We start from the raw sequence: 144,179 nt of genomic DNA, 5'->3' as shown, positions 1-144,179 counted from the left end.
AAAGTATAGTTTTCAGGAAAGGAGGTGGGAATTCTGCCTAAATTACTTGGTTCCTATGAGTGAGGCTTGATCGAATGAAGGAGATTTACCAGGAGAGATGACCTCCTGGTGATCAGCTGAAGCAGCTCAGGGGCTTCTCTGAGAATTAGGGATGAGGCAAGCCATCTGTGCTCACGGTTTTGTAGAGTCCATTAAAAGTTTTTACTGCGGCCGGGCGCGGTGGCTCAAGCCTGTAATCCCAGCACTTTGGGAGGCCGAGGCGGGTGGATCACAAGGTCAAGAGATCGAGACCATCCTGGTCAACATGGTGAAACCCCGTCTCTACTAAAGATACAAAAAATTAGCTGGGCATGGTGGCACGTGCCTGTAATCCCAGCTACTCAGGAGGCTGAGGCAGGAGAATTGCCTGAACCCAGGAGGTGGAGGTTGTGGTGAGCCGAGATCGCGCCATTGCACTCCAGCCTGGGTAACAGGAGTGAAACTCTGTCTCAAAAAAAAAAAAAAAAAAAAAAGGTTTTTACTGCTGGCATAAAATAAATTACTTTAGGGTGCATCAAGATACTAGCATGTCCCTTTAGTATCTTTGTTGAGCCCTATAGTGGGACAAGATGTATATGGTGTGAAAGGAGACATCACAGATTTGGGAGAAACTGAGAAACCACAGACAGGGTATACTTGATAACCCAATAAGGACTAACAAAAGGGAAAAAGAAAGCTCTGCAAAAAGGAGGGGGAAATGGGAAAAAGAGACAAGAATCACATGTAAGCAAATGTGGCATGATTTAGTGGGAGCAGAAACATCACCAGGAAAAGTAAGCAGGCAACCTAATGCTGTATTAGAAGCCTTGTGGAGAAAACTACACCTCACCAGCAGTTTCAGATTTTTCCTTCTCCTCCTTCAGCAGAAGAGAAAAACAACTCCACCTCTCCTTCTCATGGCCCAGCCTATCTTGGGTAGATTTTGCTCTGACCCCCACAAGATTAGGAGCTGAGCCAAGGTTGACCCCATGTTTGAGTAATCAGGGATAAATTGATACCCTATATCGAGCTCACCATTTACTAGTTTCCCTCAAATTAGGAGGAGACTTGCCATAGTAGATGCTGAAGTGGAATGTACTTTAACCTATGAAAATCCAGAAAGACACCCTGGTCAATGGCTGCCATTAATGGTTATGGGGGACAAACAATCCAAGTAAAAAGGACTTCATTACATCTAGGTATTGTGAAAGATCCCCCAGCCTTATATGTGGTGTTTATTTTCCCTATCCCAGAAAACATTTTAGGCATGGATATTCTGCTAAGAAAGACTTTTCAAACTTCAGTGGGATAATTCAGATTGAAATATCTATAGTAAAACCTGCTGTCAGAGGAAAGGCAAAATGGAAACACATTTAACTCCCTGCCCCTAGGTGGGCTGTCGACATTAAACAATACAAATTGACTGGCGAGCGTGCCGAAATAAGTGCAACTACTGAGAAACTGGCAAAGGTGCATATTATCTGCCCAGCTCAAAGCCAGTTTAACAGTCCTGTCTAGCCTCTATACAAACTAGATGATATCTGACAGATGACCATGAATTACTGGAAATTGAATAAGGTAACCCAGTCCATACATGCTAGTTTTGAGGTTTACTCAGGTAGTCAACTACATAGTGTCAGTGCTGCAGATAGCAAGCTGTCTTACGTTTTGCATATGCCTGGCTGGATGCGGTGGTTCATGCCTGTAATCCCAGTACTTTGGGAGGCCAAGGTGGGGAGATCACCTGAGGCCAGGAGTTTGAGACCAGTCTGTCCAACATGATGAAAACCCATCTCTACTACAAAAATTAAAATTTGCTGGGCATGGTGGTGCATGCCTGTAATGCCAGCTACTCAGGAAGCTGAGGCAGGAGAATCACTTGAACTCATCTTGTCTTTCTTGCATTTATTATTGTATTTCTTGAATTTATTACGTGGATGACATTACCTTAAACTTTGAAGATGTTAACACGTTTTAAGAAAGCCTTACAGCACTGTATGCTCACCTGTGGGAATGGGGATGGGCAATCAACCCTCAAGATCCAGAGCTCAGGGTCTCAGTGAAGATTGCAGGGTTACGTAGCCAGCTAACACTTATTTGGTACAAGGTACAGTACCAAACTGACAAAGTCTGGAAATTTTAGCTCTGAAAATGGTAAAGGAATCCAAACATTTTTGGATCTTTTGGGTTATTGGGGAGCATTTATCCCACACTTAGCCCAATGTTTGAGACCACTATATAAACTTATCATAAACAGGATGCATTGGGCCTGGGACACATTACAGCAGGAAGCTCTAAACAGGCTAAAGTGCTTATATGACAGGCAGAAGCCTCAGGAACACTTTTAGAGGATATAGTGTTGGATGCTACTGCTAGTCCTCAAGGTATGAGTTGGACCTTGTGAAAACCAAAGTGTGGTAAATTAGTCCTTTAAGGGTTTTGATCACAGTATGGAAAAGAGCTGAAACCAGACACTCATTGAGCAAGTGCTGGCAGTATATAATGTTTTATAGGAGGCAAGACGGCTAACAGACTCTTCCTGTAACTGTGAGAATAGGTCTACCAATCAAGGGATGGATAGAAGGATTGTTTAAATGACCCCCTTCTGCTATAGTCCAAAGATTTTCTTTGAATAAATGTCTATTTGCAACAACAAAATATCTGGCAATTCATCTGTTGAGCCTAGAATTACTTGCTATATTAGGCAGTGTCATATATGAGTAGCCAAAGGGCACTCCTTACCCGCTTCTATTCCAGTGCCTGACACAGTAGGAGAAAGAGTTTTCTTTCTCCTATAAGCCACTTGCTAATCTGTTACAATGTAAAAATACCACAAATGTGTCCTGCTTGATATGGTATATGTTAGGGGCACACTCAAGAAAAAAACAGTTTGTAACAGCTGCTAAGAGGTCACTGTAAATAAGGGCAATCCTGCACCCTTGACTATCTCCCAGCCTCCTCTTGCACTTTTAAGACCAATTTTGTTATGTACTTAGGTTGTTAGTTCAGTGGCCTGGACTGGAATAATGCTCCTGATTTTTTAAGGGCATCAGCTTCTATATTTTCTGGAACTGAATTTTTTTGTGTGTCATCAGATGATGTACAGTTAAATCAGCTGCAGGGCGTTGCTCCTTCTTCCATATGTCTTGCCACATGTTCATGCCTGATATGAGTTTGTGCAGAATCATCCAATTTTCTAATTCCTATTGCTAGCCACATAGGCTCTCAGTTCAAACAGCCAGAAGCCAGGGCCCGTGTGTGATTACCAACCAAGAAGCTCCCAACAGAGCCTACTGCCTACTCTAATGTGTACCTGTATTAAGCCATATTGTGTCCGTTTGTGATTATAAAGCAACAGTGCTTCAAGCATAGGAAGTTCCCCTGCTAGAACCATCTGTATTGTCCAGCATGAGCAAAACTCTTTTTTTTTTTTTTTTTTTTTAGTTTTTTAAGAAATTGCACAGTTTGGGTTTTTTTCCTTTTAGACACACTTGACTATAGGCTACATTGTTATTGATTTTTTGTAATGTGTTTTTGTTTTTTTGTATCAAAATGGTTAGACTGTCAAAAAATAAAGAGGAAATAGAAAAAATAAAATCATATTTTAACATATTTTAAAATGCCATTAATATCATAGCCATAGAGTTGAGTAGAATTTTATCTTTAGACATATTCTATATATTTTAGTAATTACATAGATTAATGACACAAGAATAACTATATATTTGAAAAAGCTAAACTTTTTGATACATTTTCTTATAGGATGGATATGCTTACATACACTCACATAATAGTGAATTATTAAAATGCATATGCAGACATGAATAATTTCTGAAACTTTCTGAAAAGAAAGTGACTATATTTTATGATTTCAGCTATGTATATTGGAGTTACAATAGGCAGAAACATATTAGTTATACCTATGACACTGTCAATTTCATGTTGGGAAATTTAAAATTTCTCCATTTTAAATACACAAAATATTGATCGGCCATTATTAATACCCATTTTTAGAATGAAGCAATATTCCTGTTCTCTCTCCCTCTTTTTCTTCCTTTCTTCCTCTCCTTCTCTCCTTTTTTTACTTTTCAACATCCTAGTTCCTCACCTCTACTCAATACATTCCTCTGAACACCTGATTCCTTGTGATTCTCCCGTCCCACTGAAACCTCCAACCCCTTAAAAAAAAATTTTTTTTTTTTGATTCCCAACAGCAAGTGGCTTATATAGAACATCTCCTTGTACGCCAAGGAAAGAAATTTGTGTTAACCCTCATGGACACTGCTGTTGGACTGCTGCAAGGTTTCCTTGTAAGTAAACTAATCAAACCAGAACTCCTGAGGGTTCAGAGGCTCCAAGTACTATGTATAGATATCCTCAGCACATTGACAGTGACCAAGGAGTCAATTTTGCTAGACATGATGCAGGACTGGGCCAGGGAACACAATAGAGCATGGCATTGTCATCTCCTATAAAACCACTAAGCAGTAGGATTCACTTTAAGGAAATAAATGGTCTGTTGAAAACACAAATTCAAACTTTACTGGGGAAACCTACATTGCACAGGTGGATGAAGGTGTTATCTGGAACTTTTATTTCTTTAAATTCAGCCAAGTGGGGACACATGCCTCATATGACAGGTTGAAACAACTGTCACTAAAGTCTACCACTGTCTGCACATGGGTAACTGAGACAACTGCTTTACTCCCACACCTGATTGACAATCAGTGTGTTTTGCACATGAAAACACCAATGGACATACTACCAGGAAAGGGAAGGCTCCGCTGAGACTTGGAACGGCAAGCGTTCCAGGCTGGATAGGCTATTTCCTGTGGAGAGTATCGTAAATAGAATGGTACCTGTTGTTCCTATTAACACTGGACCCACAGTCACCCACTATAAATGGTCAGGAGAAACACATGGCATGGTGGTGGTTTCTCTAAAACAGTGTACTCTCAACCAAATTACTTTGACAACCACTGCTCTCACGTGATCGCCTGGGAAACATATTTGGTGTACAACCCCTTCACAAAAGCCAATAACTGCTTTTTTTACTAAATGCTGTAGATGAATCAACAGGCATAATCCTAATAGGTGGAGAACTTCCCCTGCAAGAACCCCGTTTCTTTCTTTTAAACTTAAGTTACTATGTTCTGTTGCTGCTATCACCACCTGTCACCTTTGAAGCAATCTTTTCCTATCATGAGCCCAAGACTATTCTAATGCTTACAGAAAACACATGTTGCATGCGTGGCCTGATGCCACTCTCCAGTGTTTCTGGCCTACTGTGGTGGTTATCATCTCCCCTCCAAGGATGAGATTAGATAGAATATCATGAATATATTGCCGCTTCCAAATTGCATGATGGTATTGGATACAAGTATGGCTAGAGATGAAATAACCCAATGGCCCATTTATACTAGTCTTCTGAAAGAGGACACAGGTAGAGTTTCTCTGTCAATAAAACCAGCTCACTCACTCTCCGACTGGCAATACTCCAGCAAATTTCCTGGCTATGCTAGGAACAAAAGAATCATTCTAAACACACTTTGCTAAATAGCATGAGGAATATGGTACGGATACCAAGAGACAAATGTTCACATATTAAAATATTACTAAAATGACCAGCATGGTATAGAATGGGCACTGCATCCAGGAATCTATTGGTTGGCTCCAAATGGAACTTCCTGGCTGTATGCCACCAGTTTACAGCCTTGGTTACACCCCAGATGTTTAAAAAGATGTTCATTGGGTTATATACATCGGTCCAAGATCCAATAGTTCACACCCTTACAAAGCCTGCAAATCTGCCTCATTTGAAATAACACTGGGCCCCCTCTACTTTTGGTCTGGTCATTTAGCCTCTATTTTTTTCCTCAACTGGGCATTGAAGATGTTGTTTGGAATGTGGACGCACTAACACAGTTACGCAAAGAAAGCTTTGAACAATAGCCACATGGGAATCTCTCTTTTAAACATGGACGTCCCTCTTTTTTTTTTTTGAGACGGAGTTTCACTCTTGTTACCCAGGCTGGAGTGCAATGGTGCGATCTCAGCTCACCACAACCTCCGCCTCCTGGGATCAGGCAATTCTCCTGCCTCAGCCTCCCGAGTAGCTGGGATTACAGGCACGTGCCACCATGCCTAGCTAAGTTTTTGTATCTTTAGTGGAGACGGGGTTTCACCATGTTGACCAGGATGGTCTCGATCTCTTGACCTCATGATTCACCCGCCTCGGCCTCCCAAAGTGCTGGGATTACAGGCGTGAGCCACTGCGCCCGGCCATGGACGTCCCTCTTATGAGAAAGGCTGTCCTGCAAACTTGCGTGACTTCAGGCATACTACTGCACAAGTAGGGACGTGTGCGATCATAAAACCTGAAAGCTGTGCTTATATTCCTGATGAGTCATAAGATATCACTAAATTAATGATGATATGAAGACCTAAATAACTGACCTCTCTGACTGAACCTCCACTTTGACTGGTTTCATAGCTGGTTTGGTTCCTGGGGTACCTAGTGGCAGTAGCTGCTTCTTGGTTTGGGTGTTATATTCACATGTTGCTTATTGTCTTGTCTCTGCCTTTACTGTTGCTGTGGCATGTCTCCAATGGAGACAATGCACTACTGCTGAAGCTATGAAATATCAAGAAACTTCCCTCTAGGCCCAAGGAGGCCTTGTAGGCCTTCTAGGAGAAGTGGTTATGTGGGTGTAAGAACCAGTTCTGAGGAGGGGAGGGGAGGAAAACAGCCTGTTGCATGGACACAGTGATGTTATCTTGAAGCAAACCCACCATAATGACTAATATCTGACTCAAGCGTACCAGGGTGTTCTGCAGCAAGGCCTTTCAGCAATGCGTGTGGCCCACATAACTCCTCATAAAGATGCTTATCTAACATCACCAGTGGGCGCAAGTTTTCAGCAAAAAGTCTTAGACATAACCAGTTTCAGGTGCCTTCATCATAAAGGCTTGCTATATAAAAGACACTTTTTAGAGGGTAGATGAGAAGATCTGCTGTTCCACAACCACCCAAGACATTCCTTCTGTTCATAAGTCCCTATTAAACAATTTCTCTCTGAGAAAGTAAATCTCTCAGCTCCCTTGGCCCTTGAGGATAGATGTGCATATACTTACTCACCGTGGAACATTAATAGTATTTTCTTTCTTTCAAATGGCTTTCAATATTAATGTAATTTGTGATTATTTAATGATTAATGTTTGCATCATAAGTTGCATGAGCATATCTAAACAACCCTATAAAACCTCACAGTTGTTGATGCTTTTGGGGGGAATTGCACAATATAATGGTCATTGCAGAATATAATGGTAATCATACCCTACACTTTAAAATGTGCACAGGTATGATCACATACACAACCACATTTGAGTCTCACGACATCCTTAGAAGAGAGTTTCAATCGTTATCCCCATCTTACCGTTAAAGAAAATTGGTTCAGAAGTCAGACATTGCTTTTTTAAATGGTATATAGAAACAGAAAATGGATCTGAAACCCAATTTTTCTAATTCTGCAATTATGGCTTTTTCAAATATACCGTTCTTCATTCCTTCTCTTATTTTACTAGGAAGGAGAAAATATTGTCACCATGTTCTTTACATTTTTTTTTTTTTTTTCAGGGAAAGCATTAGGAAAATGAACAATTAGGTAACTATTGTAGAGCAAAAAAAACATTGTTACTTCTTAGTCAAGAAGGCAGAAAGATTGTGCTAGTAGAACCTTGAACTAATGAATAACCTTTTATCATGAATTAAAATGTAACATCTGTAACATTTAGCTGTAACAATATTTTAATTTAGTAGAACTTCCTATGATGTTAGCACACATATGTGAAAATCAAGCAGAAAGAAATATTGAAAGGATCTTCGTTAAGACCATTACACAAATGGCCTACACTCTCAGAATATTTATAAGCAAAGTAAAAAGTATTCTAATTTCTCATTCAAGAAATAAAATGTGCGATGATTTCTTGGCCCAAGGTTAATAAGAAGCTGCTGATGGCTAAACTGAACAGGCTTTCAGACTCTCCATGTTCATTTATTTTTCTTGTAATCCCTCTTCTCCATTCCTCTGATTTTCCTTCACAGATTTTATCAAAACATATCAGCTTTTTCTAGAAATATGTACTTGGAAGAGGTATTTACTCTGTCTTAAGGATGGTATTATTTATTTGAGGAAAAATAGGGAACTTTAAAATCATAAGCTGTATTTCCAAGCAACAAGTGCTAACCCTACTGTGTCATCCTAATGCATATTAAATTAAAATATAACATATCCTAAGGTTTTGTAGGCATTTGTTAGTGTATATGAAAGTGATGCTTCCTTCTGAGTATTGCAACTCAAGAACTTCCAGAGAACACCAAGATAGAAACCTCTTTCCTTTGATATAGTAAGAGGATAGACTTTATGCTCTGAATTACAGTTACTTCCTTCCATCCAAAATTCTTCAGAACCATGGGTCAATTGACTTTCTTGTAGCAATTCAGAGAGAATATCACTGGGCACATAATTAGTAATGCATGGGTATTCCAAATATGTACTTTGGGGTAAATATACTTTTTCTGAGTTGAATATACCATTTTCAAACATGCAAAACCACTCTGACAAATTAAGCTGGGTAATTTAGCCATGTCAGGTAGCTTCATGCTATATATTATTTCCACAATCTCTATGCATGACAAAGGAAGTCTCTTGGGTGCTAAACAAGATTAATAACAACCAAAAAGTCAGTGTAGGAGAAACCCACAAATTATTTAGCTATTCCATGTGGATTCATATTAAAACCTTTATTGTGAAAATCACAACACAACAAAACAAATCTCAAACATGCACGTATGGGGTGTGTGTGTGTGTGTGTGTGTGTAAAAATAAGAGTAAAGGAGTTGACTGGACTAAGGATTTATCTTACAGCTAGGAGGATCCATTTCTCTTTTGCTTCACGAAAGGCAGGTCCCCCTTTATTCTTTATGTTTTCTGTTTACCAGATTAGGATTCTAGATAAGCTAAGGTCCTTGTTTTAATTAAGACAAGGAGAAAGTCAGAGTATTTCTTTTAAAATAAACTATAGTCCACTTTCTACATGAAAAGAATCAGGAAACTAGAAAACAAAGAGAAAAAGAATCGAAAAGTAAAGGGAATAGGAAAATGCACTGGATCGTGCCATTGATTGTTACCAAAAATTAATTTGTTCTTTGTTGTGAACCTTTTCATCAAGAGAACCTCCATTAAGCACAACATGATCTTCCCAATGAATGCCCTCAAGGCAACAGGAGGAAAAATTCATTCTAGATCTCAGCAAATGCTAACCTTGCAATTGAACAGAAGCAATCAATACAGGTCCAAATAATAACATTTAAACGAATAATAAGAAAGACTTTAGATCAAGAAAGGACATAATTAAAAGGCAACCTCTTGAGAACAGAAATAGTTTTGAGGTTAAAAACATTCAGTTTCAATAAAAAGAAACATATTGAAATGTGTAATCACATTTCAAAATAATTCATCTTTAAAGAAAAATACTAGACCTTGTCTTTTACTCATTCAGCCTGGGATATTGAATCTGAGTAAGCAGAAGATAGAGCTGTTCTATGGGATTTTCATTACAACTATTTTGATTGTCTTTGTTCATGATAACTTGAGAGATCTCAGAGTACAGATGATTTATATCTGTATATTTTTTCAGAGAAGAAAATGGAAATGCAGAGACATACAGTGAAATATACTCAGGTGGTAGAGTTACAGAGAAGCTGGTTTTGTAAGCCCTTGTCAAACATGATTTTCTACAAAACATTGTATGCTTTAAAGAAGCCAATGACAATGTAACAATATTGTAAGCAGATAATTTATCTTAAATATAATATGATTTCTAAATTTTGATGCCTTGCTTTGAAATTTGAGGTTGAATTATTTTTAGTTATGTGTGGATAACCCTGAGGGTTCTGTTTATTTTAGAAGTTTTTTTTTTTTTTTTGAGACGGAGTTTCGCTCTTGTTACCCAGGCTGGAGTGCAATGGCGCGATCTCGGCTCACCGCAACCTCCACCTCCTGGGTTCAGTCAATTCTCCTGCCTCAGCTTCCTGAGTAGCTGGGATTACAGGCACGCACCACCATGCCCAGCTAATTTTTTGTATTTTTAGTGTAGACGGGGTTTCACCATGTTGACCAGGATGGTCTATTTAAAAAAATTTTTTAAATTATTTTTTAAATTGTATTTTTGAATCGATTTTAGACATTAAAAGAGTTGTAAAAACAGTACAAAGAATTCCTTAGATGCTTTATCCAGATTCTCCATGTGTTAGCATCTTATATAACTACAGTTCAGTGAAAAATCAGGGATTAACCTTGATACAATATTAATACTTGAATCTACAGACCAGTTTCTCCAACTGACAAATAAATGTCCTTGTAGTGACCCGGGATCTAATGCAGGATCAGAGGATGCATTTTGTTGTCATGGCTTCTTACTTTCTTTCAATCTGGAAGGGTTCCTCTGTTGACCATTTGTCTTTCATAACCTTGACACTTTTAAAGAGTACTGGAGAGGTAATATGTAAAAATGTATCTTAGTTTGATGTTTTCTTATGATTATGCATTTTTTTAAGAGCACCACAGAAGCAATGTATATCCTGCTTGTCCCAGGCTTAGGATTTCCATATGTTTCATTTTTGGTGAGGTTAAGGTGATGCCTGACAGCTTCTTCACTTTAAAACTTACTACATTTTGGTTTGTGATTAATAAGTAACATATAGGGAGATAATTTAAAACTATATAAATATATATAGTTTTTCATCAAGCCTTTGTGTAACATCTCTAGCTAACTCTAGGCTGAAACAATTATTCCATTTATTTTATTCCTTCTAGATTTATTAGTTGGAATTCTACTTTAAGGAAGACCCATCTGTACCCTACTATTTATTTTTATTTAAACTACTTAATCAATATTAACTCATGGCTTCCTGTTTTATTTTATGGGTAATAATCTAACACTATCATTATTTTCTTTCTCAAATTGTTCTTCTGAAACCATTTTGAAAATCAATCTGTCAGAAATGTCAGAAAAACAGGCTACAAAGGTAATTTGGTATGAGTTGATAAGGTCTCTTTTAGGGTTAAGGTTCTAAATGCTATGGGTGTGTTCACACATAGGAATGCGCCTGAAATACAATTTGCTACCTTTCCTTTCTTTGTATTAGTTGTATTAATGAACCAGAGATCATTACTGGTTTTAAAAATGTTTTTCTGAGCTGAAGTCTGATGATCTACCCTTAGGCCAAATCCTTTGTTAAAAATATATTTATTTATGTTTTGTTTATACACTATAGCTACATATTTTCATGGTACATATTTCACACTACATATTTTCACAGTACATGTGATAATTTGATACACTCATATAGTCAAAACAAGGTAATTGAAAAATCTATTACCTTAAATATTTTTCTTTTATTTATGCCAGAAACATTAAAATTATTCTTTTCTAGTAGTTTTGAAATATATGATAAGATAATACTAACTACAGTCACTAATCTATCCAATGCCAGGTTTTATTTTTTCTAAGGGCATATTTATACCCATTAATCAACCTCTCTTCGTTCCCTGTTTGCCTTTTTCAGACTCTGGTAGCCACCAACCTACTCCCTGTCTTCTAGAGATCCATTTTTTTTAGCTCCCACATATATGTGCTTAGATTATTTCACTTAACATAGTGACCTCCGGTTCCATCCATGTTGCCACAAATAACAGAATTTTATTTTCTATACCTGAATAATATTCCATTGTGTGTATATACACCAGATTTTCTTTATCCACTCATACATTAATGGATACCTAGGTTGATTCTATATTCCAGCTATTGTGAATGGTGCTAAACATGGGAGTTCAGATACCTCTCTGATACAGTAATTTCCTTTCTCTTGGATACATACCAGTTGTGAAATGGCTGCATTGTATGGCAGAACTATTTTTAGATTTTTTTTTTTTAGTTTTAATTTTTTGAGGAACACCCAAACTGTTTTCCATAGTAGCTAAACTATTTTCCATTCCCTCCAATGGTGTATGATATTCATAATTCCCGTTTCTCCATGTCCTCACTGGCATCTGTTAATCTCTGCCTTTTTGATAAAAAGGTATTCTAATTAAGTGAGAAGAGACCTCATTGGGATTTTGATTTGCATTTCTCTTATGCTTATGAGCATTTCTTCATATGTGTTGGCCATTACATGTCTTATTTTGAGAAATGTTTATTCATATCTTTTGCTCATTTTTTTAAATTGGATTACTTACTTTTTGTCATTTAGTTGTTTGAGTGCCCTATATATTCTGGTTATTAATCCCTTGTTAGATGGATAATTTGTAAATACAATCATTCTATGGGTTGTCTCTTCAGTTTGTGTATTGTTTCCTTTGTTGTGCAGATTTTTAGCTGAATTTCATTTGTTTTTGTTGTCTTACACAAAAGAATCTTTGATCAGACCAAGGTCCTGGAACACTCCCCCAAAGTTTTCTTCTAGTACATTCACAGTTTTGGGTCTAAACTTAAATAATCCACTTTGATGTAATTTTTATATTTGGTGAGAGATAGTGATATAGTTTCATTCTTTCTCATTTGGTTATCTAGTTTTCTTAACTTTTATTGAAAAAGATGTCTTTTTCCATTCATTATATATTCTTGGTACCTTCATTGAAAACGAATTAGCTTTAAATGTGTGCATTTATATTCTATTCCATTGGTCAATGTGTCTGTTTTTATTCCAGTACCATGCTGATTTGGTGACTATAGCATCTTAGTATATTTTGAAGTCGGGGGAAGTGTAATGCCTCCAGCTTTGTTTTCTGCTTAGGATTGCTTTGGTACTGTAGGGTCTTTTGTGGACTATAGAAACTCTTAGGATTACTTTTTCTCTTTCTAGGAATAGTGTCATTGGTGTTTCGATAAAGATTGCATTGAATCCATAATTGCTTTGGGTACTATTGTCATTTTAACCATATTAATTTTTCCAATCCACAAGCATAGAATATTCTTTTATTTGTCTGTGATCTCTTCAACTTCTTTCATCAGTGTTTTATAGTTTTCCTTGTATGGATATTTTTCTTTTTGGTTAAACTGATTCCTATGCATTTTATATTCTTTGTAGCTGTTGTACATGAGACTGCTTTCATGCTTTTATTTTTTCCCATTATTTGCTGTTGATACACATAAATGCTACTGATTTTTGTATGTTGATTTTGTATCCTGAAATTTTAAATTAATGTATGAGTTCTAAGAGTATTTTAGTGGATTCTATCTTTTTCAAACTATAATATTACGTTGTCTGCATACAAGGCTAATTTTATTTCTTCCTTTATAATTTAGATGCCTTATTGCTTCCTCCTGCATAATTACTCTAGCCAGGACTTCCAGTACTATGTTGAATAAAAGCAGTGAAAGCGGGAATACTTCCCTTTTTCCAGTTAATTGAAAAAATTTAAATTAAATTCATTTTTTTCTTATTGGGTATAATGTTGACTGTGGGTTTGTTATATATAACTTTTATTGATTTGAACTAAGTGTTCTTTCTATAGTTAGTTGATTGAGGGTTTTTATCACAAAGGGATGTTGAATTTTATTGAATGCTTTTTCAGCATCTGTTGAAATGATCATATGGTTTCTGTTCTTGTGACGTATTACGTTTATTGATTTGCATATATTGAAGCATCCTTGCATCCCTGAGAAGTATCTCACTTGATCACGGTGAATGATCTTTTTAATGTGTTGTCAATTTGGTTTGCTAGTGTTTTGTTAGGAATATTTGCATCTGTTTTCATCAGTGATATTGGCGTGTAGGTTCCTTTCTTTGTTGTTATTGTATCCTTGTCTGGTTTTGGTATCAGGGTAATCTGGCTTCATAGAATGATTTTGGAAGTATTCCTTCCTCTTAAAATTTTTTGAAGAGTATGAATGGACTTGGTATTAGTTCTTCTTTAAATGTTTGGTGGAATTCAGTAGGAAAGCCATCAGGTCCTGGGCTTTTCTTGGATATAAAGCTTTTTATTACTGCTTCAATACTTGTCATTAGTTTTTTTCAGATTTTCTATTTTGTTATGGTTAAATCTTGATAGGTTTTATGTATCTATACATTTCTTCTAAGTATTTCTATTTGCTCATGTAAGTTGTTTGCAAGAATTTCTAATTAATCCTTGTATTTTTGTGGTCTCAGCTGTTATATCCTCTTTATGTTTCTAATTATTTTTTTTTTTTTTGAGACAAAGTCTCGCTGAGTCGCCCAGGCTGGAACGCAGTGGCACGATGTTGGCTCACTGCAAACTCTGTCTCCCAGTTTCAAGCATTCTCTGCTTCAGCCTCCCAAGAAGCTAGGATTACAGGCACTCACCACTATGTCCAGTTGATTTTTGTATTTTTAGTAGAGACAGGGTTTCACCAGCTTGGCCAGGCTGGTCTTGAACTCCTGACCTTGTGATCTACCTGCCTCGGCCTCCCAAAGTGCTGGGATTGATTACAGGCATAAGCCACCGCACCAGCACTTCTGATTTTATTTCTTTGAATTGTCTCTCCTTTTTTCTTACTTTAGCTAAATCCAGTCCTTTATCTCTGTATGTCCTTGGGAGCATTTCTCCTGTTAGGCAGTGATATGGTTTGGCCCTGTGTCCACACCCAAATTTCATCTTGAATTGTAATCCCCACATGTTAAAGAAGAGACCTGGTGAGAAGTGACTGAATCATGGGGACAGTATCCCTGACACTGTTCTCATGATAGTGAGTGAGTTCTCAGAAGATCTGATAGTTTAAAAGTGTTTGGAAGTTCTGTCCTCACTCTCTCTCTCCAACCACCAAGTAAGGGATGGCTTGCTTCCCCTTTACCTTCTTCTGTTATTTTAAGTTTCCTGAAGCCTCCCCAGACATGCAGAACTGTGAGTCAATTAAGCCTTTTTTCTTCATAAATTAGTCTCAGGTAGTATCTTTATAGCAATGTGAAAACAGACTAATGCAGACACTCATCATGCTTCCTGTGTGTGGAGGCACAGATAACTGTTCATCTCCTTGTAGTTTTTTCACTTTTCTGTGTCCTCAGGAAGTAACTTATTCTCATGTTTGAGTTCTGAAATATTTCTGGAGATAATCTTGGTGCTGCATATTTACTTTTGGTTTTCTGGCTTCATAAAGGAAGCCAGCTTGCATCCATGCTGCCGTTTTTTGAACTAGAAGTCTCTAGGCCAAATCTTTGGGCTCATCTAGACTCTTCCCTTGCTCCACTTTCTACCCTGCCTACCACTAGATCTCTTTACATACGTCTTCCTTATATTTCTTGAAAAACCCCAAACCAAAGAAAAACCTTTCAAGTTTCTTATTTATCAAAAGTATTCTTAAGTTGATAAATATTAAATTCATCAAAATATTAATTTTAAAAATTAATCATATTACTTCTCACTCGTGCCTTTTCACAAGGTTGAGGCTCTCTTATTTAGGCTCTACTCTACGTAGAAATTGAAACCAGGATTCAAATGTAAATGATATGTTTGGTAAACTCAGATAACACAGGTTGAGAGGTGATGAAAAGGAAGGAAGACTGCCAACAAAAGGTGAGCTACTAAGCCAACTGATGTGCTTTGTCTGTGTCCCTCCCCACATCTCATCTTGAATTATAATTCCCATAATCCTCACATGATGTGGAAGGGACCAGGTGGAGATAATTGAATCACAGAAGCAGTATTGCCCATCCTGTTCTCCTGACAGTGAGTTAGTTTTCATGAGATCTGAGAGGCAGGTTTCCCCTGCCCTTCACTCTGCACTCCTCCTTGCCTGCTACCATGTAAGATGGCCCTTTGCTCCTATTTCACCTTCTGCCATGATTGTGAGGCCTCCCCATCCATGTGGAACTGTGAGTCCATTAAATCTATTTTTTATGAATTACCCAGTCAAGGTTATGTCTTTATTAGCAATATAAGAACGGGCTAATATGCCAACTAACATGGTACATAACTTGAGCTACATCCTGCTTGGAAACTCTGGAAATTGATCACAAAGCTTGACAGTAAAATTCATAGAAAACATACACCATAGTTATCCAACTTGAAGTATAAGGAAACTGGAATATTTATGTACAAATTATTTGAGAACCATTGGTGGAGAGTTGGTCACAGAAATTTTAGTTCCTCAGCACTCAACCTGTTTGGTGTGTGCATTCAAACATAAAGGAAATATGAAACCTTCCACAGTTCTAGCAAAAAGATCCCTCAGGTGCACAGTTTTAGATACTAGAAGTTCTATATTTAGATACAGAACTCGGATACCAGTATCCAAGTTCTGTTAAAGGACACTGAGGTATTGGTATCCAAGTTCTGTTGCATATTTTATTCAATACTAAAAGAGAATCATGCCAAGTAGCCAGAGTAGGTATCATTTTTGTGTTATGAATTAAGTGAGGTTTGGAAAACCCAAGGGACTAACTTAAAGTCACATAGAATAACATAGGTTCATGAAAGATATGGTTAGACAATTAGAGAGCATAGGGAAAAATACTGTCTGTACTTCCATTTGCTAGAGATCGGAGTTGTTAAGCAGCAGGTTGACCCTTACAGGAGAGAGATTTGCTGCTCAGCTTTCCAAAGTGAACTCTGGTACCTCTCAGCCACATGAAGTTTTCAGACTTACTTCAAATTGCAAAATGGCATGAACCGTCCCCATTTCTCAGTGATTTACATTTTGCTGCTCTGCTCAGTTGATACCACTGAATAATGACCCATATTTCATTTCTTGTTGACTTACCTACATATTAGGCAGTTTCTATTAAAGTCCTAATGTACCAAAGCAAGGTAAATGGACGATCAGGAGATTAGTACATACAGCTCAAAATTTCCATAGAGTCATCCACCTTGAGACACAGTCAAGCTAATTCCTTGACTATAGAAAATAAGAAATACCTGTGTTAATTTGATACTAAAAATAAAGCAAGTGTTTTATTTGTTACATATTGTTAAAATATTATGTTATAGACATAAGAAACAATAACAGAACTACTGAGCAGTCAAAATGTTCTGCTAAGGTATCAATCCTTTATTCATTCAGCCTTTCAGTCATATTTTTTCTATTAAATCTCTGTTATGTGCTTGACTTTGTGCTAAGTATCAATGCTACAAAAATAAGTATCACCATCTCTGTTTTTATGGAACTCAGGCTCTTAGAAAAGTGTAGATTCAAAAACGTTATTGGAATCTGGAAACATTTATGATGTAATATAATGTAGTCTATAATAGAGTATATGATGACAAAAATGAAGATGAAATAACAGACGGGACCAGATTGTGAAGATCCTTGAATGTGATGACAGGATGGTGAGGATAAGAACTCACTTAACTTTACTTTAAAACAGTACAATGACTCAAGTAGCAACAGCAAGAAAATTAAGAAAATAATTTACCACGAAGAAAACTATGTAACCTGCTTCTTATTATTCTTCATTTTAAAGAAATGCCAAGTTATTAAAATGACCTCTTAGGACTATATCAGCCACTAATCACAATTTTTGAATATCTTTGCCTTGCTTGTTTTCTTAGAGGGGACATCCATTGCTTACTGATATTTTACCCATGGCTCTGCAGACTTTCAGAGGACATTCAAGAAATCCGTGGAAAGATGTGGGAAATGGCATAAACTATAGATATGTCTACTGATTTGACTTCAGAAATTTTTTCAAAGGAGACTTGTGAGTCTGTATCTCAAGAAAATTATTTTATTCTATTGGTTCTGTGCTTATAATAAAAATGTGAGATGAGAATGGCTTAGAGCATAACAACACCAAGAGCAAATAATTGAGGTTTTGTTATGTTTCAGGTACTATGCCAGGCAATAGAGATACAATTGTGAATAACATGAGTAGACTCATTACTATCTTCCCCTGAGAACTGGAAAGACAGTGAAACAGATCTGCAACATGAAAAGAGCAGGAAACCCCTGAAATTGATAAGCAAATTAAGTAGAGTTTCAGGATACAAATTCATGTACAATAACCAGTAGCATTAATTATATACCAACAGCATTCTAGCTGTTGGCATATAATTCTAGAAACAAATCCAGAACACAATCTCATTTTTAACAGCTACAAATAAAATTAAATACCTAGGAATCCATATAACCAAGGAGGTGAATAACCTCTACAAGGAAAACTACAAAACACTGCTGAAAGAAATCAGAGACAAAACAAATAAACAGAAAATATTCCATGCATATGGAATAGAAGAGTCAATATAATTAAAATGGCCATGCTATCTAAAGCAATTTATAGATTCAGTGCTATTCCTATTAAAAGATCAATATCATTTTTCACAAAATTAGAAAAATCTATTCTGAAAGTCACTCGGAACCAAAAAAGTGCCTGAATAGCCAAAGCAATCCTAAACAAAAAGAATGAAGCTGCATACTACTTGACTCCAAACTATATTACAAGGCTACAGTAATAAAAATAGTATAGTATTGGTACAAACATAGACACATGGGACAGTGGAACAGAATGGAGAACCCAGAAATAAACCTGCATGCCTAAAACCTTCTGGTCTCTGGCAAAAGCAACAACAACAAAAAGCAATGGGAAAAGTACTTCCTATTCAATAAATAGTGTTGGGAAGAATGAAGATGGACCTCTACTTTCCACTATCTTTGAAAATTAACTGAAGATGGATTAAAGATTTAAACATAAGACATAACACTATAAAAATCCTAGAAGAAAATCTAGGAAATACCCTTCTCAACATAGGCTTTGGCAAAGAAGTTATGGCTAAATCCCCAAAAGTAACTGTAACAAAACCAAAATTAACAAGTGGGATATAATTAAACTAAAAAGCTCCTGCACAGCAAAAGAAATTGCTAACAGGGTAAATAGACAGCCTACAGAATGGGAGAAAATACTTGCACACTATGCATGTGACAAAGATCTAATAGCCTGAATCTACAAGGCACTTAACAAGCAAAAAACAAACAATCCAATTTAAAAATGAGCACAGGTCATAAACAGATACTTCTCAAAAGAAGACATAGAGCTTGCCAACAAACATATGAAAAACTGTTCAACAGAGAAATGCAAATCAAAACCACAATGGATACCATCTCATTCCAGTCAGAATGGCTATTATGAAAAAGTCAAGACACAACAGATGCAGGATACTGTAGAAGAAAGGGAATGCTTATACACTGAGGTTATACACTGAGGGTGGGAATGAAAACAATTTCAGCCACTGTGGAGAGTAATTTGGAAATATCTCGAGGAACTTAAAAATAGAACTGTTATTTGACCGAACAATTTCACTCCTGGGTATGTACCCAGATGAAAATAATTCATTCAGTCTTAAAGACATACGCACCTGTATATTCACTATAGCACTATTCACAATAGCAAAGACGTGGAATCAACCTAAATGCACCTCAACAGTGGACTGGATAAAGAAGATGTCATACATATATACCATGGAATACTATGTAGCCATATAAAACAACTAACTCATGTCCTTTGCAGAAACATGGATGTAGCTGGAGGCCATTATCCTAAAGGAACTAACACAAGAACCAAAAACCAAGTACGACATGTTCTTACCTACAAGTTAGAGCTAAAAACTGAATACACTTGTCTGTAAATATGAGAATAATAGGCACTGGGGATCAGTAAATGAGAATGGGGGCATAGGCTGAAAAACCACCTGTTGGGTACTATGCTTATGGCCTGGGTGACAGGATTGTTGGGACCCAGCCTCAGCATCATGCAATTTGCCTGTATAACAAACCTGCATGTGTACGCTTTAATCTGTAATAAAAGTTGAAAGTTTTTAAAAACAAAAAGAGCATAGGATTTGCAGGCAGAGAGAGATGCAAATGTCAAATTAACAATAGCAAAAGTGCCTAAACCTGCCTGACCTTAATTCTTCTTCCCCATTAAAATGCAATTTCTACCAGTGCAGGAATATTGTTAGTCTTGGCTACTGTGGGAAGTAGAATAATGGTCCCTCAAAGATGTCCATGTTCTAATCTTCAGAAACATTGAATATATTACATTATATGGAAAAGGCAAATTAATGCCCCAAATTAAATGAAGTTTGCTATCAGCTAACCTTAATTTAGGGACATGACTGAGATTATCCAGGTCCTTAAATGGAGAGATTGCAGTGTGAGGACTCAGCTGACTTTGAAGATCCAGGAATGGGTCTTGCTGACTTTGAAGATCCAGGAATGGGTCTAAAGCCAGGGAATGTGTGAGTGACTTCTAGGAGCTGGAAAGAACAAGAAAATCGATTCCCCCGCTGCCCCGAGAGGCTTCATTAGGAACCCTGATCTGCTGACACGTTGGGTGTAACCAATTGAGACCCATTTCAGACTTCTGACTTCCAAAAATGAACACTAATAAATTTGTATTGTTTTAAGCCATTAAGTTTGTAGCATTTTTTAAACCAGCAATAGAAAACTAATATGAACTGCAACATAGCAAAGACTAAATGTGTGGGCAAGTGTGTGCAGGTATATTTTATAAAAGAAAAAAAACACAATCACTTAAAACACTAATGCCACAATTTAAGAGGGCACAGACAGCTACAAGTAAGAGTAAAACACATACACACATGCGCACACAAGGGCCAAGTAGATAAGAAAGAGTTTTAATGTAAAATCATTTAATTAAACTACATTTAATATTTGATACACTGCATATAGAAAGATACATACTATTCTATAGAAAACATTTGACTGCTTGGGTTTAGAAATACAAAAGTGTATATAACATCATTTTGAGGAAAAATGGGTTAGAAGACCTTCTTATTACTACAATCAAGTTTTTTTTACTATTATTACTTACTCTATTTCTAAAGTCTTCTGCTGTTTAGTGTGACATGGAAGTTTGGACAGCATCAGTGAAAGAAATTTATTTTCTAAGATGTACAGTAATTCTGATCAATGCTATATTTATGTCATTATTTTCTCTCCCTGTCACTGCCATTCTCTTCTCTGTTTTCCTTCATATCATCATCACACTTTAGTATTCAATGCATTTAGTATTGAATAATAAATACAAACCACCAAGACACTCAATAATGTTATTTTATCACATATTTAAGGCTAAGTGCTGCAAGATAAAATTGACAGAAAATAATCAAGTATAGGCACAAAACGAGCCCAGAATATCTTTTCATGCCACAAAATAAGAGATTATTCAATGAATGATGGAGATACATGAAAACTATATTTCGGCTAGTTTGAAGGGGCCCTAACTGGCCAAATCTGGAACACCTGGAACATACAAATAAAAATGCAAACTAATCAATACAGAATTATCGATGGTGCTAAACTCATACATAAATGCTAAAATTAATGAGTGAAAGTTTGATTTAAAAAGATATAAACAATCTCATGGTACATCCCACAAATTAGTTACTAATCACAAAGAGAAAATTAATACAGGCATACCGCATTTTATTGCACTTCATTTTTAAAACTGTACTTTGCAGATATTGCATTTTTCACAAATTGAAGGTTAATGGCAACTGTGTTGGCAAATCTATTGGTATCATTTCTAACAGTAGGTACTCACTTTGTGTCTCTATTTACATTTGGTAATTCTCACAATATTTAAAACATTTTCATTATTATATTTGTTATGGTGATCTGGGGTCAGTAATCTTTGTAATTGTTGGGTGCTAAGAAATGCACTCATATGAGATGGCAAATTTAATCAATAAATGTTGTGGTGTTCTGACTGCTCCACTGATTGTCTGTTTCTATGTCTCTCTCCTACTTTTGGGCCTCCCTATTCCTGGAAATACAACCATATTGAAATTAAGCCAGTTAGTAACCCTACAATGGCATCTAAGTGTTCAATCGTTAAAGTGCAAGCCAGTAAACACTCAAATGATAAGAAAGTAAAACAGCCTTATTGCTGATATGAAGAAAGTTTTACTGCTCTGGACAGATCAAACCAGCCACAGCAGTCCCTGAAGCCAAAGCCTAATCCAAAGCAAGGACCTAACTCTTTTCAATTCTGTGAAGGCTGAGAGAGATAAGAAAGCTGCACAAGAAAAATTTGAAGCTACCAGAAATTGATTCATAAGGCTTAAGGAAAGAAGCCATCTCTCTCACATAAAAGTGCAAGGTGAAGCAGCAAGTGTTGATGAATAAGCTGCTGAAAGTTATACAGAAGATTTAGATAAGACAATTGTTGAAGGTGATTAAACTAAACGAGATATTTTCAAGTAGATGAAACAGCCTTCTATTCTGAGAAGATGTTATCCAAGACTTGCATAGCTGGAGAGGAGAAATTGCAGGAATTTCTCCTCTCCAGCTATGTTTGTTTGATACAAAGCTTCAAAGTACAGGCTGACTTTCTAGAAGCTAATGCAATTGGTGACTCAGTTGAAGCCAATGCTAGATGACCATTTCACAAATCCTAGGAACCTTAACATTTATGCTACATCTATTCTTAATCTTAACATTTATGCTACATCTACTCTGCCTGTGTTCTCTAAATGAAACAACAAAGCCGGGATCACAGCACATCTGTTTACCTCATAGTTTACTAAATATTTCATTGTTGAAAACCACAGCCCAGAAAAAAAGAATTCCTTTCAAAACATTACTGCTTATTGACAATGGACATAGTCACTCAAAAGTTCTGATGGAGATGTAAAAGGAGATTCCTATTGTATTTATGCCCACTAACATGTCAATTCTGCAGCCTATGGATCCAGAAGTAATTCTGACTTTCAAGTCTTATTATCTAAGTCCTATATTTCATAAGGCTATAGTTGTTGTAGATACTGATTCCTTTATGGATCCAGGAAAAGTAAATTGAAAACTATCTGGAAAGGCTTTATCATTCTAGATGCCTTAAATAACATTTGTGATTCATAAGAGGAGTTCAAAATATTAACATTAATAGTTTGGAAGATCTTGATTCCAAGCCTCATGGAATATTTTCAAGGGTTCAAAACTTCAGTGGAGGAAATCATCACAGATGATTATAGCAAGAGAAATAGAATTGGAAGTAATGGCAAAAAGAAGTAGAATTAGAAATAGAGCCTGAAGATGCTACTGAATTGCTATAATTTCATGACAGATACTGAATGGATGAAGAGTTACTACGTATAAATATGCAAAGAAAGTGTTCTCTTGCATTGGAATCTGTACCTGGTGAATATGCTATAAACATGGTTGAAATGACAATAAAGATCTTAGAATATTATATAAACCTACTTAATAAAATAGTAGCAGTGGTTAAGATACCGACTCCTATTTTGAAAGAGGTACTACTGTAAGAACAATGCTATCAACAGCATACCATGCCACAGAGAAACATTTTGTGAAAGGAAGAGTCAACTGAACTGCAAAACTTCAATGTTGTCTTACTTTAAGAAATTGCCACAGCCACCAAGTCTTCAATAACCACCACTCTGATCAGTCAGCCAGCATCAACATCAAAGCAAGAACTTCTACCAGTAAAAAAATTATGACTTGCTGAAAGCTCAGATGATTATTAGTATTCCTTAGCAATACAGTATTTTAAAGTTTGTACATAGTTTTTTAAGACATAATGCTATTGCATACTTAATAGAGTACAATATAGTGTAAAGATAACATTTATATACACCAGGAAACCAAAACAGTTGTGTGACTCACTTTGTTGCATTATTCACCTAATTGTGGTGGTCTGCAATTGAGCCTGAGATATATCTGGGACATGGAGAAATTTAGCAGAAACCACCCTAAACAAGAAACTAAATATATAATCACTAAATTTGGGGAAAAAATATTGTGTGCCTCCGGATAAGCTTCACTGAGAAGGAAATAACATGATTTCTGAGGTATTCCTGCCCAGAATATATATAACCTGAATAATAGCATGGAGCTTCATTAGATAAATCCTAATTGAAAGAAATGCTATAGAAAATATTAGATTTTCTGTATTCTTTCAAAATATTAGACCGAAGAAATTTTTCAAATGAAAGGCATCTAAGAATAGATGACAAAAAAATGCAACATGTGATTCTGAATTGAGTCCTGAATCAAGGAACAATAGGTATAAAGGGTAGTGTTAAGCAACGGATAAAATCTGAACAGGACTGGGGATTTTAATAGTAAATCAATATCAAATTTCCTAATTTACGTAACTGCAATGTGAGTAAACAAAAGATGATCTTTATTCTTAGGCAATACATACCAAATGGTCATAAATAAAGGGATATACATTTGACCTTAGTCTTGAGTGGGTTGAAATGTAAAAATAGGTGAATGTAGGTAAGTAAGCAACAGTTCCTTAATTTTTGCAACTTTTTTATATGTTTAATACTTTAAAATTTTAAATTATAAGCAATAGCAATTAGTTCACGTTTTATGCCTTCCAGAGAAGCTGACAATGCCAGGTATTGCTGAAAACAGAGACACTGGAGACAGTACTTAAAATGCTTCAACTGTTGAAGAAAAAGTGATATTATATCTAGTAACTTGATGATGTTTACACCTGTGGTAGGCTGAATGCTATGCCATTAAGAATTTCTACATTCTAACCTGCGTAACATGTGAAGGTGTTGTTATTTTAAATGGCAGAAGGGTCTTTGAAACATGATTAAGTTAAAAGTCTTGAGCTGGGGAGATAATCCTGAACTATGTAAATGGGCCCAGTGTTATAATAAGAGGGTCTTCAAAGGGTGGTAGGAGAGTCAGAGTCAAAGAAGGAGATGTGATAACATAAGTAAAGGGTCAGGGCTAGAGAGACTTGAAGATCCCCACTGCTGGCTTTGAAGATGAAGTGGACCAGGAACCAGGAAGCATGGGCAACCTCCAGAAGCTGGACAGAGTAAGCAAACAGATCCTTCCCTCGAGCCTCTGGAGTAACTGTGGCCCGCAGTACCCTTGATTTTGGCCCAGTGAAACACACTTCAGACCCTGGCCTGCAGAATTCTAAGATAAATTTGCATTATTCAAAGCTACTAACTTTGTGGTATTTTGTTACGACAGCAATAGGAAACTAACGTAACAGCTTATGGTCAGTATTTCTATTTCTAGGTATAGGGCTTAAAGAAATTCTCATTTATGTGGCCAAGAAATTTAGACATCATTTGTAATAGAAATATTGGCACCATTGAATGTCCACCAATAGGGAAATAGTCTAATCATCTGATGAAACACCAGATGACTGAATCAGAAAATATGTCAACATAGATAAATCACAAAAATGCAATGTTGAGTGAAAAAAAAACTAAAGATTTACTCTTTGAAATGTAGGTTCAAGATGATATCATATATGTAAGTTCTTAAAACATTAAAAATATCACTATTAAGGATGCTCATATACATAAAAATGTACTTTTATAACACAAAATCATATATGGACAGCATACATATCCAGTGAAGTATCACAACTGAAAGAAGAGTAGTGAAATTGAGGAAAAAATACCCAGGAGATTTAACCAGATAAATGTAACAATTAGTAAGACTTGATTAATGAATATGTCATGAGGAGAGAGAAGTCAGTTAGACTCTGGCATTTTTAGCTCAAAAAAGTGAATATTTATTGATAACTAAGCAAGAGTGGGAATAAAGAGCATGTTTAGGGACAGAAATAACTTTTTTTTTTTTAGCCTCTAAAGTTTGAGCATTTTCTGTAAGATACTTACTAGGGGTGATATAGGACTGTATAAAAGTTGCTGGAACTTTCTTGAACAAAGGCATGGAGTCCAGAAAATATGTGGGGTATCAGAAAGGAAGGCAATAGAGTGTTGGCTGCCACTGTTGTTTGGCTACAGCACAGCGGACATGCAAGGGAGGGGGATTAGAATGTTCTCACAATGTAATTTGGGTATCAAGTCTTTTAAGGGTCATAAACTCTAAGCCTGCGACCTATGATTCTGGAATTTTTCACTATCACACAAATCTTAAGCTATTATGTTAATTTGCAACCATAAGACATTTCTAAATGTTCAACTTGCTGAGAAAATGGCTAAAATTGCTTTCAGGTACAATTTTTTATTTAAAGATCCTTTTCTCTTTTCTTTTACTTTTTGCCTTAGAACACTGCAGAAAAATGTGTTCATAAACTTCAAGACCTTTTAAGATATCAAACACATTTTTAAAGCCAATGAATAATAATGAAAATGACCTAAAAGGCTTTTTGCTCTGTCTTTCTGCCAGCATATTGTTGTTCATATTAATATACTTGGCTGTATGTTACCTACTTTGGTTTAAAAATCCACTAGGGATAAAACTATTGAAGTAATTTGCGGTTTCTTCCCTTGTCAAGTCATCACTGTGGGTCAGATCGATTTCTGTTATTTCATAGTAAATTCTTCTTTCTCTTAAATTTAGCCTATATAGATCTTGGCTTTGCTCCTAAAAGAGAAAGTGATTTCTTCCTCTCCTTATGGCATATTTATTTCATTGTTCTCTATACTTTCTATATCATTCATTGTCAAATTATATGATACTATGCAAACCAGCAATGTAAATATTTCTTTATAAATTAGTCTTCTTGTAACTCCCTCCCACCATACCCCTTATGTCGCACAAGAAGAGCCTCGGATATTACCAAGATGTTGCCTTCTCTGTTTCTTCTCATTTATTGGTATTTGGCTCAAGAAATACTGCTGGCTACCTATTTATATAATATAAATATAAGTTACTTCAAAAAGAATTTAAAATGTTTTTTTAAACTGCCAAACAAACGTTATAGTGATATTGGTTTGAATCTGTGTTCCTATCCAAATCTCACATCAAATTGTAGTCTCCAGTGTTGGAAGTGGAGCCCAGTGGGAGGTGATTAGATCATGAGACTATTTTCCATGAATGGTTTATCACACTCTCTTGGTATTGTCTTTGTGGTAGTGAGTGAGTTCTCACAATATTAGGTTATATAAAAGCGTGTAGCACCTCCCCCACCCTCTCTCTTGCTCCTGCTCTTCCAGGTAAGATACCTGTTTCTCCTTGCCTTCTGCTATAATTGGAAGCTTTCTAGGACCTCCCTAAAAACAGAAACCTCTATGTTTTCTGTATAGCCTGCATAACCACGAGCCAATTAAACCTCTTTTCTTTATATATTACTCAGTCTAAGGTATTTCTTTATAGCAATGGGAGAATGGACTAATATATATGGCTTTTTAAATTTTCAGTTTAAAAGTATGTTTAGGATTTGTGTGTCTGCATTTGTGTGTGTGTGAATGCGGAAGAATCATCTTTGTATGTTAGGACTTTAATTGCCTGGGAAAAACAATGTTAGCAAAAAACAATTAGTGTACATAACCTGTTTCAGTCACCAGTACTTTTATTTACACACACACACAAACACAAACCTACCTAATTTGGGGTGTATATAGGGTTTACTAGTCCTTTGCACAAATCAATTTAAAAGTAAAATGGGATTCTTATAGGAAAAAAAGAGAATTGGGAAGGAGAAGATCAAACTAGAAAAGAAAAGAAAGAAGAAGTGTATTTTTGATCATCTTTAGAGGACTGTTTCTGAGATCTGAATGCTTGATTCCAACTAATTTCCCATTATCATAACAATGCACTATTTCTGAGCTGAATCCCAATTTATCTATCCTTGCTCATGCCTCTGGCACATTTTTATCTCTAATGTATAGCATCTTTCAATATATTATCATTCCATGAGTGTCTTCTTTATTTTCCCTTCTAGGTCATTTCTAATAGAATGCTACCCATGTTAAATACAACTGTGTTTGTCTTCTTAAAGAGTTTTGGTGGTTCTCCCCAAGTGAAACTACAAAGAATAAAACTAGCCCAGTATGCACAGATTCTTTTAAGTTCAAATATCTTGAGCCATATACTGAGAAATGTAAAAGAATTCAAATTTTAAAAAATATAAATTATTCCTTCCTTCCATTAATGTGCCAATTCCATCATCAGAAGCAATTATATGATTTGGTTTATGTGTTCCTTATTAACCTATGTATGTCTCACTCATGTCTTAGCTGATGTTAAAATTTCAATTGTAAGTAATTTATGTCAATGTTAGTTGTGAATATTAATACACAAATACCTCATACATGTTGCAGGTCCAGTTCTAGACTACCACAATAAAACAAGTATCACAATAAAGTGAATCAAACACATTTTTGGCTTTGCAGTGGATATAAAAGTTAGGTTAACACTATACTGTAGACTATTAAGTATGCAAAAGCATTATGTCAAAAAATATATACCTATATAAATTAAAAATACTTTATTGCTGAAAAATGCTGATCATCATCTGAGGCTTCAGTGTCTTATGACTGATTAAGAGTGGTATTAATGAAAGCTGAATGGCTATGGCAATTTCTTAAAATAAGACTAATAAATTTTGCTACATGGAATGATGCTCCATTTCACGAAAGATTTTTCGGTGGCATGTGATGCTGTTTGATAGCATTTTACTCAAAGCAGAATGTCTTTTGAACTTGAAGTCAATCTTCTCATATCCTGCTGCTGCTTTGTCAACTAGGTTTATGTCATGTTCTAAGTCATTCATTGTCATTTCAACAATGTTCACAGCAATTTACCAGGAGTAGATTTCATCTAAAGAAATCACTTTCTATCTTCATCTATAGAAGCAACTCCTCATCTGTTCAAGTTTTATTATGAGATTGCAGCAATTCACTCACATCTTTAGGCTCTAATTCTAGTTCTGTTGCTATTTCCACCATATTTGCAGTGACTTTCTCCCCTGAAGTTTTGAACCAACACCTGAAAGTTATCCATGAGGGTTGGAAACAACTTCTTCCACATGCCTGTTAATGTTTCTATCTAAACCTCCTTCATGAATCACAAATGTTCTTTATGGTGCCTAGAATAATAAATCCTTTCCAAAAAGTTTTCAATTTACTTTTTCTAGATTCATAAAGGAATAACTATCTATGGCAGCTATGGCCTTATGAGATGTATTTCTTAAAAAAAAAAAAAGACTTGAAAGTTAAAATTCCTTCTGGATCCATGGGCTGCGGAATGGGTGTGTATTAGTAGGCATGAAAACAACCATAAGCTCCTTGTACATCTCCATCAGGACTCTTGTGTGAACAAGCACATTGTCAATGAGCAGTAATGTTTTGAAAGAAATTATTTTTTCTGAGCAGTGAGTCTCTGTGGTGGGTAAAAAATATTTAGTAAACCATCATGTAGAGATGTACTGTGATCCTGGCTTTGTTTTATTTAGAGAATACAGGCAAAGTAGACTTAGCATAACTGTTAAGAGTTCGAGGATTTTGGAATGTTCAATAAGCATTGAATTTCAACTTAAAGTTACCAACTACGTTAGCTGGTCAGCCTATACTTTGAAGTTTTGTTTCAAACCCAGGCATCAATTTCTCCTTTCTAGCTATGCAAGTCCTGGATGGCATCTTCTTTAAGTAGAAGGCTGTTTCATCTACACTGAACATACCTGGTTTAGTGTAGTCAGCTCCAACAGCTGCCTAGCTAGGGCTTCTAGATAACTTGCTGCAACTTCTACATCAGTATTCATTGTATCACCTTGCACTTTTATGTTATAGCTAAGGTTTATTTTCTTAAACCTCATGAATGAATTTATTCTAGTTTCCAACTTTTCTTCTACAGCTTTCTCACTTCTCTTGGCCTTCATAGAATTGAAAAGAGTTAAAAAATAATAATCGAAGAGTTAAGTTGGGTCAGGCACAGTGGCTCACGCCTGTTACCCCAGCACTTTGGGTGGCTTAAGGGAATGTGTTGTGGTTAGTTTTATTTTCTGTCCAGATCAGAAAACTTTCTTCATATCAGTAATGAGGATATTTTGCTTTCTTATTACTTGTGTGTTTAATGGAGCAGCACTTTTAATTTTATTCAGAATGTTTTCTGCTCCTTCCTACATTTGCTAGCTGTTTGGTGACATCTAGACACCTAGCTGTTGGCATATATGGGTTTTCAACATGCCTTCCGCACTAAGCCGAATCATTTCTAGCTTTTCATTTAAAGTGCAAGACGTGTTACTCTTCCTTTCACCTGAACACTTAGATGCCATTGTAGGGTTTTTAACTGCCTTAATTTCAATATGATTATATCTTAGGAAACAGGGAGGTCCAAAGAGGACGAGAGGGATAAGGGAACAGTCAACCAGTAGAGCAGTCAAACCACACTCTACCTTTGTGGATTAAATTTGCTGTGTCATATGGATGCATTTTTTTAGCACCCCGAAACAATTACAATAGTAATCTCAAAGATTACTGATCATAGATCATCATAAAAGATATAACAATTAAAATGGTTGAAACAATATGCTGAGAATTACTAAAACACGATAGAGAAATATGAAATGAGCCCACTCTGTTAGAAAAAAAATGGCACCAAAGTCTTCCTTGATGGAATTTATCCACAAACCTCCATTTGTAAAAAAGCATCTCTGTAAAGCACAATAAAAGGAATTGCAATCAAATCAGGTATGCCAGTACCTATTAATGGAAATGTGACAGCTAATGACACTGATTTCATTTTGAAGTATTTTTTTTAAATAGTTGACAAAAACCATGCTAAATATTGATATGGTTTGATGGTGTCCCCACCCAAACCTCACCTCGAATTGTAATAATCCCCACTTGTCAAGGGTGGGGCCAGGTGGAGAACTTGAATTATGGGGGTGGGTTCCCCAATACTGTTCTGGTAGTAGTGAATACATTTCATGAGAGCTGATGGTTTGATAAATCAGAGTTTCCCTGTACAAGCCCTCTTGCCCACCACCAAATAAGACAGGCCTTTGCTTCACCTATGCCTTCCACCATGCTTGTGAGTCCTCCCCAGCCACATGGAACTATGAGTCCATTAAACCTCTTTCCTTTATAAATTACCCAGTCTCTAGTATGTCTTTATTAGCAGTATGAGAAAAGACTAATATAACTATTATAGCTGACTCTGTCCCTTTTTGTCAGCATCAGTCTCTGAACTACATGGACATATGAAACTTTGCTTTGTTACACAAATTATGGTAAACTAGTGTTCGAGTAGCTATCAATTTTCTTTTATATTTATATTTCTATAGATGAGCATAATAGATTTAGAGTAAATTTTATTTTCTTATTCTCTTTTATGGAATTTAATAAAATGTAAGTTTTGTAAATATTCTGCTTATGTGTTCATTGCATATGTTGATTATGGGAGACCAGTATAAAAAATCCCTACATAGCCTTTATGCTCTGATAATAAAAAATATCAATATAGTAATCCCGACAATAATAGTATGAATAATAAACAGTTGATGACTTTTATGTCTGTATATAAGACAAGCCAAACTTTGCAGGTGTATAGGTTGTATGTTTTCAGTAAGAAAGCTGAACATGGAGTGTCGGTACATGCTTTGCTGAGAATTAGCATGTGCTTATTTTTTTCGTGAGTGTTTCCACAAAAAAAATAGAAGAACACTTGTCCATGAGTGCCTGGATTAAAGAAAGAAATGTTTGCAGTTCTTAACTTCTTCCCTACGAGAAATATTTCAAAAATTAGAATATTTTCTCCCACTTAGAACAATCATAAAGTTCTTACAATAGAATCATTGTAAATTCTGAAAATCGTGATGAATCTGCCCACAAACCTAAGGTAGTCTGTTCTGCCTCACCGCCAGGACTCAAGACTGTTCGAATCATTAAATAATTTCACATTTGACAGAAGGCATAGACAGTGTGGAAAGAGTCAAATAATATTAGTTGTTATGATTTATAAAGATTAAATACAGACCTACAGAGAATGTAAGGACCTCTTTCCCTGGAAGTAGAAGAAATACTACAATATTAAATGTATTATTTATAGAACTTTGGTAAATATTATTTATTGAATTTGTTATATATATGTATAATAAGTATATTAAATTAATAAACAGATATATTATCTATTGTGTGAAGGACTGTGGGGTAGGCATGACAGGATAAATCCATGTGGTAGACAGAATTCTAAGACAACCCTCAAGATTCCTGCACCCCTGGTATATATATCTCATATCTTCTGTTTCCCTGAATGTGAGCAGAAGATATGGATATGATGCAATATCACTCCATGGATTTTTCAGGTAAAATGATGTTAAAATAAGTTGAATTTGATTTAATCAAACTCAATTTACTGAGTCAACAGGAAAGTAGATGAACAGAAGGAAATGGAAAGGAGATGGCAATGTTTCTATCAACATAGAAACAGCACAAGCTATTCCAAACCTAGGAAATTCAAAAGGAGATAAAAGGGCAGCTCCTGGAGAAGACAATACCATGGTCCTCACTGGGCCTTCACGGGCTTTGGGAGCATCAGCAGCAGGTTTAGTATAGGAATTTTCTGAGAGGGAGATAGGACAAAAGTCTGCACATTGATTTTGATTAAAAAACCCATTTGGTCCTTCCTTGACCGCATTGCTATCTTCATCAGACACTTCCATGGTCAACAGCCTAAATATGTTGATATTATCACTTGGCTCTGTCCCTAACACACTGTGCTTTGTTTTATCTCCATACCTTTGCAAACACTGTTCAGCTCATTTTTAGTCTTTCCCAGTCAGTCTGAATTAACCTCTTTGTCTGTATTTATAAGAAGCTTCCATCAGACACATTGAATCTCTTTGTCATAGCACTGGGCCACTGTTTCGTGATTATCTGTTACCTTATCTACCTCCTTCACTCTACTGTGAATTCATTGAATTTATGTAACAGGTGTTTAATCTCTGTACCTTTAGCTTATCAGACATTGTCTGACACATATTAAGTAAATACTGCTTTTTTTTTTTTGATATGGAGTTTCATCCTGTCACCCAGGCTGGAGTGCAATTGTGCGATCTTGGCTCACTGCAACATCCATCTCCTGGGCTCAAGCGACTCTCTTACCTCAGCCTTCTGAGTAGCTGGGAATACAGGTGCACACCACCACGCCTGGCTAACTTTTTGTATCTTTAGTAGAAACAGGATTTCACCATGTTGGCCAGGCTGTTCTCGAACTCCCGACCTCATGATCCACCCACTTCCGCCTCCCAAAGTGCTGGGATTACAGGCATGAGCCACTGTGCCTGGCCTAAGTGAATAGTGCTTTTATGAGTGAATTGGTATAAAACACATGCTTCACAGTCCTAGTAACCACAAACAACAGTTTTTAAAAACACTTTGAATAATTACACAGTCTTCCTTCTGTCAGCTTCACTTCCTTAAGGTTAAAAGACACAGATATTTTATGAAGACCTCTAAAATAGCTGGTGGTGCAATTCAATGGAGGTCTTGGGGGAAAAAAAGTCAGAACCACACAGAAGTGCCACAATTGGAAGTAGGGTCAATACGATGTGACTAGACCAAATGAGGATAAAGGAAATTGCTGCAAAGGCTAGAGTAAGGGATTTGCCAAAAATTATGCATATGGATTTTTTGGTCAAATTTCACTATTTCTTTAGTATAAAAATGTCAAGCATAAAGTGTTATGAATGGTACATGGAAACATCAGCAGATCTTTCTATTTAAATGTAATCCTGCTGCTAGAACAGACTCCATTTTGATATATGACAATACCTTCTGATCTTTTTTCCCTTGTTCTTCATTATGGAGTACATTTCCAGGATAATAGGATGTCTCTCTTTTAGTAGCACATCTGTTCCTGTCCCATCGTCTTCACTTGAAATCATAGTTTCCTCTTTGGGAATGCACAATTGGTGGCAAGTAGAGATGATTATGATGAAATAAACAGAAATGATGACTTGAGGTGGGTAATAATAGTTAAGAAACCAAAGATCTTGCTTCCAAGTAAATTCCCTGCTGATTAAAATGAGAAAAACGGAAACCAAAGTATGTGGAATGCTTGAGCAGAACGGCCTCAGAATTGAATCATTACACAATCAGATCTCCTCTCATTTGAGGTTGTCTATTTCTTATGGTTTGTGTGACTAAATATATTTATTATTTTTATACATATATTTTAAATCACTTCCAGGCTATTATTACCTTGTGTGAAGAGTAGAAACTTTCTTTGGAATGCACTTGGATTGGCTTCTGGCTTAAACACTTTGTTTTGTGACTTTGGGCATATTACTTAGTTATTTTGAGCTTCAAGCCCTTCCTCAGTAAAACTTCAAATAATTTTAATTTTAAAACTTCTTAAATTTTAGATAATATTTTTAAATGCTTACCAGAGTGTCTGACTTATGAAAATGTTCTATATATGACAGTTATGATAGTTATCCTCCTGTGAAAAATCATTTTAATCATCATATGTTTGTTGTCTTTAGTTTTTAGTATTTAGTATCATCTTTTCAGGTGTTGGTTTCAGGTCCCTCAGTTCTGATTCCACATTTTCCCATTCAACTCAGGTATCTAACTTCCATTTTCCTACCTGCTTATACTCATCTGATGAAAGATTGGCTTCTACCCAATTGAATTTCCACAAAACAGCACTGTAGACTCTTAAAAAACTGATAGATCCTTTTTAAACAAAAAAGAATTCTTTTTTGGAGCCCTAGTTTTGACTTCTATTATGTTTATTAATATGCTTCTTTTGTTGTTGTTGTTGAGTTGGAGTCTCACTCTGCAGCCCAAGCTGGAGTGCAGTAGCACAGTCATGGCTCACTGCAACCTTTGCCTCTGGGGCTCAAGTGATTCTTGTGCCTCAGTCTCCTGATTAGCTGGGACTACAGGTGTGTGCCACCATGCCCTGCTAATTTTTTGTATTTTAGTAGAGATGGGGTTTCACTATGTTGTCCAGGGTGGTCTCAAACTCATGAGTTTAGGAGATTCTCCCACCTTGTCCTCCATAAGTGCTTGGGATTACAGGAATGAGTCACTGCATCCAGCTTATTATGCTTCTTAATAAGTAAATAAACACACAAAATTAAGTATAATTCTTTGTGCTTAAAAATTATTTATACTTAGAAATAACAACAAAATTAACAAATTAATGACAAAAATTCTACCAAATTAAAAAAAGAAAACTAAATGTAAACATTATTCTGAGACATCTGAAACCCACACATTAATTTTAGCTCTGTGTGTGTGTGTACATGTCTGTGTGTTTTGTTTGTTTGCTTTAATCTGAGAAAACTGGAATTATAACATGTGTACTCTTCTGTGACTGGCTTCTTTTGCTGATCATTATGTTTGTGATACCTAGTCATTTGTCTTTAGGATGAATAAATTCTTACCATTCTGCCTTCTCTTGTGTTATTAGCTCAATAATTAATTTCTCAGAAATGGATACATTATTGGTCTTTTTGGTGGATGTTGTAAGATACCATCAGCATTGCTCTTCAGGAATGATGTACATATTCTCCCAGCTGCTGATAGTGCTGTCAGCAGAGAGCCCCAGCTGACAATCCCTATGAGGACTGCTTAGCTGAAGAAAGCTGCATGCTCTTTTGTTGGAGTGGTTTGGATAGAATGACCCAGGACTCTAAAGACACGTTCCCCTCATCCTAACTCAGAAGAACACTGAAGGGTTATTCTAGCTCCAGAATTCTCTGTGGCATCAGCTGAGGTTTCCATTGAGACTACGTAGCTGCCCAATTTTCCCTCTGCCTATTCCAGTTTCCTTCCTTTCCAAGAATATTCCCCAATCAACTTAGTGGATGCCAAACTCATTTTTAGAGTCTACTTCCTTCAGAATTCAAAGTGTGATAGCCATGTTCGGGTAACCCAAGATAGTCAGAGAAATTCTTCTGGTGTCCATGCATTTAGATACTTCCATATTATCTAGTTATATAAATTAATTAACCTATAGAAAATAAAGGGAAGTCATCTCTCAATAGTAGGAGTTCAGTCAGGGTGGTGGGAGAAATTTTAGAAGACGCAAACTTTCCTGGGAGGCTGGAAGGTTTTATAAAAGCCTTGGGAAAGAGGGTGAAGGCAGCCTAATCCCCTTTCCTTGAGCTAACAGCATAGAGCAGATAACAAGGGAATGTAGAGGAGTTTGCCTAAAGACCTTGTTTACTCATGTGGTCCTAAGACTGATCTTTGATCTTCCACAGACACATTACTGTTCTCTACTTAGGGGTCAGCAAAGTTAATGACCCACAAATGGTGTTTGCTTTAGGCCTTTGTCTTTAATTCTGCACTAAACAAAGGCCCATAGCACCGGCTTGTCAGGGGCACAGCTGCTGACTCTTTACAGCCCTCTCCTCGGTGTCTGTGAGTGGCCCTGCCCCCTAGCCCACTCTTTCACCAGATAGTTGTGTCTGAATGCATTTGTTCAGATATTGCTGGGTCAGGGTCTATGGGTCAGATCTAACACTCAATAAGATAAATAGAGCGTAAGATAAAATAAGCTCTATTTTAAAATAAATAAAATACTAATAGAAATGTACTCTAGGCAGGGATAGAAGAGGCAGGACATAATTGACAATTTTCTTTTCTGGAAAAAGGAGAAAGAAAGTGTCTTGTAACCACTTTTGGTAGACCTCGACTCAACTGTTCGTAGCTTTACTGCTAACCCCTGTGCATACTACATTTGAAATTATGTGAAGTATCTATTTTAATACACTGTCAATATGATTTGAGATAACATATTTTTATAAGTATACACATAGACACATTTCTTAAATCTTGAAAAACCACAAACAAAATAACTCTTTTTTTCTAAGTAAAGATGTTTACTATATATGCTAATTGCCGTCTTCCTCTGGGACTAAAACATTTGTTTATACTTAAACAGCATTTATACTCATTTATACTAACTTCAAAAAGTAAAGGCACTGCCAAAAGATGAAGTATGTATTGGTTTTAAAATCACCAAGTATACCAAATCAAAATGATTTTAGTGACAAAAATTGCCGTATTTGGAGGGATAATTAACCCCTTAAATGTACTGAATATAAAGTAGGCAGAGAATGGAAGAATGACTATAAAGTATCCAGAACCCTGCCTAGAAGAGAGTAAATATTCAATCAACATCATACTGTTACCCAAATACACATATATAAGCAAACACACATACACACGTCTACATAAACACACACACACAACACACACAGTCCTAATCTTTTCAGGCTTTTGTGACCTTTGACCATTACTGCACATAATCATTTCATTTTGTATTTAATATAATAATTTACAAATGAAAATAACATGTCTCATAATTTAGTTAATATCATCAAACAATTAAACTTATGGTGATATTTTTGCATCATTATTACAAAAACTAAAGAATGACTACGATAGTTTATAACAGAAATCATACTTTCTTTTTTTCTATTAAAAACCAGGATATATTTTGTAATCAAGGGTAGCATATATAATTACATCAATAGAAGAATCAAAATTTACTGTTATTTACCATGATTGTGATTCTCAACAGACTAGTTTTCAGAATATTTTAGTGAATTTCCATCATTTCTTATAAATATCTAGCCTCATCATTTCCAGATTTGAAAGGAAGGTAACCAATACCAAATTGATCCTCACCATTTTGCCTGGTTTAATAGTATTGTGTAGATAAGAAGAACATTAACATATAATAGTATATAAAAGTTAGTTCACAGTGTGTGTTTAAATTGGCCCATACAGCAATAAATGATAGGTTAAAAATAAAGTTAAGGATTATCTTCTAATTGAAAAATGAAGTACTGACATTTAGTTTCTGTAGATTCCTTCAAGAAGAGGGTTGCATTGTTCTGTTGCATTCAGAGAGGGTTTGAAATCCAAAAATAAATGATTTTTCTTGGGAATGATATCAGACACAAAATGCACAGCTCACCCAGCAGCCACACCATTTTATGGAAGAATAGACTCTTCTTTCTTTGAGGCTCTTGTCTGCCACAAAACTTCATTTATGGGATGCTTAAGTTCATCCTAAAAAGAAAGAACTTAAGCACCTGCCTCAAGAATTTCTGTCAATTTCTACATAAATCTAATTCAAGTTCATATCAAACTAGCATTTAACAAACCTTTTTCCTCTGCTCAGTGAAAATCACTTTCAAAAATCACTTTTGGGAAAACATAAATGTTTAAGCAAATGTAGACACAAAGTGTATTAGAATTCAATACAAAGTGTAGCTGAGTGACAAGAGCCAGCTGGCTCCCTGATGGTCCCAAATGCAGCAGGAAAGATCCACTCTTCCATGCAATCCCCACTGTCAGTTCCTCTCAACTAAAGAAGCAGCTCATTTTATTGAGTTATATTTTGGAACTCTAATTAGACCATTTAGTGGGAAAGACAATTGTGCATTAAAAGGGCATACACATAGATATGGATGTCTTCCTTTCTGGTGTATTCTCCCTCTCTCTTTCCTCTGGTTTCCTGTATCTCAAAGCAGGAAGCCATACTAGAATCTTCTCTGAGGGAAGTTTTAGATAGTTCTGGAGCTGCATTTTGGCTCTTCTGCTTATGCTGCAATGTCAGTAGGACAGCTTAGATCTTCTGTCTTGAAATGTTTCAGTTTCTCACAGTGTACTGTGGCTCAATAATCAATGAGCTTTTAAATGCTGGCCTTTGGGAAAATTTAGACAACACAAGCTGAGGGAAATACCTTTGAAGGCTACGGGTTAGATCACTTTTCCAAAATGCTCTGCGTTGTAGGTATGGGCAGAAGCCCAGCTAACAATAAAATCAGCCTTTAATTTCCTTTTGCGAGTGTGTTTTGTTTACAAATTTTCCTTGGGACCTTCAATGGAAGATATGAATCTATTTTGGGCAGTATTTAGGGTCCTAGGTCTTTAGATAATAACAGTATTAATATCACTATCACCATCAAGTATTATTTTAGACATATGATTATTTTAGACATATGCATGCAGTGTTCATATGCAGCATATTTATATAATGTATATGTATACATATTATATATACATTGATCTAAGCAGTAACTTCAGTAAAATTTGTCATGGAATAGAGATGGATATTTCCACATTGATCTTAAGAGATAACAGTGTTTTCATCATGATTATATTTTAAAATATTTGTCAATGACAATATTGAATAAAACTTAGGCTTGGCCAACTGCGCTCTGGTTTGAAATTTGTTGACAATTCACTGAATGGTTTAGACTTTCCATCTGTAAAACTGAAAGAGTATTTGTTCAGATACTTCACTGGGCAATCATTCAATCATTCATTCACTCAACAACTATATTTATGGAATGCATATTATGTGACATTATTATTCTAAGCTAGTTATTCAGTAATTGAATGGAGGAAAATACTGCTTTCAAAAGGCATAAGTATTTGCAAAGAAATTTTGAGAGGTGTTTAACTGTACTTAAATATAAATACCTATCATTTTGAAAGTTATGAGCTTCACCATAGGGAAGCTCATATTCTTTGATTCATATTCTCTGATTTAGAAACTATTCTCCTAGGGATATTTTTCCAAGGACATTTACGAGAAGCAAAAAGAACATGGACAACATATTGAACTCTTACTATATTCTACTTAATGCTTCCCAATAAAACATTCTGTAATGTTGTAAATGTCCTTTACTTGCTGTGGCATATGGTAGCCACATGTAACTCTTAAGTATTTGAAATGTAATATGCAACTGAGAATTTAAATTTTGAATTTAATTTAATTTAAATTAATTCAAACCTAAATTTCAGTAGCCATGTGCGACTAATAACTATTATAATGGACTGCACAGTGAAACACATGTTAAACAATTTACAGAAATTATATTGTTTAATTATTATTATGACCTTTCTAGTAATTTTATTCTACAGATATGAAAACTGTAGCTCAGGGAAATTAAACAACCTGCAAAGGTCACCACTTTGAAAGCGGTGTACTGAAATTTGAGGCCAGGTAGTGTGATGCTGTAGCTTACGTTCTGCGAGGCTACTTTTCTATGCAGACTGACTTCCAATGATAGGAAAATTGTTGCATATAGTTGGGCCTAACATTGGATAAAAACCTATGAAACCATTGAGTGAAAACTGTTAAAACAATTCACAGAAGGAAATGTCTTTATGACAAATGAAAATGGAAGAACACAAAAGAATATAGACTTTAAAAGTATAATTATATACAAATAATATGAGCAAGTTGATAGTAATATACAAATTTGAACACAAATTCTTTTTCAGTGATAAAATTATGGATAAATTTCAAGAGGCTTTAGTGTTGTCTTTTGCTAGGTTTAATTTTGTTTTTTTGTTGATTGTTCTTTGGATTAAGTATAACTATATATGTGAATGATGGTGGAGAAGTTCTTTCAACTAGTCTTCAAATTTAGACAGTCATAAAATAGAATGAGAGTTTATAAATATCGTTGCATGGCTACCCTGCTATCCTACAGCTTTTCCTTTTTTTCTTGCTAACAGGTCCCAATTTTTTTTAAAGAAAACATTCACAGAATTAAAACATAGAATTAAACATGCCTTATCTAAGCTAGTTTTGACCATTTCATTCTTCTTTGCCATCTCCTCAGCCAGAGATGACCATATTAAGTGGTTTTAGCTAAGTGGACATAAAGAGAGGCTACTTGAGAAATCTGAAAAGGATTTCACTCCTTAACAAAGGAGCGCCCCTTTTCTATTTGCCTTCTTCACTTTCTGTTTGGAATATAATATTGTGGTGTCCTTTGTAGAGTGTAGCTTCTGTTTTGTACCCATGAGGTACTAGAGGTTAGCAAAAATGCCCACAGCCCTGACATAATTAAGATGATACTTTTAAAGGAGTACTTTCGAAATTAATGTGATTAAATTTTTTCTTTTTTAAAGTCACTTTTCATTCTATTACCTGGAATGTAAAACTTTCCTAATGCATTAAAGTCCTCTGCCTCACAAGCTGTGGATTTCCATTGTGTGGAAGATGCAAAAACTTGGGAGACTGGGTGTTGGCTTACCTCCACAGTATAGGCTTTTCATGAATCTCTAAAATACAGAGACTGCATGCACTCCATCAGACTATGACTGAAAAAACCTGCTCACCAGCATAGTTGAAATCTACAAAGCAATAGGACTCCAAGATCCATATATGCCTATTTTTAAATTCTGCTTCATTAACATGAATATATTAAAGTTCCTGAAGTCTTTCTGCAGATGATATTTGGTCTGGCATTTCTGAAAGTGGAAGAGATTATCTTTTGCTTACAATTTGTCACATCTCACTGACTATAGATCACAGCACTTTAGAAGCTTAACCCTTTTAAGTTAGGCTTTCTTCCAGCATTTACAAAAGTCCTTTCAGCAGACTGACAAAAATAGCAGCAGCAGTGAAGCAATTAGATGTAATCCCAAACATCTGCAGTTCAAGCCAGATCTGTAAATGCTTTCTCCTATTTTAGTTACACACCAATTCAAAATCCTCATTTAAGGTCCTGACAAACTGAAAAGAGTAGAAAGTCCTTCAAATAATGTACACTTAATTTCAGCTCTAAATACTCCCATCCAATTCTCATGGCAAATATTGACCATCAATATTAGTGAAACTTAGTGCAATAAAGTTATTTTGTGCTTGATTCACTGGCACAAAATAACTAAGAATTGGTTTTCTGTTTAATTTAGGAAATATTTTACAACGTCCTGCTCTCTAAAGCTGGACATAAAGATAAACATGGCACAACCCCTTTGCTCAAATATCTCATAGTCTAGGGATAATTCAGAGTTTTTTTTGATACTACTTATAGTATTTTATCATGAATACATAAAATCATAGACCTTAGTATTTAAGGTCTATGATTAAATTCTGGTGGAGGGAGGAGTTACACACACCTTTAAATCTATGGCAGAACATGTTTTCATTGGTCGTACTATTAAACAAGTGAACAACTCACAGAAAGTTGCCTAACTTTCAAAGCAGAAACTGGAGACAACATTCTCACCTAAGTCAGTAGAATATAAATCTAAGTTAATAACAAAAATAATGAGAAGATAACTTACGTTTTGTTACATTACACAATGTATTGACATTTTACATGTATCTATAATGTCATTTTCTTTGGCTAAGTAGCCATAGTATCTTGACTTTGCCTGATCAAATAAAACAGTTTTTGATTGACAGCTAACTTTCTTCAAATAACTGCATTTAGGAAAGAAAGCTATTTATGTTACACTAGTGTGTTTTGTACTGATTTCTAGGGTATTGGTCTTTTGAAAATCTTTCTTGAGTTAGTTTTAAAGAGCTCACACATGTGCATAATCTCTCTTTTTCTCTCTCTCTCTCTGTCTCCCCAACTCCCATCAAAAAAAAAAAAAAAAAAAAAGAATAAAAGCTACAGTTCTCTGTTTCACAAAGCTTAATAACAACTCCAAAAATAGAGATTTGAGCTTGGGCACAATGGCTCAAGCCTGAAATTCCAGCACTGCGGAGAGCCGATGAGTGAGAATCACTTGAGGCCAGGAGTTCAAGACCAGTCTGATCAACACTGCAAAATTCCATCTCTACTGAACATACAAAAAAAGAAAAAAAATAGCCGGACTTGGTGGCGCATGCCTATAATCCCAGCCACTTGGGCTGAGGCACAAGTCACACTTACCATCACAAGAGTGACACTCTACCTCTTTTGCCATGTAATCTACACTAACTGTGAAAGTGAATTCTCATATTTATTTAGTTAAAAGCAAGTCACAAGTCTCATCCATACTCAAGAAGTAGGGAGTACTCAAAGCCATGCACTTTGGGAAGTGGAAATCACTGGGTGTCGGTGATTCAGATCTATCTGCCACAGAGTTCCCTTTGTTTTGGAGGGATATTGGAATTCAAATAAAACACATATAGAAAAGAATTTTTTTTTTTTAGTCAGTGAACTCTAAACTTTCATTAGAGTTCATTATTGCTTGCTGGCTGTTTAAACTTTAGAGGTAGCTGTTCACCTCTGAATTATAAAAAATATATTCATTTAATAGGATCAAAACTTTATGTAGTTAGAATGGGAATTGTGAATTATAGTGATTAACTGAACATTCATGAACCCGCCACCCAACTTAACAACCAAAATATTACCAAATGCCAGTAAAAATCATATGCTAATATTTTCTAGTTATATCCCCTTACTTTCCTTCAGAGGCAATTTTTATGTAATTTTTTTTTTTTTTTTTTTTTTGAGACGGAGTTTCGCTCTCGTTACCCAGGCTGGAGTGCAATGGCGCGATCTCGGCTCACCACAACCTCCGCCTCCTGGGTTCAGGCAATTCTCCTGCCTCAGCCTCCTGAGTAGCTGGGATTACAGGCACGCACTACCGTGCCCAGCTAATTTTCGTATTTTTAGTAGAGACGGGGTTTCACCATGTTGAGATGTTCTCGATCTCTTGACCTCGTGATCCACCCGCCTCGGCCTCCCAAAGTGCTGGGATTATAGGCGTGAGCCACCGCGCCCGGCCAATTTTTTTTTTTTTTTTTTTTTTTTTTGAGGTAGAAGTTTCGCTGTGTCGCCAGGCTGGAGCGGTGCCGTGGTGCAATCTCAGCTCACTGCAACCTCTGCCTCCTGGGTTCAAGCAATTCTCCTGTCTCAGCCTCCCAAGTAGCCGGGACTACAGGCACTTGCTACCACAAATGGCTAATTTTTGTATTTTTAGTAGAGATGGGGCTTCACCATGTTGCCCAGGATGGTCTCGATCTCTTGACCTCATGATCTGCCATTCTTGGCCTCCCAAAGTGCTGGGATTACAGATGTGATCCACCGCACCCAGCCTTTTACCTAAAATTTTACATTTGTCATTTTATAATTTATCTAAACAGCTTTACCCCATAAGCTATTGTAAAATATCATTTACATTTACTTATTTTTAAGTTTTACAAAGTTTGTGTCTCATATATATCATATAGACCTTCATACTCTATTTGAATTAATGATTTTCACTCAACTAATTCCCAACATTGACAATGCTAGTTCTGTAACTCAGACAGGAGAAAAATCTTATTTGGGAGTATTAGAGTCTCAAACAAGAAATTTCTCAGTAAATGTATTCTTACTAGCAAAAAGCAAAACATAACGAAATGTACACACATGTACACAAACACAAAGCACAAAACAAGTAAACAAGAAACTACTGGAAGCAATTCAAATGTCTATGCTTTACTTTTACTTTTATCTTTGCTATTTTCATGCTTGAATTTCCATTGTTTTCTTCCTTAAAATGCATGACACTATACCATATTGTATTAGCATGAACTTAGCAAAGTAATACTGTCGTCAAGTGTCTTCAATTACATATAGAAGTGTTCAAGAAAACACTTTAAGTTTGAGACTGCAACTGACAGCCCTATGGACTAGGATTGCAAAACAAAAAAGAAAAAGCAATTTCTGGCTGGATGGTCAGACAATAGATACACCTACATTTGGATAAAGGCCACAGCCAGAGATATGTTACTTCACTTCAAAAAATATATGGAAAATAATTCCAATTAGCAAACTTTTTATTATAAAAATTGTGAAAATGGAGCAGAGATTGAATGAAGGATTGAAATACGTGAAACTTTAAATGTCCCTCACAAGGGTGTGTATAATGTTTGAGAATAAGTAAGAAGTCAGAGATGAAGGTTATTTACCTCTTTCTATGTGAAGGCACTTATGAAGTACTCACAGGAATGCATTAATTAAGATGATTAACACTAGTAGTTGCAATAAACAGATTCCAGATTTACAGGTTAGGATGTCTTCTTTCATCTTCTTATTGTACTTTATGAAACAAATGGATTTCAAACTGCCATGACAGTGGAAGACCAAGGCAGAAGTACTACCCTAAATATTAACTGCATTGCCCTAAAAATGTAACACATAACTTCTGCTCACAGATTATTTATTGCCCATATCTAATCACATACCCCCAACCTAACTGTAAACATGTCTGGGGAATGAGTAGAAAGAATGCACATATTTGTTGAGCATAAGTCATATTTCTAGAACCAGTATATTCCTCATTCCTTTCTTCACATACAGTAAGCACACTCAAACACTCTCACATTGATTATAACAAATGTACCACTCTGGTAGGGGAGGTTGATATTGCCAGAGGCCATCGGAAGTGGGACAAGAGTGTGTTCATACCTTCTGTTCAGTCTGGTTGTGAACCTAAAACTGCTCTAAAAAATAAAGCCTATTACAAGAAAACATTTGTTTTTAAAAATCCCCTCACAAAGAGACAATAGAAAGTTCCACATAGACATTGCATCCTCAAAGTCTGCATCTCTGGGTGTGGAGTGGTACTTTCTTCACCTTACTGGGGAAGCACATTCATAGTCTTAAGATCATAGAATAACATTGCTAGTTATCTTACCCTCCACACCAATGTGTAATGCTGCAATAGGATAACTACAACCCAGACCCTTATTCTGAAAGAAGAATAGGAGACACATAGCAGTTACTGGAACATAAGTCTAAATCCCACTAGGTAGACATATTATAAGAAACCCCAACTCTGAGGAATGGGGAGGTAATCAATCCCTTGATTAGGCTCTGATTCTGCTCTCTGAGAAGTTCCTATTTGCCCATTGTCCCCAGCTCTGCCCGCCTCGGGCATAGACGTTTTCTTTCTCAACTATCACCTGCACTGGGCTTTGTAGAGTAGACTACCTCTCAAATTTTGTGGCTTATTCTGTCCCCAAGAATAAGCCATGTTATCTGCTTCAGTTACGAATAACTGCATAATAAACCGTATCAAAATTTAATGGCTAAAAATAATCTTATTATTTCTCATGATTCTAAGGATTGGCTAAAGCCAGCTGGGTAGTTCTACACCACGTTATATCAGCTACAGCTGCATCATCTGGGACTTATTTGATCTGGAACATCCAAAATGGCTTTCTCACATGGCTGGTAGAGGACATGTTCTTTAGGCTGGGAGCTCGGCTGAGGCTGTTGACCAGAACTCATACTCACAGCCTCTTCATGTGACTTTGGTTTCTGAGAAGCAGATGAATTTTTAGAGGGAGTATCCAAAGAGTAATTGTTCTAGAGTGAACTAGCAGAAGCTGATAGAGATTTTAGAGAAGGACAAATTAACTCTTTTTCTTTACAAGATTGTGGCAAGAATTGGACAATCTTTAAGCCACCACATACTCAGTGATCAGATATTTCAAGTTTAATGAGAAAATGTTTAATCCGCTTAATTTCAATAGACCTCAAAATGCTGATTTGCCATGAGAGTCTCCTGTTGCTATGAGTTTTTTCTTGACAGGTATAATATATGTTATTAAATTTAAATAAATCTTTGAAGGAAAAATTGCATAATATATTTCCTCTAGGCAAGTAAGTACATTCTATATATTTTTCTATATGTGCTTCACTATTTATTCTTCCCTATTTCATCACTGTTTTTGTTTCCGCATAAAGAGATTAGCATCTCCAATGGTTATTCCCTGAAACATAGTAAGGAAATGTGAAACCAGTAATCCCAGTGCCTATGGCTGGGCTCAATAAATCGGACTAAAATGATGGCAAGCTTGACAACATTGCCTACTATTTCTCCACATCACATTACATTTACAGGCTAGTCACGGGTTAAGAAAGAAGAAAGCTCAGGGTTACATTCTGACATGGAATGCTAGAGAGATCAACACAGAAACAGCCATTAAGAAGGCAAAGGATGTTTAACCGGTGGTCTTCATGAGCCATTCTTTTGTAGATTACACAGAATGGTGTTCATGCTGCTCCATCTAAAAATATGTACTGTTTGAGTTTTTGACCTCTTTAAAAATATGAATATAATTAGGCTTGTGGATCTCTGCAGCTCATAAAGCTCAGAATGACCACTCAAGTTTTTCTATTTCCAGATACTTGTTTCAAGTTAGGCGGAAGTTAATAACAATGATACTTGCTCTGAAAACTCAGAGAGACCTGAGAGAGTCCATGTCATTGCCTGAAGTTCACACATCACAGTTATTGCTGGAGACTGACACTCATTATCCACCTCGATACTCTAAGGAGTGTATCTGTGCTTTTCAAAGGTACCTTTTTCAATAGAGACAGACAGAGGGTATAAGATGAGCAGCTATGTTAAAAATATAAAGTCTGCACCAGCCCTTCATTTCCCCATCTTAGACATTTTGTTGGAAACTACCATCCAACTCTGTTTGCAAAGGATGTTTCCCAAGTCTCAAATGTCCTCAGTTAGACATACAGGACATTCAATCAAAATCTATGCTGAAGATTTAAGACAACATTTTTTTCTACTCATAAAACTTTAATTGCTACTCACATATATAAAATATATTGATACACTTCAGGTGCATATTCTGATAGTTAGAAATTTTCTCACTTTGATATCATATAGGCAACTCAAAGTTTAGCATGTCCAAGAATGAAATAATTTTCTTTCCTCAAAAGTTTCTATCACAATTAATGACATCACTATCCATCCCACCATTCAAGTCAGAAACTGAGGCATATTGTCTCAGATTTAACACCTAGACTTTGGGGATTTTACCAAATAAATATAATCCAAGTCAGAATTTCCTAGAATTTGTTCTGAAAAACGATAGTTTTATAAAATGCCTCAGTGGAAATAAATTCTTTATTTTTATTTTTATAAGTTTTATTTTAGGTTCAGGGGTACAGGTAAAGGTTAAGTAGGTAAACTGCATGTCCCGGAGGTTTGGCGTACAGATGATTTCACCACACGGGTAATAAGTATAGTACCAAATGGGTAGTTTTTTTATCCTCACCCTCCTCACTTCCTCCACCCTCAAGTAGGTCTGGTTTCTGTTGTTCCCTTCTTTGTGTCCATAGGTTCTTAATGTTTAGCTCCCTCTTTTAAGTGAGAGCATGCAATATTTGGTTTTCTGTCCCAGTGTTAGTTCACAGGATAATGGACCCCATGTTGCTGCAAAGGACATGATCTCATTCTTTCTTATGGCTGTGTAGTATTCCATGGCATATATGCACCAAATTTTCTTTATTCAGGCTACTGTTGATAGGCATTTATGTTGATTCCATGTCTTCGCTACTGTGAGTAGTGCTGTAATAGATATACGTGTGCATGTGTCTTTATGATAGAAGACTTTATATTCCCTTGGGCTATATCCAATAATGGATTGCTGGGTTGAACAGTAATTCTGCTTTGAGTTCTTTGAGAAATCGCCAAACTGCTTTCCACAATTATTGAACTAATTTACATTACCACCAGAAGTCTATAAGGGTTTCTTTTTCTTTGCAACCTCATTAGCATCTGTTATTTTTTGACTTTTTAATAGCAGCCATTCTGACTGATGTGAGACAGTATCTCGTTGTGGTTTTAATTTGCATTTCTCTAATGATTAGTGATGTTGCACATTTTTTCACATGCTTGTTGACCACATATATGTCTTCTTTTGAAAAGTGTCTGTTCATGTCCTTTCCTCACTTGTAAATGGAGTAGTTTTTCTTGTGGATTTGTTTAAATTCCTTGCAGATGTTGGATATTAGAACTTTGTCAGATGTATAGTTTGCAAATATTTTCTCCCATTCTGTAGATTGTCTGTTTACTCTTTTGATAGTTTCTTTTGCTGTGCAGAAGTTCTTTAGTTTAATTAGGTTCCAGTTGTCAATTTTTGTTTTTATTGCAATTGCTTTTGGATTCTTCATTATGAGATCTTTGCTAGGTCCTATGTCCAGAATGATACTTCCTAGGTTATCTTCCAGGTTTTCTATAGTTTTAGGTTTTAAGTCTAATCAATTTGAGTTGATTTTGTATATAATGTAAGGAAAGGCTCCAGTTTCAATCTTGTGCATGTGGCTAATAAGCTATCCCAGCACCATTTCTTGAATAAGAGGTTTACTAAGTAAATTCGGTCAAGTGTTGAGTTCAGATTCTGAATACCTGCTAATTTTCCTCCTTGATGATCTAATACTGTTGGTGGGGTGTTAAAGTCTCCCCCTACTATTTTGTGGAAATCTAAGTCTCTTTCCTCTACTAACTTGTTTTATGTATCTGGGTGCTCCTGTGTTGGGTGCATGTGTATTTAGAGTAGTCAAGTATTCTGGTTTTACCATTATGGAATGTCCAATATACCACATGTTCCTGTCTGCACATCATTTTTTACACTATTCCTTTAACCTAAAATGCCCTAATCACAATGGTCTCATATTCAAGCTTTAAGATTTAGTTTACAGAGAATATCCTTGGACACCTCAACTACCAACAGAGTTCATTATTTCCCTGTGAATTACATTTTATAATTTATGTTTCTGTGATTCATTCATATTTGTATTCTAAGCTCAGCCAAACACCAAACATATAAATGGCTAATAAATGTTAATTGAATAAATGATCTAAATTTAACTTTAATAAACATTTACCATAATATCCTGTGTTCTGCATCTTGATAGCACTGGCAAAGGCAGTACAAAGGAAAACTTAACAGCTTCTAATATGCAGAAGCTTACAATTTAATATTGTAGTAAGACACAAATACTTCTGATAGGCCAATGAAACACAGAGACATAAATGAGGCAAAAAAAATATGTGCTAGATACGGTTGTAGAAAACATATTGTAGATTGGGATTGGTGGGGGTAAAGGTATAGGCAAGGCAGTTTCTGGATATAATGAGCAGATCTATAAAAATGTCTCAGTGTTTTGACAAGTAGACAGTACAAGAAAAGACATTATAGAAAGTATGTATATATGTATATTCATACAAACTGTAGGCCTCAGTGGTATTGATAGGTTCTTGGAGACAGTGACTTAAAGCAAAACAATATATGACAAAACCATTTTCTTCCTCTCATCAACATTATAACTGGACTGTGTTGAATGAAACAAAGTCATTGGAGGACCTGCTGTACATTGTTTTGCTTGAAATACCAGCTTTCAAGAACCTACTGGTGACATTAAATGAAGACTTAAGTCTAGGTATATAAATTTGAACAGGGACCTGCAAATGGAGCAGTATATGCTATTCAGGAGAAGAATGTTTACATCAGTGGTATTAAAATGTTGGAGGTAGAGAGGGAGAAGGAAGACAATAAAACATGGCAGAAGCTAAGGTCAGAAAACTAGTTACCAGTGCCAAAGTGAAGAATTCCCAGCAGCTAAGTGAATTATTTAGACTTGGTTCTCTCTTTACCTGGGCCTTACAAAGATTACTCCCCACCCAAAACTTACACAGGCCCCATAGAGGAATAGTAGATGATAAGATCAAGGTCTTACAGACGTTATCCTGCAGCTGGGACTAGATTTTATAAGGAAGAGTAGATGATGGAGGGCTCAGAACACAGCACATGTAACGGAAGGACCAGGTAGGTCTTCAAAAATGTTCAAGTAACTGAACATCAGTTAGAATTTTAAGTAGAAAAGGGACAATGGAAAAACAATTGTGGGAAACTGGCTCTATCAAAAATAAGAACTGTATATTTATGAAAACACGTTCTTTTTCTCATGCATTCTTTCTCCGTGTTCTTGGCATTTCTACTCAGATATTTTTGTTTTTATGTTAATTACTGGGTGTTAGTGTGTGGCTGCTCTGTGACACAGCATTGGGCAATGCAATCGAAGGCTTTCAAAATCACTTGTTTTATAGAACAACGTTTTTTCCTAGTTTCAATGGGAGGTACACTTACTATCACAAGAAGTGTAGAGACCAACATGTCCTTGTAAAATTCTGCATGAATTTCTGTATAAATAAAAATGTAGACTCAAAGTACTTATTTCTTTACATTTGCTAAAGTAGATATTGTAGTCCTGAGCATAGTGCACACGGCTATTTTCTATTGGGAGGTAAAACCAAAAGGAAAGAATAATGTTATTTACACTCTTGATTCATAGAGAAAATTGTTTCTCTTTGGAGCTCAAGAAGGAAAATCTCCAGTTTTTGAAAAACTCTATGTGATGAACACACATATACACACTTATATACAGAAATTGTGAAGATGTATTTTAATTCATCCACAGGTTTCACTGCAAAATATTCATAAAACCTTCTGGGTCAAATTTACCAATGTGGATGCCTGAGTTATTTCTGCTAGATAAAATCAAGTCAAACTGTCACTTTGCATTATAAACAGAAGATTGAGGATGCACAATTGAACATCTGCATGCATAGTAAGCAGTTGGGCCAGTACAAACAGTTGCTGTGATGTGGACAAATGAATTTTCTTCATGCATTATTCAGATGGCTTAATGTGTAAATCTGGGTTTTTTAATATGAAAAAAAGCAAATTGTTTGATCAAGCCGAAGTATGTTAAGTGAGGATCCTCAAAGTGAAGCAAATTTGTTAATAAAATGTAACATAATGGAAATCTGGACACAGGAAACACCTGGCACAGAATTTTGCTAGATAATTAGATAATTGAATACCTATGACAGTCAGTTAATTGTCATAATCAGCGGATAATTTATTCAATACATAATCTTATTCACGCCTTTCTTATGTACAAAACGACGAGTTGCCAGATGTGCAAGAGGCATAATTTCAGTTCTACTTTTACAATAGAATTTGACTTCTATTAGTCTACCTTGGCAAGATGTAGCTCTTTAACTGGCAGCTTTCAGAAGACAGCGATTTGGAGACAGCTTTCACACTGAGACTTTCAAAAGACAATTATTTTTATTCAATTAAAACAGTTGATGGTGAAGAAGAATATAACTATATTCATGTGTTTTCAAAAGAAACCTACTTATTAATAGTCATTTTAAACCTTAAATGATATTTTAGACTTTATCCTATATTAAGAAATTGGAAAACAGTATACAAAACCAGAAAATACTAGAGATACCATCACACATTTAAACATTCTTTCATTGCCTTTTCAAGTATGATTAGTGTCTGTGCGCTTTAGACACAGGCCACCTTACTGCAGGTCTCTGTGTGACTCTCCTGGTAATCTCTGAATTTGAGGGAAAAAACGTGCATCTTCAGCCCCCAACACTAATCTACTGCATGGAGAATAGATGTCATAGAAAACCACTGTGATTTTCACAGAATTTATGTGAATCACAAATTTTTGTTGAAATAGGCCATTGACAATTGGATAGTTTGTTACTGAAGCATAACACAGTCTATCCTACTTTGTACGCAACTTTTCTGACTCCTCAGAAATGCAGTGTAAACTTACTCCCTATGATATACTGCTCTAAAAAAGAAACTGAAATTGAAAATTTTTTATACTCTTATATAGAAACATCAGTCAACAATCAAAAACTAAACCAAAAAGAAACTAATTTTCAGTTTTGTCATTGACCAAAAAATAAATTACATGTTAACCCTATTCAGGAAATGCAGCTTTTCAATTGATAACTTGCCCACCCAAACAAACTGGATTTCACTTTATAAGAAATATGAGGAGAGTGGTATTGAAAAAGCAGTTTCAATCTTTGTCACCACCCCCAACCACATTGACAGAGATGGGAAAGACTAGATTCATGAAAGCCAATTAATTTGTTCAAGTGCTGGAAAATATTTTTGAATACAGGTATCTATAACTTTAGTCTGTCACTGCAGCTTTCTCAGAATAGGTGAATCCTCCACAGGATTTATAATTCAAAAGATATTAGCATTTGTGGCAGAAAATGGTTGGTGTTCACCAAAGATTTATGCTCTTTTTTCCCTTTAGGAAGCACCTGAGCAGCCAGTGATATATTTTCCATCCTTTCTTGCATCTAGTGCATGTGTGAATGTTCTTGCAAATGTAAGTAAAAATGATGTTCATTGCCTCTGGATTAAGAAAATTGAGGAATGTATGTGCCTTCTCTATCTTTGTTCTTTGTCTATTCAATGCTAATGCTTTAAAGGACTATCATGGAGACTATGTGTTCCAGAAGGCATAGTCTGCTGCGTGTGTGAATGACTTGTGGAATAGAAACCCCACCCCCAACTCTCCCATGCCAGAGCTCTTGCTGAAAATAAGCCTGAATTCAGGCTATTATCTGAGAGAGAAGTAGATAATACTGGGGTTAGAAACTGAAATCTTGGAGTTGATCTATTATGGAAGTTAGCAGACTTATAATAAAGAAAAGAAATGAACCAACTTCTGTGGAAATCAGGTATCAATAAAAGAAAAGGAATTTTGGGGGCAAAGGAACATTTATTTACTCTCTAGATAGGTCGTTTACTATTCCTATCCCAAGGCCGGTCCTTGTGGAGACAGGACAAATCTCAATGGAAAGGAAAAGAAGAAGGTCAGAACAAAGTGAGGAGCAAAAACAAAACAAAATAAAACAAACAAACAAAAAACAGAGTCAAAAGAAGTTCACATTTTAATTAATGAAAAATAATAGAGATTATGTGAATAAAGTTAACTAGCAAAGCTTCCTTGTTAACTTTGCAAGCAGATATATTCCTAAGTGTTTACTTAAAGTCTGAAATTATTTCAAATTTTATTTAACCAAGAGTCAAAATAGACAAGAGGAAGTGCCAATTGCCCTCAGTATGCACTGTCCAATCATATAGCACTTTTAATGTAGCTAGTTCAAATTGAATGTGCTGTAAGTATAAAATACACATGGGATGTCAAAGACTTTGTACCAAAAAAGTTACAAAACACCTCATTAACAATTTTTATATTATTTTAAGTTTAAATATTAGATCCAAATAAAATTAATTTTACCTGTTTTTTTACATTTTTTTAAAATGTGGTTACTAGAAAGTGTAAATTACATATGGGACTCACATCATATTTGTGTTGGACAACATAGTGTTGAGAGATTCACAGGGTGTTTAATTTGCTCCTTCAGAGTAGGGGCTGGGGGTCAGATATACAATAACAAATACTTGTCCAGAGAGGCAACTTTGTCAAGAAAGTATGAAAAGAAATAAAAGGTTGAATTGTCCACGTAACTTGTTAAATGAATGTACAAATGAATAAAGAGTACCTTCTCAAAAATACAATGACTCTCCATAAAAAGCAAACAAAACAATCAGACCCTTCCCATCAGACTTTTAAAAAAACCACTGTTCCATTTTGTAAGCAACATTCTGTGAGCCTTAGAACAATTTAAAGTCACTATACCTCAGTTTCCTATTTAAAATAGTGATGATGATATTTGCTTTGTTTACATAATCATTACATTCAAATTTGAAAACATGCATTAAAGCACTTTAAGAAAGCATAAGTGTGCTTCTACTGTAAGAAAGAAAAATCTGCCAATTAGAGGATTTGCTATCTGAACTGAGAAAATATAGCTCTTTCTAGATAATGTTTGAGCTGACAAGTGAGTACATTTGAATGATTTAATGGCGACTTAAAAAGTTTCTTTTCATTCTAAATCATATTAAGGATTCAATTAGACTTTCATCTTAAAATAGTAATGCAATTACTTCTATCATAAAACAACATTTTTAAAAGTGACAACATATACTTTTAGCTTCAAGTTTGTTCTCTGTTCCTTTAAGCTTATTCTATTACTCTGTAAAACTAAGTATTGTAATATAGGGCAAGTCTCAATAGCCAGGTAACTTACATTTGATGTAAGCCTGATATTTGAAAAATTATATATGCAATAAATATATCATATATGCATATTCATATACATATGAATTTTTGAATGGGAAACATATAGTCATTAAAAGCATATTTTAGGTCTTAAAGAATATTTCCCACAAGTTTTGTGGAAAGAACAATGTCTTTTTATTTCTGTATCTGCAAGGCTGATCTCAGATTTTGAGTTTTAGTTATATGTCTACTTTTACAACCTATTTAAATTATACTCCTAATCATTGGCATTTTTATCTTTCCATTTAATGTAAATAATTGCATTTCTGTTTACTATATGTTTCTCTTCTTCTGTCATTCTTTGTACCAGTTTAATACAACTATTGTATAGGTGTGAATGTATCATTTTTCCCATATACTCTCCAAAACTTTAAATTATTTGTTAAAAATGTTTAATCTTTGTTAATTACATAGGTTAAAATAGCATTTTATTGAGATTTTCAGTTGCAGTTGTTTAATTACCAGTCTAAACCTATTATTTGAACTAACTGGCCATTAAGCATTCTTCCTTTATTTTTTACATTTGTCTATTTTAATGTGTATCTATCATTTTATTTATTTTAAATACCTTTTAGATGTAAAAGATATCAACTCTTCTTCATCCCATAGACTTCAAATACTTTTTCAAATATATCCCTATTTTGCAACTTGTTTTAATCATGTCATTAGTCATATTGGAGTTATACCACTGGTACTTGACTCATCATCATTTAACTAAATAGTGCATATTTTACTTCATTGGCTTTGTATGCCAGGTTAGGTAATGCAGTAGTCCAAAGGGGACTTGGGTGATAAAATTCTTGGATTCAAACCCCATCCCTAATATCCAACTCCTGTGTGATCTTATGTGTGTTGCTTAACTCCTTCTGTTTTTAATTTTTTAATTCTAAAAGTGAAGGTAAGTAATGCTGATACCACCATGTGGACAATTTTAAGGGTTAACCATGAGAGTACAGGTTAAACTAGGATAACGTCTTAAACACAGTAATTAGTCATCAAGTGATAGCTATTACTGTCATAAGACACTGAATTAGCATGGATATAAGAGTCAGTTTCTCAACTCTCCATTTTGTTACATGGATATATCTTAGGTTTAAAGTCATGGGCTGTGAATCATTGAAAAAAGCAAATGAAGAACACCAGATTTTCTTTTACTCTGATCCAGATTATGTTACAATTTTATAGAAATAGTGCATAACTTTATGTGTGCAGAAACATAATGTAAACTTCTTGAGGGTCTGTGATTAAATTTTCTGCTCTCTATGCCCCAGAAACCTCTCACATTACTAGGGGTGACCCATGATAACAAAACACTAATAAGAACCAGTTTCATTTCTGAGATTGGTATAGTAATGGCAGGTCCATGAAAGAAATGTCTCCTTTTATTGCTGCTTTTCTTTATGTTCTAAGAGAAAAGAATTAACTAGCACATTTTTTACCATATCTGAGGACTTCCTGGTGTGTGAGAAGTTATATTCTTAGTTGAAATTTTCCATGTTGGGCTTCCAAAACAGCAATTACTCTCAAAAAGTTGGATGGCCATTCAATTAAGTCTTAGCAGGAGTATAATGCTTTGCCATTGTGTGCCATTAATGCCTTTTTATCACCTACAATATCTCCCAAGTAATTTGTCTACAAAAGGACTAAGCATCGGTGCACAATGGGAAAAGCTTGAGCTCTGATATCAGATAAGCCTGCAATTGATTTTGAGCTCATTCACTAACTCTGTGACATTAGAAAATACTTACATTCTCTGACCTCTAGTTTTATCTCAAATGAGAAGGGAATCAGAATACCCACATTTCTCAGTTGATATGAGACTTAAAGAAAATGAATGCATGGCAAGAATATTGTATGCAGCAGGTGATAAATGAATGAGAGTTAATAGCGATATAAAGACTAAAATTTTCATGCATTCATTTTCCTCAACTGTTTCCAGGAAAGTAATGAATTACTATATTGAAGGAATACTCTGACATATTTTTGTGGCTCCCAATGGCATCACTAAATCCGATGATTAGTGATAAAGATAATGAGATTTTTTTTAGTCAACAATGCCCTGCATTAAATTTTATCTATGGAACTGATTTTAGATAATTATTTAAACTTTCCAAATACCTTTTTTTTCCATCTAAAAAAACAGAAGTGTCTCATAAAGTTGTTTGGTCTAACATGATGTTATAGGTAAAGTTTTGCAGAGTACTAGAGCACAGTAAATGCTCAAGACATCTGCTATTAGATTCAATGCTATCCTCATCAAGCTGCCAATGACCTTGATCACAGAACTCAAAAAAACCATCTGAAACTTCATATGAAACCAAAAGAGAGCCTGCATAGCCAAGACAATCCTAAGCAAAAAGAACAAAGCCAGAGGCATCATGCTACCTGATTTCAAACTATACTACAAGGCTACAGTAATCAAAACAGCATGGTACTGGTACCAAAACAGAGATATAAACCAATGGAACACAACAGAGGCCTCGGAGGCAATACCACACATCTGCAACCATCTGATCTTTGAAAAACCTGACCAAAACAAGCAATGGGGAAAGGATTCTCTGTTTAATAAATGTTGTTGGGAAAACTGGCTAGCAGTGTGCAGAAAGCAGAAATGGGACCCCTTCCTAAGACCTTACACTAAAATTAACTCCAGATGGATTAAAGACGTAAACATAAGACTTAACACCATAAAAACCCCTAGAAGAAAACCTAGGCAAAATCATTCAGGAGATACGCACAGGCAAGGACTTCATGACCAAAACACCAAAAGCATTGGCAACAAAAGCCAAAATAGACAAATGTGACCTAATTAAACTCCAGAGCTTCTGTACAGCAAAAGAAACAATTATCAGAGTGAACCGGCAACCAACAGAATGGGAAAAAATTTTTGCAATCTACCCATCTGACAAAGGGCGAATATCCAGAATCTATAAAGAACTAAAACAGATTTACAAGAAAAAAACAAACAAATCCATCCAAAAGTGGGAGAAGGATATGAACAGACATTTTTCAAAAGAAGACATATATGAAGCCAACAAACATATGAAAAAATGCTCATCATCACTGGTTATTAGAGAAATGCGAATCAAAACCACATTGAGATACCACTTCACACTAGTTAGAATGGCGTTCATTAAAATCTGGAGACAACAGATGCTGGCGAGGATGTGGAGAAATAGGAACACTTTTACACTGTTGGTGGGAGTGTAAATTAGTTCAACCATTGTGGAAGACAGTGTGGCACTTCCTCAAGGACCTAGAAATAGAAATTCCATTTGACCCAGTAATCTCATTACTGGGTATATACTCAAAGGATTATAAATCATTCTACTATAAATACACATGCACACATATGTTCATAGGGACACTGTTTACAATAGCAAAGACCTGGAACCAACCCAAATGCCCATCAATGATAGACTGGACAAGAAAATGTGGCACATATACACCATGGAATACTATTGCAGTCATAAAAAACAATGAGTTTCTATCCTTTGTAGGGACATGGATGAATGTGGAAACCATCATTCTCAGCCAACTGACATAAGAACAGAAAATCAAACACCGCATGTTCTCACTCATAGGTGGGTGTTGAACAATGAGAACACATGGACACAGGGAGGGGAGCATCACACACTGGGGTCTGTTGGGAGGGGCAAGGGAGGGACAATGAGGGGTGGGGAAGTTGAGGAGGGATAACATGGGGAGAAATGCCAGATGTAGATGACAGGGGGATGGAGACAACAAACGACATTGCCATGTGTGTACCTATGCAACCATCCTGCATGTTCTGCACATGTACCCCAGAACCTAAAGTACAATAAAAAAAATTTTTTTTAAGACAACCTCTAAACCAATTGTTCATATGATGTAAGAATGCCCTCAGCAACAACCAGAACGAGGAGTTATTTACACTCTCTGAAGACTTTCAGTTCTCCCTAACTTGAGTTTTTAAAAGTTAACCCAACATTATACTTAATAAAAGCAATGGTTCTCAAAGGCAGCCTGCTCGTTTTGACATCGAGTCCAGGTAATTCATTATCTCTGTCTCAGATTTCTCATCTGTAAAATGGGAGTGACTAATGGTACTCAACCTCTTTTAGGTGTTAAAATAATTAAATCAGATAATACATTAAAAGCCCCTAGCACATTTTCAATCACATGAGTGTTCGATAAAGACATACTTATTTTAACTTGGAGACCAAGTTATTGGAATTCCCTTTTATATGTCTACTTGTCTCCTTTTATATGTATGAACATTTTCTTAAAAAAAATGTTGGGATTGTCAGTGGCATTTGAACCAGATCTACTCCATCTTGAATAGATGCTCAGTAAAACAAGGCTGAGAACTACTGGGCTGCATTCCCAAAGGGTAAGGCATTTTAAGTCACAGGATAAGACAGGAGGTCAGCACAAGATACAGGTCACAAAGACCTTGCTGATAGAACAGCAGGAGATAAAAAAAAAAGTCCAAATCCCACCAAAACCAAGATGGTGATGAAAGTGACCTCGGGCCATCCTCACTGCTCATTATACTCTAATTATAATGCATTAGTATGCTAAAAGACACTCCTACCAGCACCATGACAGGTTACAAATGCAGTCACAACATCAAGAAGTTACTCTATATGGTCTAAAAAGGGGAGGAACCCTCAGTTCCAGGAATTCCCCAACCTTTCCCAGAAAACTCATGAATAATCCATTTTGGTTTGTTTAGCATATAATCAAGAAATAACCATGAAAATAGCCAACCAGCAGCCCTTGAGGCTTCTGTGCCTAAGGAGTAGCCATTCTTTTGTTCCTTTACTTTCTTAATAAACTTGCTTTCACATTACAGACTTACCCTGAAATCTTCCTTGCATGAGATCCAAGGAGCATCTCTTGGGGTCAGAATTGAGACGTCTTTCTGGTAACAGAGTGACATCAACGAAAATGGTGAATTAAAGACTTCTGAAAGCCAGTCCCTCCATAAAATCAGCAACAAAAATCCCTGAGAAAAAAACGTAAGTATCAACTTTTCAAAAGTTTGAAAGTTAGTCAAAGCTTCGCAGCAACCTGGGTCATATTTAGTCCAAAAAATGAATGACTATCAGTGAGACTAGTGAGATTTGTGGCGTTTTAACTTACCCTCGTCCCGTCTCCACCTCCCCAGCTCAGTGGTAGTCCTCAGTATATAAGCTCACATTGCCAGTACTATAGGGAGAACTATCAATCTCATTATTTGAATTTACTCAAACTCACCTGTTAAACACCTCTCCATTGTGGGTGGAGTACATCATCGAGCTTTCTCAAGTGTTTCTACATCTCTAATGGGTCAAAGAAATCACAAAGGAAATTAGAAAATACCTCAGTTGAATGAAAAGTAAAACACAACAAAATAGTTAGAATGCAACAAAACTAGTGCTAAAAGGTTAGTCTATAGTTGTAAACACTTACATTAGAAAAGAAGATGTCAGAGAAATAAACCTAAACCTCTACCTTAAGAAACTAGGTAAGGCAGGCTGGGCGCAGTGGCTTATGCCTATAATCCCAGCACTTTGGGAGGTCTAGGCAGGCGGATCACCAGAGGTTAGGAGTTCAAGACCAGCCAGCCAACATGGCGAAACCCCATCTTTATTAAAGGACAAAAATTAGCCGGGTCTGGTGGTGGGCACCTGTAATCTCAGCTATTCAGGAGGCTGAGGTGGGAGAATCGCTTGAACCCAGGAGGCAGGGGTTGCAGTGAACTGGGATTAGTATTTGCACTCCAGCCCGGGAGACAAGAGTGAGACTCCTTCTCAAAAAACAAACAAAAACTAGATAAGACAGCCAAATGAATTAAAAATGAGAAAAGAAAGGAAATAATAAAGACTATTGTGGGGAAAAAAATCAGTAAACGGTGAAAAAAATTTTAATGGCATATTTATTTTTGGCACAGTATGAGCAAAACAAATGGTTGACTGAATGAGATTTAATCTTCCACTTTTCACCTATTTTGGCACCATCCAGAGACATCCATAATGAATGTAAAGCAACAGGATTAAACAGTTCATAAAGGACGGCAAAAGTCTTGCCTTTTTGCCCCAGCTGGAATGTATTTTGCCTCTGAGTAAAAGTTACTTGCAGTTCCGATTTAAGCACACCTGCATTACAGTCTGGCATAAATGGCTTATAATAGATGTACTGGGATATGTTCCTTGTCCATCTTCATTGCCTTGTGGGAAAAGATTAGAAAAATATTGTGGAAAAGTTACTTCTTTCAAATTATTTAAAAGAGTTTCACAAGATTTATTGCTACTGTTAGAGTTTCATAGGTGTTCTTATGCAAATTTTAAATTCATGCTAATAATGTATTATAAAGTTTCTTTCATTTGTATAATATTTTCACCTTATTAAGTACTCATAACTTCATGATCTCACTTAGCGATGTCACAACATTGGACTTTCACAAAGTATGCAAAAAAACTTCTACAAACTATTTTGTGTAACTATTATGAGCCACAGAAGCAGAGAACAAATATGTCATCTCTTTATTCTTTAATTAATCATGCAAATTCATCTTGACTTATTAGCAGGAATCTTAGTTCTCACCCAGGCTTATTTCTGTCTGCCCTTTAACTGTTGAGAGATCCCAGAGGTTATCTCATTCTAAAGGTTAATCAACTTTCTCCTCCATCAGGAGTAGAAAAATCTGGAGCCTGGTGTAAGTAATATTGCTGTCATTGTTGAAGCTGAAGCCTGTACAGCCCTTCAGAAATTTTTCTACCTGATAATACGAGGTCCATACATTTACACAGTTTCTAATGTGGTGCCACTCTTAGGCTCCAAATTATAACTTTTTTAGTTCACATGCACACATATAGTTAGTACTACCCAAAACAAATCTCTTGCTGGATATTTGGATTTACAGCCCTACTAGAGTTGTCAGAGTTAAACCTATTATTTTCCCCTAGCAACTGAGGTTACTCAAGCTTAGATTTTCTGCTTCCCAAAGGTGATGCTATTCCGAGAATCTCCTTAAACTTGCCAGCTACCAATACTGGTTGAGGGTCAAGTAAATCTGCCTAACACTAACATTTAAAAAATAAAGAAAACCTATTCCTGAGACTGCTCAAGTTTTTGGTTATATATTTTACAAGGTAGAAACTAGCAAGCATATGGGCCAACACAATACCGTTTATAAAGTGACTATGGATTAAAATGTTAATTACAGAGCACCTGCAAGAATTTTAAATAAAATAATATTTTTATCTGTAATGAGAGAAGGGGAATGTACTGTCTATTTGATTCCAAGTAGACGTTGGGGTTCTTAAACAAAGTCCCCCTTCTGTTTCTCAGTTAGCAATTTGACAAACCAAAAATCGCAGCAGCTGGGGCCTTGCTCATGTCACAAAAGGGACCGTAAAGAGCTGGTCTCCATACCCCAGGCCATTTAAAAGGTTCCTAAATAAGAAGTTCTGTTACAGATTAACTGAAATCTCAATGCACAGACCAAAGAAACTGTGATATTTTAAAGATCTCTTTAAAAAGGGAGCCCTTTATTAAAAATGTATGCCTTGGCAGGTACTGTCTATGCTCTAGAAATATATCATTCAAGAACTTAAAAGCTATCAAGAACAAGTTTTTCCTTCAAGGTTTTGCATTTATAGGTTTTAAACATATCTCTCATACTTTGTTGTTCCATCTCCAAATTTATTCATACAAAATAAATGAGCTTAGAATAAACTATATATGCAGAGATATAAAGATAAAATGGACTTGCCCTTAAGAAATTCACATTTTAGTAGATGTGTCAACAAATGACTAGAAAGCTATATAACATGTACTTCAATGGAACTAGGAACAGAGTGCATGAGAAACACAGAGAGTGACTAACTACCAGCAAGACAGCGTCAGATCAGAGATGGGAATTGAGCTGGTTCTCAGAAGGGTGTGAGCATCGTCGGGCTCCCCATCTGCCACTCTACTAATTACCAGGGTTGATTTGTTAGATTGTGTGTGGTTCAGCACTGTCCCTTTCTTCCCACAAATCTCCCCCAGAGGCTTTTTTGTAGAAGAGACTAACATGCTTAAATAAAGGAAGATGTTTTTTGAAATGATGATAGATTAATATCTGTTTCTACATTAGAATAGTCTCTGAATACTCATTTGAAAGTTGTATTGAATCATTCTTTAGGTGAAGAAGAAACAGGCATTCTAAGTAGAGAGAAATATGTATTTCTCTTAAAGATGATACAGAGAGGGAATAATGGACAAAATAATTCCACTGGGCTTGGTAATAGAGAGCCCTCCATAACCCACTAGAAAGGGAAAGGGACAGAGTTAAGGGTGAAGGAGACAGATTGTAGGCTAAGTATAGAAGGATAGGTTGTCAGGTCCTTCTGTGTATGGGAAGGACCTGACAACCTATCTTTCTATACTTTGCAGTGGGAGCAAAACAGATTTTATTTAAGGGAGATATGCAGTTAAGTTTGATTTTTACAGAGATAATCATCTGGGCAATGTGTGAGATGGACAGAAATAAGAAGGGATAGTGATTAGATCAGTTAGGAAAGTGTTGCAATGAGGCAAGGGAAAATAGGGACATTGGCCACATCATAGCAATATTAACATAAAAAGGCAACTGGATTCGAAACTCTGGACTGAATGACACAGAACTTTGCAACCGATTCACTGATGGTGGGGAGATAATGGGGAGTCTAGCCCAGACAAGCTGGTGGCTATTAATCCAGGATACTAAGTGAAAGATAAAGCATAGATTGTCAAGGATGATGGGGACCATAGTGTCAGGCACAGAAAGTGTTAATTTTTATGAGACCTGATGGTACACAGTAGGAAATTTGAAAATGTGAACTGGAGCTTTATGGAAAATTTGGAACTAGAAATACAAATGTAAGAAGGCAGCAGTATTAAAAGGGAGCCACAGTTATGGCTGTTTAAGAGGAAACAGAAAAGGAATTTAGAATGAGACAAGTAGAAGACCCAGAACAAAACATGGGGAACAACATTTACCTGGTGGAAGAGAAAGAAAATCCACTGAAGGGAATAAAAGATATCTAGTTAGAGAACTAAGAAAATATAACTTCCCTTTAAAGTTATTTATGGACTAAATTTTTTTACAACATTTATTATATACTTTATGCCATTTTCTCATGAGGGCTGGAAATAAAATTATGCATAAAGAAAACACATTTACTGCTTATATAAAGCTTACATATGTGTCTGAAAGAGAATGATGAGTTCACATTTGGATAGTCTTAAGTTGTATAAAAAACAGAAAGGTCTTTATAAAAATATATAAAGACAGGACAAAAAATTTATTTCTTAAGAGACAGACAGAAGAAGAGAAAGGAATGAGGAAGAACTTTATAAAGGAAACAATACAGAAATAGAGGAAGAACCAGGATAAATTGGTCCCCATAATACGAAGGGATTAAAACTGTCAAATAGTGTTAATGAAAACACATTATCAGTGGGAATTGCTAAAGTGGAGGTTATTGGTAACTTTAGAGAGCAGTTATGATAAAGAGAAAGCAAAAATGCAGATTATTGAGTTGAAGGAGAATACAGAAGCAGGGCAATTGGACATAAGTGTTTGTTTCCACACCTTTCTGAAGGTATATTAAAGAGGTTTTTAAAGGGGTACAAACCCACAGAGAATGAGTATATACATGAGAATGATAGCACCAATATCTGGTGACTAGAAAAATTCAGATGAGCGGTAATAATTGAGCTCAACAAAGAGAGTTGACACCAAACCTGCTGGATACATAGAAGTTTAAAAACTGATGTAATCCCTAGGTTTGACTACCACTCCATTAAAAAAAAAAAAGCAGGAGAAAGAGATATGGTGAATAATACAACAGAGAGATGCACCAGCAAAATAAAAAATGTGGATAATTCTGTAAAAAAAATCTTGTTTCCTCAGTAAACAGATATCAATAAACAAAATAAATGTAGAAGAAATTGTTATAGATTAAGAGAGAATTAACAGATATATGTGGAATTTGGATTCAGATTTGGACAAAATTTCAAACTCAGGAGATAATTAGGGAAATTTGAACACTGACTACACTAAGTATTTTGTGATTTTTAAAAAAAATTTTGTAGATGTGTAATTGGTAATGTGTTAATATTTCTAAAAGAATTGATTTTCTACAGCAACATAGTGAAGGGTTTCTGAGTGAATGAGTTTGTGATTCCTTTAAAGTAATCCAATAATTTCGGTGGTGGGATAGGGCAAAGACTGGGATTTGGAGCACATAAATGAAAGAAAATTGGTTATATATTGACAATTATTAAAACAAGATGCTTTGGATGGGTATTTGATTTTTTCTCTTTATAGTTGTCATTGATATTTTTATAACAAGATATTTTAAGAAAGAATCAAATAAAATTATCTGAAATATACTGACAAAAATTAAGAGATGAGAAATTAATTGGGTCATTACTCCTTCAGAAAGATCACTCTAAATATACTGAAGAAGCTTAATAATGGAAGGAACAAAAAACAGTGACAAAGTACAGATTTGCTTAATTATTCATTTAGATAGTATTTACTGATGTTCAAGCAATACACTAGATAGGAAGAATACAAAAGAATAACCACAGTTTATGAGAAAGCACATAATATGGAGAAATATGTCCTTTACAGTTATTGCAATTAGAAAATATAATAAGTCACTGAGTGTGAAACATTAAAAATGCCAATGTAGAATCTGGAACTGCTCTGTCTAATAATGGTAGACACAAGTCATATTTGGCTATGAACATCTGAATGTGACTAGCAAAAAACTTAACTTTTCATTTTATTTCATATATTAATTTATTCAAATTTTAAAACTTCAGCAGTGTAATTTTAAAATTTAAGGAGTACTTTTAAAACAAGCAGTACTTTTGTGTATATCATTTTATTATTTTGATAGAGCTATATTTCACTTTATTGCATCGTGTGAGATATTATTGTTGTATTTTACTGCACATGTTGGCAACATTCATCACTTCTAGTATTACACATAAGCTGTTCACCAATCTAGTTGGTGTCTATGGATTGATGCAGTTTGAATGATATTTCTCTATGTAATGATTTAAGATTGTAGTGTTTTTATTTGAATATTTTATACAGACAGCAGCAGTTACAGCAATACCTATGTAAATTATAATTGATATATGGATTAAAATATGTACTATAATTTTATACTTAATTTAAGCAAATTGTTTTTCTAGTTTGAAAAAATACAGTAAGTAAAATGTAATACACTATAAAGCATATTTTCATAATAAAATCTCTCAACATATTAGGTATAGGAGTAGTATAACTCAACATAATAAAGGCCATATATGACAGGCTCACAGCTCACATTATACTCAATGGTAAAAGCCTGAAAGCTCTTTCTCTAAGATCAGGAACAAGATCAGGATGCCCACTCCTGTCACTTTTATGCAACATAATACAGCAAGTCATAGCCACAGTAATTAGGCAAGATAGAGAAATTAAAGGCACCTAAATCAAAAGAAAATAATTAATCTGTCTTGGCAGACAATGCAGTCTTACTATCTAGAGCTCTAATGACACCAACTAAAAACTATTAGAACTAATTTAAAGTCTGTAAAGTTGCATGATACAAAAATAAACATACAAAAATCAATAGAGTTTCCATACACTAACAATTGAATTTTCCAAAAAGAAATTAGACAACCAACTTACAATAGCTTTAAAAAACCCCCCAAAAAACAAAAAAACATAAAATACTTAGGAATAAATTTAACCAAGGAGATGAAGTGTCTATACATCAAACCTATAAAACATCAGTGAAAGAAATTGAAGAAGACACAAATATAGACAGAAAAATATTCTATGTTCATGGATTAAAAAAATTAATATTGTTAAAATATTTCACTAAATCTATAGATTCAATGCAATCTCTATCAAAATTCAAGTAGCATTTTTCACAGAAATAGGAAGAAACCCCTAAAATTCACATGGAACCACAAGATGCTAATAGCCAAAGCAATCTGGAACAAAAAGAACAAAGTCAGAGGCATCATACTACCTGACTTTAAAAATCTACTACAAAGCTACAGTCATTGGAACAGCATGGTATTGGCCTAAAAACAGACATATAGACCAATGGAACAGAATATAGAGCCTAGAAATAAATTCATCCATTTGCCATCAATTGATTTTTGACAAATATGCGAAGATTACACAATGCAGAAAGGGCAGTCTCTTCAATAAATGGTGTTGGCAGAACTGGATATGTATATGCAGAAGAATAAAATTGAATCTTTATCTCACACCATGTATAAAAATAAACTCAAATTGGATAAAAGATTTAAACCATAAGACTTGAAACTGTAAAACTACTAAAATAAAACAAAGTGAAGTAAAATGGACAAATAAGATTATGTTAAAACGAAGGTACTCTTTTGAAAAACTAAACAGAGTAAAGAAATAACCTACAGAATGGAAAAAATATTTGCACACCATATATCTAATAGAGTTAATGTGCAAAATATGAAGAGTTCTCAAAGATCTTAAAATATAGCTACCACTCAATCCAGCAAACCCACTACTTGGGTATATCCTCAAAGGAAAATTGCTGATTCAATCAAAAAGACACACACACATCCATGTATTTATTGCAATGCTATAAATTGTGCAGTGCATAATATCAAAGACCTGGAATCCACCTAGGCACTCATCAACAGTGAATTGGATAAAGAAAATGTGGTACATATATACCATGGAGTACTATACAGCCATAAAAAAGATCAAAGGCATATCCTTTCCAGCAACATGGTTGGAGCTGCAGGACATTGTTCTAAGTGAACTACTGCAAAAACAGGAAACAAAATATTTCATGTTCTCACTTCTAAGTGGGACCTATATATTGAATATACATGAACATAAAAATGGGAACAACAGACACTGGGGACCACTAGACAAGGTAAGGAAGAAGGGGTGCATGCCTTGAAGATCCACCAGTTGGGTGGTATGCTCACTGTCTGAGTGATGGGATCATTGTAACCCCAAGACCCAGCATAATGCAATTTACACATGCAACAAATCTGCATGTGTAGTCTTTAACCTCTAATAAAATTGTAAATTATAAAAATAAATTTACAAATAAATAAACAACATAATATATGTATCTACATATACCAAAAAAATAAGGATATTAAAGAATTCAATAGTAAAAAATCTAATTAAAAACTGGCAAAGGATCTTAATAGATGTTTCTCAAAAGAAGACATAAATATGGCCAACAGGTATATGAAAAAATGCTTAAAATCACTAATTGTCAGGGAAAGAAATCAAATCAAAACCAAATGAAATAAAATCTTATACCTTTTAGAATGGCTATAATCAGAAAAACAAAAGATAACAAGTATTAGGATGTGAAGGAAAGGGAATTCTTGCACATTGTTGGTGAAAATGTAAATTAGTACAGATATTATGGAAAACTGTTATGAAGACTTGTTAAAAAATTTAAAAAACTGAATACCATGTGATCTAGACATTCCATTTCTAGTCATATAGCCAAAGAAAGGAAATCTATCCGTAGAGGAAGCTAAAATCTTATGTCCATTGTGGCATTATTCTAGAATTAACCTAAGTGTCTATCAATGAATGAACGGATAGTGAAAATGTTTTATTTATACACACACACACACACACACACACATACACACACACAAGAACTATTATTCAGCCTTAAAAATAAGGAAATTCTGTCATTTATGATAACATCAGTTAATCTAGGATATCTATTGTACAACATGGTGATTATAGTTAATAGCAACATACTTATACTTGAAAATTCTAAAAGAATGGATTTTAAGTGGACTTGCCACAAATAAATTATGTTTGTGAGGTATTGCATATGTTAAAATGATGTAGCCATTCCAGAATGCATATGTGTTTCAAAACATCTTATTCACACCAAATATACACAATTTTTATCTGTCAATTAAAAAAATAAGATGAAAGAGGACTAAAGCCCTGCACAATTCTAAAATAACAAAACCTACTGGAGGAAGGGGTTAGTTTATCTAATTATAAAATTTAAAGCTATATTTAATTAATAATTTTGTCTTTTAGGAAGGTTACTATGTGAAGTGTAATGGCATCAAATTGTTGTTAAAGTCTACATAGCCGCACATCATGAGCATTAAAGACTATACATTGTATCAATCTTTTTCCTTTCATGGTCTGCTCCTTAATCTCAGGAGACTTAATTGGTCTTACATGATTTATTCCATAACATAGTCTGATTCCTCTTCAGAAAAAATAAATAGGTTGCTGCAGCAGAACAAAATGGAGAAGTTATTTGATTTACAAAAACAATCTTGGAAATAAGAAAGAGAGCACTGTAAAGTAGACATAGTAAATTTGATAATAAATCATATCTAACCAGCAAAAAAGAGAATTGAATGAATTAATCACCTAAAATAAAAATTAAATGTCAAAAAAATTATGAATGATTTTTAACAAGAGCTAAGATTATAATATTGGTAAGGTATAAAACAGCTTAGATTCTTGTGCATGCTCAAAAAGTCAATTTTAGATAAAGAAGAAAGTAAATTATTATTTCAATTATAAAAATTCAGTTAGCAAGTAATGAAGGAAAAGATTTTAAAAGTTAAAATTGAAAGTTAAGGTACAAAACAATTCCCACTGTACACCTTTCTAACAGTATCAAAGATCAGTTAATTATAAATTTTAAATATTGCAAATAATCTTTTTGCTTTACAAAAAATTATAATACAAAACATAATGCCCAATTAAATAGTGGGGCATATTTTGTTTCAATGAACCTTTATAAGTCAATGTTGTTAACTTGCAACCTAAAATATCAACCTCAGGGCACAGATATTTTTGAATATTTTACATCTTTAAAGAATGATTTCAGCTAAGTATATATATTTTTAAAAATCACAGTAAACAGCATTCTATGTTAGGTCAAAAACCCAGACTTACTAAAATTTTAAATCAAGAGATTGATAGTTTCCCTACTGCTCTGTATCACTACGTGATACATGTTGAAAATCTCTATGCTCTGGTTTTAGAAATAGGTATAAAATGTGTCATAAATACATAAATCATAACCAGTTTTTGGAACTATTGAAAGAAATAAGAGACAACGTATCTAATAATGTTAAGTTCTTTGCCAGTGCTCATTGGTTGAGCCATAAGTTTTAGAAATATATAATGTACTGTAACTCCAATTCTAAATTTTCTTGAAATAATAATGTACTTACCAAATATTCAGTAATCAAATAAAAATGGAAATACAATGTAGGACTTTTTTGTATTGCATATGAATAAGCTAAATTTAAACTTTCAAAAAGAAAGACCTTATCTGTGAGCAGACTAGAGAGGTACTAACATTTGTTTTGAAATGAAAATTTTTAAAAATACAATAGTATTGATGTTACACATTTTTTTCTAATGTGAATCAAGTTGCAAACTGTGCTATGTAAACTAGCTGTAAAACTATAAGGAAAAATTTTAAAATGTTTTGTTCATATTGTCAAATCTGGAATTGCCCTTCAATTTATGCAGCTTTCCTCTGAGCTTAACATTAGTAACTCCAAGCTGACACAGTTAATGAATTTACCTAACTTGGATAAAGTTTTAAAACTGATACGCTTTTTTTCTTATAAAATATTAGCATGTTTTGTCATTATAGAAATGAATATTAAAGGAAAATTATCTCTGGTATTCAGTTCAATCATTAAAAAACTTTTACTTGTGTTTGGAATGGCTTGAGTATGTAAATCTAATAATTCCACTACAAATTTTATGAAATCTAAAGAGATAGAGCAAGTCCAATGAAAATCTAGCATCTGAATTCAGATGGGCGGGAGGAATAAAATATCCACTGGATTATAAAGATTGAGTACAATGAAAAAGATTAAATATCTCAATAATTTTTATATTGACTGCATCTTGAGACAACATTTTAAACTTATTTGGTTAAATAAAATATACAATTAACGCTTGTTATACCTGTATTTTTTCATTGCTTAATGTGACTATTAGAAAATGCAAAAGAAAACATATGACTCATATTATCTATTTATATTAAATGGTTCTGATATAGGAAAATGCATATTGTTAAACACATATAGCAAGACAAAACAAAATAATAGAAAAACACACCAATATTTAATAGCTTGTATCAAAAAATAGTTAAGAATCATCTACACTTAAAAGAATATTTTTGTATAAACAGAGCTGAGAGGAAAATAAGAAAGAGAAGAAAGCTAAATTGTTTTAGATAAGAAATAGAAACTTGGAAAGGGATGGAGAACAGGAAAGAGAGAGAAAGGTAGAGCAGGGGCTAGAAACTATGGTCACAAACATTTCAAAGAGACTCTAAACACACTACTACTACTAATGTGTCTTCAACATGAATATTTAACATGAAAAGCACACACTCAGCATTATAAAAAAAATCTCCAGTAAATTCTATTTTATATAGTAAAGCTTTACATGAGTTATGTTTCTGGATAAATCAAAGAAGTTTGGCTGTGTTCTGCATCTGGACCAACAATGTGTACCTGAGCTGCCATACGTGGGATAAAAGATGGCTTCTTCCTGAATTCAAAGGATGTCACAGAGCAGAATCAGAATTAACTAGATAAAAGAAACACAAGCACTCTGTTTTCTCTCTACCCAAGAATGCATAAGGAAATCAAAAAGGGTGTGGAGCCTCCAGCACACATAGTCTACATTCACAAAACTTTGTTTGCTTCAAGAAAAACAGTAACTGAGTTAACTTCTCTTACACATTTCTAGCTCCTTGTTTTTCCATATACAAATTTCCCTGAGTTTCACGGTGACATTAGCTGCTAATATTTTTACTTATCATTGACTTATTTGACCTAATGCTGAACGTATCCCAAAAAACATCTTTCCTGGAAACCAACTCTAGAAAAACAGTTGAGTGAGAATTTATAAATAGAAAGGTAGAATAGAAATTAAGAAGACTAGATTTACTTACTATAATAAAGATTGTTAGTTTTCCCATAAAATATATTCTTCTTTGCCTCTCATAACATTGGTATCTTCAATTTCAAGCAGGTACATGATTAGTCATGAAAATGAATACATTTCTCTTCAGCCTACCTCAGAGCAGGCTGTGGACATCACTAAGTTCTGGCTACTGAGGTGTGAGCAGAAGCCACGTGTGTACTTTCTAGGACATGTCCTTGCCTTCCCATTGTGCTTTTCTCACAGGCTATAATACGGATTGTAGGTAACATTAGATTATGGCGTTACCCTGGAGATGGAAGAGGTTGAAGCTAGATCTGGTTCCCAATACTGTGAAAGAGCTGAACAAACTCTGAGCTACTTATGCCCATGTTGTTACATTTTCAAACTGTTTTATTGTTTAAGCAATTATTATTTTGCTTCTCTGTTAGTAGAGCTAATTTAATCCTGCCACTAATACTTTATTTCTGAAATAAGTATAACAGTTTCTTTACTAATACCTGTATTTCTGGTCCTTTGGAAATTTTATATTCTACAATCAGACTTAGAAATTTGTAGGAATACAAATGGGTGAGGGATGAATTACCAGGAATAAGGCACTTCTCTTAATGTGGCTGGAAAGATAAGTACATTACAAGATAGTCTGTAAAACTCTGTCCAAGAGAGGAAGTTTACTGAATGTTTAATCTGTGAGCAGAAATTTTCTCTTGTGTAATCCACCTTACTAATATGTATTTGCTTGTATCTAGAGCTGTAATTCTGATAACTACCTCAATCAACTCTTGGTGTCTTCCACCAAAACACTCCGTAGCAACCCTAATTTCACCCTCGGACATTTTAATCTGACCTAAAGCCTCTCAAGGAAGGGGCTTACTCAGGCTTTTAGCTCCTCGATATCCAGGCTTCATATTTCACATCAGCATGTCACACTAAGAGCTGAAAGGATGCAAAGTTCATTATTTTACATAATTATGAGCATTTGAAAATTACTGATTAACTTAAATCTATGCTTGCAAAGGGAAAGAAGGTAATTATTCACTATAGGGAAAAGCCTGCCATAGATGCAGTTCTCAAAATATAGCTATCATGAACTTTCTAGAATTTTAGAAAGAGAGATGGAGGACAGGATCAGGCAGGTTTCAACTAGTGGGTACTCTTCGCTCACTTATCCATCTATCCATCCATCCATCCATCCATCCAAAATATTACTGAATGCCTCAAAAGTACCAAAAAAATGCTTAGAAAATAGCAGTGAAAATATGCAAAGTCTGTTTCCTCATAAAGATGATATTTCAGTGGAGAAGAAAGACATTTAAAAAGCGATTACAAAATTAACTAAATTACTTTTTACAAAGGACTATAAAGGAAGAAGTGTATGGCTTAACAGAGCCTACATGGTGACAATTCAAGGTTGGGGAAGTCGGAAAAGGCTTTCTAGAGGAAACAATGTTGGAGATGAGCTCTGAAGCAGGTATTAATTTTAAAAAGGAGGAAAGGAAGAGCATTTCTGACAGAAGCAAAGTTATGTTTGAAAGCCTCAAGTCCTGAAAGGGTATAAAGCTTTTAAGAAACTCAAGTTGGTTTGCACAGCTAGTGAGACAGCCAAATTCCTAGGCAGATAAAAAGGGGTCCCTGGAGAATTTCCCACCTGCCCCACAGGGTTAACATCAGATGCTTTTGTGCAGATGAGGGAACCTGCCTAGGACTTGTCTGGGCATGCCTACAGCAGACTAAAGCCAGACTTGTGCACTGGGGGAAGTGGGTGGAGCCACAGGGAAATTACCCCTTATGTGGGGGAGGAGCTAGCTCTCTTTAGCTCCCCTGGGGACCTGGGAATCAGTCCTTGAGGTGAATGAAGGGCCTGTTAGAGGGACTGGATCTTACTTTGCTGAGTGTTTATCCTTTCTTTCCTTTTCTCCCAATAAAGTCGTGCTCTACTCACCCTTTAATGTGTCTGGTGCCTAAATTTTCCTGGCATGTGACAAGAACCTGGGTTTTAGCTGAACTAAGGAGGAAAGTTCTACCATATTAGCATCGGGAAGCTATTGCAATGGCTTCCTAGTTGGTTTTTCTGCTTCTACTTGCTATTTAAGCAACTATCACGGCTTTTCTGAGACCTAACAGGTTTTATCACTGAAAGTGCTGTGTCTCAGAAAACCCCTCATTCTGAAGAAAACTGGGATATCTGCTATGTACCCTCAAGACAACATGTGGAGTTATCCTTTAAAATATATCAAACCATATCACTCTTCTAATCCAATCCTTCAGTGATTGCCTACTTCACTCGGTAAAAACTAACATCTTTACAATGATCTGCAAGACCCTATTCAATGTAGTCACTGTTTCCTTTGCTTGTCTGACTTCTTTAACCTTCCTTCTCAATTTCTAGCCATTGTGACTTACACTCTTTGAGCTGAGGAGTCCTTCTCATTTGGGATCTTTGAACTGGTATTTCCCTCTGGGCTCTCACCCTCTAGATATACACATGGCTCACAACTCATTTATTTCAGGGCTTTTCTCATCCTTCAATGTCTCAATTATCCTCACTCTATAAGGATTCTTTCCTTAAACTTTTCCTATATTCTTTCTTTTATCTAAAATCTTCATTTACATACAACACAACCAGGTTTTCCAAAATATCAGAACTATAGTACTAACATGGCACATTTCAGTAATTCAGGCAGCCCCACATTGTCATAATACATAGCTTGCAAGATATGTGAAATTGGGGCCAAACAACCTAGCGATGTCCTTATTTTCTGCTTCACTGATCATCTTTAATCAGAACCCTTTGCCTTGTGTCTTGCCTCCTTTTTCACCCATCTTGTACCTGTATTGTCAAATGCTGATGAGAGCTGACTTGAGTCAGCTCCAACTCCTCATTCTCAGGGAATCTGCTTGAAAACTAAATGCTGGCTGAGATTGTGAGAGAATGGGCAGACTAAACCTTACCCGTTGGATAGGGAAGATGGATGCTCCCCATGAGTATAGAGTGGTTCTACAAACCCTCTCAGTTGGAAAGAGTATAACTGGAATGTCCAGAAGACAGAAATATAACCTGAGAATACACAGTATTTGAGTTAAACGTCATGGCTTTGGTTTTTCACTAATAGAGTAAGCTAAATTTAGAGAAGAGCATGTCTGCCACAGCAGAAGGCTTGTGCCAACAACCGGCAATAAAAAAAAAAAAACCTAGGCTTCAGTTTTGCATGGAATTCTGTCAAGTCTGCTCCACACGATTCTACTTTATGAGCACAGATTGCTCAGTTTGGGGAGGAAAAAAATCTCAAGGAAAATGTAACATGGAAAAATTACTCAGTGTTATTCAAGTAATTTCAAAGACTCCAAAGACACCTATACACTGGAAATATTTCCTCAGCCTGTATCCTTCTTCTTATACATACTTCTGTGCTTGTCTTTTCTACAGTCTCAGACAATAGACGTATCATTGACCTCAGTGCTATCAGGGTAATGTGGGGCAGTGTATAGAGCCCTGGAAGAGTAGTCCACAGGATACAGACGCTGTGGTTGGCTCCTCCACTTAGCAAATACACAAATCTGTGCAAGGTACACATTCATAGATCCTAATTCTGGGACTAAATATTAGGCAGGTAAACATATTCTAGGCAGGTAAACAAAGTGATTTGCACCCCTATTTTGTTTAAAAGAAAGCTAAATCCCACAGAGATTATTACTTGTTAAAGGCTACTTTTCCCAAAATGATTTGGAAAAGTCTGAAATGTTTTGTTTCTTTTTCTCTAAATAATATCTGCTTTACCTGCTTCATGAAAGATCATAGGAGGCACTGAGACAATGTTTGTAAAATATAAAGCATCATGCAAAATAAGTGGCACATGCAATGCTCTAGGTGGCTTCAAAAGCAGAAATATGTGTACTGAGAAATGAAAAAAAAAAAGATTATTTATTTAGCATCTCAGTTCCCACCCACACCCCAAATTGCCATGGGCTAGGTAGAGTTGGCACTTTGAAGGTGACTCTTCTTCTTAGAGGTAGCCACAATCAACAACTTATCAGTGTAGATATAAAGGCTTGCTCTTCACCTACTCTAAACAGCAATCCCAGCCATTTTTATCTGTGGGGTTGGCTAAATATTGTGTTGAGATTACATCACAGCCAAAGATTTTCTTCTGCATAATTCTGCTTCCTTCCTTTTTATTCCAAAAGTATTGACCTTAAAAGCATTTCTTAATAAACTTACAATACATACATTTTATATATATATAAATATATAATATATATATTTTTATATTTATATATGTAATATATATTTATATATATGTAATATATGTATATATTTATATATACATACATATATATATATATATATATATATATGTCTCACTCTGTTGCCCAGGCTGGAGTGCATTGGCGCTATCTCTGCTCACTGCAACTTACATGAACTTTTACTTGAGAGTACAATTTCTGGGGAACCTGACCTATGACACTGATATCTTTTTTAAAGACAATAAGTGTGCTTTATAAACATTGCAATGGTTGAGTTGAAGTTTTGTATGTGAATGAAACTTAGAGTTTTTCTTCCACTATTGAAGTTGTTTCTTACAAGGAGCTATGCACTTAAAGAGAGTGACCAAATGAGGGAGTAGACAAGAACCCTGTAAGAATGGTACACTGGAGAATAGCTTATTCCAAAAGGCCTCAGTAAGACATCTTGTGTCCTTCTCCCTTCAAGTTCCAAGATCCCCAGGTCTGTGAAGTACACTGAAATCTAGCTCACCCAGCTAGTCACAAATTCAGAGTGCACATAGAGATTCACTGCATTTTAATATTATAAATGTAGACAAATGAAACAGGACCCACTGATCTTTTTTCCTACAAATCCTATTTTTCAGAAGAAGAAACTAAAGCTTAGAAGAGTTAATCAAGTTATATAAAGTTACCCCCTTTTAATTAGTAGCAGAGATAGAGCATGACTAAAGCTCTATCTGATGAAAATTCTTGCTGGATATTTCAGTAAGCAGTCATGAAAAGCTTTTTGTGCTAACGGCGGTGGCCTAATGTGCAAGAAAGTAAACCCTCATAGTACAGTGTGTGAAAAACATCCTAAGTCTGTTGCATTAAAAAAAAAAATTGGCTTTGAGAAAAAAAGGGTGCTTGAGAGGCAGGTATATCCTGGACTATTCAAAGAGGAGAAAAGTTGATATCAAAAAGGAGAATTGATATACTTAAAAACAAAATAAAACTGCCATCTCTCCAACTATCCCACCCCAGTGATATCTTAAATACCAGGATGGAAGAAGAATTGAAGGAGAAAAGAAAATGTTCATGCAAGAATGTACTTTGTTAAAGCAGCCACCTTGCTAAAGCAGAGCTGAAAGGACTCAGAAACAGCAAAATGAATGGTGATCCCAGAACTATGTTTCTCTTCAAGCTGGGCTTAGGTGGTCAGAGCTAGCTTTCTAGCTCCTCACAATGCCTTAGCCACAGAGTTTATCCATGCATCTTCAGTGAGTTGTGCCACATCGACATGCAGCTAAAATCCCATCACATGTTCAGCTATGATAATGAATTGTTCTGCATAATGATTTTGCATGTCCATGCCCCCACTAATGGAACATCATGTCCCTGCTTTGTTAATCTGATTGCAAATATTTTGTCGGGCTCTGCCAGATGTGGAGAATGGCTTCCTGAGCCCTGAGCTCTGTCTGATTAATCATATCCTGGGCTGTCAGATCTGTATCTTGAGCAGGAAGGAGACATGTGTCTTTTATTACAGGTTATAAATGCAAACACTCTGTCTCTTGCTATTATCCAATAACACTGGCCCAGAGGCTCCAGATCTTTCAGTGTTTCAAAGAAATCCAGAAATCCATATTTTTATAGTTCATAGGTTGGAACGCCATATGTGGGCCAAAGAAGATATATCTGCATGTGGCATGCAACCCAGAGGCTACTTTACCTTTTAATGTATATATACTACACAATTGTTTACCATGTGCTTCCCTATTAGTTACGTCACCAGCAACTTGGAAGGTAGATAAGATAAAGACCATTCCCTTTCTATTGGTAAGCAAAATTTAATTCACAGGGGTGAAGTGGTCTGTTTATAATTGCATACCTAGCGAGTAGAAAAGACAAAATGGTGATCTAAGCCCTAGGACTTAAGGCCATTTCAGCAACCCTAAAATTCTTATAAACTTCATTCTACGCTAATACAAATTTATTTCTCTTTTAATGTCACCCGTTCCCTGGTGATTGTTTCTTCTCCCTTGACCACTGCACATCTGTAGCATCTGCTCAGCTGAAGTTAGTGGCTCTGCCTGTTGCTTGCTTCTAGACTTTGTGTTTGGCTAAAATGTATGCTTTGTTTTTAAAATCGCAAATCTCCTGGGTTTTTACTTCTATCCTTGATCTTTACGGTTCAAGCCCAGCCCAGCTGATACTCAGCTATAAATAGCATTGTGTGACACATAGTTTATTATATAACTTAGTATTTAATAGTCAATGCTAATTGAATACAGAAAAGTGAAATTTAAATGTGGATTAGATAACTCACTGTTAGATATCTCACCCAGGAGAGGGGAACAGAATTTCTTTATAATTTAATATAACTCTTTACATGTTTTTCTTTCCAGTTATGATAAGTTCTCTTAAATGCAAAAGACCATTCTTTTACTGTTTCTAGCTGCTTCAGCATCTCTGAGGTGGGAAACAGTATTGCTGCTTGAAAATGAAAGAGTTAAATGTTCACTGTGCACCTCACTCTGTGGAAGGAACTTTACAGATTTTTTTCATGGAGTACCTAAAACAAAAGGAAGTACTGATACTTGATGCTTCTGATTAACCTTAGTAATCAAATTATAGATTATTTTCTTGAGTTTCAAAATTATGCCAGGCCTTCTACTAAGAACTATAAAGATGACATAATAACTTACAACAACTTGCAAGATCAGTTTTAGAATTTTAGCCTATCATAGTTAATGGAATTGAGACCCAGAAAACTCACAGAGTGCAGTGAATCCAGGATTTAAGCAAAGCCAAGTGAGAAAGGTTCCTTATAGCATAGAGGCTCCAAGGATAACACCTACCATTCAGGTCATATAATTTCAGAAGGAACTAAACCAGCCCATAGTGAACCTTGATAAAAGCCCACAATAAACAGAGGTTTGAGGTTAAGTACAGAAGTCTCGGGTAAGAGAATAAATTAATTGCTCCTGCTATGGCACAAACACCATGTTGATCTTTGTTGAGAATAATGAATCTATGTCTATGGGCTCCATTTTTTCCATGTGTTTATTTTTTCTTTATTCTTTTGGGAAGGGATAGATTTTCCATCATTTTGTCTTCTTTTTGTTTCTATATTTTCCTTTTTTCAAAATATTCCTTTATAATGCTACAAGTTTATCTTGACTGGACATAGAGGGATCCGTCCCCATTCTACCCAAAGGGTTTCAGTGAGCCCAGAGAACAGGCAGGGTAGTGACATTATCAATTCCAAAGGAAGACCTGTGGTCCACTGGAAGGCAGGCACTGAAGAGACAGAATTAGAAGCAGCTGTGGTCAACTGAGTCCTTCCATCCTATAGTTTCAGCTTTTTCCTTCCATTCATTCTTCTTACAAAGTATAAAGTTTCATTCCTATGCTTTATCAAGAAATAGCCAACTAACTTCCTAAATTGCTTAGATTCCAAAGTTCAGAGGACATGGCAGAACTGTGTCACTTTTTCCCCTACTGTGTTTTGAAAAGGTCCCATTTTCTGTTTTGTTGTATATCCAACAAAATGTGCAGGGAAAAAGCAAGCCTTCAATAAAATCATAATTTATTCCTAAAAGACAACTCTGAACTTACCCTGCCTTAAATCACAGCAGTCTACAACTTCAAAAACCAAATGGAACAAACACACCCCCATAGGAACTTAAGAGTAATAAAAATATAGAGATTGAACCCCAGACTCCTCAGTCCTCAGAAAATAACTGTTTCAAGCAGCAGCAGGTCAGCATTTCTGTAAGACTGGATCTGTGTTATACCAGTGGGTATAGAAAGGACATGTGGCTGAACTTCAGCTGTTTTCTTACCCAGAGAATTATTGCTTCCTTCACTTTGTACATCTGCGGAGTACTTTGAACAACTAAAATAAAATCAATGCCAGGTGGTTCTAGAGGAAATGCTTCCATGCATTCTGACACCACCATCTTATCATGAAAGGAAGGATAAGGGATATGATATCACTACAGGTTATTGAAATAGACATGAAAGAAGTAATATGCTTTCCACCGTGATATGCAATGAGAGGTTCAAGACAGTACTTGAAAAGAGAGAGGAAGATAGCAGATAGGAGGCAGTGCCTGTCTTGCAGCTCCTGCTCAGACAGACAGAGCTGCATGTGGAGACTCCTATCATGAATTTTTGCTTCAAAAACTACCACAGGAACATGCCAAGAAAGGGAAGAAAATCCACAGACCATTTCAAGAAACTGGATCACTGCTGCAGGCTCCGTGAGACACTGGAAACATGTGAGTCTGCTTGCTTTCTCAATTAAGAGGCTCATGTTCTCGGGCAAGTTCTCAGCCCTGATCACCAGTTGCCAAGAAATAGACTTGGTACTACTTGGGGGACACAGTGGAAGTGAGACAGGCCTTTAGGACTGCAGGCTATATGGGAGTGGGGTGAGGCCTGTGACTGCCAGCTTTCCCCCACTTACATAGTAACCTGTATGACTCAGCAGAGGCAGTCATATCCCTCTGGGAATATAATTCGATTGGACTGGGACTCATACTCCCATCCCCCACAGCAGCCACAGCAAGCCCCACCCAAGGAGAGGCTATGCTCAGACATGCATATTCCTGTCCCCACCTGGTGGTCTTTCTATATCCACCATGGTAGCTGAAGAAAAGGTTACAATCTCTTGGGAGCTGTATGGCTTTGCACACCACCTGAGAAACCTGTATCCTTCACCAGGTATTCCTAGGGCAACTTTGCATTCTCCCTACAGGACCACAGCTGATGAACTCTTGAAAGCACCACCTGGCTGGAGACCAACCAACACAAAACCAGCACACTAAACAAAAACACAACCAAGGACTCTCACAGAGTCTACTTCACTCCTCTCCTACCTTCTCTGGAGCAGGTGCTGTCATCCATGGCTGAAAGACCTGAAGATGGGTCATATGACAGGACTCTGCAAACACTCCCCAGTACCAGCCTCAAGCCTAGTAGCTCCACTGGGTGGCTAGACCCAGAAGAGCAAAAACAATCACTACATTTTAGCTCTTAAGAAGCCCCATTCGTGGGGAAGGGGGAGAACACCACTTCAAGGGAGCACTGTGTGGGACAAACGAATCTGAACAGCAGTCCTTGAATTCCAGATCTTCCCTCTGACATAGTCTACCCAAATGAGAAGGAACAAGAAAAACAATTCCAGAAATATGACAAAACAAGGTTATTTAACACCCCAAAAAGATCATAGCCGTTCACCAGCAGTGGATCCAAACCAAGGTGAAATCTCTGAATTGCCAAAACAGTAATTCAGAAAGTCAATTATTAAGCTAATCAAAGAGGTACCAGAGAAAGGTAAAGTCTAACTTAAAAAAAACATGACACAGGATAGAAAAGGAAAATTCTTCAGTAAAATAAATAACACAAATAAAAGGCAATCACAGCTTGTGGAAATGAAGGACACACCTGGAGAAATGAAAATGCACTGCAAAGAATTAGCAATAGAATCAAAGAAGCAGAAGAAAGAACCTTAGAGCTTGAAGATGCAGCTTTCAAATTAACCCAATCCATCAAAGACAAAGAAAACAAAATTTTAATAAATGCCTTCAAGAAATTTGGGACTATGTTAAACATCTAAACCTGAGAATAATTGGTGTTTTACAGCAAGAAGAAAAATCTAAAGTTTGGAAAGCATGTTTGATGAATAATTAAGGAAAGATTCTCTGGCTTTGCTTAAGATCTAGACATCCTGGCTCAAGCCTGTAATCCCAGCACTTTGGGAGGCTGAGGCGGGTGGATCACGAGGTCAACAGATTGAGACCATCCTGGTCACATGGTGAAACCCCGTCTCTACTAAAAATACAAAAAATTAGCTGGGCATGGTGGCGCGTGCCTGTAATCCCAGCTACTCGGGAGGCTGAGGCAGGAGAATTGCCTGAACCCAGGAGGCGGAGGTTGCGGTGAGCCGAGATCGCGCCATTGCACTCCAGCCTGGGTAACAAGAGCGAAACTCCGTCTCAAAAAAAAAAAAAAAAAAAAAAAGATCTAGACATCCAAATACAAGAAGCTCAAAGAACACCTGGGAAATATACTTCAAAAAGGTCATTGTCTAGGCACATAGTCATCAGTTTATCTAAAGTCAAGACAAAGAAAATAATCTTAAGAGCTATGAGGAAAAAGCACCATATAACCTATAAAGGGAAGCCAGATTAACAGCAGACTTCATAGCAGAAACCTGCAAGCTAGAAAAAAAATAGTGTCCTATTTTTAACCTTCTTAAGCAAAACAATTATCAGCCAAGAATTTTGTGTTCAGGAAAACTGAGCTTCATAAATGAAGAAAAGATAGTCTTTTTCAGACAAACACTGAGGATTCTCTACTACCAAGCCAGCACTACAAGAACGGCTCAAAGGAGCTCTAAATCTTGAAACAAATCTTCAAAATACACCACAATAGAACCCCCTTAAAGCATAAATCTCACAGGACCTATATTAACAATAACACAATTTTTAAACAATGTATTCAAGTAACAAATAGCATGATAAATAGAATAGTATCTCACATAGCAATACTAACATTGAATGTAAATGGCCTAAATGATCCACTTAAAAGGTGCAGAATGGCAGAATGAGTAAGAATTCACCAGCCAAGGTTCTGCTGTCTTCAGGAGACTCACCTAACACACAGGAACTCAAACTTTAGGTAAAAGGGTGAAAAACCTCCATGTAAATGGAGATTAAAAGTGAGCAAGAATACTATTCATATATTATAGAAAACAAACTTTAAAGCAATAGCAGTTAAAAAAGACAAAAGGGGACATTATATAATGATAAAATGACTAGTACAACAAAAAAAAGTCACAATTCTAAATACATATGCACCTAACACTGGAGATCTCAACTTTATAAAACAGTTACTACTAGATCTAAGAAATTAGATAGACAGCAACACAATAATAGTGGGGGACTTTAATTCTCCACTGACAGCACTAGACAGGTTATCAAGACAGAAAGTCAACAAACAATGTATTTCAACTATGCACCAGAACAAATGGTCTTAACAGATATTTACAGAACATTCTATTCAACAACTGAAGAATATACATTCTATTCATCAGCACATACATGTAGCATTTTCCAAGATAGACCATATGATAGATAGTCCACAAAACAAGTGTTAACAAATTTAAGAAAATTGAAATTATGGCATTCCAAACCCAAACCCAGCAGAAGAAAAGAAATAACAAGGATTAAAGCAGAACTAAATGAAATCGAAACAAAGAAACAATACAAATGATAAGTGAAACGAAAAGCTGGTTCTTTGAGAAGACAAATAAAACTGATAGACCATTAGTGAGGTTAATCATGAAGAGAGAAGATCCACATAAACTCAATTAGAAATGAAACAGGAGATATTACAACTGATACCACAGAAACACAAAAGATCATTTAAGACTACTATGAACAACTTTATATACATAAACAAGAAAACCTAGAGGAGATGAATAAATTCCTGGAAATATACAAGATTAAAGCAGGAAGATAGAGAATCTGTGAACAGACCAATAACAAGTGGCGAGATTGAAATGGTAATAAAAAATTGCCAACAAAAACAAGTCCAGGATCAAATGGATTCACAGCTGAATTCTATCAGACATTCAAAGAAGATTTGGTACCAATCTTATTGACAGTATCCCAAAATATAGAGAAAGAGGGAATCCTCCTTAAGTCATTCTATGAAGTCAGTATCACCCTAATACCAAAAATAGGGCAGGACATACCAAAAAAAGAAAAATACAAACCAATATTACTGATGAACATAGATGCAAAACTTATCACCAAAATACTAGCTTACTGAATCCAACAGCATATGAAAAAGACAATCCACCATGATCAAGTGGGTATTACACTAGGAATGCAGGGATAGTTTAATATACATAAATCAATAAATGTGATACACCACATAAACAGAATTAAAAACAAAAATCGTGATCATCTCAATAAATGTAAAATAAAAGCATTTGATGAAATTTGGCATCCCTTTATGATTAAAACCCTCAGTGAAACTGGCATAGAAAGGACATATTTCAAGGTAATAAAAGCCATTTACAACAAACCCACAGCCAACATTGTACTGAACAGGGAAAAGTTGAAAGCAATCCCCCTGAGCACTGGAACAAGACAAGATAGTCACTTTCACCACTCCTATTCAACATAATACTAAAAGTCCCAGACACAGCGATCAGACAAGAAAAATAATTAAAGCACATTCAAATCAGTAAAGAGGAAATCAAACTGTCGCTGTTTGCTGATAATACGATCATATACTTAGAAAACCCTAATGACTCATCCGAAAAGCTCCCTGAACTGGTAAATGGATTCAACAAAGTTTCAGGATACAAAATTACAAATCAGTAGCTCTGCTATATACCCACAGTGACCAACCTGAGAATCAAATAAAGGAATCCACCACTTTCACAGTAGCTGCAAAAAAATAAAATAAAAATAAAACCTTAGGAATATAACCAGCAAAGGACATGAAAAACCTCTACGAGGAATACTACAAAACATTGCTGAAAGAAATCATGAATGGCACAAACAATGGAAACACATTCCATGCTCATGGGTGGGTAGAAACAATATTGTGAAAAGGACCATACTGCCCAAAGCAATCTACGAATTCAATGCAATTCACGTGAAAATAGCTGCATCATTCCTCACAGAACTAGAAAAAAAGTTCTAAAATTCATATGGAACCGAAAAAGAGTCCACTTACCCAAAGCAATACTAAGCAAAAAGAAAAAAATCTCGTGCCATTACATTACCTGACTTGAAACTATATTATGAAACTCTATTATAAGACCATAGTAACCAAAAGAGCATAGGCACATAGACCAAATGGAACAGAATACAGAACCCAGAAATAAAGCCAAATACTTAAAGCCAACTGCCCTTCAACAAAGTAAACAAAAACTTGAAGTGAGGAATTGATATCCTATTCAACAAATAGTGCTGGGAAAACTGACAAGCCACATGTAGAAGAATGAACCTGGATCCTTATACCTCACCTTATACAAAAATCAATTTAAGATGGATCAAAGACTTAAATCTAAGATATGGAATTCTAAAGGTTCTAGATGATAACATCAGAAAAACCCTTCTAGACATTGACTTACACAAAGACTTCATGACCAAGAACCCAAAAGTAAATCTGACAAAAACAAAGATAAATAGATGGCACTTAAACTAAAAAGTTTCTACACAGCAAAAGAAATAATCTATAGAGTTAACAGACAACCCACAGAGTGGTAGAAACACTTTCACTATCTATACATCCCACAAAGAACTAATATCCAGAATCTACAAAGAACTCAAACAAATCAGCAAGATAAAAACAAACTATCCTATCCAAAATTGGGCTAAGGAAATGAATAGACAACTCTCAAAAGAAGATATACAAATGGCCAACAAGCATATGAAAAAATTCTCAACATCACTTATTATCAGGGAAATGCAAATCAAAACCACAATGCGATACCACCTGACTCCTGCAAAAATGGCCATAATAAAAAGTTTAAAAAAAATAGATGTTGGCATTGGTGTAGTGAAAAGGGAACAACACGTTTACACTGTGGATGGCAATGTAAACCAGTAAACCAACCACTATGGAAAACAGTGTGGTGATTCCTTAAATAATTAAAAGTAGGTCTAGTATTTGATCCAGCAATCCCACTACTATCTATCTACCCAGAGGAAAAGAAGTTATTATACAAAAAAGATACTTGCACGTGCATGTTTATAGCAGCACAATTTCCAATTGAAAAAATATGAAAACAGCCTAAATGCCCATCAATCAGCAAGTAGATAAAGAAAATGTGACCACACACACACACACACACACACACACACACACAATCATGGATTACTACTCAGCCATAAAAGGAAAAAATAATGGTATTTTCAGCAACCTGAGTAGAATTGGAGATTATTATTCTAAGTGAAGTAACTCAAGAATGAAAAAGCAAACATCATATGCTGTTACTCATATGTGTGAGACAAGCTATGAGGATGCAAAGCATAAGAATGATACACTGGACTTTGGAAACTCAAGGGATATAGCGGGGGATGGTGAGAGATAAAAGACTACACATTGGGTACAGTATACCCTGCTCAGGTGATGGATGCACCAACATATCAGAAACAACCACTAAAGAATTTACTCACGTAAGAAAACACCACCTGTTTCCCAAAAACCTACTGAAATAAAAAAAAATTTAAACATTTTTAAAAAGAAGACAGTTCTTGACACATCTTGCCATCAGTAGTAAATTTTGTTATTGAGAAGACCTTCCCCCAGTGACTTCCCCAACTATCTCCTGAAAGATGGAAAACTGTGGTTGTGAAATCCAGGGTTTAAAAATATCAAAGCTATAAGGTTGAATCCTTCTGTCTTGAGAGGCTTTTTATTCGTTTATTATTAATTTAACATACCTTGTTGAAGGGAGTGCAATTAGGATGTAACAAGCACTGTGCTACAATATAAGATGAGATTCAAGTGTGAATAACACCAAAAAATGGATAATAATAATATAAATAATATTAATTAATATTCATTCAATGCTTACTATCTGCCATAAACTGTGCTTAAGATTCAAATACTTTTTTCTTATTAAATTTCCTCCCCAAAAGCTCTGTGATGCATATATTATTTTCTTGTTTCACACATGAAGAAACATCAGCTTAAATTAGGTAAGAATCTTGCCCAAGTTTCCAAAGGTAGAAAACAACAGAACCAGGATTCAAATGCAAGAAGATAAACTATAAAATACAGACTTAACCACTTTATTATTGTACCTGAAGTGTTTCAAGAGATTTGACAGATCAGGGAAGATTCTGTATGCTACATTTTGTTAAGGAAGAATCTTTGAATGGGCACAATCATTTTTAACATGAGAACACTATTGAAGGTGGTTACACACTAATTCCACTTCTCTATAATTGTATTATAAGTAAAGGGAGTTAACTCAACTGCTGACCAGGAATATGCAGTGAAAGCCTTGGTTACAGAAAGATGAATTATAGGCTCAAAGAGTTAAATCTGTCACAGATATAAAAGATCTTCACATCTCTAGTATTGAAATTATATTTAGTATGTAACAAATATATTCATATTTAGTATACAAATATGAATTTATTTCAAATAAAAATCTGCCTTTAGCCACATGTTTAAAAAATAAAGATACTTACAATGGAATAATTTTCAAAAATAAAAGAAATGAAGTATTATATTTTGAAACAGGAAAATGCTGTGCTTAAAAAAAAAAGCCAATTATAAAAGACCACATATTACATAACTCCATTAATATGAAATTTCTGTGACAGAGAACTCTATAGGGACAGAGAATAGGTTAGTGGTTGTTTTGAGCGGGGTGGCACGTGGGATGTTAGGGGATGTATTAGTCAGGGTTCTCTAGAGGGACAGAACGAATAGGATAGATGTATATACAAAGGGGAGTTTATTAAGGAGTATAGACTCACATGATCACAAAGGTGAATTCCCACAATAGGCTGTCTGCAAGCTGAGGAGCAAGGAAGCCAGTCTGAGTCTGAAAAGCTCAAAAGTAGGGAATCGACAGTGTAGCCTTCAATTTGTGGCCAAAGGTCCAAGAGTCCCAACACTGAAAAACGTGGAGCCCGATGTTCCAGAGTGGGAAGCATCCAGCATGGGAGAAAGATGGAGGCCAATAGACTAAGCCAGTCTAATCCTTCCACATTTCTCTGCTTGCTTTTATCCTAGCCACACTGGCAGCTGATTAGATGGTGCCCACCTGTATTGAAGGTGAGTCTGTCTCTCCCAGTCCATGATTCAAATGTTAATCTCTTTTGGCAACACCCTCACAGACACACCCAGGATCAATACTTTGCATGCTTCAGTCCAATCAAGTTGACAGTTAATATTAACCATCACAGGGAAGGTGATAGCTAAAGGGTACAAAGTTTCTTTTTGAGATAATAAAATATTCTAAAATTGACTATGGTAGTGTTACATATTTGTGAATATACTCAATACCACTGAATTCTATACTTTAAATATGTGACTTGTATGGTACCTAAACTATATCTCAATAAAGCTGTTAAAAAAAAAAAAAGATAAGAAGCATGGAACCCCAGCCTTGTAATCTTCCCCTCCCACCATGAGACTCCTGAGTCAACTCCACAGAGCTTTAATTTAAAAGGAAAAACCACAACACTCTTTAAGCCATTTTACAAATGACAAATAGAAGCCACTTCTAAAAATTTATGAGGTAGGGCATGATAAAAACCTGATGCCAAAACCTAAAGCAGAGCATTTGTTAGCCTCTAGGATGCTCAAGTTTCCATTTCTCTTCTTCATTAAAATAACTCTAATCGCAAAGAAGATTACTGATGGATTAGTCAAGTAAAAAAAGCAACATTAGTACATTAGAACGGGTGGCAAAAGTTTGGAGCTTTCCTTTTGATAATAGAGGGAATTATAGGTTGGAGTCCACATGGAGTGTCTCCTCTTTATTTTTCTCTCCTCAGTCAGTTGGAGCAGGAAAATGGACTTGGAATTATTTCCTCCTGGGAAATAACCTTCTTCTAGAAGGAACTGAAAAAAAAAGTCGATTTAGTTTTGTCAAAGATCTAAGGGAAAATTCTTTTTTTTTTTTTTTTTTGCTTGCTGTTGCTGTTTCCTGGAATCATCTGACTAGCAATTGAAGTGGTTTTGTATTATGTTATCTCCTTTTGTCTTCTCAAATGTTTCTGAAGATGTAATATGACAATCTATATCAATAACCCATTTCAGTGCTTTATGTCTAAGACCAATAAGACAGTCCTCATGATTCTCAGTCAAAATCATCCTTACTACCATTAAGCCAATTTGCTCTCCTTTTGTCATCCCCATCAATAGATAAATGCATCTTGCCTGCACTTAGGGATCTTTATTTTCTACACTTCAACTTAAAATGAAAGTGAAAGATAGAATCTTGCTAATAGATCACGCAACTTCCAACACTCAACCTAATTCTTATGAAAATACAAGCAAAAATAAAAACAACTCCTGGTACCACTGAAAAACAAAACTGCCACATAACCAAATGTCGGAAACTTTACTATGTCGCCCTTAATTTAACGTGAAACATCCATTGGGGTGCTGACAGATTTGCTTCATGTCATATCAAGGTTTCATTCGTGACACAATTACTGTTTTATAAAGGAGGGGTGATAAGATACCTTCTGCTTTCACTACTGTCTATACCTGACCCAAGTCTGAAAGTGCTGTGTTTGTAAGGTAGGAACACACTCTCAGGTCTAGGGAGCTACTGAATCTGTAGGAGACTGGATGGATCCAATCCTTCCTGTTGGAAGATGGGTTCCCACAGAAACCACAGAAGCTCCTGAGACCTTTTTTAGAAAATTTCATTCAATGCCTATACTCTGAAATGTCTATTCATGTCTTCCGCTCATGTTAAAGTTGGAATTTCTTATTTGATTCATAGAAGTTCTTAAATATTTGGATGCTAATCTATTACAGAATATATTTGTTGTAACTATCTTCTAGTCTATGGTATATCTTTTCAAAATTTTAATTGTGCTTTTTGATGAAGACTTTTTTGAAATGAAATGTTGAAAATTAAGACACCATCCTCAGAGACGGCTCAAAAGTTTAAGTGTAAAGATGTGATTTAACTCAGCAATTTCACTCTGCTGTACCCAAGATAAATAAACACAGATTCACATGAACACTTGCACATAAAGTGCTCATAGCCAAATTATTCATAATAGCCAAAAGTGGAAACAACCCAAATGTCCATCAACTGATGAATGAATAAATAAAATGCAGTATTTCCATACAATAAAAAAGTATTTTAGCAATAAGAGGAAACATATTATTAGTACATGCTATCACATGGATGAACCTTGAAAACATTATGCTAACTGAAATAAACCAAAAACCATAAATCAGACAGTTCAATTTTTAGGAAACGTTCGGAATAGGCAAATCTATAGATAGAGAAAATGGATTAGTGGTTTCCTGTTGCTGGGAGAGGGAGCATTTGGGAGAAAATGGAGAGTGACTGCTAATGTATAAAAGTTTCTTTTTGGGGTGCTAACGTTATTGTAAATGCAATTAATTCACCATGGGCAGAATAAAATTTCAAAAGCTTTACTTTGATTTCATTAGCTTGGTATATAAAAAAATTTTAGAGTTAAATACTTTTCTGTTTTAAGCATTTACTATTTGCAAGGTTCTTTTTTTCAATTAATCCCAATATATGAACATGGTTCATGTTTTGTATATACACAAGAAAATTTGAAGTTAAAAATGAGCAAAATTATGTAATAAATATCTAAACATGATTGAAAGGAAAAGAGTCATTACATTCATACATTGCCTTCTTCTTTTTTTTTTTTTTTTTTCTAAGACGGAGTTTCACTCTTGTTACCCAGGCTGGAGTGCAATGCCACGAACTCGGCTCACCGCAACCTCAGCCTCCTGAGTTCAGGCAATTCTCCGCCTCAGCCTCCTGAGTAGCTGGGATTACAGGCACGCGCCACCATGTCCAGCTAATTTTTTGTATTTTTAGTAGAGACGAGGTTTCACCATGTTGACCAGGATGGTCTGGATCTCTTGATCTCGTGATCCACCCGCCTCGGCCTCCCGAAGTGCTGGGATTACATACAGGCTTGAGCCACCGCGCCCGGCCTACATTGTCTTCTTAATCTAATCGCTACTCTTTGAAACAGATGCTGCTTTTTCAGCATGTTTGTATTCTTTGTTTCCATGTGATTAATAATATCACTACTGGCTCATGGTGAATGTTCAAAGTAAATGTTCTTGATCGAATTTCTTGAAAAACAAAATTAATAATTTTACTTAAAAATGCACAATTTGTAAAAAAAATCTGAGCAGGTTTTTGAAAAGGACCAAAAATATTGCTGTGTTTCTTCAATGAAAATAAGTATTGCCTGAGTTATATAATTCTATGGAGACTCTATTTTTTACTATCTTCAAGTTATTTTGTAATTCTGTAAACCGTGAAACCCTGATGGTAAAGCAAATAATTCTTGCCCATAGAAATGGAAATTGTCTGTTGGAGATGTCATTGATTATTGCCCTTAAGAATATTAATCAATTCCATATCTCTTAAGCTAATTCATTTAAGCATTTTTGATTGCCGATATATATATATATGTGTATATATATATATATATATTTTTTTTTAAAAACTTTATTTGAACTATTTGCAACGTCTTATTGGTTAATTAATATGATATTCACTTTTTCTTTTTTCAAGACAGAGGCTTACTCTGTTGTCCAGGCTGGAGTGCAGTGGCATGAACTCAGCTCACTGCAACCACAGCCTCCCAGGTTCAAGTGATTCTTGTGCCTCAGTCTTCCCAGTAGCTGAGATCACAGTTACCTGCCACCATGCCTGGCTAATTTTTGTATTTTTAGTAGAGACAGGGTTACATCATGTTGGCCAGTCTGCTCTCAAACTCCTGACTTCAGTGATTCCCAGCCTTGGACTCCCAAAGTGCTGGGAATACGGGTGTGAGCCACCGCACCTGGCTTATTCACATTAATTTTTTTCTGTATCACGATTTTACCTTTTTAAAAAATTATTCTTTAACGATGTGCTTTTCTGTTTTGGAGGGGACTATTTTTTAACATATTTTTGATACAGGTTTTGATAGATACAGTTTATGAAGCTAAGGAGACTTAAGTTTGAAAGAACTCACAATAAAATAATCTAAATTTGGTTGAAATTTGTAAGAAGATTTTAACCTATAAATTTGTTTTTGTTAATGGCTTAGAAGTTTTCCATCCAAATGAGCCTATTTGAACATTCTAACAGCAATAATATGTATTCAATTCAGCTTTACTCTTAATTCCTCAATTCCCTTTTTTTGATATGTAACATGTATATATAATTTTTGTTACTATGTTTGACTGGTACATTGTCATTATATATTTGTGGATATTTTATGTGTTGAAATAATATGTATTTTTAAATTACTAGATGCAAAACTATATAATTAGACCACATTTATTAATTATGTTCTCATTTTCTTGAGACTTTAGTTAATTGTTTACTTATCTATTCTTTTTTTTTTTTTTTTTTAATTTTTTATTGGATTTTAGGTTTTGGGGTACATGAGCAGAGCATGTAAGACAGTTGCGTAGGAACACACATGGCAGTGTGCTTTTCTTTCCTTCTCCCCTTCTCCCACATTTGGCATTTCTCCCCAGGCTATCCCTCCCCACCTCCCCCTCCCACTGGCCCTCCCCTTTTCCCCCCAATAGACCCCAGTGTTTAGTACTCCCCTTTCTGTGTCCGTGTGTTCTCATTTTTCATCACCCACCTATGAGTGAGAATATGCGGTGTTTCATTTTCTGTTCTTGTGTCAGTTTGCTGAGGATGACGTTCTCCAGATTCATCCATGTCCCTACAAACGACACAAACTCATCATTTCTGATTGCTGCATAATATTCCATGGTGTATATGTGCCACATTTTTCCAATCCAGTCTATTATCGATGGGCATTTTGGTTGATTCCAGGTCTTTGCTATTGTAAACAGTGCTGCAATGAACATTCGTCTACATGTGTACTTATCTATTCTTAATTGAGAAAGATATATTAATATCTCTTCTATAGATCAGGGGTCCCTAACCCTGGTCTGCAGAGCCCTATGAGTTCATGGCCTGTTAGGAACTCAGCTGCATAGCATGAGGTGAGCAGCCGGCGGGCAAGCACTGCTGCATGAGCTCCACCTCCTGTCAGATGAGTGGAGGCATTAGAAACTCACGGAACTGTGAAGCCTACTGTGAACTGTGCACACGGGGGATCTAGTTTGTGTGCTCCTTATAAGAATCTAAGGCCTGATGATGTGAGGTGGAACAGTTTAATCCTGAAACTACCCCCCACCTACAAACTGCCATCCATGGAAAAATTGTATTTCATGAAACCAATTCCTGGTGCCAAAAAGTTAGGGACCTCTGCCAGAGTTGTAAGTGCTAATTTGCCATTACTATTTTTTAAATTTTGCTTTTACTATGTTTAGAATGTAGTAATGCATAGAAATTTAGATTTGTATAAATCTGATACATTGGAATTTATCACAATTTAGATAGCTCTCTGAAATGTTTTCTATGTTAAGTTTAATGACCTGATGCCAATATGGTAACACTAGTTAAGTTAGTGCTTGCCTGCTATACATCTTTTCACTGTTTTACTTTCAAGCTTTCTATGGTTTTATTTTACCTGTGTCTCCTTTGTAAAGTGTAAAAGTGACTTTTTTGTCTCCACATTCATTTTCGACCAACCAATAATTCCTGCCAATACCTTTTATAGCTGTTCTTTGAATTAGTCCAGTTGTTTTCATATTGTTGCCATCATCCTTGTCCACTTTACTGACTTGTCTTGCCTGCACCACTGTGTGAGGAATAGGCCTTCCCTAGCCAAACATGCACATCCAATCCATTTTTCATTCTGAAGTACAACTGCAATGATAAAAATATAAATCTGATCCTGTCACTCCCAAATTTAAAAACTCTGTACTGACTGCTCTCTAATATATTCCCCAAACAGCATAAATTGCAAGACCCTTTAGGATCTGAATGCTGCCCATCTCAGTATCCTTATCCCACATCACTGAGTTCCATTCCACAGGCATGCCATATGCTTCTTCTTACCTCTGAGCCTTCACACATGCTGTTTCTTATGTTTCTGATATTTTTGCCTAATGCCTGGTCATTCTTTCTCCTTCAACTTATAGTGTGCTTACCCAATGAAAGTTTAGATGGCTCTTATCTATATTATCTATGAGAATCACACATATTCCAAACAAAGTTAGCTATAGCAAGCTCCAAAAAGTTACCAGCAAATTCCATTTTTGTTATTAATTTTATTTTGGCATCTTATAAATAAATTATATCTTATTTGTAAAAATACACATATAGTAATAAGTAATAAATAATGCATCTTATTCTAAATATAAAATAATCAAACTGATAAGAAACATACAGAGTAAAAATGTCAACATTTCCCCCAAATTGCTTTAGTGTTCTTCCCCAAATCTCATTTCTTGCCTCCGAGATACCCACTGTTAATTCATTCAGTGTATAGACTTATAAATTTTATTTTATAGACTTTCTTTTATATGCCTTTAAACGTAGAAAATTCTGTTCTTATTTCATTTTTATAAATAACACTATATTATACCTCTTACTTGAGGATATTTCTCACTGAACTGTCTGTTGTAGAAAACCTGTCTTTTAAATTAATGTATCGTCATTAATCTACTGAAAAATATTTAAGTAATTTCAAAATTTGAATTATTAGAAGCAATGCTTTAGTAAGTCTCCTTAGATATACTAATATATCTATTAAAATACGACTTAGGTTGGCTGGGTGTGGTGGTTCAAAGCACTTTGGGAGGCTGAGGTGGGCAGACAGCTTGACATCAGGAGTTCAAGACGTGCCTAGGCAACATGACGATACACCATCTATACTAAAACAAAACAAAATACATATATATATAATATATATATATGTAATATATATGTTATATATTTATATATTATATATATATATAAACAAACGGCATTGCTAGGTAAAGGATATGCATTTTCTTTGTTTTGTGGTTTTTTTTCCAAATATTTTTAGATATTCTCATATCTTTTCTCTTCAATTTGACTTTATAAGTGATTTGTCAGTTCTATGACAAAATTCTTCACAATATAATTGGTCATATCTCATGAAAGGATTTATTAAAATGATATGCTAAAAGAGTAATTTTGAAAGACATTTTAGATATATGTTATTTAGATAGATATGTATTATGAAAATCAAGTACTAACATTTAAAGCATGGTGTCTATTGATAGAGCAATACGTTTATTTATCTGTACACACCCAGTAAAATAGATACAATAAAAAAGTACTGGTGAGTATCACTGGTTGATAGGGACACAGATGGCTTTTATTTTCTTATATTTTTAACTCATTCTTTTTCATTTTACATGGTAAATATTTATAACATGCAATATAAAAATTTACTTTTATCAAAATTTTAAATAAAATTATGTTAACATAATATCTCTAGAAGAAGGGATGTCATTGAAAAACTCTTCAATAGAAGCAAATAAATTAGTTTAAGTACAGAGTCTATTTGCCTTTCAGAAGTAAGTATGAATGTTGCCTGCTAACTTTTCATACAATTTTCACAAAAATAAAATTCTTTTCTTAATGCCGGAAGATATTATTTTGGATGGCAGTAAACAAACAAAAAAAAGGAAGTAGAAATTCAATATTTTTTTATTTCAATGGAAAACCCTAGTAATGTACTACACATAAATGTGTTGGCTGTTCTTCCTTTAGATTTATGACCACAAACCTCAAGTGGGCCTTCAAAGCTACCTAGCAACTTAATCTATTTCTCCACTCAAGTCACTCTCCCTCGTTAGAATTTTTCTTTCTCATTTCACTAAAAAATTGCCATCAGAACATAGCTTTTATATTCTTCCGATCCCTCCAAGTTTACCAACTTGCCTATTATTTGTCCCCACGCACGCCACCTTTTTTTCTGATAGAATGGATAAATTGTCTAGAATACCTTACTACAGAAATTATCTCTTCTTCTTTATCCATTTCCATTGCAGAATGGTATGCACAGATAAAGCATAAACAACCTCAAAATAGAAAAAAATTAGTTATACTTAGATTTTATCCTAAATACACACACACACACACACATTGAGTATTACAGTGAATATAGAAAACAGAACTAGCACTTGTCCCCTGTAGGGAACTTGTCTGTTGACAAGAGCTCCATTTGAAGTATCTCACTTCTTGATCTTTTATATCTCATATTTGCTTCTTTTAATAATAAAAGCCCAATGAATTTTTAAACCCACAATAATTTCGACACCACTGGCCCTACAAAGTCTCACTGCCTATCATTCCCATCAGTCTGTTTCCCCTTTGCCTTGCGGGCGTTTTCCTTAAATTAGTCCAATCAGTATTAAAACATAATGTACTATCTCCTATGTTAAAAAATAAATTATTTTTTTCACTGATATCTCCAATCAGTGATTGCATCAGTTCTCTGATACCTCCTTTAGGAAAGCTGAACTGAAAATTTCTGTTTGTCTTTTTCCAGTATCTCTCCTCCAATTCTCTCTTGAATGCTCTTTGAGAAAATTTTTGTTCCTACCTCTTCACTAAAACCGTTTTTGTGAAATCACCAAGGACCTTGTGGCCAACATCCAAATTCAACAGTCAATTATTAATCTCCTTCTAATTCAGCATTTGACACTGGCAATCATACTCTTTGTAGACACATGCTTTACCTGTCCTCTGGTATACTCACCTGGCTCTTCTTTCTCAGTTCACTATTAATATATGGCTTCTCCCTCCCAGCATCTAAATATTACAATCTTCCAGGGCTTAATCTTTAATTACTTTCCAGGTATTATCTTGATCAATTCTACAGTTTTAAATTCCATCTACATAGTAAAAAAATTACTCCAAAATTGTGTTCAGTCTCAATTTGTCCTCTGAACTCCAAAATCCTAAGTCCTACTGCCTTATGAACAGCTTCACTCAGATTTCAAATTTTATTTGTTCAACACCAAAGTCTTGCATCTTCCCCAATATTTTCTTATTTCTGTTCTCTATATCAGTAAATCATATCATAATTTATTTAGGTGCTTAGGACAAAGAAACATGAAATTATCTTTAATAACTTTTCCCTTTCTTTCACAATCTGCATCCAATTCCTTAGAAAATAAGTGGGCATTATCTTCAAAATATATCTCACCTTCAAAAATAATCCACCACCTCCACAGCAACCTCTACATCTTACACTTCAGCCATTATACGGCCCTTTGAATTCTTTCTCCTCCCACTTTCTACTTCCTGTGATCCATTCACCACAACACCATTGGAAGAGCAAGGTAAAATATAAACTAGAACATGTCACTAGTTTGCCTTCACCCTTCCAATGTTTTCTCTACTCAGAATAAAATTCCAAGTCCTTACAATTACCTGCTCGGTTTTCTTTACAATGTGATTTTTTTTTACTCACTCTTGCTCTGTCAGAACAGGTTAGTTTGCCACTCCATGATCACACTAAGCATATGATATTTCAAGGCTGCTGGGCATGCTAAATTACCCAGCTACTCTTTCTCCAGCATCGTCTCCTAACTTTATTTTGATTTCTTCTCAAATGTTTCCTCCTTAGAAAGTTTGTATATAAAGATAGCAAATTCTGTAAAACCCTGTTTATTATCTTTGTCTACACTTGTTTTATGATTCTGTATAGCATTTGTTACTACTAACCTTAGATTACATATTTAGACATTGTCTGTACCCCACCAGACTGTAACATACATCAGGAGAATACTTTTGGTTTTTGACTGTCTTCCCAATGCCTAGGTAAGTGACTGGCAGGTACTAGGCATTCAATAAATATTTGTTGCATGAGTAAATTAAATAAATCATGCTCTCTGTGCTACCTATTTTCTCTTAATTACTAGTATTTTAAATTCACTAATCTCATTGCTAGTACAGGCCTTTAATGCTTAGATATTTTACCTAAGAATCAGAAGACCATGTTAACAGGGTGTGTAGAACCTCAAGGATAATTTTTGTCTATAAATCGTTCAAAAGAATTGAGGAAATAAATCAACATGTGAGAAAAAATGGCTTCCCAACAGTGCACTCTGCTCCTTGCTTTTGACTGACTGTATAAAGCCTCTGGTCTTTTCAGGGGGGTGCCTTTCCCCAGGGTTCCTAGTCTTTTGGCAGGCTGTAGTTATGATTTTGTTTGAATAAAATTTCAGGACTTGGGATGCTGAATTCTATTCCCCGCTCAGCTAATTAGTATCTGTATAACTTTAGCCATGTGGCTTTATCCTCTCAGGGATTCTGATTTCTCACCTGTAAAACATAGGTAATTATTCTGACACTGCCTCCTAGGGATGCTATGAAGAACAGTTAATGATAATAACCATTTAAAAAGTATTTCCATCGTCACTGGATATTAATTAAGTGCCACTGTGTGCAGAACTCTGTTAACTCTGCAAGAAGCAGAGTGAATAAATAACAAAGAATATATCAGACCTTGTCTTCTGCCTAAAGGAATTCCTGTTAGAAAATATAAAATGAAAGTAATAGTGTTATGCAGAAAATATAATTGCCCTCTATGTGGTCACAATTTCCTATCATCTTTTCTCTTTATCTAAAACTTTACTTTCTCCGCTGTGAAATGGTAGGAGAAAGAAGCTATGGTGACATTGTTTCATAGAATTGTAAAGTCTGAAGGATCTCGACAGTATTCTGTCTCTGGCTTGACATTTTTACTTTAGAGTTACAGTAATTGACCACCAGAGAGATTTAAGAGTTTTCCATATTCACCGATCTGGTTTTCTGATGAACTAAGCCCCAGTATTTTGTGCTGGCTGATACAGGAGGCTGCTCTTTATTGTTCCAAAGAATAGCATGGTGGTCATAGTCTATTGCAAGTAGCATGAATAGCCCCCTCTCTTTTGATGACAAGCCTGGTAATTTCAGGCTATTATTAAGTTACAAATAGTTTTGGCCCTAAGGATAGAATTCTGATAGAAGATTCTGATATTCTGATAAATTATAATTAATAAGAATAACATTTTTAAAAAACCTCCTACCACATTCTATCTAAAAGTTCTACTATTCTGTTTTTATCCACTATTTTTATTCATCCTCATGATAACTATATAAGAGGTATTATCATATTTAATAATTGAATACCAGAAAGCTTTCATAACTTACCTGAAATTACACATTTATCAAGTAGTGGAGTTAAGATTTGAGTCCAGGTTTATCTAGTTCCTAAATTCTTGTCTTCCCACTACAAAATCCAGAAAAAAAATGTGTGCTGTCCTTTTCACTATCTACAGCAAGGATCAGCAACACTTTCTTCACAGGACTCAATAGTAAATACTTCAAGATTGTAGCCTGTAAAGTTTCATTGCATCTATTCAACTCTGCCATTTAGCATGATAAGCAACACATATACAAAAGGACATGACTACATTTCAGTAAAACTTTATTCACAAAAAAGGATTGCTTGCTTATAGCCACAGTTTGCCAACCCCTAGTCTAGAGCTCCCCTTTGGGTTATCTGATTCTGACTCTATGACTAACAACATTGTGTGCTATAGATAATGCAAAATAATAATTGATACTAATACAAAATAATGCATGCCTATAAGCACATAAATTCTGTTTGTCAGAGGCCAAATTTACTTTTTCTCCAACAATGGAGCCAGCTTTGTCTTCCATTTCCACATTTATTTCAATATTATACACACACACACACACACACACACATATGTGTGTATATATATATATATAATATGTATAGAGAAACAACAGTTATATATATGTTGGCATTATCTCCAAAATATATCTCTTCAATAATAATATATATATACACCTGTTTTATATATATATATATACCTGTTCTTTGGATTTTCCTTTGAAAGCCATGTGCTTCCAAAGACATTTCCTTCCAAAGATATCTGCTTGTCTCCTTATTTAATTAATGAATTAAATTAAATTCTTAACACGTTTAATTTATACCTATGTGAGAATCACAACTGTACCTTTTTCAAAAATCACCCTTTTGACAACACTATAGTAGAAAGCCTTCACCAACTTCTACGTCATCGCCCTAGCTTAAAAAACTGTGACTTTATTACTTATCTTCTTGAGGTGAAATAAGAACAAAATGTTTTATAAAACCTGCTCTTAGAGTAATAAAAATTATTTTAATTAAAAATAATTGTTTTTAAATGGAAGTGTATGGGTCCTTCTAACAAAGCCCATCTTTTAGTTTTATAAAATTACAGATTCAGGGGTATATATGCAGGTTTGTTATGTGAGTTTATTGCATAATGCTGGGGTTCGGACTTCTATGGAACCCGTCACCCAAATAGTGAACATAGTACCCAATATGTTGTTTTTCAACCCCCCAAAAAAAAAAGAAAGAAAATAGTAATGGCTCCAGTCTACTGAGTTTCTGGTGCATATCAGTCACTACTTGAAAGCCCTACAAAGGAGTTATTAGCCTCCTGATTAAAAAAAAAAAAAAAAAAAGAAAGAACGAAATGTTTCTGGTTCACAGGGGTCCTCTATGCCTGACACTGTCCATTTGGCTACAGGATACCATTATTTTCTTTTCGCTTATGCAACATGAAAGTTACTTCATTTCAATCATGTCAGTGCATGTCACAACAGAGAACATCAACACAGTTTACTTGTCTTTTATGATATAAAGTTGACAGGAAGAAAGAAAGTTGCCAATTTGATAAAGTGGTCTCCTCCACGGATTTGACAGAGATAGTCTCCATTTTATGGTTAGCTGGTGTGCCGAGATAAAGCATATTGATTCTGGAAATAAACATATTCCTTCACACTTACCATCTGCCTCTTCCTCTCTCACCTCTCTCCTGAGCTGGTAGTTTGGAAATGAATTATTTCAGTAGCTGGAAAATTACAGCTACTTATTAGCAAATCTTAGAATCTCAAGGTTGGAAGAAACCCTTAGAGTCATCTTTTTTTACAACAACCAAAACAACAATAGTAACATCAACAACAATATTAAGAGCTAACATCTAGTTGGTCCTTATTTATGTCAAGCAATCTTTTAAGCTTTTGGCTGTAGAATTCCCTGTATAGAACACCTATTTTCTTGACATAACTATTAATAACCCCCTCTTCAATCTCAGAGGCGGCCGATTCTGAATAACAAATTATATCATTACCCCGCTTACGAATGGTATCTGTTTTGATCTTCACATAATAGTGCATGCATAAGTATGATAAAGGTAAGTACAGAAAATTAACTTGTTCATGCAGCTAGTAAGTAAAGGAGTTGTGATTTGAGCCTTGGAAGCCTGACCATGTCATTAACTATTGTCATTTTTCCATTTGTAGGTACCTCACATCTGAAACAGTACAGGCAGGTGGTGGTCCACTGAGAGTGAATCTATCACCTAAGATAGGAATCAGTTCCATCTTTGGATGACGCTGTTGAAAGTTCTTACATTTATTATTCTGAAGCCTATTCTCCCATAGTTTCAGCACTCTGGATGAAAATTTGGAACCAAATGTAAAGGCGATATTATTCCACATTTTGTATTTGAATCTGAACGTAAAAGGAAAGGCAGGTAAGTTAATTATTTTTAAAGAAGATTAAGGTTAGAGGGATTTAGTGTGAATTATGATAGGGGACAGAAAGGTAGAGTTGTATAATTCTGAAAACAATAATAAGGATTCTGCACTCTTTTATAGAAATCAAAATTATTATGTTTCGTTTTACACTTAGAGTCAAAGTTTAAAGAGACTCTGGATGAGCAGCTATTTAGTGGCATAATTGCTATATTAAGGGTTGTTCAAATTTTGTCTTTCACTAATACTCAGACACCATTAAGTAAAATGGTAGGTAGACATGAATTTTCTCCTGAATTTGACCAGCAAGAAGAAGTTCTGCTTATCATATAATAATGAAAACACATGTATATCCATCCCTTTCTACAGTTATGACCAGACCTACCAGATTTATCACACTAGACGTTAAGTTTTGAAAATACTTTTGCTTTGGATAGGATCAATCAACTACAATGAAGTTGAACATCTACTAACAGAAGACACAGAAATGTACAAAAATACGTGAACAATAGAATAATTAATTGGTCAATAGAGATTTTCTGAAATATCTGAAACAGTTTCTCATGATGAAGCTTAAGGAAATATAAATAAGGAGAGTGAAGCCTTTGCTTTCAAAACATCTCCCAAAGGCATTCTTGTTTCTTCTTAGGGTTTGTAATCAGGTTATCTATCTCTAAAGTATTCAAAACCGTCCACTCAAGTATATTTATTTGTAAGAGCATTTCATTAAATTCACTGGTTTTTATTTACGGATGAGAGAATTTTGATTGCTAACTTTAGAACCCTCTTAAAAATAACAGCTTTGGAATTCAGTTACACAGAAACTGAGGACTAAGCTCTGATTACTCTGATTACTAAGCCCAAATTACTTCCTAAGGAGTCTGGGGAGTCATGTCCTACAAACCATAAATTATCATCAGATGGGTTTTATTTAACCTTATATATTGTGACTTACTTTCCAATCTGACTTTGGCATAACAATGGAAAAATTCAAAATTTTTTACCCCAAAATATATTTCATTGCCATATTTTGAAATTGCTCTGCAATGTCTCTGGTGGGGAAAATCTACATTCTACAGAGAATCCCCATTCCCCTTTGTTTTCCTTTCCTCCTTTCGATCCAGGAGATAATCAAATAGGACCCAGTCACCCTTTTAAGTCAGATAAACATCCGTCAACTTGCTCTCTCTGAAGTCTGCCATCTGAGAGCTTCCTCTGCAAAATAAAACTTGGTCTCCATAATCCTTTATCTTAAACTGAACATTTCCTTTGATCCCAGGTCTTCAGATAAACTCAACCAAGTGTGAACCAGAAAATATTTAAATTTACCTACAGGCGGGGAAGCCCCCACTTTGAGTTGTCCCACCTTTCTGAACAAAACCAATGTATTTCTTAAATGTATTTGATTGATGTCTCACGCCTCCCTAAAGTATGTAAAACCAAGCTGTCCCCTGACCACCTTGGGCACATGTTCTCAAGACCTCCCTGAGGGCTCTGTCACGGGCCATGGTCACTCACATTTGGCTCAGAATAAATCTCCTTAAATATTTTACAGAGTTTGACTCTTTTCATTAACAAAGCTTTTAAACCTCATGTTCCATTTGCCTTGTGGCTACATTTGACTTCTTTCCTCAAGCCTGCCATTTAAATTTCTACTTTATTTTCTCCATAGCCTTGGAAACAAGTCAACAATTACTTTTAAATAAAAATCTCTGTCATTTAAATATCACAGTCTCCTATTTGGTTACAGAAACATTTTACCTTTAATTAAGTTTGTTGGAAAAATCCATGTTTTTAATCAAGGAGAAAATGTGCCGTGAAGTTTGAAAAGGTTTCCTTTTTAGAGACGGCGGGGTGTTAAGGAATATTTCATAGAGGTCTGTGGAACTTGCAAAGATAACTTCTTCCATTTTGGCATAGGTATTTGCTCCTGCACAGTTTAAATATCACTGCCACTATTTTGTATAGCTGCAAGGAGCACTATTCTTAATATATCTACTTCAGAGGATAAAATATAATGTTGCCTTCTCGTACTTATCAACTCACTGTAACATTTTAATAATCTTATCTATGATAAAAATTGCCAAGGTCAGCATAGAGAAGACCCTAAGGTAATATTATTAAAGACATTAATTGCAAGCAAATTGCACCTTACATTATTGGACAATGATAAAGTTTGTGAGTTGATGTAACTGGAAATCTAATTTTCTGACTTTTTTGGATCTGGAAGTTGAATCATCTTGGAGAAAAAATGTTTTTAATATAGAAAAACAGAATAAAAATATTTCTGTTAAAGAATCAAATTCATTATGAAACCTAAGGAAAAACATCACTAATGTTGGCTAAAACTTAGTCATGGCACTTCTTCATTTTTAGAAGTTAATTCTTTTCTTGCTCACCAGTCCACTTAGCCTAGTAGAACTGAGTTCATATTCAAAACAGATTGCACAGTAATTCCCAGTTATTCCCCAAAATGTCAACTTTTTCTTTTAAATACCTGGACGATCCATAATTACAGAGGACTTTAAGTGACTGTCATTTCTAGCCTAGTGCCTTGTGCTGTCTATTACAAATACTTGGCAGACGTATTTGAAGTTTGTGCAGAATGACTGCTCTAACGCAGGTGTTTATGAGAATAGGGCAATCGTTGTATTATAATTAGGGATGCCAAGAGTACATTTAATACCAAGCTCATGTCTAGTGCAAACTAAAACACATTGATCTAACCAAAAGTCCATAACAAATTGATCTCACAATGTTCAAATAAATAAATTTGACAGAACATGGCCATGAAATAGTTGTCTATTTTAGCCTATGAGCTTGCTCACAACCACCTCAGAGCCAGTAGATGTTGAAAGAAATATTATTAAGGAGCAGAACTCCAGATGGTCCCAGGGAAAAGGTTTGCTCTATTGTAATAAACACAGTAAAAGGATGATAAGATCTATAAATGACAGACAAAAATAACAAGCAATAAATGAGATGCTATGATTGATGTCTCATGAGAAAAGTCTGAACAGCTCTGAGCAAATATGGCATAAAAAGTAAAGATTTTTTTTCTGGAGGAAGATGAATCGAAAAATTCCTGAGTGAAGACCCAGGGAAAAAGACAAGATAGATTTATTTTTTAGATGTGCCATGTGTGTACTCCGCTATTTTCAAGATCAGCATATATGTGATATATCTAACTTAAGTTGGAACCTGTATAGTGCCATCTTATAAAAGATAAAAGGACTTTTATAAGTGCCATCTTGTCTTTTATAAGATGGCACTATACAGGTTTCCATTCTCCTCAAGGACTGCTAACCTTGGTTTCTGTAAATTGCTAGATCATTTGCAGGATGCAAAGAGAGGTAAAGCTGCATACCTTCTCTTATCTGCCAGAATTGCTGGCCTTTGTTTCCCAGAGTAAGCACCCCCAGATCATTCCATCCTGGTGCCAAGCAACTGAAACTCTATTAATCCCACCCCTACCCAGACGATGTGTAAATGAATGCTAATCTTAGCATCTGTGAACCCTTAAATAACAATCAGAATGTCAAATAGTCCCCTGGCCCTCGAAAGGTCCAGAACGCCCTCACCCTCCTCTCCGCCCAGAAGGTGATTTGAATCCATTGGCCCTCGGAATTTCTGAAGCCCCTCACCCTCGTCTTAGCCTGGGAAGTGATTGACAGCTTTCATTCCCATCTCCACCCCCACTCCCAAGGTGGTTTTGGGGGTATAAAAAGGTCTTGTCTCTCTTCTTTCGGGGCCACGGGTTGGAGAGACCTGAGTCCTCCGTGGTCGCTGGCAATAAACCCTGTAATTCGGCATACTTTTGTTCTGGTGTTGACTTTCTGTGCTGAGTTCGATATAACAAATATACTTACCATTATTATTATTTTAACTTTTTATTATGGAACACTTCAAGCATATGCAAAAATGGATGGAATATTAATATGTCCCTTCATATATGACCAACTAGCTGTTACCAATTCGTGGCAAAATTTGCTTCATCTGATACCCATTTTCCACATCTCCAATTTTTTAAATCAAATATTAAACATCATATAATTTCATCTGTCAAAATTTTTGTATGTCTCTAACATATTAGAGCTGATTTTTTAAGTCACACTATGAAACTTCCAAAAATTTAATAACCATATCTTAATATCATCAATTGTAAAAACAGCTTAAATTTTTAGTTGTCCCATAAATGTTAGAAATGTTTTCTTTTATGTTTATATTTTGGTTTTTTAAACCAAGATTTAAATAATGCCCACATATTACAATTGTTTAATATTTTAGAATCTCTTTTCTTCTCTCTGGGTTCTCTCTCTCTCTCTCTCTCTGTCTCTTTCCTTCTGTCTCTATCTCATTTCTTGGAATTTATTTGTTTAAGAAATGTTATCTGGGTGCTGTGGCTCCCCACAACCCCATGATGTGAGCTACTTGAAAGGCTGAGGCAGGAGGATCCCTTGAACTCAGGAATTTGAGGCTGCGGTGAGCTATGATCAAACCACTGCACTCCAGCCTGGGAAACAGAGTCAGACCCCATCTCTAAAAATTTAAAAAGAAAAATATGGTCCATTAGAATTTCCACAGTTTAGATTTTGCTGCCTACATTCTTACAATGTTATTTAAAATGGTCCTCACTACTCCAAATATCCTATAACATGAAAGCCAAATGTTGAGTTCTGATCAAATTCAAAATTATTTTGGTTTGGTTTTTGGCGTGACTACTTAAGTAAATATGACTTTTTTAATCAGTGGCATATATGTCTTGTCACCTCTACTTCTGTGTTATTTGCAGTTGTTGATCTCCAGGGCCTAAATCCTTTAGGCCCTTAAAGATTGCAAAATGGCATATAAAAATCATACATATTGGCATGTATACATGCAATGGCATATACATAGCAAAATTGCAATATCTTAATTCTATTATTCGATTTCCATTTATTAGCTGGAATACAGTTGACCCTCGAACATCATGGGTTTGAGATGCACGGGACCACTTACACATGGTGATTAACACACACAGAAAATAAGTATTGGTGGCAAGTGAAGCCTATGTATATGCAGGGCTGACTTTTCATATAGTAAAGTGGGTTCTGCAGGGCTAACTGACTGTGGGACTTAGATATTCACAAATCTGGCTATGTGCAGGAGGAGACTTAGAACAAATCCCCTATGTATCCAAATGATGATGACTGTACTTTTTTAAAGAGATACTTACTGTCTTCAACTATGTGTTTACTCCATGGTACAGTTCATATAGGAAGGAAAGGATAAATGCATGGCTCTTTCCTCTTATTTAATAGCTTTAAAAATAATATGTTGATTTACCATTCTTCTCTAATGGTTGCCAATACCTCTCAAATGATTGTCAAATGGATTCCATGGATAAAACATACTTGAAATCCTGAATCTCCTGTAGTTTTTACTTGCATCGAATCATAAATTTTCTTAATTTTGAATTGGGAGCCTCTTTCAATATGTATTTTAAAGAAGCTCAATGAGATCCAAGAGAAATCTAAAAACAAGTACATAGAAATCAGAAAAATCAATTCAGGATATAAAGAGAAATGTACCAAAGAGATAGATAGTCAAGAGAAAAGAGAGAAAGAAAGGAAGAAAAAGGAAGGAAGGAAGGAAGGAAGGGAGGGAGGGAGGGAGGGAGGGAGGGAGGGAGGGAGGGAGGGAGGGAGGGAGGGAGGGATCTTGGAAAATAAAAAAGTCACTGAAGAAATTACAGAATAAGAGTAAAAGTTTCAACAATAGGCTAAACCAAGAAGGATCTCAGAACTTGAAGACAGGTCTTTTGAGTTAACCCAGCCAGACAAAAATAAATAAAAAAGAATAAACAAAGTCATAAAGAATCACAGAACTACCTAATGACCAAATTACAAATTATTGGTAGTACTGGTTTATAGTTCTCCTTGAAGAGGTCTTTTAAATCCTTTGTTAGTTGTATTCCTAGGTATTTTATTCTCTTTGTAGCAATTGTGAATGTCAGTTCATTATTGATTTGGTTCTCTTTAACTCTGTTACTGGTGTATAGGAATGATTGTGATTTCTGCACATTGACTTTGCATCCTGAGACTTTGTGGAAGTTGCTTATCAGTTTCAGGAGATTTTGGGCTGAGACCATGGGGTTTTCTAAATATACAATCATGTCATCAAATAGAGACAATTTGACTTCCTCCTTTCCTATTTGAATACCCTTTATTTCTTTTTCTTGCCTGATTGCTGTGGCTAGAACTTCCAATACTATATTGAATAGGAGTGATGAGAGAGGGCATCCTTGTCTAGTGCCAGATTTCAAAGGGAATGTGTCCAGTTTTTGCCCATTCAGTATGATATCGGCTGTCAGTTTGTCAAAAATGGCTTTTATTATTTTGAGATACATTCCATCAATACCTAGTTTATTCATAGCTTTTAGCATAAAGTGCTGTTGAGTTTTGTCAAGGCCTTCTCTGCATCTATTGAGATAATCATGTGGTTTTTGTCTTTGGTTCTGTTTATGTGGTGAATTACATTTATAGACTTGCATATGTTGAACCAGCCTTGCATCCCCGAGATGAAGCCTACTTGATCATGATGGATAAGCTTTTTGATGTGCTGTGGATTCAGTTTGCCAGTATTTTATTGAAAATTTTTGCATCTATGTTCATCATGGATATTGGCCTGAAGTCTTCTTTTCTTGTTGAGTCTCTGCTTGGTTTTGGTATCAGGATGATGCTGGTCTCATAAAATGATTTGGGAAGGATTCCCTGTTTTTGGATTGTTTGAATAGTTTCAGAAGGAGTGGTACCAGCTCCTCTTTGTATGTCTGGTAAATTCGGCTGTGAACCCATCTGGACCGGGGCTTTTTTGGTTGGTAGGCTATTAATTGCTGCCTCAAATTTAACCCTTGTTATTGATCTATTCAGGGTTTCAACTTCTTCCTGGTTTAGGCTTGGGAGGGTGCGAGTGTCCAGGAATTTATACATTTCTTCCAGGTTTACTGGTTTATGTGCATAGAGTTGTTTGTAGTAATCTGATGGTAGTTTGTATTTCTGTGGAATTGGTGGTGATATCCCCTTTATCATTTTTTATTGCATCTATTTGATTCCTCTCTCTTTTCTTTTTTATTAATCTGGCTAGCAGTCTGTCGATTTTGTTGATCTTTTCAAGAAACCAGCTCCTGGATTTATTTATTTTTTGAAGGGTTTTTTTCTGTCTCTATCTCCTTCAGTTCTGCTCTGATCTTAGTTATATCTTGTTTTCTGCTAGCTTTTGAGTTTTTTTTTTTAAATCTTGCTCCTGTAGCTCTTTCAATTTTGGAGACAGGGTGTCGATTTTAGATCTTTCCTTGCTTCTCATTTGGATATTTATTGCTATAAATTTTCCTCTAGACACTGCTTTAAATGTGTCCCAGAGATTCTGGTACATTGTGTCTTTGTTCTCATTGGCTTTGAAGAACATCTTTATTTCTGCCTTAATTTCATTGTTTATCCAGTCAACATTTAAGAGCCAGTTGTTCAGTTTCCATGAAGTTGTGCAGTTCTGAGTTAGTTTCTTAATAATGAGCTCTAATTTAATTGCACTGTGGTCTGAAAGACTGTTTGTTATGATTTCTGTTCTCTTGCATTTACTGAGGAGTGTTTTACTTCCAATTATGTGGTCAATTTTAGAGTAGGTGTGACGTGGTGCTGAGAAGAATGTATATTCTGTGGATTTGGGGTGGAGAGTTCTGTAGATGTCTATTAGGTTTGCTTGGTCCACATTCAAGTTCAAGTCCTGGATATCCTTGTTAATTTTCTGTCTCGTTGATCTGTCTAATATTGACAGTGGAGTGTTAAAGTCTCCCACTATTATTGTGTGGGAGTCTAAGTCTCTTTGTAGGTTGTTAAGAACTTGCTTTATGTATCTGGGTGCTCCTGTATTGGGTGTGTATATATTTAGGATCATTAGCTCTTCTTATTGCATTGATCCTTTTACCATTATGTAATGCCCTTCTTTGTCTGTTTTGATCTTTGTTGGTTTAAAGTCTATTTTAACAGAGACTAGGATTGCAAATCCTGCTTTTTTTGCTCTCCATTTGCTTGGCAAATCTTCCTCCATCCCTTTATTTTGAGCCTATGTGTATCCTTGTATGTGGATGGGTTTCCTGGATACAGCACACCAATGGGGTTTGACTATTTATCCCATTTGCCAGTCTGTGTCTTTCGATTGGGGCATTTAGCCCATTTACATTTAAGGTTAATATTTTTATGTGTGAATTTCAACCTACCATTTTGATGCTAGCTCGTTGTTTTGCCCATTAGTTGACACAGTTTCTTCATTTTTTCAGTGTTCTTTACCACTTGGTACATTTTTGGAGTGGCTGGTACTGGTTATTCCTTTCTATGTTTAGTGTTTCTTTCAGGAGCTCTTGTAAGGCAGGCCTGGTGGTGATGAAATCTCTGAGCAATTGCTTGTTCACAAAGGATGTTATTTCTCCTTTGCTTATGAAGCTTAGTTCGGCTGGCTATGAAATTCTAGGTTGAAAGTTCTTTTCTTTAAGGATTTTGAATATTGGCCCCACTCTCTTCTGCCTTGTAGGATTTCTGCAGAGAGATCTGCTGTGAATCTGATGGGCTTCCCTTTGTGGGTAACCTGACCTTTCTCTCTGGCTGCCCTTAGCATTTTTCCCTTCATTTCAACACTGGTGAATCTGATGATTATGTACCTTGGGGTTGCTCTTCTTGAGGAATATCTTTGTGGTGTTCTCTGTATTTCCCGGACTTGAATATTGGCTTGCCTTGCTAGGTTAGGTAAAACACTCCTGAAGAGTGTTTTCCAGCTTGGATCCATTCTCTCTATCGTATTCAGGTACACCTATCAAATGTAGATTAGCTCTTTTCACATAATCCCATATTTTTTGGAGGGTTTGTTTATTTCTTTTTACTCTTTTTTCTCTAATCTTACCTTGTTTTATTTCATTGAGTTGATCTTCAATTTCTGGTATCCTTTCTTCTGCTTGGTCGATTCAGCCATTGAAACTTGTGTATGCTTTGCAAAGTTCTCATGTTGTGTTTTTCAGCTCCATCAATTCAACAGCTTCTCTAAGCTGTTTATTCTCATTAGCATTTAGTCAAACCTTTTTTTAAGGTTCTTAGTTTCTTTGCACAGGGTTAGAACATGTTATTTTAGCTCAGAGAAGTTTATTACCCACTTTCTGAAGCCTGTTTCTGTCCATTCATCAGACTCATTCTCCATCCAGCCTTGTTCCCTTGCTGGTGAAAAGTTGTAATCCCTTGGAGGAGAAGAGGTGTTCTGGTTTTGGGTGTTTTCATACATTTTGCACTGATTTTCTCCCATCTTTATGGATTTGTCTACCTGTGGTCTTTGTAGTTGGTGACTTTTCAAAAGGTTCTATGATTGGATGTCCCTTTCATTGATGATGAAGTTATTTCTTTCTGTTTTTTAGTTTTCCTTCTAACAGTCAGGCCCCTCTGCTGTAGGACTGCTGGAGGTCCAATGCAGACCCTGCTTGCCTGGGGATCACCTGTGATGGCTGTAGAACAGTAAAGGTTGTTGCCAGTTTCTTCTTATCTTATCTTTGTCCCAGAATGTCAGATGTCAGCCTGAGCTCTCTTTTATGAGGTGTCTCTTTGGATATATGGGGGTTAGGGAGCTGCTTGAGGATACAGTCTGTCCCTAATAGGAACTTAAGTGCTGAGCTCTGAGCTCTGTTGTTCTGTTCAGAGCTGCTGGGCAGGTATGTTTAACTGCTGCAGCAGAACTCATAACCACCTTTTTTTCCCAGATGCTCTGTCCTGGGAAGGTGGGGCTTTATTTATAAGTTCCTGACATGCTGCTGCCTTTTTTTCAGAGATGCCCTGCCCAGCAAGGGGGTAGCCTAGTCACAGTCTGCCAGCAGAGGCATTGCTGAGTTGCTGTGGGCTCTGCCCAGCTGCTGTGTGAACTTCCTTGCAGTTTTGTTTATAGAAGTATAATTAGAACTGCCTCAGTAATGGCAGTTTGCCTCAGTAATGGCAAACTATCTCTGTAAAGGCAGACTGCCTCAGTAATGGCAGACTACCTAGGTAATGGTGGACTGCCTTGGTGGTGGTGGACTGCCTTGATAATGGCAGACACCCTTCCCCCGACAGAGCTGGACCATCCTGGGTCCAGCTGTGCTTGCTGTGAAACTCTAAGTCCAGAGCATTTCAGATTGCTGGCCTTCGTGGGGGTGGGACCCGCTGAGCTAGATCACCTGGCTCCGTGTTTCAGCCTGCTCTTTTTCAGTTAAATGGTTGACTCTGTCTCTTAGGTGTCCCAGGCACCAGTTGAAATGGTGCCCACATTTGTGTGAGTTTTTGTGGGGAGACCCACTGCACCAGCTGAAACAGCCGTGCTGGAGACTCATGGTGCTTTTCTGCCCAGGAATCTCCTGATCTGTGGGCAGTAAAAATTCATTTGGAAATGCAGCGATCAGCACCCTCTGCATTCTTGCTGAGAACTGCACTCCAGAGCTGTTCCTATTTGGCCATCATCTGAACATCCCTCTTTCTTAAACAACTTGTCATTTTATTCTAAGACTCAGTTTATCATATGATATTCTTTCTCATATAAAATTATTTCTCTTTAAGCTTTCTTACCAAAAAATCTCCTTATTTTTATAACTTTCTTTACATCTTTCTTATTTCCTGGTTTCTTTTACCTTGTTTTATACGTAACCTTTAAATAAGCTTTGAAGTAGACAAAAATCCTTTACCTTTCTAAAAAGGACACACTTTTTTTTAGAAAGAATTTTTCCCTCAATATATATATATTTTTGGAAATACCTAAATAATAAAATATCCATTATTTAATTTAATATAACTTTAGATTCTAAATTATGATGTTTGTCTACATGTATTTATCCCATTACATTTACCTAATTCTTTTATTTGTTTATCTAGATTATTTATGAAACTGTGATAGTCATCAATTAAAGTTATGGAACTCCCATAGTAAAATTATAACTGAGATACTGACATAACTGACTCCATCTTGCTTGTTCATTTCTGAATGTAGACTGAACTAACTTTAGGAGGAAATTGGTTTATAGGTTATTTTTGAAACAAAGATGGTAACTGTCCTTGCTCAAAACAAACCTTACTGCCTATGGACTAGACTACCTAAAGTCACAAGATTAGAAGTTACGGTAATCTTACTAAATTGAAGATATAGCTCTTTTCATTAAACCAACAGCAATGTCTTATTTATTAAAGATTACACAGACAAAGATCATTCTGTTTCAGACTGATTTTATAGTTGTGTAACTGCTATGCCTAATTTTGACACCTTATAGTATTTGGCAGGGATAAGTATGAAATTGCTTCATTAATCAATGAAAACCAAAATGTATGCTGGCAATTTTTAAGACATTTCTAATGTTACTTTACCCATAGTTTTAAAGCTAGCTTATTTATTAAAGATTTTACTTAAGTTATATAAACTTAAAAAAGCATTTGACTAGTCTTTTCCTTTTTCCTGATAAAATCTTTGATTCAAGCATCTTTATTTTCTTAAGCCAATTAATTAGAACTCTGTTATATATTTTCAGTACTGAAACATGTATATAACACATAAAAACATAGTCATATTAGGCATGCTGAGAGAAGCACATCTTATAGATTCATAAATACCTTATTTTTTCCTATCTTACATTTAAATTCTTGATAATCTGTTTTACAACCCTAGGCAGTTGTCAGCTAAATAGCCTTGAATTTTTATATTAAAGGAAACAACTTTTAGTGAAAATCAAATATCAAAATTTACATCATAAGGTACAGAAAGAAAATGTCTGGTGGTACTTGAGGAAGATTAAAGATGGATGCAAAATCAAACATAAAATTAAAGCCATAGGATTGTATTGGAGATCAATTTTATTTAGATAGGGATTACTTATCGTTTAACTGGATCTCTGATCTTTGGACAGAGCTCACACTGTCTGGGCCTCCAAAAAGGGAGAATTATCAAGCTAGACCACATGATACTCTTAGAGTGCACTTAAAAAAATTTTTAAACAAGGCATTTCTAAGTTTCTAAAATATGCTTTTTCTTAAAAACTGAAAAGTAGACTGTTGTAATAGCTGTTTTAGTCAAAAAAAATCAGATGACACAATACAAAAGGAAGCTGTTTAAATGCTGAGACAAACTTGTCTGTTTACACTCTTGGGATTCCATAGAGAAAAACAGAAGTTACCCCAAAAGGAAGCCTGGTACCTTCTCCATTTCCTTTATGGAATCCTAGGCTACTATAAAATATTTTAGGTCCCTCCTGCAACAGAGAGAACAAGAAGTAAATGAAGAAAACAGAATTCAGTCAACTGAGAAGAAAAAAACTTTTGCTCAAAGGAAAGACAAGGTCCTAAGAGAGAATAAGAAACAAAAACATGAAGACCTCTTAAATACAAGCATGCACACATACACATACACACACACACACACACACACACACACACACACATTTGGATGTTAGCTTTTAATTAAGACGACTTTTAACCATTGAGCTTTTTTAAAAAAATTGTTTTAAATCTCATTACTATATTTCAGCTAGGACAAATTGCTGCTGTTTCAGAAGTACCATGTATCAAACCAGAAAGGGCTTGATTTAGGAACCATAGCCTCACTGTTGTGGTGGGGAAAAAAAAAAAGAAGGCAGACCTTAGCTATCAAACCGAGATAGCCATTGCTTTCAGTTTGGCCTGGCTAGCAAAAAGGTATCCTTGTTATGCAAATAAAGCCCCTTTAGTAGTCAAAATAAAATAAAAATAAAATCTGTTCTCTTTTTTTTCCTTTTGTTGGCCATTTTTCTCCCCCACCATATCTCCTTTTTTTTTTTTTCTTCTTTTTTTTGTGGAAATTTAGGCCCTTCAGAGGCCTTGTTCCCTATAATTTGGAACTTTCCTTCAGATTTGATCAAGTCAGAGTTGATCAAACCCAATAAGGAAAAAACCAAACCAACAAAAATAGAAACAAACAAAACAATACGACAAAAATAGTTCTGCAAAACTAAGTATGACACAACATATATTGTTACTCAGCACTCTACTGGTAGGGAGAAATTAAGTCCAGCTGGTTGTTTAACGTTAGCCAAAGTAAAACACCAATTTAGCTACCTGCCTAGGAATAGGTCTCAGCCTGACATCTGCATGCTACCATCTAGAAGCAGGAAAAAAAAAACAAACCCAAACTCATCTTCCCTGCTGGGAGTGAGCTCAAACTACATAAAGGAATTACCTGCGTTCCTTCATCATGGAAGCAGGAAATCCTGCCTTTCATATTGGAAGCAAGTAAAACTTCTTAAAAAGGGGAGTTGTACAGCAAAATAAACCTTAGATCTCAGCCTAATTTTATGAGATCAGGGATTCTCTGGAGGCGGTGCTCCCAGACCTCAGTAAATTGTCCGATTAGTTTGAGTTATAAAGTTAGCTCACACTAGTACCAAGCACCAACAAAAGATCTGTCAAAAGTCAGGGGCATCTCTATTCAGAATCCCTTGTGGTTACCAAAATGTGAACCCCGAATGTCTGAGACAGGTCTCAGTTAATTTAGAGAGTTTATTTTGCCAAGGTTGAGGATGCACACTCATGACACAGCCTCAGGAGGCCCTGATGACATGTGCCTAAAGTGATCAGAGCACACTTCGGTTTTATACGTTTTCGGGAGACATGAGACATCAATCAACATGTGTAAGATGAACATTGGTTCAGTCTGGAAAGGCAGGATAACTCAAAGCAAAGGCAGAAAGACTCAAAGCAAGGAGGGGGTTTCTAGGTCATAGGTAGAGAAGAAACAAATGGATTGAATTCTTTTGGGTTTCTGATCAGCCTCTCCAACAGATGCAATCAGATATGCATTTATCTCAGTTAGCAGAGAGGTGACTTTTGAATAGAATGAGAAGCAGGTTGGCCCTAAGCAGCTCTCAGCTTGACTTTTCCCTTTAGCTTAGTGATTTGGGGGCCCAAGATTGGTTTTCCTTTCACACTCTCTAAGTATGACTCTCTCCAGATCCCTTACTTCCAGCTAGTCTAGTAGGACATTTTTATAGATTCTCACCTTAGCCATCTCATCTTCCAGAAGAGAATATAGTTATGTAGCTAAAAGTCCACAGGTTCTTTCTGGAAAGTCTAAGAATAATAAAAATAGTATTAAGGAACATGGGCTTTTGAGTCTATCTTGAAGTTGGGGTCAAGTCCTAGTTGTGTCAATCATCACCTAGGAAATAATGCAAAAATAATTGTTCCTTACCCATACTATGGAGAAAATAAAGGGCCAATAGTAATAGAGTTTTGTTGATTACATGAGTGAACACATAAGAGATCCTAAAAAAAACCTTTGGCATGTAGGAAGCCCTCCTTAAAACGTAGATATTATCATAGCTTATATATTTATTCAATAATTTCTATGTGCCAGCATTTTTCTGAACTAGTGAACAAAGCAAATATTAAAAAAGTTGATGAGAAGCAAGGCTAAAATTACAACACCTCACTTCCTGACTGCCTGTTCTGAAAACAATGCCTTCTTAACATGTGCAGCTGTTTTGACCTAGGCTATTCCATGTGTGTTTCTGCCGGGTGCCTGACAGTGGAAAGCCCACTCACTAGCAACTCTTTCCCCCAGAATTTAGAGCATTTAAAGGACAGGCCCTAAAGCATTTTGAAAATATTTTGGTTTTTCACTCCATAATTCGTTCTTTAGCCAAAACTACAGTTAGTTTTCTAGGCTCAGCTGCAGCACATCATAAATGAATAAACATTAAACAACCATTTTTGGTTGTTTAAATACCAGAATCTTTTCAATGCTTTCCTATAGATGATGACAAGAAATATTTCTAACTTTTAAATGTCATTTAGTTAGGCCAATCAGGTTGGCATTATTCAACTCAGCAAACAATTATATTACCGTGTGTGGCCCCTGTTGGATTACTGAATGGAGCCTTTGGTCAGTTTGCCCAAATCAATAAATCTAGTCATATGGAATTTGTTTTATTGGTGCAATTATCTTAATATCCAATCTCACGAATAATACCCAGAAATTTTAAAAAATTCTTTTTTTTGAAACAACTTTAGACTATGTTATGGGCTGAATTGTGTTCCAGAAAAATTTATGTGTTGAAGCCCTATCTCCCAGTACTTCAAAATGTGACTTTGTTTGGAGATAGGGCCTTTAATGAGGTGAGGAAGTTAAAGGAGGCCACTGAAGTGGGCCCTAATGCAATCTAACTGACGTCCTTATAGGAAATGTAAATACACAATCAACATCCCTAGCAAACTGATACATATTTACTGACAAACAATTCCTATATATCATTCACCAGTTTCATCTAAGATTAATATCTTATATAACTGTAATACAATTATCAAAACCACAGCACTTAGATTATAAACATGAAGTTCCTGCATTTTTCCTCCCTATGTCCTTTCTCTCTCTCTTTCTTAAAAACTCTCATTCTAAATATCTTCTCAGGGTAAAATGAATCCAGGATTTAGTTACAGAGTGAGAAACAATGAAATAGAACCCTTTTAGCTTTCTCTTAAAAAGAAAAATTTAATCATCAGACTTGGAAAATGCAGCTGAACTTTTACAGAGTATTGCAGTGACTCACTGAAATACTCATAAATATTTTCATTTCAACTGTTAGGGTTCAATATCTTCTTGATCAATAACGTAACTTTCACATAAGTTCATGAGGCTGTGAATTCTACTTCTAGAATTCAGCAACTTATGTTAATCACTGAGTTTGCCTTCAGTATTTATAAGTTCACAGATTTGAACATATAAGGAGTATGTAATTCTTTCACAACTGAGTGTCATTCTTTGCCTTAAGGCAAAAATTTTGACATTGTTTCTTGTCATTCTTTTGCTTTGAATTAACTGATCCTATCAGAAACAACTACCTTACACTGTGATTTTTTTTCTTATTATTTATCTCTCATTAAATTTTGTTATGGCAACACCTACCTGGTATCCTAGAGCTCCATACATGATTTTAGTTGTTGACAGACCATAATTAGCTATTTCTGAATGTGTGCCATGGGATGCTAATTTACTCCATAAAAATGAGAAAAGTCATAATGTCTTTCATTTTATCTCTATTCAAAAACTAATTCCAAACACTTCCATATCTCAGTGGATCTGTTTTCTGCAGCCAACTCTTTGACACAAATCTCATTATCAGTTAAATTCTTTCTCTCCAATAAAATAATACATTTTGGCTTACATAAAAAATAAATTTATTGGAAGAATGGTAAATCATTCACAGATGAAAGGTTTTATGAACACGGCTTAGAAAAGACAGGAATAGGGGCCCTTTAAAATTCTTCAGCATTTTCCATTATTTCATTGTTTGTTCAAGATGCAAATTCCCAGGATAGAATCTCATTGTCTACACTTTACAAAAGAGTCTTCAAACCCTAGCTGAGGTAGGAGGAGCTACTGACAAGAGAAAGCATACTGATGACCACCACTACACAGGTAATGGACACCCAGTAGTTCCCAAGAGAAAGAATGGAAGAAAGATGGGAAAGTAAAACAAAACAGCGTTGTCCAGTACAGGACTCAAAGGGAAATAGAGAAGGGAGGGAATCACATGCGTGAGGCACAGAAATGTTAAGGTTTCCAGATTTTTATAGTATAATTCTAGCAGAGCCTGATTTAGCATTTCCTACATTCCTACCAAATTATACATTACAAAATTTCCAAATTAAAGTTAAAACATAAACAAGCATTAGTCAATAAGCCTTCCATATTAAAGATGAAATTTGTTTTCATTAAGAAAAGTTATAATAAAGCCCTTAGGCAGAATAGCAAAACTGTATATAGAAAAACACTGTATAAAATGTCCACTGATCTAGACAGAAAGCATGAGGCTATTAGGAGAATTTCCACACAGGCATGGCCTCTAATATTTAATGAAACCAAACCTGTTTCATTCTCTCTAATTCCCCATATCATACTACGTTAGTATATATTTTCTCCTTAATACCTCAGAACATATTTTTTGACTCAGCTGGAGTTCAGTGGCATGATCACTGATCACTGCAGCCTTGACTTCCCAGGCTCAAGTGATCCTCCCACCTCAGCTTCTGAAAGTAACTGGGGCTACAGGCATGCACCATCACCCCAGCAATTTTTTTTAACTTTATTGTAGAGACAGAATCTCACTATGTTGTCCAGGATGACCTTAAACTCCTGGGCTCAAGCAATTTTCCTGCCTTGGCCTCTCAAAGTGCTGGTATTACAGGCATGAGCTACTGTGCCCAGATATAATATAAAAATTTAACAATATCAAACACCAAGAGAAATTTACATACATTTCAGTAAAGTAACAGTGCAACACTGACGACTATACAAGAAACTAACTGGCAACTGTGCTAGACAAAGAAGAGTGTGGAATAATATGAGGGGATTCACAAAGTTCACGGAAAAATGGAATTAAAATATAAAAATTAAAAATGTAAACATTGTTGTTCAACATAATCTCCACTGAGGTCAAGAAACTTTTGGAAGCATTCAGCCCATGCCTAAAGAACTGAGGGTCCTCAGAATTGGCCAGATAAATGCAGTTGTTTTTTTTTTATATTACTAACTAAAGAAAAATGAGTGGTCTTTACAGATTTTTTTTTTAAGACCAGGAAACTAAAGGAAATCAGGAGTCAAATCAGAACTGTAAGGTGAATCCTAATGTTTTCCACTAAAACTCTAGCAAAATTGCTTTTGCTTGATGAGAGGAATCAGCAGCAGCTTTGTTGTGGTGGCAAGAGACTCTCTGTTGGAGTTTTCATGGGTATTTTTATGCCAGAGCTTTTGCTAACATTTTCAAGACATTCTTGCAATAAGCAGATATTATTCTTTGGCACTTCACCTGTTACCATAACTTTTACTCTTGACTCGTCTGCTTTTGCTTTGACGGGACCCCTTTTACATCTTGGTAGCCATTGCTCTGATTGTGCTTTGTCTTCAGGATTGTACTGGTAAAGTCATGTTTCATCTCCCATCATAGTTCAGAGACATGCTTCAGGATCTTGATCCCACTTTTAAAAACTTTCCATTAAAAGCTCTGCTCTTGTCTGTAGCTGATATGAGCACCCATTGAGTGGAAAATGTGTTCAGCTTTAATTTTTCAGTCAGAATTGTGCAAGCTGAACTAATTGAGATATCTATGGCATTGGCTATTGTTTCTCCTTTTACTTTTCAGTCCTCTTCAATCAGAGCAAGAGTATAAACAAAATTAATTTTTTTTCTCACAAATTCATGTGAATGGTTTGCTATTATGGGCTTTATTTCAACATTATTTTGTTCTTCTTAGAATGAGTTATTCATCTTTAAATTGCTGATTTCTTTGGGTAATTGCCCCCATAAACTTTTTGTAAAGCCTCAATTATTTTATCATTCTTTCACTCAAGGTTCACCACAATTTTATATATGTTCTTACTTCTATTTCAGCTGAGTTCACATGCCACATTGGGGGCTCTTTCAAACTGATGTCTTATCCTTTTTAATGCCTCAAACTGAACACTAGTCAAACATATTATAACAAGTTAGTGTGAGCTTATTTTGGTGCCAGAAATATTTTAAAATCAGGCATAGTTTCTCCATAATATACATTTTCCATGAACTTTTTGAGTCCCCTTATATGTTCAGGGCAAATTTAAAGATAACTTTAGATCCATAAAAGCAAAAGAAGAGTAATGTGTTCAGTCACAAAAGGCTTCAACAACTTTACCACATAATGACCCTCTGTGAAAATGTTGTTGGAGGAGGTATACCAGCAAGAAGATAAACAAAAATAGGAGCATGCTGTAAAGTGGGCAATAAAATATCATAATCATGTCAACTATTATCTAAATAAACAAATCCAAAATGTAGAGTGATAAAAATCCAGATATGAAGTTTTAGACAAAAATATAATGTTAGGAGACATGGGAGAAAGGCCAAAGGAAAAAGATAACTTGCCAAGGTAATTATCTAGCTTGAGGCAAAATATAGATATTTGTAAATTTAACAAAATGGTGGGTAAAAATAACCCAAAATATTGATTACAATAAATTAAGGGTAACTACCTAAAGGAAAATAGATTACATAGATCTTGGACTGAAAGTATATTGAGCCATTTAATAAGAGAGAGAAAAAGTGAACAAAGAAAGCATGTTAATGAAAATTACATAGCATAATGGCAGAACTGAGTTTTGCAAACACAGTACATTAAGACTTCAGATTTTCCTTCCCAACTTACATAATTAATAAACTAGACAAAATATGAAAAATAATAATTTCAGGCATCAGACAATACATAATACAGGATTATAACTTCTCAGAAAAGACAAAGCAACAATGTAAGCCTATGGTTGTTCCAGCTTAATGTGTTAAAAGTAATTTTTAAGGCACAGCAGAGGGAGATGTAGCCAAACAAAATTTGAAAATATCACTCAATTGAGGAAAAAGATTTCAGAATTTGTCAAGGCCAACTTAGCCAGAACTTGTAAGTTGAAGTACTAGAGAGGAGGGAGCTGGAAAGAAAAAGAGTGGCGGGGGGGGGGGGGAGAGAGAGAGAGAGAGAGAGAGAGAGAGAGTTGAAAATCGGAATGGGAGAATAGATTACCAAAGACTAGAAAAGGAATCCCCAGAGAGAAGTAGTGGAAATGAATAGGTCTAACAACCCCAGTAGCTCACACAGGGCTGGGAATAATTGTAATTTATGAGGGTATCTTGTAGAAAATGCAGAAGAGTATTGCCTTAGTTAGTGAGATTAATTTAACCTTAGATTAAAGCTGCTCTGGACCTGTCCTACCAAAGCTTAAGAGTAAAGCTGTAAATAATTCAACAAATTCCAAAAGATCTAGCTATTTTCAAAAAATGTATTGGAACAAAAGCCAATGCTCTTTAAAGCGATACATCAAAATACAAATAATAAAAATTCACAATATCTGGTATCTAATAAAATGTTATCAGGCACACAAAGAAACAGGAATTGATAGCTATTAATTAGGATAATAATCAATGATAGAATCAAGAATAGTTACAGTGGGACTAGCAGACAAAGATGTTAAAGCAGACATTATAAATATATTCCATATATTGAGAAAGTAGAAGAAAACATGACTATAATAAAGAGAGAAATTTAAGGTATAAAAATAACCATAAAAATTTTAGGGGTGAGAAAATGTAATTTGTGAAATGAAAAATACAGTGGATGAAGTTGAAGAGAAAAGACATTATGGAACAAATAATTAGTGATTAATTACCTTGTAAAAATAGCAATAAAAATTATCCAAAAGAAGAAGGAAGAAAAAGACTGAAATACAAAAAATACCAATAGTCAGGGGTACAATATAAAATGAGATAACTTGGGTGTAACTAGAATTTCAGGAAAAAAAAGAGAAAGATGAGACAACAGAAGTAACATCTGAAGGAATACTCATAATTTTTTTTCAAATTTGATAAAAACTGTATATTCATGGAGCTAGAAAGGTCAGTAAACCTCACTTACAGAAAACTACATCAAGGTAAATTGTAATCAAACTGCTGAAATCTAGCAATAAAGAGAAAAATGTTAAAAGCAGATATAGAAAAAGATACATTAAAAAGAGAAGGAAAAAAACCACAAGAATGAAAACAAACTTCTCATCAGATGCTGTGTAAGTCAAAACACAATGCAAAAATATCTGCATAAGAGGAAAATTTTTTTTTTAATTTTTTAAGTCAAAAGTTTTTTTCAACTTTGAAGGTAGAATAAAGACTGTTTTAGGCAAACATGTTGCTATAAGAAATCCTAAAGTTTTTAAGGAGAATATCACATAAAAATTTGGATCAACACAAAGAAATAAACAGTGCAACAAATATTTAAAATGTGGAAATACACGTATATCTGTATTAGCTTTGTTCTTTATTATTATTGACTGATAGATAATTCTACATATTGATGGGATGCAGTGTAATATTTTGATACATGGATACAATATGTAATAATCAAATAAGGATATTTAGCATATTTATTACCTAAAAATGTATCATTTCTTTGTGTTAAGAACATTCAAAATTTGCACTGCTAGGTATTTAAAAATATAAAATAGATTATGGTCTATGTAATATAAATATAAAATAGATTCTATTTTATAGACCAGAATCTATTTTATATTTTGCTATAGAATGCTAGAACTTATTTCTCCTATCTAGCTCTACTTTTGTATCTGTTAACTAGGCTTAGGCTATCTCCACTCCTCCCTACCCTTCCCATCTCTAGTACTCAGGATGTTACTTTCTACATCCATGATATCAACTTTTTGTCTTTCATATATGAGTCAGAATATGTGGTATTTCTCTTTGTCTTTCTAAGTCTGGCTATTTCACTTAACATAATGTCCTTCAAGCTCATCCATGTTGTAGCACATGATATAATTTTGTTTCTTTTATGTCAAAATAGTGTTCTAATATGTATATATAACACATTTCCTTTAGACAGTCAAATATATTTTAAGACGTACATATACTCTTCATTTCTTTGTGTAGATCTAAATTTTTATCTGTATTCTCCTTAAAAACTTTAAGATTTCTTATAATAATAATCTGCTATTGGTGAACAGCAGTTGATCAGTTGATAAGTCGCTCAACATATGTTTGCCTGAAGAAATCTTTATTTCAACTTCATATTTGAAAAACATTTAAAAATATATTTGACTCTTTAAAGCAAAAATAATAAATATCATAAAATACTGTTAGGTTTTTAGTGGTTGTAGAAGTAAAATGTTTACTAAAGTTAGAAAAAGGATAGAAGATTAAAAGTATACTCTTACTAGATTTTATACTACAAATATGCTGGTATTATAGTATATGAATTTAGACTGTTATAAAGATTTGTAGATGAACCTTAGAAAAACTGTTAAAAATTAAACAACGGTGTATACTTACTAAACCAATAGTGTAGGTAAGCAGAATAATAAAAGATTGCAGATAAAAATAAAAAGGAAAAGAGTAGCAGATAGATTTAGAGGAGCTAGATAGATAAATAGAGGAAAAATAACAGCATGTAACATTTGAACCCAACAATGTCAATAATTTTATTCAGTTTTGTTAACTGTAATAGTCTAAACATTCTAATTAAAAGTGAGAAATTATCACATGGGATTACAAACAAAAAATTCAGCCAAATGCTGTCTATAAGAAACAGACTTTAGTCTTTTTTTTTTTTTTCTGTTGTTTTTGTTGTTGTTTGAAATGAAATCTGGCTCTGTAACACTGACTGGAGTGCAGTGGTGCTATCTCAGCTCACTGCAACCTCCATCTCCCAGGTTCAAGCAGTTCTCCTGCCTTAGCCTCCCAAGTAGTTGAGACTACAGGTGTGTGCCACCATGCCCAGCTTATTTAAATATTTTTAGTAGAGATGGGATTCCACCATGCTAGCCAGGATGGTCTTGATCTGTGGACTTCATGATCCACTTCCTCAGCCTGATATTACAGGCATGAGCTACCGTACCTGGCAGAAACACACTTTACATGCAAAGATTGAAAGTAAAATAATGAGAGTGGCCAAGATGGCTGACTAGAAGCAGCTAGTGTACACCACCGTTGTGGAGAGAAATGAAAGGGGCGAGTAAATATAGCACCGTCAGCTGAAACATCCAGGTACCTGTATTGAGACTCATCAAGGAAACAACTTGACCATGGTGAATGGAGAATGGAGAAAAGCAAGGCAGGATGACCTGGGAGTGATACAGATCTGGAGGAACCTCCCCAACAATAAAACGATACAGGAACTGAAAGACAAAATAGCCAGTATAGAGAAGTACCTAACTAATATGATAGAGCTGAAAAACACACTTAAAGAATTCCACAATGCAATCACAAGCATTAATGGCAAAGAATCTCAAAACTTGAAGACTGGATCTCTGAAATAAGACAGTCAGACAAAAATAAAGTAAAAATAAACAGAAAAAAAGAAACAAAACTGCTAAAGTTATGTGATTATGTAAAGAGGCCAAATCTATGAATCACTAGATCCCAGAAATGGACAGGGAGAAAGCCAACCACTTGGAAAAAATATTTCAGAATATTGTTCATAAAAACTTCCCAACCTTCCCAGAGTGGCCAAGAGTCAAATTCAGGAAATACAAAGAACCACTGCAAGATTCCATCCAAGAAGATCATCCTCAAAGCATATAATCATCAGATTTTCTAAGGGAGAAATGAAAGAAAAAACGTTAAATGCAGCTAGAGAGAAGGGGCAGGTCATCTACAAAGAGAACCCCATCAGGCATACAATGAACTTCTCAGCTGAAACCCTAAAAGCCAGAAGAGACTGGGGACCTGTATTCAACATTCTTAAAAAAAAAAAAAACTTCAACCAAAAATTTAATATTCAGCCAAACTAAGCTTCCTAACCAAAGAAGAAATAAGATCCTTTTCAGAAAAGCAAATGCTGAGGGAGTTTGTTACCACCAGATCCGCCTTAAAAGAAAATCTTGAAAGGAGCACTAAATTTGGAAAAGAAAGATTATTACCAGCCAATACAAAAACACTCTTAAGTATACAGACCAGTGACACTATAAAGCAACCATGCAAACAAGCTGGCATAATTACCAGCTAACAATACAGTAACAGTATCAAATTCTCATATATCGATACTAACCCGTAATACAAATAAGCTAAATGCCCCATTTAAAAGACACAGAGTGAATCACTGGATTAAAAAAAAAAAAAAAAGCAGGATCCAATGGTATGCTCTTTTCAAAAGACCTATCTTACATGCGAATGATACTCATAGGCTCAAAATAAAGGAATGAAGGGAAATACGCCAAGCAAATGGAAAACAGAAAAGAGCAGCAGTTGCAATCTTAATTTCAGACACAACAGACTTAAAAACAACAAAGATCCAAAAAGACAAAGAAGGGCATTACATAATGGTCAATGGTTCAGTTCAGAAGAATACCTAACTATACTAAATATATATGCACCCAATACACATAAGCATCCAGATTCATAAAGCAAGTTCTTAGAAACCTACAAAAAGACTTAGAATCCCATATAATGATAATGGGAGACTTCACCACTCCACTGACAATATTAGACAGACCACTGAGGCAGAAAACTAACAAAGGTATTCAGAACCTGGTCTTCAACCAAGACCAAGTTGGACCAAACAGATCTGACAGACCATCACAGAACTTCCCAACCAAAAGCAACACATATTTATATTGTCACATGACATACACTCTAAAATAGGACACATTATGAGACATAAAACAATCTTCGGCAAATGCGAAGGAATTGAAATCATACCAGATATACTCTTGAACCACAGTGCAATAAAAATAGAGGTCAAGACTCAAACAAAAAAATACTCAAAATCACATGAAACATGAAAATTAAATAACATGTTTCTGAATGACTTTTTAGTGAATAAAGCAAAAATCAAGAAGTTCTTTGAAACTAATGAGAACAAAGACACAACATACCAGAATCTCTGGGACACAACTAAGACAGTGGTAAGAGGAAAATTTGTAGCACTAAAGAAGAGCTAGTACTGTATCTACTGAAACTATTCCAAAAAACTGAGGAGGGAGTTCTCCCCAACTCATTATATGAGGCCAGCATCATCCTGATATAAAAATCTGGCAGAGACATAACAAAAAAGGAAAACTTCGGGCCATTATCCCTTGATGAACACCATTGCAAAAATCCTAAACAAAATACATGCAAACTGAATCCAATAGCAAATCAAAAAACTAACCCACCACAATCAAGTAGGCTCCATCCCTGTGATGCAAGGTTGGTTCAAGATGCACAAATCACTTTGGGAGGCCGAGGCGGGTGGATCACGAGGTCAACAGATCGAGACCATCCTGGTCAACATGGTGAAACCCCGTCTCTACTAAAAATTACAAAAAATTAGCTGGGCATGGTGGCGCGTGCCTGTAATCCCAGCTACTCAGGAGGCTGAGGCAGGAGAATTGCCTGAACCCAGGGGGTGGAGGTTGCGGTGAGCCGAGATCGTGCCATTGCACTCCAGCCTGGGTAACAAGAGCGAAACTCCATCTCAAAAAAAAAAAAAAAGATACACAAATCAATAATTGTGATTCATCACATAAACAGAATTACAGACAAAAACCACATTATTATCTCAATAGATACAGAAAAGGCATTCAATTAAATTTAATGTCCCTTCCTGTTTAAAACTCTCAATAAACTAGGTTTTGAAAGAATATAATTCAAAATACTAAGAGCTATTTATGACAAAATGACAATCAATATCATGCTGAATGGGAAAAGCAGGAAGCATTCCCCTTGAAAACTAGCACAAAACAAGAATGCCCTCTCTCACCATTCCTATTAAATATAGTATTAGAAGTCTTGGCCAAAGCAATTTGGCAAGAGAAATAAACAAAAGCCATTCACATAGGAAGAGAGGAAGTCAAATTATTCCTGTTTGCAGATGACATGATTCTATATCTAGAAAATCCTTTAGTTGCAGCTCCAAAGCTCCTAGATCTGATAAACAATCTCAGTAGTTTCAGTATACAAAATCAATGTAGAAAATCACTAGCATTTCTATATACCAAAAACAGCTAAGCTGAGATCCAAATTTAAAATGCAATCCCATTCACAATTGCCACAAAAAGAATAAAATACCTAGGAATACAGTTAACCAGAGAGAGAAAAAATTTCTACGATAACAATTACAAAACACTGCTCAAAGAAATCAGAGATGACACAACCAAATGGAAAAACATTCCATGTTCATGAATAGAAAGAATCCATATTAAAAGGATCACATTGCCCAAAGCAATTTATAGATTCAATGCTATTCCTATTGAACTATCAATGACATTCTTCAGAGAAGTGGAAAAGAACTATTTTAAAATTCATATCGAATTAAAAAAGAACCTGAATAGGCAACTCAATCGTAAGCAAATGGAACAAATGGGAGGGATCATGTTTTCTGACCTCAAACTACACTACTGACAGTAACCAAAACAGCATAGTACTGGTACAAAAATACAGACACATAGACCAATGGAACAGAATAGAGGACCCAAGAATAAGACTGCACACCTACAACTGTCTGATCTTTGACAAAGCTGACAAAAAAAAGCAATGGGCAAAAGACTTCCTATTGAATAAATGGTGCTGGGAAAATGAGGTAACCATATTGATTGAAGCTTGAAGATTGAAACTGGATCCCTTCTTTACAAAAATCAACTCAAAATAGATTAAACACTTAAATGTAATACTATAAAATACTATAAAAACCCTGGAAGACAAGCTAGGCAATACCATTCTAGACATAGAAATGGGTAAATATTTCAAGATGAAACCACCAAAAGCAATCACAACAAAAGCAAAAACTGACAAATGGGATCATCTAATTAAACTTAAGAGCTTCTGCACAGCAAAAGAAACTATCAACAGAGTAAACAGACCACCTACATGATGAGGAAAATATTTGAAATTTTGCATCTGAGAAAGGTCTAATATCCACCATTTATAAGTTACTTAAGCAAACTAATAAGAAAAATATAAACAACCCCCTTCAGAAGTGAGCAAAAACCATGAACAGACATTTTTCAGAAGAAGACATACATGTAGCCAACAATAACATGAAAAAAGTCTCAATATCATTGATCATTAGAAAAATCCAAATGAAAACCACAGTGAGATACCATCTCACAACAGTCAGAATGTCATTTATTAGGAAGTCAAAAAATAACAGATGCTGGTAATATTGGTGGGAGTGTAAATCAGTTCAAGCCTTATGGAAAGCAGAGTGGAAATTTCTCAGAGAGCTAAAAGCAGAAGTTCCCTTTGACCAAGCAATCCTATTACTGGGTATGGACCCAAAGGAATATAAATTATTTTTCCATAACAACACAGGCACACAAATGTTTATTGCAGCACTATTCACAATAGTGAAGACATGGAATCAACCTAAATGCCCATCAATGACAGATTGGATAAAGAAAATGTGGTGCATATACACCACGGAATACTGAGCAGCCATGAGAAATAATAATATCATGTCTTTTGTGAGAACATGGATGGAGCTGGAGGCCATTGTTCTCAGCAAACTAATGCAGAAAAAGAAAACCAAATATCACATATTCTCACTTATAAGTGGGAGCCAAATGATGAAAACTCATGGACACAAAGAAGGGAACAACAGACAGTGGGACCTAGTTGAAGGTTGAGTGGGGGAAGATGGAGAGGATCAGAAAAAATAACTATTGGATACTAGGTCTAGTTCCTGGGTGATGAAATAATCTGTACAACAAACCCCCATGACATGAGTTTACCTATATAACAAAACTACACATATGCTCCTGAATCTAAAAGTTAAAAAATAAAAATAAAATAATAAAAAATCTAGACCATGAAAACACAAACCAAAAGAAATATAGAGTATCTCTATTAATATTGACCAAAAGATTTCAGAGAAAGGCACATTATCAGAGTTAGAAAAATTTTATAATAATAAAGGGATTTATTCATGAAGAGAATATAAAAATTTTTAAATGTTCATGCACTTACTAACAAAATTTAAAGTTAATGAAGCAAAAACTGATAGAACTAAAAAGCAAAATAGAGAAATCCATAAATGGTGTTGAAAATGTTAACCCTCCTCTCTCAATAAAAGTAACTCAAAAAAGTAACCAGACATTCAGTAAGGATATAGAAGAGTTTAGCATCACTACCAGAAAAGTTTATCTAATTAACCTGTATAGAACAATGCCCTCAACAACAATAGCCTACAAATGCTTTTCAAATGAATATATGATACTCATCCACATGGAACATATATAGCCATATATAGGTCTGGGCCATAACACACATCTTGTTCAATTTAAGAGGACTGAAATAATAAAAAGTGTGTTTTATGACCAAAATTGATTTAAACTAGAAATTGATACAAAAAGATCTGGAAGATTGCCAATTATTTTGAAATTAAACTACAAATTTTGAAATAACTCATGGATGAAAGAAAATTAGAAAAATATTAGGAAAAATTTAACTAAATAAAAATGAAAACATAGCAAATTAAGGTGTGTAAGATGCAGCTAAGATTTTTAGAAAGAACATGATATTATTAAACAATTATATTCAAAAAGAAGAAATATCTCAAATCAATCATCTGAGTTTCTAACTTAAGATTCTAGAAAATAATGATAGTGGAAAAGGATTAAGGAGAGGCTACTATTTCAGATTCTACAGATATTAAGTGGTTTATAAAATGCACAAAAAAAATTCTAGGCCCAGATGTCTTAAGCAGTGACTTCTAACAAATATTTAAAGAAGAAATACCAATTTTACACAAACTTTTGAAGAAAACAAAAGATATAAAAACATATTTCAATATATTTTATGATCCCAGACATACTCTGTATGAAACTTCAGAAGTAAACTATATCACAAGTAAACTACAGATCAATATTCTTTGGGAACATAGACAAGAAATTGTTTGACAGAATATATATTGAATCCATCGATCCATAAAATGACAAATAGATCATGTCCAAATTTGGTTTATCACCTAAATGCATAATTGAATTTGACATAGAAAATTGGTCAATACAATTCATCATATAAACAGATTTAAGAAGAAAGAAACACATAATAAATGTTTCTTAATAATAAATGCAGAAAATGCAATGGACAAAATTTTTAAAAATTTGATAAAAATTATCAGTCAACTAGATACAAAAGGGAAAATCCATCACCTGAAGAAAAAGTTGGGGGGGGGTGTCTACAATGAAACCTGCAGCTTTTATCATAAGTGATGGTGAAAAACTAAATGTTATTTCTCCAAGATTGAGAATAGAGCAAGAAGGTTTAATGTTAGATCAAAGTAATAACTTTGATTCAGAATTTTACTATAGGTTCCACCCTGTGTGATAATGCAAGAAATAACAAGAGATACAAGATGATTTTTGGAAGAGACTGTAAGGAAGTTCATTTGACCATGTAACATAGACAAAATCTTCACTTTGGTTTTTTCTCTGCTAGTTCTAAAACTATTATTTTCATATTCTTCTGATAATATCTTTTTTTCTCTTCTAATCTCAGGCAAAATCTTTTAACACCACAGATACTTAATATATTTCACAAGAATAAGAATGTGCGTGTTGATAAGCTGTTTGGATCAAGTTCGGGTTAGAAAAAAACAGAATTAGGATTTGAAGGAACAAAATGTGAAATTGTTGTTTGCCAGCCATGAACTGAGTAGTATGAATAACTCCAACATGCAAGTGAGACTCATAGAAATAACGCTCTATATCTGAAAAAAAGTTAAATGCCAATGTGAATGAACTAATTAAAAAGAAAGCATCTGAAAGAACAATTACGACCTGATTCTTCAGAATATGCACAGTTGAATCTATTGTCTTTGGAACTGAAGAGACACATTCTGAAGTGTAACTGTATGCCATAAAAAGACAGTTAAAGATGTTGCCAAATTTGTAGGTCTGGTGAATAAAAGTTGAGAAAATTCCTAATTGATGGCTTCTTATTTCTCAATATTAGAAGTGAGATAATTTGCCGAAAGGGAATAGCAGACATAGCACTAAAATAAAGAGCCAGGAAAAAATTGGAATCAAGCTGCTTTAAAAAGTGAACGAGTACATTAACCAGAAAAATGTAGGACACACACATCAATCACATTTACATATATATATATATGCTCAGATATTATTTATATATAGATAGATTTACTAACAAAAATGAGACAAAGAATATAAGGTGTTAAAAGAGGTTCGATCTGAGAAAGGAGATAACAGGTAATTTAATTTTAAAAACTGTATATTTTCTAAAATAAAATTTTTAATATCAGATTAAGGAAAGGTTTTGTGATGACATGGGTCAGCACGAATTTAAGGGTTAGTATTGATAATATGGTTAAGCCTCAGAACAGGAATAATCTGTTGATGGAGTTACATGGAGTGAGCACCTCCCCAACTTCTTATCCAAAGATCTTAAAAAAATGCTTAGAGCAGAATATGTAGATTACACTACCAAGCAGAGTATGATATCAATAAAATCCCTAAAGATAGATTATGTATGCCTTAGCCTAAATTTAACAACAGTTTACATTGTTTTTTTAAGGATTTTTACTCATCTTGAGATGAGTTATTTCATTCAGTGTTCAACTCATAAAATTTATGTCAGGATGCTTCCCATTCTTAAGAAATTGTTTTGGAGCTCAGAAGAAATGAGAGATTTTCCATAAGTGATATAGCAAGGCAATGGCAAAACTGGAATCAAAATTCACCTCTTCCAGATGTTGAATTGTGTACTCAGCTGAATGTAGTGCACATGACCTTCTTTGTGCCTCTGACATCCCTCAGAGTCTGCATCTGTTTCATGTACTGCTACACTGAGAAAGATCCCTAAACAGATGCAATATGTAAAGTTGTGAAAAAAGAAAGATTTGAAGATATACTATATAGTCAATCAAGCTAAAATTAGTTTTCTTCTGTTTTCAATATTCTGATTGATTCAGAATGCTCCAGTCTCCAACCAGTGGGTTGAGTCAGACATTAACCAGGTGAGAGATATCCATTTCTGTGTTTTTAAATACACTTTACAAAACTGAGGTTCAAATGAAGTTTAAGTTGTGACAAGACAGTCAAGACTTTCCAAATTCAGACAGGAACTAGCTTTCCAATCAGGTTCAGGGAAGATGTTATGTTTCAACGTTAAAGATAACATAAATTAAAGTCATTGTTTTCAGTGACTGTCTTGTGTGGTTAAATGAACTTCTCCAATAGTGATCTATCAAAGAGGATGTATTTCGTGTTAGCTTCTTTTATTTCCTTCAACTCAATAACACATAAAGGATCAAATGCTCTTTTCAAGTCTCTGGGAAGAGACATGATTTGGAAATTCCTGAGAGTTGTAGGATTTCACACACTATTGAATTACCATTAGAGTAACTGGGTAATTTTTTGTCCAAATAGGACATAAGAAGAGCTATGTCTTAAATTCCAGGACAAATCTTTTTTCACAAATCCAAACCCTCCTCTTTTTCTAGAGGTATAAAACTTTCAAAGTAATTTGTACAAATTTTTCCTTTCTCTTACAATATATTTTAATAGATAGGGTTCTCATTCTTGTAAACATCACCTTTTCCCAACAGTAAAAGATGTGCTCTTTCCCCTCTGCACTTTCTTCTCTTTTTACTTTGGAAACAGCATATTTAACACTCCCCCTTGTCTATATTCAATATAGTTTATCTGCACTGACAAAATCCTACTGAATTTGTAGAAAAAGACTGATAAACCACCATAGGAGCTTCTCAGAAACTCCCATAAAAAGGATTACTCCTAAGAAACTCCCCAGAAAAGACGGGGGAGATCAAACAGCTAAATCCAATGTGGTACTTGAATTAATTCTGGAATGGGACAAGGATATTAATGAAAAATAGATGAAACTTGAAGTTTGGAATTAGCCATTGTAATGTATCCATGTCAGTTTTTAAAATGTATCATGGTAATACAAGACATTAACAACGGAGAAAATTAGATACATTAGTTTACAAGGGTTGCCCTAACAAACTACCATGCATTGGCTGGTTTAAAAAACAGAAATTTACTTTCTTACAATTTTGGAGGCTTTAAATCCAAGATAAAGGTGTTTGCACATTTGGTTTTCTCTGAGGCTTCATGATTTTGGCTTCCACACGGCTGATCTCTTCCTGTGCCCTCACAGGGTTGTCCCTGTGTCTGTGTATCTGTGACCTAGTTTTCTTTTTATAAGGACACCAGTCATATTGATTAAGGCCCACCTTCATAACCCCATTTTTCTTTCATCTCCTCTTTAAAGGCCCTAGCTCCAAATACAGTTCAGATTCAGAGGTAATAACAGTTAAGATTTCAATATATAAATTTGAGGAGACATAAATAAGCCCATAACACAGGATGAAAAGTATACTATGACTCCAAGGTTTTGCAACTTTTCTACAAATTTTTAAATTATTTTAAGATAAAAAAGTTGTTTTTAAATATAAAAAGATTCTACTAGTTTTTATGAAATAACATTTTTTTCTTATTGGTAAGAATGAACCATATTTAAATTTAAAACAAAGAGCACTATAACCATCTTCTTTATATCTGAATTTCTTTACCTTAATTCTCCTTCAACCACCTTTAAAGTGGCTGTTACATTATTTATTTATGTGATGTATTAAAATGCAACTGTGCCCCACATGCTTCTGGACACATAGAAAGAGTACCTCTACCTGTAAATAACCAATGAAGGACTTTGTAAGATACTCAACTTAGATTACCTGTAACTAAACTCACCCTTTCACAACTGTTATGTTTTTGTAATCTTGGACAAGCCATAATTGATCTTTATTTCCATTGGCTTCTATTTCTAAGCTCAGTAACTACTATTTCTACTCTAAAATGATTAAAATAACCAGTAAGCAGATGTAGAAACTAGGCAGTATTAACAATAGTATTAATGATTAGTATTAATTCTATAAATATTATTTAATCACCAGTTCTTAATTCAGCTTACTAGATATAGAAATTTCTAAAGGTCTCTTCTTGTGTTTGATTACACTTTAGAAGAAAAGATTAAATAAAATTATATGAGATAAGGGTTGGGACAATTTCCATTTTATCTCTTTGCTAGTAGCAGGATAACTATAAAAGACGGTACAATAATTTCTTCAATGCACTTCACTACACATCTTCTCTTCATAGGTCCCTGAAGGGGAATCAGATGACCCTTAGAGTTCTCAATTCTCTGAGATTATAGGAGTAATAGGAGGAATCCCTCTGTCTCCTCTTCTTTCCAGAATAAGAATCATACTCCAACAAACCTCTAGTAAAAGAGGTCAAGAATTTCCCTTTATATTTCACACAGCCTTCCTTAAGAGTTATTATAACCTAAATACCCCTCCAAAACTCCAGTTTCTTCCAGGACTTAACAAGCCAAAAGAGGAAGAGAAAATAAGAAAGGCCATTAATGTTAAGATGTCATTTGCAATGGGACTTTAAAGTGCTATTGGAAGCTGAGAGCTCCAGGAATTTTCTTAAAAGTTTTGGAACCACTCCCAGGTGACTTTTTGGTTTTATTTTGTACTTTTTAACAAGACTGCTATTTCTTTTTTAATTTCTAAATGCCTATGTTGCTTTCACTCTCCAAGCTCAAGTTAAAATCTGCTCAACTCAGGTATCCTGTCCCATTAGACCTAAGAATGTTTTTGTGCTGTCCTTTCTCATGGGCAATGTGATACTCCAGAGTCCATGAACCTTATGCTGTATATCTTTTAATACATGCTGATTAGTATCATATTTACATTCTTGAACTTGAATCCTAGATGAGTCTATTTCAATGTGTATCAAATAGGGATAATTTCACCTGCTATACAAGGTGTTAAATGAAAATTACTTTACATAAGTGATACCAATACCTGCAACATAGGAAATACTCACTAACGCTATTTTATTATATGATAATGCAGTTGCTACAGTTTGAATTATAACAAGTGCATCTTTTTCTAAGCAGGCACATCTGTGGCAAGGGAAGAGTTCCAAACTTAGAGAAAAGTATTAATGGTTTATATATTATCAATATTCCTAGTGTAGCTCCAATATGCAGCACACATAGACACATAGACCAAACCACATTGGCTCCTTATTTTATGTTTTTTGAACTATTTTCTTCTTGTCAAAGAAATCTGTTGGGAATAATGTAGATGTAGGGTTTATTTATCTAGAATTCTATGGTCTCAACTTGCCCCTGGATTTGTTAATTACATAAATATATTGGCTATGGCTTTAAATTCCCAAAATGATAAACATGGCTTTACTCATAGAAGATGAAACAATTTATTCATCTCATATTTATTCATATGCTTACTTTGTCCTCATATATGCTGGGCCGTGTCTGAGACCCTGGAGACACAACAGGGACCAAGACTGGCAAATCCTTGCCTTCATGGGGATCATATTCTAATGGGACCATGCTCATGGGACTATGAAGGAAACAGAAAGGAAAAGGATTATTTTACTAACTTGGAGAACATATGAGATCTGAGGGTGAAAATTAAATCTTTATGTTGAATTTAAACAAAAAATAAAGCAAATAAAGAGCAACAGGGACCTTACCATAAAAACATACGCTACTTCTTTGGGTTGAGGTAAAGAAGGAACTCAACAAAATGATTACAATTCCAAAGGCAAAAACTGAAAAGTCCTAAGAGAGGAACAGAGCATATCCAAGAGTCACATTTGCCCAGGAAATCTGGTAGGAATTGGAATGGTTTGACAATTGTGTTTCAGTCTTACCATTAAAAAGAGAGGTGGTGAACAGAGAAAAATAAAACAAACAAACAAAAATCAATTGATTCAGTCAGAGGAAAAGAAAGATTTCCTTAGAAGAATGACTAAAATTTTGACAGCTTGCCAAACAAGTGAAATGGAAAACAGAATGCATTAGAAAAGAGATTAAGACAGGAAAAATTTAAATATTAACAGACCAGGTTAAAACAGAGGAAAATAGGTGTATTTTCATACAGCAGCCTGATAGGACTTCATCAAAGGCAGATCCAGAATTCTGATGAGAAGCAATGTTTCAATATCACTGAGAGTCTACAGTAAGAGTAATTAGAGAAACATGCCTTAAAGATTTTGACAATAAAACCAATGGTTCCAGAAATTCTGAGTAGATTTGAAAGGGAAGCATGGAAGTTTACTGAAAACACTATAGAAAGATATTCTCCATTACCTATATAGGTAGCTGCAATACATACTGTGTCTTAAGAAAATGTGCCTAAGAAATTGATGGAATTATGATCTTGGGAGAAACTACAATTTCGATGATGCATGTTTGCCTGAAAGCCATACAGGACAATGGCACAGCTGGCCCAAGCCTGAAATGGCTGTTGATCTGATGGAATGGTATCTCTCTGTAAGTGGAATTACATAATTCTGGAAGGTAAAATTGAGCAAGATTTAGGAGAACAACAGATGTCTTTGGTAGACTTAGAATTTTCTTACCATAGGAGGAAACAAGAGTATCCTTTGGTAGCAAAATCTGGAAAAGTATGTTGGAAAGATGATGGTCTGGACCAAAAATTAAGGGAAATTTAAAAATTACACTAAAATCTATCAAACAGTGCTATTTTTGCATGTTGTAGAGAAAAAGATGACTGATTTTGGAAATACTAAATCATCAGAAGCTCAACTAAGCCCTGTTAAAGGAAAAGAACAAAGAGAAATGAAATTATAGACATATCCTATTATTAATGACAAAAGTACATCAAAAGAGTAGAGAATCAATATTTGTCCATAAGAGTGCAAATCTCTTGAGTAGAGGTTTTGGTCCTCATTAGGCCAGTAGAGCCACAAGTTTCATTAACATTAACAGCAGCTACAATCCAGGCATCTGCAGAAAGTGATTCTCTAGTTGAAACACTATGTGGGGTTGAAGGAGAAAACGTTCATAGGAGACAGATTTTACCCACCTTATTGATTCCAAAGCAAGAAGTGATAGAAGCTGCCAGTGGAGACTGAAGTGAATATATCTGCTCGCCAGAGTACAGTAGGCAGTCTCAACCTTGGCTATATGTTAGACTTGCCTGGATAGTTATTAAAAAATACCCATATCATGCTGCGGATCCTCTCTAAGAGAGACATGGTCACCAGTAATTTAAAGCTCCCCAAATGACTAAAATATACTGCCAAAATATACTGACCTATATGCCATTTGTGACTAGAGGTCATGTTCAGTGCAGCTCTGGATGCTAGAAAATGTGAGCCAAAGTATACTGGCAACTAAATGTTTTCATATATAAAGGATGGGAGAGAAAGCAACTTCTTTTAAAGCCGAGGGACTGGAACAAGTCAAGCTTTGTAAGAAGATGGTGGAGTCTTAAATACCTCGCTGTGAGAGAAAATAGGTAGTAAGCATAGGGTGGGTCACTTCTCCTCCTATAAAAGGTGCCAAAATTATTCTCTCACTGGGTAACTTCTCCCAACTGAGTCTAAATTCACAGATCATGAATACCAGACAACTGGCATAAGATAGCATCCAGGAATGAAAGCAAGATTGTCTCCACTTACCCTCATTCCTTGTAGTAGCACACAATTTGTACGATGGTCCTTGTAACACTAAGTGCTGGATTCTAGAAACAGAATTTTGGCTGGATAACTGCCTTTAAGATGGAAACTTGCTTTTAAAAATTTTGTGGCAGTAGGTCAATGAATGCTAACACTGCATATCTTTTTTAAAAAATTGACCCTGAACTGTGTAAAAAGTAAGATAAAGTAGGGATTTGGTGTCAAATTAACAAAACCGAGTTCTGAAAGGAGCATATACAATTCAGAGAACCAGGCATGGATGAACTGTAAGTAAAAAAAAATTACAGAGCATAAAATCATATTTAAATTATTTGCAAGAATAAGATAATTTGGTTTTGAATTTAAATTCCTTTGACTCCAACTTGCAAAATTATTAAATTGAGGACTTTAGTTTCTCCTCAAGAAATCCATAGTGATAGGAATTTATATTAAAATATGCTTTATTTATCTGTTATTGGCATTTTATTACAATATTTTAATAAATTTATTTTATCTTGTTTCAGAACATGTGGTAGTCTGGTTGAATAATGTTAGATATAATGTAGGATGGAAAATAAAATAGTGAGTATTGGGTTTTCAGCCTTGGTTGGAGCTTAGAGGTTGATTTAATGAATGCACAGTCCGGACCTATTTTAGAGTCCTCTGTAGCAAAATTGTGTCATCTAGCAATTGTTTCAGGAGGATATCTAGTAAAGTGGTAATTTATTTGGGGGACTCAGTCTAATGAAGGTAAGAGTTAGACTTTCCTATCCACAGATAGTCTCATTCTTAGTTAACCAAAGACCAAAGATTTCATCATTAAATGTCAGTGGATTAAAAGAATAAAAAGCTGCTTCTCACTCTTTAGAACCCCCAAAGCTTTCATCCATTCATTGAGTTCCACCAGCAATAACAATGCTCTCTTACCCTGTCGCTCACAGCTATCCTGGGGATAGGAAAAAATTTTATAAAACTCATGGCTTTAGAAGGAAAGTCTGAATAAGTGTGCCCCATATTCTCTTTCCTACCTGCATGTGAATAAAGGCCTTCTGTAGTCCAGTTATGCCTGGACTGCATGCAGAAATCTGTCTAAGTCCTGGTTTAGAATTGCAAAATGATCAAAATTATTTTCTCCATTATCTGCCTAATAAAGGTGACATTTTGACTTTTGTTTATCTTATTCCTTTTAGTTTTTGGCCTTATTTATCAATTGTTTCATAACAAAAGTAGAATAGAAGAGTTCTAGTTAGTAAATAGCTAAATCAAATGCCTTGAAAGTTATAACCTATGAAACTCATTGCCTTATCATTTCATCAAAAATTTTTTATTGAGATCTGTAGAGGATTGTTATAAGATAACTGGAACATTTGGATACTCAATATGATAAGTACATAAATTTATATAAAGTATAAATAAGTGGATACCTGGTGAAAATGACAACTGAGCTATGATCGCATAGAACAAAATGATAAACTTTCCATCTGTGTGGCTATCTTAGAGATTATAGCTAGGACTCTACCATTTATGCTTTTCTTTATGGTCAAAATAAAGCTAGAAGGTAATGCTATCAAAAATAAAACCATCAAACTCTATACAGTTTTGTGAACCTTCAGAGAAGTGAAATTTACAATCACAGTGGAATTTTCACTTTTGTTAAGATCAAAGTAACTGGAATCTGATCTCCCCTTCCACCTGTCACAATCAAAAACTGAACATGGGAGTGGGAGGTGTGGTAGAAAGAAGAAATTACAAAGGGGAATGAGAAAACATTTGTGGGATAATGAATACATTTATTACTTTATCCTGTTTTTGGTAATTGTTTCAAGAAGGTATACACTACTCATGTCAAAATTTAACAAATGGTGTCTTTTATGTGCAGATTATTTTAAGTCAATTATATCTTAATAAAAGTGTTACACACACATACTCGATGAAATACCACTACACACACAAAATAGTTAAATGAAAAAGGTCAGTGATATATAATGTTGCTTCAAATGTGAAAGAAACAAAACTCTCATATAGCACAGTAGCAGTGTAATTTGATATAATTACTTTAGATAACTGGCTAATCATACATATAGTTTATGCCCCAGTAATTCCACTTAAGTATATATGTAATAGAAATTCATCTAAATGTTTATCAAAATACATGTTCAATGTTGTTTATAGCAACACTATCTGTATCCCCTGACTGAAAATATATAAAATGACATATTTCCATGATGGAATGTTATACAGCCATGGAATTGAGTAATATACTAATATGCACTAAATACATGAGTCTCTAATGCACATATTGTTGAACAGAAGAAGACAGATTCAAAACATCACATGGTATATAGATCCATAAATATTAAAGTATTAAACAGAGTAAAAATAAACTACACTTTTACAAGTCAGGATAACAATGACCCTTGTAGGTAGTGTAGTGACTAGATCTGAGCACACTGAAAGCTTCTAAGTTAATCTGTTTCTCAGTCTGGAGGACGGTGAAAGTTCATCAAGTTTTATATTTGTGCACTTTTTTTTTTTTAATTTTTTATTGCATTTTAGGTTTTGGGGTACATGAGCAGAACATGCAAGACAGTTGCGTAGGTACACACATGGCAGTGTGTTTTGCTTCCTTTCTCCCCTTCACCCACATTTGGCATTTCTCCCCAGGCTATCCCTCCCCAGCTCCCCCCCCCCCGCTGGCCCTCCCCTTTTCCTCCCAATAGACCCCAGTGTTTAGTACTCCCCTCCCTGTGTCCATGTGTTCTCATTTTTCATCGCCCGCCTATGTGCACTTTTCTATGTGTATATTATATTTCCAAATGTTAAAAATAAAGATAAAACTTATAAGTACGAAAAAAACAAAACTGCCCAATCCAGAAGGTACAAAAATGTCTAATTTATAATTTCATCAAAGAATATCAAATTTTTGAAATGCCCTGTTAAGTTTCAAATCTGTTGCTTTCTTATATTAGGGTAAGAATGTGAGTGAATATATGTGACTATACACTGAAAGAGACTTTGTGTAGTGTTTTCAGATGTTAATTTGTAATGGGGAAGCCCATGTTTACAGCTGTTTTGGTAACAAAGAGAAAAAGTTTAAGAATAGATGGATATCAGAGTATTTTTACCTGACATGTTAGGTCAAGCAGCAATTTGCCAAACTCTATATTGCATTGGCTTCTGACACTACTATTTTAAGATCGTAAATAAGAGAAGCATTGATAATGAATAGAGTCATTTACTGTTCTACATGCTTAAGTGAACACGAGATGCATTTCCAAAATCCTGATGCCACTTTTATATCTGATTAGGTTCCCACAATGCCTCTGATGGTTTCCTTTCTAAGGAAACTGTATTTTATTTTCTTTATACATCACTTGACAAAAGGTATAACGTACATGACTTCATTAGTCAAAATAAATAAAGAGAAAATAGTTTTAGCTCATTTTGAAGATTACTTTTAATTTTGAAGGTTATGCCTTTTTGTAAAAGACATAAATTTCAAAATTTTATCAACGGCAGCTCAGCTTTAAAGAAGTCATTCAAAATGATTTCTTAACAGCAGGCCACAAGACAGAGCTAGAAAACATTGTGGTATCTGTACTCAAACAAGTAACTAAGGGCTCCAAGAGCCCTCACAGCAAGTCTGCACAGCTTGGCAAAGGAGTCAGGCTGAGGTCATACCATGCAGCATATGTATGTAATCCTGTAGTCACTAGGATTGTTTCAATTACTGGAATGAAGAGAAGAGCCTCGGCCAAAGGTGTCTCAAATGCCCTTCTTATCCCTGGCATAGAATTTATTTTTTAAATTCCAAAGCTCATGGAGGATGGTTTTCTTTATTTCTTTAGTTTTGAATCCATCTGTCGCCTTTCACTATCCTCTAATTTTTTATTTTAAGAACAGATTTATATTCTAGCACTATCTATTTTCTTTCAAATATTGGGCTAAGCAATCTGATAGGAAAACAAGATCAACCCTGTCTATTGCTAGAGACCACTTTCATTTCTGGCAGAAGAAAAAAAATAAAGTATAGATTATGGAACTTTAATATGAAAAGGCTCTAGTTAGATACTGCAATACTTGAGGACAGTTACAGTTTTTGTTGCTTTTTGCAAACAAAATTAATAATAAGGAGAACAAATAGCATTCTTTAGCAAATTCCCCTTGGGTCTTACGATATTATGAGATGTTTTCTTCATCCTTAGCTTTTATTTTTCTTCTAATTTAGTGTTTTTTGTGTGTGTGCGTGACTGCTACAAGTGTACTTCGGGCTTCTTATCCATTGAGTTAGTCAAGCTCTAGTTACTGGGAAAAAGAAAACTCTTAATAGCCAATTGCTATCAGTGGTTGATTCATGTCAATGAATGTTTCAGATGTTTAATCTTGAAGAGGTACTTCAAGAGTAATTTCAACCATGCAGTTGGTTTCAGTTGGTATAAAAAGACTTTTAAACTCTTAGGTCTAAAGCAACATTTAGAAATGAATGTGCTTTAATACGGTTTTTTGTCCTTGGAGCAGAGGGAGGAATATTTTTATGCTGACATCCAGTGTATACATATGCTAGTTGAAAATCAAAAAAAAAGTAAAACTGAGAGTTGCCAGAAAGTGAAAATTTGGGGAGGAGACGATTCCATAGTAATAATGTAGCAATGTTATCAGCTGTAGATAATTATGCTGATGGTCCTTTCTCTTTTACATCACACATTCCAGAGTTTAGAAGTCTGTGGAGCTTCTGCAGACTCACATAACGAAGTTTCTTCAATACCAGCATATTCTACCTTCACTTCTGTTACTATAAACTCCCCAGGATCCACCTAAACGCAAATCTCCAACTGTGTACCAGATTTTCTTTCTGCCTATGCAAAAACATCATGCCAGCAATACTGTGCTCTATGTAGAGCAACGGTCCCCAACCTTTGTGACACCGGGGAACAGTTTCATGGAAGATAAAATTGTTACACAGACCAGCAGGTGCTCACTTGCCTGCTGCTCACCTCCTGCTGTGCAGCCTGGTTCCTAACAAGTCACAGATCAGGTTTGCAGATCCCTGCTGCAGAGTATTGATCTTCTGAGTGATTCTCACCACATATAAAACTTGCTATTTTTTATCTCATATTAAAATAAATAACTTAAAAATCTTTTTTGATTCTATTCTCAGGCAGGTACTAGACTATCCATCCTATGCTCCTTTGCAACTAAAATCCATGTAAGTATTATTTATAACCATTCTCTCCAATTTCTCTCCTTCCATTATCTCCTAAATCTATACCAATCAGAATTTGATCCCCATCACTACACTGAAACTGTTGTAAAGGCTTCCAATGTTCAATGCTCAGTGCTCATCTTACTTGACCTATTAGCAATATTTCACATACATCATGTTTTCCTTCATATATATTCTTCATTTGCCTCCAGGAGAGCATATTCTCTGTTTTCTTCCAATGCTATTGGTCATTCAGCCTCAGTATCTGAGATAGGTGGCATTAGCCTCAAATATTCATCTCCTTCATGTACACTTCTTTACCAAAAAATCTTTACAATGCCCTCTCCTATGGGTATACCATATTTCCCTATTTAATGAGTCTGGGTTAAATGCATAACTAGTGAGACATTAGCAAATGTTTTGTAAACAGAGGCTTGAAAAAGCCATAGCCATCAAAAGACATGCCTGGGTTTGTCTGTTGGTTTCACAACAATACCTATAGGCCAAACAAACACTTATGTTCCCTGAGAGTACTCCTAGCAAGTCTGAACACTCAGGAAAAGGAGGCACTCTGAGGTCATACCATATAGCATATGTATGTAAGGTTGTAGTTACTTGGCTGGTTTCAATTACCGGAATGAAAAAAAGGGCCTTAACCAAAGGTATCCCAAATAGCCTTACATGAGATGCAAAGCTGCTGCAGATAAGCTGCCTTTGCTCAGCCTTTACTAAAACAAAGCTTCCAACCAGCCTGTATATACATGAAAGCCCAGCCAAGATCAGCTTAGCCCAGCCTATGGCAGTTAACACTCAGCCAACTTACAGACTTATAAGCAACATAATAGCTATACACACTACACACTTTTACATTTATCATATAGCACTTTCTCAAGTCCAGACCATCAGCATATCAGTAAATCAAGACTTATTTATTTTTTTTTTTAGTAAATACTACTACCTTGACCATTTTCAAATACTCTATTTTTCATTTCAAGTGACCAAGACATCAAAGTACTGTGTTGGGAAGGAATGTGCAGTAGCATATCATTCTATGGTATTCTCTACATATAGACTCAATAAATATAAATGACCTCAAGGGCATAGATAGTCGTAAAGTGTAATAAACTAATTAGAAAAAGATTAATTTGAATATTTATTATTTTTGTTTTCAATATAATTTAATTTCATATTTATATCATTTATTTCCAAAATTGGTTTTGCTAAAAAAACTGACTTCCAAATTTTCTGAAAATTAACAATTGGCTTTCCTGAGCCAGTGGAAGCTGGCTCCAGCACACCAACATAGGTACATACATGTCAGCCTGTTCTTGGGGCTTACTCCCTCCACCTTGAAAGGGAAGAGCAGAAGTCTAGGAATATATCTTGTCTCCCTTGACCTCTCTTCTAAAAGCGTTCACTTTCAGTGTTCTCAAAAGTAGCAGGACAAAACTATTTAAAATATTTTGGAGATCAGTAAACTAATTGGAATTGTTTAGGGGTTTTAGTGTGTGTGTGTATTTTATATTTTGTTTTAGTTTTTATTTCAAGGCTGATGTTAATTGCTCTAGGTTTTAAAAAAAGCTTCTCTGCATCAGATCATTTGAGAATCAAAATGGGTCAGAAGTTCATTTTATCCCTCCTCTAGTCTCCAAACAATACTTCATTAAAGAAATAATAAAGAGTTAGGTCACTAATTTGACTTTACAACTCAACATTTTCCCAGTGTCTGTGTGTATTTTTTTTTAAATCAATGTTTTCTCCTCCCTTTTCAATTTTCTAAAGAAAAACAGCATTAAAAAGTTCAAATAGAAGTTTCTGCTGCATGGTTTCCCACAGGAGTGCCTCTCAGATGTGATAATAATAGCATAATAGAAGACTCTTTTCCTGTTCCATTATTTCAGGGTTCAGGTCTCCATTTTTCCTTCCATAACATCAATGGAAATGACATAGTAGAAGTATCTGCTATATTAGAAGTTTTCATAGGCATGATATTGACCCTGATGCTCTTTCACAGAACACACACTAAATGGAACCATTATGGTTATTCTCAAAATGGATTGTCAATGTAATTGCCATTGTCAAAAAGTGTTCTGAACATTTACTGCTTCTTTGCTTTGACAGCAGATCCTTTTCAAACATGAATATCTTGGCAATTAAAATCACAAACATAATCATAGCAACAAAGGCCCTGTCTTCAACTCTGATTTCTTTAAATAAAAGATCCTAGTTCCCCC

Source organism: Callithrix jacchus, chromosome 17 (genome assembly GCF_049354715.1).
Source record: "Callithrix jacchus isolate 240 chromosome 17, calJac240_pri, whole genome shotgun sequence".
Taxonomy (NCBI): Eukaryota; Metazoa; Chordata; class Mammalia; order Primates; family Cebidae; genus Callithrix; species Callithrix jacchus.
Note: the sequence above shows the minus strand (reverse complement) of the source record.